Source organism: Pelodiscus sinensis, chromosome 10 (assembly GCF_049634645.1).
Source record: "Pelodiscus sinensis isolate JC-2024 chromosome 10, ASM4963464v1, whole genome shotgun sequence".
NCBI lineage: Eukaryota > Metazoa > Chordata > Testudines > Trionychidae > Pelodiscus > Pelodiscus sinensis.
Window position 1 is genome coordinate 50,265,794 of NC_134720.1, and position 140,617 is coordinate 50,406,410.

The 140,617-nt window shown below is 53.7% G+C and overlaps 2 protein-coding genes, 1 long non-coding RNA gene and 3 other non-coding genes across 10 annotated transcripts; 5 read left to right on the top strand and 1 right to left on the bottom strand.

Moving 5' to 3' along the window:
• Positions 1-23,271: 23,271 nt before the first annotated feature.
• On the top strand, positions 23,272-47,958 carry LOC142830817 (uncharacterized). 2 transcript variants are annotated; one of them, XR_012906324.1, is made up of 3 exons: positions 23,272-23,338; positions 40,832-41,002; positions 47,636-47,958. It is a non-coding gene; the product is annotated as an uncharacterized LOC142830817 (long non-coding RNA). The 2 variants fall into 2 exon arrangements; XR_012906325.1 differs by lacking the exon at positions 47,636-47,958 and adding an exon at positions 43,896-44,385.
• Positions 47,959-49,525: 1,567 nt separating this feature from the next.
• Positions 49,526-62,265, top strand: NCL (nucleolin). Its single transcript, XM_075938157.1, has 15 exons — positions 49,526-49,660; positions 50,668-50,778; positions 52,351-52,600; positions 53,165-53,299; positions 53,876-54,037; positions 54,282-54,368; positions 54,909-55,044; positions 56,043-56,179; positions 56,883-57,009; positions 57,221-57,354; positions 59,437-59,566; positions 59,708-59,865; positions 60,424-60,550; positions 61,328-61,542; positions 61,792-62,265. Exons 1-15 carry the CDS (start codon positions 49,643-49,645, stop codon positions 61,869-61,871), a joined length of 2,007 nt encoding a protein of 668 aa, XP_075794272.1. The 5' UTR covers positions 49,526-49,642; the 3' UTR covers positions 61,872-62,265.
• On the top strand, positions 54,121-54,200 carry LOC112547432 (small nucleolar RNA SNORD20). The gene has a single exon (XR_003091176.2). It is a non-coding gene; the product is annotated as a small nucleolar RNA SNORD20 (small nucleolar RNA).
• LOC112547429 (small nucleolar RNA SNORD82) lies at positions 54,771-54,835 on the top strand. Its single transcript, XR_003091172.1, has one exon. It is a non-coding gene; the product is annotated as a small nucleolar RNA SNORD82 (small nucleolar RNA).
• On the top strand, positions 60,715-60,849 carry LOC112547426 (small nucleolar RNA SNORA75). Its single transcript, XR_003091171.2, has one exon. It is a non-coding gene; the product is annotated as a small nucleolar RNA SNORA75 (small nucleolar RNA).
• Positions 62,266-79,164: 16,899 nt separating the features above from the next.
• On the bottom strand, positions 79,165-113,201 carry B3GNT7 (UDP-GlcNAc:betaGal beta-1,3-N-acetylglucosaminyltransferase 7). 4 transcript variants are annotated; one of them, XM_075938159.1, is made up of 3 exons: positions 113,051-113,124; positions 98,533-98,673; positions 79,480-84,348 (listed from the first exon to the last, which is right to left on the bottom strand). In XM_075938159.1, exons 2-3 carry the CDS (start codon positions 98,538-98,540, stop codon positions 83,160-83,162), a joined length of 1,197 nt encoding a protein of 398 aa, XP_075794274.1. In that variant the 5' UTR covers positions 98,541-98,673; positions 113,051-113,124; the 3' UTR covers positions 79,480-83,159. The 4 variants fall into 4 exon arrangements, with proteins under 4 accessions (XP_025045341.2, XP_075794274.1, XP_025045351.2 ...); XM_025189556.2 differs by lacking the exons at positions 98,533-98,673; positions 113,051-113,124 and adding an exon at positions 104,014-104,655 and having other exon boundaries at positions 79,165-84,348; XM_025189566.2 differs by lacking the exons at positions 98,533-98,673; positions 113,051-113,124 and adding an exon at positions 111,951-112,811 and having other exon boundaries at positions 79,481-84,348.
• Between the last annotated feature and the right edge of the window lie 27,416 nt (positions 113,202-140,617).

Consider the following 140,617-nt stretch of genomic DNA (forward strand, 5'->3'; position numbering starts at 1 on the left):
CTGCTCTAGGCCCCTGGAGGATCCCACCTGCATTTTGTTGGGGCTGGTAATTCAATCAGGGATCTGAAATGCTGGGGACTTAGAAGTAAGACAGACCAGGCCTCTGAGCCAAGGAAAGAGGGAGATGTGAGCGGGGCATGAAAAGAAGGAGCCAAAACTGAGCGCAGGGTTTAGGGAAGTCCCCACTCTGCCTGTGGTACTTACATGGCCCCATCATCTCACACTCTCTGACCTCTTTCTCCTCACAGCCACGCTGTGAGGTACAGCCATGCAGTGAGGTACAGCCGTGGGGTGAGGTACAGCCATGCAGTGAGGTACAGCCGTGGGGTGAGGTACAGCCATGCAGTGAGGTACAGCTGCGTGGTTATCCCCACTCTAAAGAGGGGGCTCCGTGGCACACACAGACGAACAGCCAGATTTTCAAAAGTACATAGGCACCAGCGTTCCCTATAACCTAGGCGCGTGGGCAGCGGCTCAGGAGAGATTCCAACGCCGCCCAGCCAATTCGCAGAGCACCTGCAGCTAGGTGTGTGTTTTTACTGGTGGTGCACATGCACACATGGCTCAGTGCACATAACAACATTTATTCTGCACATGGATGGAATAAATCCACGCATAGACTAAAGGGAACATTGTTAGGCCCCGGTGGGATTTTCAAAAGCCCCTAAAAGGTCAGGTGCTTTGTAAAGCACATAAGGTGCCCAGCTGCACCTTTGGAACTCTGTCCCTAAGTCACTGGCCTGAAGTCAGACAGGGAGCCCGTAGGGGAATAGAACCCACGTCTCTGAGGTCTAGTTCCCTGTCTCCTGGACCAGCCTCTCTGCTGCACACTGTGAAAAGAGGCCTCTGATAGATGGGAGCAAACCCAAGAAGGGCAATTCTGGGAGACTCCAGCAAACTGTCTCAGGCAGCTCTGTCCCTAGAGGAGTCTGGAACCCAGGACAAACCCTCCCCCGTCCCAGGCCCCGCGCCCACCCTTCCCCTGCCTCATCCTACCGATGCTTCGCCCCCCTTCATCCCTGCCCCGCCCCTTTTTGCCCCTGCTCCAAAGCCCCTTCCCTCGAGCGACTGCCCAGGGGATAGCGGGGGTGCTGAGAGCGGGGGAAGAGGGGCGGGGGTGCTGAGAGTGGGGGAGGGGAGGTCCCGCCCTCCCCCACACTCACCAGCAGCAGCGGGAAGCAGAGCAATCCACCCTCCGCCCCCCGGCTCCCGGCCACGTCACTCCGTTTCCCACTGCCGGTGAGTGTGGGGGCCGTTCCACCCCAGCCCCCTCCCCAGGACCTGATGGAGCAGAGTGGGCGGGGCACAGCCACTCCACTTCCCACCATGACCAGCAAGTGCAAGGGCAGGTTCTACTCCTGCTGCTGGCACTAGGTCCCCCGCTAGTCCCCTGGGATGCCCCCCTAGAGCACAGGGCCCCAGGCAGTTACCCCAAAGCGCCCTATGGACTGGATGTCTCTGGACCCAGGCGATAGGGAAGGCTGTCCCATTTGTCAGCATGAAAAGCAGCACAGAGGCCAGGAAGGAGGCAGAGAAGATCGCTCAACCCCTCTAGGAGGGCGCAGGTTTTGCCCCTTGCGGGGCTGCAGGGCAAGGCCTGCTGTGGAATTCTATATTTTGAGTGGAAATTAGTTTGAGGCTTTTTTTTCCTGAGTTTGAGAAAAGGAAGGCGCGAGAGTGTGTTGGACCAGGGTCAGATGGGTTTGTGCCTCACATGCTTAGAGTTTCCAGGCAATTCCAGAACGAAGAACAGAACCTTCCATCCAAAGAGTCCTGACAGTCGACGATTATTGTCATGGTTTGTGTTATCCATGATATTGTGTTATTGTCTCCCTAGCCTCGGTTTGCCTGAAGCTGGGAACGGGCGACGGGGTGGCTCACTCGACGAGTCCCTGTTGTGTTCATTCCCCCAAAGCACCTGGTATTGACTACTATTGGAGAACAGGACGCTGGCCTCGATGGACCATTTGTCTGACCGAGTGTGGCCGTTATTCACTAACACCATCTGTGTGCGCCGCACTGCTCGGAATAGGCCAGAAAATACACACTAGGGATGTAATAGAGTCGTCGATTAACCAATAAGCAAAACCTTATAGATTAATGCTGTAGACTACACGCATTCCCCTGCCAGTACATTTTTTAGCAGGCTGGCCAGCAGCCCGGCTCAGTCCTGGTTTGCAATGGGTCCAGGACCCACCCCTGCTGCGGCTCTGCATTTAAAGTGTGTTAGGAACTGGGCGGGCAGGCAGCCCGGCTCAGTTCTGATTTGCACTGGATCTGGGGGCACAGACACGCCCCCCCAGACAGGGGCTGCTAACACCCCGTGCTGCTGCCTCTTTATCAGAGGCAACAGCACAGGGCAATGGACCGCCAGTCCGCGAGGGGGGCTGGTTTTTAAACTGTCTCCCCTTGTGGACCAGTTCCCTCCTGGTACCCCGTGCTGCTGCCTCAGATACAGAGGCAGCAGTGCGGGCTCCTTGGGAGTGGGGCCAGAGTGCACTGGCTGCCGTTCCCACCCTCAGGGACAATAGAATAGTCGAGTAACCAATAAGAATTCATTACGTTACTCGACTATTCAATTAACCGATATTTAACATCCTTAATATACTGCCTGAGCCAATGCATATGAAATGTGTAGAAGATGGCTCCGATAGCTAAGTATGTGTGTATTGTTATTAAGCACCTCCAGGAGCGAAAGGACTAACAGCCGTGGACATTTTACCTCATTAAGGACTGGAAGATTTGACCCTCCAACTTATTTTCAAGAGGAAGAGCTGCCTAGAGCTCCGGCCTGCTTGTTGTCCTTTCCTGCCTGCAGTGGCCCAGAAACACCTCAGAAGACTCCATCTTTTTCCTCAACTTTAAAATGTGGCATTTTCTTGGTGACAGGTTTGAAATAGTCCCCTGTGAAAACTGCAACTCTGCCACTGGCCTGTTTTTTCATAAGAGTTTTCCAGAAAGTAACTAATCTTTAAAGCAGGGGTGGGGACTGGGGAGCCTTTTTTGGGTCGGGGGGGCCATTGACCCACAGAAAAATCTGTTGGGGGCCGCACACAAGTGAGGAGCAAAAAAAACCTTCCCTGACGTAGCCCCAAACTGAGGAGAAAGCCACTCCCCACATTCCCCTCCCACACCAGAGCCTGGGGGGCCCAGGATAGTGGATTTTGTGTGTTCTGGCCCTGTGCAGAGGCTGGAGAACCAACATGTGATCCCCAATGCTGGGGGGGAGCCCCAAGCCTCAGGCAAGGGATCCAGATAAGCTGGGGTCTGCACCCAGCCCCTAGGCCTTAGGTTCCCCACCCCTGCTTTAAAGAGAAGTGAAAGCAGTGGTGCCAACTCGCATGATTTTGTCATGGGTCCCATCATAATGATTGGTTTCCCTAGAGCTCCAGCTCCCGGAGTCAGGTGGTTTATATGTGATGATGTCACCCTTCACGCGTAAAGGAAAATAGAGCTTGTGGCAGAGAAGCACGTTTCAAAATGGACACCCTCAAGGCTCAAGAAGCAGAAAGCAAATCAAAAGAACCCCAGATCGGTTGCTTGTACATAACCTCGTGATTTTTAGCCAATCTCAGGACTTTTGGTGACCCTGACTCGTGAATTTTTAACGTTTGGGGTTGGCCATACTGTGAAAGTCGCTTAGTTTCACTCCTGTTTAAAGTCAGTTTTTAGTCTATTATTTGTTGGCTGGTTACAGCCGTAGAGCCGTGGGCAGGTGCAGTCTAAACTCACGGGGCCTTGCGCTAGTAAGATGTTTCCAGACGTTAGATGATCTATTGCAAGCTTGGTGAACTGCCAGAAGTAAGTAAGCTAAATGACTGGAACATCATCTCGATTTTTCTACGCTTGCTTCAGTTGTTGGCGGGATGAAGCGGAGGTTGTATTCGCTCTGTTAGCTTTGCTATGTTGCATGTGGTTTCTGCTGTCCTCTCGGAACCCCGGGGGTGGGCCTCAGTTTCCCTGGGCACTGCACCAATCGCAAGATGGGGGTGGGAATTTCGGGGTGGCCACCTTCCCCATGTTCACAATGGCTGAAGCTTTCTGTAACCTGAGCCTGGGAGAGGGGTGTGACCAGGCGACCGAACAAAGGCGAGAGGCGGGGCTGGCTGCAGGGGGAGATGGGCTTCTGAGGGTGTGAAGGAGTCTCGCTGGCTTGGGGGGCAGAGATAGGGGCAGGGCTCTGGGCCCCCCTCTCTCCTCAAGTTCGATGGGGTATTGGCTGCTTCTAGTGCCTGTGCTGACAGGTCTGATCTACACTGTGTTCCTCTTGACTAGTAAACCTTCCGGTCTACCTGCTGGCTGCGGATGGGGCTGTAGGGCCCGGTGACGCCTCACCCCTCAGTGCATGGGTGGCCGGTGATGTAGGCAAGGGTGATGCCTTCCCAAAATTGCCTACATGCCCTGGCTGTCGGGAAAGGCTGGGGGTAGGACTGCGGCAGCCTGGCTTCCCAGTCACTGGAGAAGCCTGGGGCGTGGCAGCCCGACTTCCCAGCCACCAGGGTGGGATGGAGCAGTGGCGTACCAGCCCTATTTCCTGGCTGCAGGGCGGGGCTCGGCTGGCGCATAGCAGCCCCAGTCCTGGAGGGAGCCAGGAAGGAGCAAGCTTGGAGTGGGCGGGGCTTGGCTCCAGGGGCGGGGCTTGGGCTTGCCTTCCCCAGCTGTGTTTTGGAGATTTTTTATATCATTTCTACGTCATTGTCTGCAAAACACCCAAGAGCTTTCAGTTGCCTAAGGAGCCCCCTGGAATCACAGTGAAAGTCCCCCCCCTTCATCTGAAATGGTGTCCTTGGAGACAGTCCCTTGTGAATGAGATGCAGGGCAGAGGAGAGCAGAGCTCTGTGCTTCCCTAGAGCAACACCAACAGGAGCCAGTGAAAGAAATGCAGCTGATGGCTGGAGGACCCCCAGGAAGCAGATTTTGCAGAGCGCAGTTTTTTTGGCCATCTCTTGTCTGATCGGCGCACGCCGTGGCTGGCTGGGTTATTGTTTTCTGGATGTCGGATCCTTAGGGCATGAGCTCATGGAGTGTGTTTAACAGCTTCTTTCTCTCCCATGACACGATGAATATAATCTGCTCAGTCATTTCAGCTTCTCACTTTGGCTCACCCAGGCCCCTCCGCAGCATCGATGGGTGGGACCTGAAGTAGGGATGTAAAATCCCAGTTAATCAGCTCACTGGTTAAACATGCAGTTACTCTGGCGTTTAACCGGTTAACCGACTGCAGCGGGATCCTGGGCTAAGGACCGCACCAACCCAGCGGGATCAGCCCCCAGCCCATGGGGCTTCTGCTGGGGCGGAAACAGCCACCAGCTCTTGGCTCCCAGCCCCCTACCACAGCAGCCCCTGCCTGCGTTGCTCCCAGGTTCCCCAGGGACAGAGGCTGATCCATGGGAATAGTCCCAGCCTGCGTGGTGCCCAGGCTCACCGTGGACAGAGGCTGCTCCCATTGGAGCAGCCCCTGCCTGCAGGACACCCAGCCCACCGTAGATAGGGAGGCAGGGAGCCCCTCCAGTCCTTCCCCCACCATTACTGGTTAAGCAGAACCAGTAAGCATTACCTCTTTAGGGTGACGCTTACCAGCTAACTGGTTAACCTGTCACATCCCCAGCCTGAAGGGCAAAGGATTCCGACTCCCCACTTCCAATGAGGAGCCGTTTATGTTGCCTGCTGACGGCACTTGCGGAAGCAGCATCCACCTGGGCCTTTGTGCCATGCTGCTCTGACGGGGCATCCTACAGAAAACGCCTCACGGCACAGCCTCCGGTCCTGCTTGGCACAGACGTACTGGCCCGATTCCCTTTCCTTTGGCAAAGGTGTGGCCATGCAACCCACTGGTTCAGTGCGTGTTAGAGAGCGGGTCCATATAAGAGGATAAGAGCCTACTACTGCTGCCAGCTGATGGAGTTACTTCCTTTGGAATCCAGGTGGCTCAAGAAGCTGGAATTCCCAGGTTCAGTCTTCACTCAGCAACCCGCAGCAGGGAGGGGAGATGTTATGTTCAGGTACCACAGGACCAGCATGGGATAAGAATCTATTTTGGCCCATCTCTAGCTCACAGAGCCCAGTGGCCACAGGCCCAAAGCTCTGGCAGCAGTCCAGCTTTCATAAGGAGAACACAGCAGAGCTAGGGAAGTGATTTTATTCCCTTTATTCAGCTCTGGTGAGGCCCCATCTGCAGTACTGCATCCAGTTCTGGGGCCCCCATTACAGAAACAATGTAAATGCATTGAGAGAGTCCAGCAGAGGGCAACAATAATGATGAGGGGGCTGGAGCACATGACCTATGAGGAGAGGCTGAAAGCTTTGGGCTTGTTTAGTCTGCAGAAGAGAAGAGTGAGGGGGGATTTGAGAGCAGCCTTCAACTTCCTGAAGGCGGGTTCCAAAGAGGATGGAGAGAGGCTGTTCTCAGTGGGGGCAGATGGCAGAATGAGGAGCAATGGGCTCAAATTGCAGTGGGGGGCTCACCCCATGCCAGCGGGATAACTAACGGCCTTGGGGTCCCTTACAGTAGATGGCGAGGGACTTCGTCCTGTATGGGGCTGGTGGTGCTCAGCACGGCGCAGGAAGCAGCCTCGACTCCGTCTCCACCCCGGACTATGCAAGCGGGTTCTCTCTGGCCATCCCTGCTTCTCAAGGGCAGTGGGGGGAACGGCCCATCGCTCGTTCCCGCCCTGGGCGGAGAGAAGAGGCCCTGGCTGCATGCCCTCAGAAGGGATTGCCACCGGAGAGAGGTGGGGAGGCGTGAGGCCTGGGTCCCCCCATGGCTGAAGCCAGAAAGCTCCCAGGATAAGCTGTGAGGAGTCTGGCCTAGGCCTGTGCTAGCCCAGTGTCCTCCCAATGCCAGGTGCCACGGAGGGAATGAACAGAACAGGGAACCCCCTGTCGCCCATTCCCAGCGTCTGGCAAACAGGCTCCTGGCTAATAGCCATGGATGGACCGTGTACCCTGCTCTCCTCTCACCCCCCAAAGACCTGCCCATCCAAGGAGCCCATGTTTTCTTGCGGATAGTGGAGGCACCAAGAGGTTACAGGCCTGCCCCAACATCACAAAGGCTACGTCTACACTGGTATGATTTTCCGGAAATGCTTTTAACGGAAAAGTTTTCCGTTAAAAGCATTTTCGGAAAAGAGCGTCTAGATTGGCAGGACGCTTTTCCGGAAAAGCACTTTTTGCGGAATAGCGTCCGTGGCCAATCTAGACGCACTTTTGCGCAAAAAAGCCCCGATCGCCATTTTCGCGATCGGGGCTTTTTTGCGGAAAACACTACTGTGCTGTCTACACTGGCCCTTTTCCGGAACAGTTTTCCGGAAAAAGACTTTTGCCCGAATGGGAGCAGCATTGTCTTTCCGGAAAAGCACTAATGATTTTACATTAGATCGTCAGTGCTTTTCCGGAAATTCAAGCGGCCAGTGTAGACAGCTGGCACGTATTTCCGGAAAAGCGGCTGATTTTCTGGAATAACTTGCCAGTGTAGACACAGGCAATGAGTCTAGCATCCAGGAGTCCTGCCTCCCAGATGCCCCTGTAAACACCACTCCCTTCCCAGGAGCTCTAACTCACAATCTACTGCTCTAACCACTAGAACCCAGTCCCTCCCAAGAGCTGTGTCCCAGGCTTTTTGGCCATGTCATTTCTCTACTGTCCTTTGCATTTCATCCTGACCTGCCTAGAGCCCTACCCTCTCCAGGCCTTGTTTAATATCAGCTCTCTGACCTTGGTGTTTTCCGTGCTGCCCAGTTTAGTGCCCCTGCTAATGCAATTAAAGGGAGACTCGGCACTTTTTTTTCCGGCTCATTAATTAGCCAAATGAAGTTTGGACCCTGATCTGATCCTCTATTTGCATGTTTCTCTCAGAACTCTTAGCTGGTTTTGATTAAAATAACCAGCCTGCACAGATGGAAAAGCAAATGGCTTTGGCTGATGGTTTTGTTTTTTATTTTTGGTTTTTAATGACCGCCCTGGCTTGCAAAATGGAGCCCAGCTGGCAGGAATATCAAACACCCACTTGCAGAGGTTTTCATGCTAAACCATCATCAGTGGGAACTGGGAACACTAAAGGAGACCTGTAAGGGGACAAAGTTTGGGGGCAGGTGTCCTCTTCTGTTTCTCTGTGGTGCACACTGAAGGCCTGAACCTCTCTTTGTCGTCATCTTGATTTTTGCCTTTCTGATATCAAGAATCTCAAGTCATGTCTTCTTGATACGGTTGGAAGACTCATTGGAGGACCAGAGATCTGGAGTTGGAACGATCTCAGTTTGAACCGCAAAGGAGGGAGAGTGTATGTTTTATTGACTTTTTCACAAAGAAAATTTCCCTCCCTATTGTGCATCAGGCATTTGAGTTATGTAGATACTAACAAATACACAAAGCAACTCAAAGAGTTTCAAGCACTAGGTCTAAAAGCCCCATGCTTTCTCAATCAATCAGTGTTCATTGCTGTGTATTTGCACTCCCCAGAAATAGACAAGACCAGAATTTATAATCTTAACAAGAAGCAGAAGAGACAACCTGGGTCCCGATCTTGCAAACACTGAAGCTACATGTTTAACTTTTTGATGGTGAGTGGTACAACTGCAGTCCCCTGAAGTCACATGGGACTAGTCCCACATGAATGTGTCTTTGCAGGATCAGGGTCCTAACTGAAAACCCAAACATCTTCAGGTTTTTTCTCCAGGAGGCTCACTGCTGGGAATAACATCTGGCAGCGAACACTCATAGCCTGACTCCAAGTTACTTTATGATTGTTGTCTGGAGCTTGCCTTTGATGGATTCAGGGCCGTGCATCTTGAATGTCTCCCCCGTACCATCATTTTCCACATCAAGTTCCGAAAGATGACCATCCCCACCTGCTAATTGCTTCCGTGTTTAATATTCCCCAGAGCTGACGCAGAGTGTTTTGCCAACACCTGTGCAATTGTAATGTCCAGATCTGGCTTGTGAAAGCCTGGGACAAGCAGCCAGACGCCTTGCGCGTAGCTTGTGTTTCGCCCCTGTGATAGCTGCCTGGAATGGCACCTCCAAAAAGCCAGCGCCGTGGGCACCATTCCCAATATCAAAGTCAGTTGCCAGAGAGTCCCAGAGGTTTCAGGATCTTTCACCCAGTGAGCCGGCTCAAACCAGGACTCTCCTTTCTGAATGACCGAGTCTAGCAAAGTTGGACTCTCGCACCATTCATCAGTGGGTTCAGAAGATACACAAAAGAAGAAAGCTCAGGCCAATAATCTGGAATCTTTCAAAAAAGGAGTGATAGCAGGTGCCTGAACTCATCTGAGCGAAAGCTGCAGGGGATGCAGTGGAAACTTACATGTCCTGGGAGAACCTCTATAGCGCAGCTTCATGCTACTGCCTGGAATGTCTTGGGCTTTCCCACTGAGGATCTCAAAGCAGAGTGCGCATTAGAGTGCTAGAATCTGAGCTGGGCCCTGCATGTGGCCAGTCACCTCTGCTGGCGATAAGGCCTGAAGTAAGTTTCTACTCCTGTTAGCCCTGGGAGGGTGAGCCGGATTCTATTCTGACTCCTGCAGCACCAGGAATTAACTCCTGTCTGATTGCAGCGTCTTTCACCATGGGAAGTGCACCAGCCGGAAAGAGCCTGGCTCGACCCTCGGAGCCCAGTGCTCCCGGTTCTCTCTCTCCTCACTTGTAAACGGTGCACATTCAATCTGGATTTGGTCAGACCACGAATATGGATCCTCATTCCACGATCAAATTTCAGACCACGCCCAAGGACTCCTAATGCACCGACAAATAAAGAATGAGGTGGGGAGCGTGAGGCCTAGAGAGAGATTTACATACGATCCCACAAGAAGTCAGCTGGAAAACTACGAGCAGAACCCGGAAGTCCTGTCCGCCGCCTCTGTGCATTAGCCACAAGAGCTGGGTCAGGCCTCTGCTCTTTGCTTGCCCTTCCTTTTACATCCTTTAGATGCATTTCCACATCAAAGGCGATGTACAGGACACATCCAGCCCACTTAATCAGCCTCATTAACATGGGTCCTACAATTTGTCAGGTACTTCTGCTGCTATATATCTGTCTCTTGGTCTCTGTTATTTCCACTCCAATTCATCTGAGGAAGTGGGTTTTACCCACGAAAGCTCACGAGTCTCTAAAGTGCCACAGGACCACTTGTTGTTTTTATAGTTTAGATTAGTTTGAAATCATCTTCTACACTTCTTTCCAATTCTCCCTTAGCATCTTGGGTCTGGATTCCCCCATGAGGGCAGGGGACTGGACTTGATGGCCTCTCTAGGTCTCTTCTAGTTTTAGTGTTCTATGAGTCTAGCATTGAGGTACCAAAGGGTTCCAAGCCAAACGTGGCCTGAATTTGGGAATCTCGGTCTATACGCTACCCCCACTGTTTTGCCCAGCTCAGGGGGTTACTATGCTGTGGCAGATCAGGGGGCAAAAGCACAGACAGGGTTGAAGCTCTGTAGAGCAGGCTGGATCTATGCTAGAAGAGCTGCGTGCCGGCCCACTCCCTGGTGTGTGGGGGGAGAGATTCTGTGGATTGTCAGCATCAATTAATGCTCCGGTTAATGCTCAATTAACACAAAAGCCCATGGAATCAAGTCCTACACATGAATTAAGTGTTGTCAAATTAGCCTGGCTTGATTAATGGCCTCACGATGACCAACGTGGGAATAAATCCCAATTAGACGAGGCTCGTTCACCCCACCGTTTGGGGAGAGATGTCGTCACGACCAGGCGGCTGCTTTGCTGGGTGAGTTTGCACAGCACAAGGGGACGAGTCGCACCGCAGGGGCACTGCAGTTCCAGTGCGCACACTACAGTATGGAGCCGGCATTTCGATGGGCCAGATCCCCAGCTGGTGCAAATCCACGTTTGAGGGACAAGCTGGGGAGGTCATATCGTTGCTTGTACCAAACTCTCTTGGTGAAAGACTCGCTTTTGAGCTACATGGGGCACTTCTTCAGGTTTGGAGCTCTGCATGCCTTGAAAACATGCCCTCCAAGGGTGCTTCTGCACAGCACCCTAAACACAAAATAAGATATGCAATTTGCAGTACAGTATGCAAATTGCGTATCTTATTTCAATTGAATTTCAAAATAGGCTATTTCGAAATTTGGCACATCTACACAGCGCCAAATTTCAAAATAACGCGCTATTTTGAGACATCCCTTAACCCTCATGTTACTGGGATGCCAAAATAGAACATGCCCGTTATTTTGAAATAACAGGCGGCTTGTTATAATGCAGGGTAGCTATTTTGGGATACCTCTGGTATCTCGAAATAGTGGTGCATGGTAGATGTACCCCAACAGAATGATTATTCGGAAATAATGGAAGCATCTGGGCACCACATTTCAGGAAAGCGGTAGGGAAATTGGAGAAGGTCCAGAGAAGAGTCACAAAAATGATGAAAGGTCTAGAAGACATGATCTATGAGGGAAGACTGAAAGAATTTGGGTTTGTTTAGTCTGGAAAAGAGACGACTGAGAGGGGACATGATAGCAGCTTTCAAATACCTAAAAGGTATCACAAGGAGGAAGGAGAAAAATTGTTCTCCTTAATCTCTGATAATAGGACAAGAAGCAACGGGCTCAAATTGCAGCAAGAGCCCCCATTTCCCTTAGCCCCTGCAAGCTCCCCATTTTTCCACCCCCTTTTGCGCTCTGTGCCCTTTTGACCCTTAGCCCCTGCATTCCCCTCCTGAGCCTTGCATTGTGCCCTTTTCCCCCCACCCCAGGCCCCATGCCCCACTCTCAGCCCCCTTCCTGTATCTCTAACCCCTGCTCCTGACCTGAAATCAGGACCCCCTTGTGCTGGGTGATTCACATTGTGAGACTCAAAGCCCTGCTCCCAAGGCTTCTTGCTCCCTGCTCATTTAAAATGAAAGAGATGATGAAAAGTGGTAGGGGAAACTGAGGCACAGAGCAATATGGTGACTTGCCCAAGGCTGCAGAATAGGCCCGTGGCAGAGCTAGGAAGAGAACCCAGGGCTGAATGCCATCACCCGTCCCCAAGCTAGTCCCTCCCCTAAAGTCCTGCCCCTGTTCGCTTCTATAGTAACTGCTTGCAAGCTTCCCTCAGGTCCCCTCCTTCACTTTTCCTCTTCTGCCAAGGCCCGACCCCTAATGCTTGTGCCTCTCCCCTCCTGTATGGCCTCCACCTCCCAGCCCACCCCTTCCGGCTGGGCTACTTCCGCATCCCACAGTAGCTGGACTTTTGGTGTCTGGTCAGAACATCTGAGCAGACGCTGCCAGGTTCCTTCTTTAACCAGACTTTCTGGTCAAACCCCAGGCACGTGGCAACCCTCAATGGCACCCGGACACAGAAGCCAAAAACCAGGCTGTGCAGCTAATATCCAGAGGGATGGTAACTCTAGGCCCGCAGGCCGCTGATTGGGTCCCACTAGCCCTGAGCCAGGCTCAGCTCTGAGCAGCAAGGGCCTGTGACAGTCTCTCTTGCGCTAATAGTGATAGTTTTCTGTATAAAAAGGCTTGATTAGGCCTTTTGTTCAGCCCAGCCTTTAGCTTCAACAAGGCCTGTGATTGTCTTGGGATCAGAGTCTCCTTTCATGGCCGCCCTAGTGCCTCTCAGCCCAGCAACGGCCTGGCCTGGCAGAGCATGCAGTCATCTAGCTCTTCCCATCTCTGGGAGGAGGGCCCATCCAGTGCGAGTGATGTGGGGTACCTCGGGGGAAGGTTTGGTGACAAAATGGCTGTCGACCTGCAAAAATCGCCAAAAGTGAAAACAGGTCAAACCGTTTTTTCTGCCTCGTTTGTTGATGTTTCATGGCCACTTTGTGAGCGCCTCCGTCGACAGAGCAAAGCATTGTGGGTAAGCATCCCGCAGGGCAGTGTTGGAGGAGGGCAGAACGGATCCCTCTAGCAACAACCACCAGCCACCACCGCCACTATACTAACCACCAGCCACCACCGCCACTATACTAACCACCAGCCACCACCGCCACTATACTAACCACCAGCCACCACCGCCACTATACTAACCACCAGCCACCACCGCCACTATACTAACCACCAACCACCACCGCCACTATATTAACCACCAACCACCACCGCCACTATACTAACCACCAACCACCACCGCCACTATACTAACCACCAACCACCACCGCCACTATACTAACCACCAACCACCACCGCCACTATATTAACCACCAACCACCACCGCCACTATACTAACCACCAACCACCACCGCCACTATACTAACCACCAGCCACCACCGCCACTATACTAACCACCAGCCACCACCACCACTATACTAACCACCAACCACCACTGCCACTATACTAACCACCAGCCACCACCGCCACTATACTAACCACCAACCACCACCGCCACTATACTAACCACCAACCACCACCGCCACTATACTAACCACCAGCCACCACCGCCACTATACTAACCACCAACCACCACCGCCACTATACTAACCACCAACCGCCACCGCCACTATACTAACCACCAACCGCCACCGCCACTATACTAACCACCAACCGCCACCGCCACTATACTAACCACCAACGACCACCGCCACTATACTAACCACCAACCGCCACCACCACTATACTAACCACAGCCACCACCGCCACTATACTAACCACCAGCCACCACCGCCACTATACTAACCACAGCCACCACCGCCACTATACTAACCACCAGCCACCACCGCCACTATACTAACCACCAGCCACCACCGCCACTATACTAACCACCAACCACCACCGCCACTATACTAACCACCAACCGCCACCGCCACTATACTAACCACCAACCGCCACCGCCACTATACTAACCACCAGCCACCACCACCACTATACTAACCACCAACCACCACCGCCACTATACTAACCACCAACCACCACCGCCATTATACTAACCACCAGCCACCACCGCCACTATACTAACCACCAACCACCACCGCCACTATACTAACCACCAACCACCACCGCCACTATACTAACCACCAACCGCCACCGCCACTATACTAACCACCAACCACCACCGCCACTATACTAACCACCAACCGCCACCGCCATTATACTAACCACCAGCCACCACCGCCACTATACTAACCACCAACCACCACCGCCACTATACTAACCACAGCTACCACCGCCATTATACTAACCACCAGCCACCACCGCCACTATACTAACCACCAACCACCACCGCCACTATACTAACCACAGCCACCACCGCCATTATACTAACCACCAGCCACCACCGCCACTATACTAACCACCAGCCACCACCGCCACTATACTAACCACCAGCCGCCACCGCCACTATACTAACCACAGCCACCACCGCCACTATACTAACCACCAACCACCACCGCCATTATACTAACCACCAGCCACCACCGCCACTATACTAACCACCAACCGCCACCGCCACTATACTAACCACCAACCGCCACTGCCACTATACTAACCACCAGCCGCCACCGCCACTATACTAACCACCAGCCGCCACCGCCACTATACTAACCACCAGCCGCCACCGCCACTATACTAACCACCAACCGCCACCGCCACTATACTAACCACCAACCACCACCGCCACTATACTCACCACCAACCACCACTGCTGCCAACAACAAAAACAACTGGCACTAACACCAACAACAAGAATCAGTACTAACCACCGCCACCAGGCCACCGATAACCACTACTCACCACCACCACAAACAACAGCAGCAACCAGTACTAACCACCGCCACCACCACCACCAACTGCTACCACCACCAACGCAACTTTGACTACCCACCACTACACCCACATATGCACCAACTGGTACAACCCCCACCCGCAACACCTGGTGCTAACTGGTCCCGTTGTTGGCAGGCTCAGCAGAGGCCATGTAATGCGGGCTCCCTGGAGGTTTTCCCTCCTATAGGGCTAGGAGTACCAGGGCGGGCAGTCCAGCAAGGCGACGAGGCAGTGAGAGGACAAACGTGGCACCACTCAAAAGCCCCTGGAGCCCCCGGCTGGCACTTCAGATTATCGCTGGGTCTCACCCTGTCCGACCCCGCACTGACCCCAGTTCTGGTCACCGCCCTCTCACTCTGCAGTCTCCTGAGGCTGCTGCAAAGAGCCGGCTTCTTGTGAGGAGCGGAAAGCCGTGTCCGTGGTTCACACACCTTCCCGCTGGCTGGAGGTCGATCGATAACCCTCCATCTCAGCTGAGCCGTGACTAATTGGGCTCAGCCCACGGCGGTGCTGACGAGGGGGTGGGGGGAGGGCGTTTGAATTGGTGAGAACAAACTGTGGGGTGCTGCCAGGAGAGCCATAGGGCACGACCTGCGTGGAGTGTGGGATAGTGCATAGGTGCATGGGTCCCACTGCAGGGGGGCCATCGCCCTGTTATGTGATGGTTCTCCTTCCCCCTTTCCCTCCCCCCCCCCACCCATCTGGGACCTGCAGTCCAAAGGATCCAGCTAGCTCAATTCCACATTCTCACGGTCTTTCCTTTCCTCTTCTTGGATTTTACACCCGTGTCAGCCATTGCCCCATAACTCTCCCGATGCCCCACATTTCTGGCCCCAGACCTCCCTCCCTCATCAGCTTTCTCCTGCCTGGGCTCCTTGCAGAGTTCTGCTGATGCCCCTCATTGCCGGTCCGCTTTTCCAGTCCTGCCTTTCTGTCAGCTGTTCTTTCCACCCCACCTTTCTGCTCTAGCTCTGGGGTCCCCCTGGGCATGGGCTGCCCCGGGAGCTCAGAATGGGTGGCCCTTCTCCCAAAGCACCCAGAAACCTGCTGGGTCAGCCCGAGGCCACGTCATTCCTCTCAGTTGCATCCTCAGTGATCCAGGGCTGTTGAAACTGAGCCTCGCTCCATAGCGACTGGTTGAACCTCTCTAATCCACATCCTCGGGACCGGACCGGTGTTGAACCAGAGAACTAGCCAGACCACAGGAGATCAATATTGTCTAGCAGCATTGCCAACACGTCCACTGCTTCCGGGCTCCTAGAAGACATGGAGGAGTAAACTAGAGCTAAATCGCAGCCCAGAACACCGAGAGCCAGGCCTGGGGGCTGTAAACAAGCTTTATGGGACCACAGGAAACTTGGCCACACGCAGGATACTTGGACATCTGGCTCACTCGAATCAGGCCGGACCATGGATGTTGCCAGGCCAGAGCGTGCCAGACTAGAGAGGTTCAACCTGTATTTACACTGGCGGAAGCGGGCTCTAAGGCTTGAAAGCAGCTCTTCCCCGAGAAAGAGACCCCCTCCTGATCACAGGTCGGGCTTCCGTCTAGCACAGGGGTGGGCAATAATTTTTGATCGGGGGCCATTTTTTTTCTGATTACCCTAGGGTGGGGGGGTAGTGCGAAGTCTCCTGCCACCCTGCCCCCGTCCTGCAAGGAGCATGCGGTGCTTTGAAGCGCTGCACCCCTCTCAAGGCAGGAGGAGACTTCACATGCTCCCCCCACCCCCAGGCCAATCAGGGTTTAGGAGCGGGTGGGGGGGGGGAGCGCATGAAATCTCCTCCCATCTTGCCAGGAGCGTGCAGCACACTCCTTGCAGGGCAGGGACAGGGTGGGAAGAGACTTTACTCTCTCTCTGCCCACTCGCTTTGTGCAGTAATTGCTCTGGGAGCGGGGACTGCTTCCCGACCCCCCTAAGAGAGCCGCGTGGCTTCCGAAATCCCAGAGGCAGGGCCTGGCGTGGGTTTGGTTTTGGTCCATCTGCTCAATCCGGAATGTTGTTCCAAAGGGTCTCGGTGCTTCGGCTGCGGGAGCCTGGCGCTCTTGGCGCCGGCATCCTGGCGCTGGGGAACAGGGAGGATTTCTTTGAAAGGAACCCAGCGTTGAACACCCCCCACCCCAAGCCTTCTTAGGGTGCGAGGACGTCTCCTGGGCGGGTGCCACCCTGCAGGACGGCCATATCAGTGCGGGGTTGGGGGAGGGCTGCTGGCCCTTGGTGGGCACGGACGGATCGCTCCCTAGTCCAGAGAACGGCCCCCAGGCAGCTGTGGGCGAGTTCCCCGAAGTTAGAACAGCACCTGCAACCCGGGCTGGGGGTGACCTTCATCCTGAAGGATGCTGAAAGCAAGCGGGGGGTGGGGGGATGCGCCAAGGGCTGCACCTCCATTACTAAGGACAAAAGCAGCCACAGTTGGCTCCCGCTGGGTCAAATTATCCGCTGTCCTCAGCCAGTGCTGACCTCAGCTGGGTAAAGTTTGGGCAGCCCCCTGTAGAGGCTGGTGGGGGATGGGAGAGCTGTGGGAGGGGAGGGGCGGAGTCTCAGGGCAGGGAGGGGCGGAGTCTCAGGGCAGGGAGGGGCGGAGCCTGGGGACCAGTTGTTTTCCCTGCCTATTTTCTTTGCCCAGCTCAGTGGAGCATCCAGCACCCCGCTGGGAGGCCTGTTCGTGCCCCATGGATGTGGGGAAGGGGCTGCAGCTCCTCCTGCTGGCTAGACAAAGACCAAACCTCCCTCCTGGGGAACTCAGTGGGAGCTCTAGGTCAAGGGTAGAGAAGCTATGGCCCAGGGGCCGGATGGGCCCCCGGCTTGTCTGGATCCAGCCCTGAATCTAGGGCCCCTCCCAGCACTGGAGAGCACACACCATCCGGGGGGCTCCAGACCCCCAACGCCCCAGTGAGGCCGGAACTCACAAAATCTAGCAGGCTGGGCTTCCCTAGGCTCCCATGTGGGAGGGGGATGTGGGGAGGGTCTTTCTCCTTCTCAGTCGGGGGCCACGTCACTTTTCTTGCTTCTCACTTGGGGGCGGCCCCCGACGGATTTTTCTGTGGGTCAGCGGCTCCCGGCCGAAGAACGGTTCCCCACCCGTGAAAAGGGCCTGGGTATCACTGCAACCCCCATGCCACAAGCTAGCAGCCAGCCTGACTCAGTGGCTGCCCATCACCCGGACAAGGAGCTGCAGGGCTAAAGGCTTGGAGGAGTGGCTTGTCTACGGGGGAGGGTGTGACGGCACGTTGGGGGTCCCCCGTCTCCTGCACCCCGAAATGGCACAAACAGACCGCACCAGCCAGTGGAATAGAGGAAGTTTATTGCCTCTCCAGGATACAGCACAGCACAGATGGAATCTGGTCACAGAGCAGGGCTAGGATGTCTCAGGCCCCCTTGAGATGGGGGAGACTGGGCCCCTAAACTCCAGCCCCTTTCCCTAGGCTGTCTCCTCCATGCTCCCAGCCAGCAACTAACCAACACTCTTCCAGCCCTGCCCCCCAGCCAGGGCAGCATCCACCTTCCTTTGTTCCTCTCCATGGGGGGTGTCTGGCCGTACGGGTTGAGAGGTCCCTTTGCATAGTGACTCATCCTGTTTTGCTGGGTCGTGGTACCCACGGCAGCCAGGGGGGGTTACCCCAGAGCCAGCAGCATAGAAACCAGCCAGGTACCCCCACTACGTCACAGAGGGCACCAGCATGGGCAGCAGGAGACCTGGGTGCCATTCCCAGATCGGCCACACGTTCCTTGCCCAAGTCCCTTCAGTGCCTCAGTTTCCCACTGGAGAACGGGATAATGGAGGGAGCTGTGGGACTGAGAGGCAAGGCATGGGGGGTGTCAGCCCCCTCTGGAGGTAACTTTCCCCGCACCTGCCCGGCTAGTGTGACTCGGTCCCATTCAGAAACAAGGGTACGTTCGCTTCCAAGCGGAACAGCACGGATTAACCCCCCTCCGGCGGGCTGGCATGAGCATGGCGGGCTGTGTGCCGGACAAAGGCAGAGGGGCGTTTGAATTCTCTTTTAATAGATTTCCCAGCCCGGGAGCTCGTCATCACAATTTCAGCAGCCTCCTCGCTCTGCCGGAAAGGCCCTTTTCATTGCCAGCTGGCTGTCCAGACAGGGGCCAGCCTCCCAAGGCGCCTGCACCCAGCCAGCGTGCGGAAATGCCAGGCACCAGCCAGGCCCTGCTTTCCGCCTCATGGCACCAGCTCAGAATGAAGACACAAATGATACTTAGCAGGGGCGGTCGGAGGGGCCTGCACACGTCTGCCAGAGCCCGGGCGCTTGAACCAGAAAAGCGACCCTTACGCCGGCTGGAATGAGAGGAGCCCACGGTTCTGGTGGGTGAGGTGAGCAGGGGGCTTAAACGCAGAGGCAGGGATGGGATGAGGGGATGCAGGGCCCTCGGAAGCAGGCAGAGGGACCGGAGGTGACGGGTGACAATATAAGAAATTGGATAGGCAGGATCCAAGGAGTAGGGTCTAGAAACAAGCCAAAGCAATTAACTGAGCCATTCTCTTTCTCTTTCTCTTTCTCTCTCTCTCTGTTTAGTTAGGGGAACTCTCATAGCTTCCAGCTGTGCTCAAGAAAAAAAAAAATCTGTGTCCGGTTCTCAGTTACTCCATCCTGGTCCCTGGAACAGAAATGAGGAGGGTGGGATGGTGAAGCGCTGGGGCCAACCCAGATCCTGCCCAGCCCCAGCTATCAGTTAGGGCAGCCCCGAGGCTGCTCTGACTTACACAATGCACTTCACCCGTGCGCCTTCGCCTCCCCCGGGCTGGCTCTCCCTACACCCCGGAGCAGGAGGGCTGGCACAGAGCCCTTAAGCTAGCGCCACCCCATTGATATTCAGGAGTCCACATAGGCTCCGTTAAGGCCCCTATACGCTGCCAGAGCACAGTCATGGGACATGAGTGCCACTGAGACTCGGGCCTTCTGTCTTCTCGTGTCATTAGGAACGTGGGGGGGGGGGGAGTTTAGCGAGATGGGGTGGGGGTGGGGCAGGTAGTAGGGTTAGCAGCTCGGAAATACGCCCTCCAGGCCACTGATAGCTGTCAATCCAGCGGCTACAGCAGCTGAGGTGCCTTCCTGCAGACAGGCAATCAAGAGGCTTTTTTTTATAAGAAGAAGGAGCTTTATTTCATGCCTGGAATCGAATCATGAGAGCAAATGGGACCGCGCGTGACAAACGGGGAGGGGCGCTATCAGTGACCCTCCAGATGAGACGGTAACAAATCTGTTTTTCAGGTGACGGATTCTCTCAGGTGCCCGCAAGCCTGGGCTTCTGGAGACCCACGTCCCGTGTCAATTATAGCGCAGCATTGCCAGCAGGTCGAGGGGAGGGATTGTGCCCCTTTATTCGGCTCTGGTGAGGCCACGTCTGGAGCATTGTGTCCAGTTCTGGGCCCTCCATTACAGAAGGGATGTGGATGCTTTGAAGAGGGACAAGTGGAGGGAACAAAAATGATTAGGAGGCTGGAGCACATGACTTATGAGGAGAGGCTGAGGGATTTCAGCTTATTTAGTCTGCAGAAGAGAAGAGTGAGGGGGGATTTGAGAGCAGCCTGCAACTCCCTGAAGGGGGGTTCCAAAGAGGATGGGGAGCGACTGTTCTCAGTACTGACAGACGACAGAACGAGGAGCGATGGTCTCAAGTTGCAGTGGGGACATGGGTGGTCGGTGCAGCTGGGGCTGGGGGAGGCAGGCCGGCCTCCAGCCCTACCTACATCCCCGCCCCCTCTGGTGAGGCCCCGCACCCCACCGCAGAGCGGGGAGGAGGTGGGGCAGCGCGCCGAGCATGTGCACAGCCCCACACCACCACGGGGAGGGGAAGAGATGGGAGGGGCGCACGGAGCACCAGGAAGGGAGGAGGCTGTGGGGGCCAAGCCTCCCCGCCACTGGAGCACTGGAAGGGAGGAGGCCGCGAGGCTCCAGCCTCCCAGGTCCCCGGAGCACAAGGAGGACGAGTGTTGGGGGCAGCAACACTCTGCCCCCAGAACGCCTACAGCAGGCAGGGGGCGGAGTGTGGGCGGGGCCAGGCCTGGTGGCTTGAAAAGGCAACGCCTCCCCCGGCCTAGGCTACAGACACCCATGAGTGGGGGAGGTCTAGGTAGGAGATGAGGAAAAACTCTTTCCCTAGGCGGGTGGGGAAGCACTGGAACGGGTTACCTAGGGAGGGGGTGGATTCTCCACCCCAGAGGGCTATGTCTACACTGCCCCCATTTTGCGGAAAAAATATGCAAATGAGGCGAAACATGGAATATTGTTGTGCCTCGTTTGCATAATTAATTAGGCTCCGTTTTTGCGCAGGAGGCTCTTGCGCAAAAATCCCCTTTTGCGCAAGAGCCGTTGTTCCTGAAAAAAATGGGGAAGAACGGCTCTTGCGCCAAAGCCGCTTGCTTAAAATCGGAGCCTCATTAATTATGCAAATGAGGCACGGCGATATTCCACGCTTCACCTCATTTGCATATTTTTTTGCGCAAAACGGGGGCAGTGTAGACATAGCCGAGGTGTTGAAGTCCCGGCTTGACACAGCCCTGGCTGGGATGGTTGAGTTAGGATTGGTCCTGCTTTGGGCAGGGGGCTGGACTCAGTGACTCCTGAGGGCTCTTCCCACCTGAGGATTCTCTGAACAGTCAGACCCTTCCCTGGGCAACGCCACGCTCCAGGGGCAACCAGAAAGTGGGGGCGGAAGCTACCGGCGTGTGAGAGCAGCACGGTGAGACCAGCCAGCGGTGGATCTGAATAAACCTGCCGGGGCTCTCGGTACTTGTGCTTCAGGAAAGGAATAGCTCTGGCTGGGGGTTAACTAGAAACACCCCCTGTCTCCCCCACTCCCCTTCCCGCCTCCCTGCACGGTGGGTTTGGGCAGCTTGGGCGCTTAGGACCAATGTGACCCTTGCGAGGAGCTGGAGGTTCTGATAGCTGCTGTGAACTGAAGTGTTGGATGAGCGGCCGCAGCGTCGGGGAGTTTGGGGGCAGTGTCGCCCTTGGGAATTCAGTCAGGCGGACGAGAGAGGGGGGCTTAGCAGCCAGTCGCATTCCCCGGCTGTGTGGCTGGGGAGGGGGAGTGAAGGGGAAATCGGGGGTGTCTAGGTGCAGACGCAGTGATGCTGGAGCTGGGGTGGACAAGCAGGGGCTGCACCCCCCCTACTCAGCAGGGCCAAACCCAGCACAGCCCCTAATCCTGAGCGACAGCTAGCTCCTAGCTTCAGAAGGGTTCGGAGGAATTCCTGTTCTAGTGCAGCGGCGCCTGTCTGGCCACAAGAGGAAGTATTAGCGAGTGGTTAGAGCACTGAGCTAGGACCAGGACTCCTGGGCTCTCTTCTTGATGGCATCATTGCTTCACTGTCACCCCATCCTTCTGTGCCTCAGTTTCCCCATCTCTAAAACAGGCGTCACGCTTCCCCACATGCTGTATGGGGAGTCTCTGTTATCAGGGCTTGGAGACCTGCGCATGCAAGGTGCTGTTACCCAGCAGGCGCCTGCCCAAGGCCGGACTGTAACTCACCGCCCTCGGGGCTTGGCAGCCCAGCCCGTCCGTCTGCAGGGAATAAATGGTTCCCTTTTGTTCCCCACATGCCCAACCTGCCGTAGTTTAGCTGAGTTAATCACAGACACACACGCTTTCTGTGCCCGCGAATTGCAGCCTGAGTCATAAAGATGCCAAAGCAGCATCCCACATATTGAATATATACAGCGAGGTGCTAGGCGAGCCGGCTGGCCAGGACCCGCTCCCTCTGCTTGGTGCGGCGTGGCATAAAGAGTTTTCTCCGCTTAATGGAGTGTCACTATGCAGGCACAAAGGATAAATCTATGGCCCAAGGATGTGATGGGGAGGAATGAGCTTGGCAGGCTCCAGGAGATGGTCAGGATTAGGAGCGCGGTGCAATTCCTGTCTCTGCCACAGATGCCCGACGTAACCTTGGTCAAGTCACTTAGGGGCCAATCTGGCAACTTTTCTTCTGGTGAATAGAGTGCTTGGATGCCTCCTGGAGTCAGTGGTGGCTGGGAGTCCAGCAGGAGCAGGGCTGTCTGTTCCCCACCTGTAGAATGGGGACCTGAACTCTTTGTGCTTTGGGGAGAAATCCCACATTCCTGGGGGTGGGGAGGGACTGGATGGTCTAATGGGGGGTTCGTCTTGCACTTCCATGCTGACAGCCATGAAATGAGGGCCTCTCAGTGCTGCTCATCCTCATTTCTCCACCACCTGTGGAAACTCCCATCTGCCCACCCCCATTCCAGCGCTTGGTCACTGTGACCCCCCAGCTCTCCGTGTCCCCCACCGTATACCGATGCCTCACTTTAATTCTTCCCTGACTGAGTGACTGTTCTGTGGAGGGGCATGCCTGAGTCTCATCCCTTTTGCATCCAGTGGCGACTCTTAATGCTTTTTAGTGGGGAGAGGGCAAGTTCTGGGGGGCATGTGCCTGACTGTAATGGGACTAGACTCTGAGGCCAAAAGGGCCATAGAGGAGTCCTCCAGGCACTAGAGTGGCTGTGAGGAAACCAGCCAATCAGGGGCAAGGAGGGACTGTATAAGAGGAACTGCGGGATGAGCAGCAGCTCACTTGCAGCTGAGGTTGAGGTGGCAGAAGGTCAGGGGTGGCGGAGTCTGGGACAGCACCAGTGGAGAGCTGTTGAAAATGATGAATTGAGGTAAAGCCCTGAGCTAGGGGCAAGATACCTTCTTCTCTTGCTCCTACGCGAGGAACCAAACTTAGAGACCTCTACAGAGGGCACTGCGATGGGCCCCTGAGAGAGGTGTGTACCCCGGAAGGGGTTGTGATTTCCCACAGGGCTGTGTGACTTGGCCGGAGGACTGCGTAGCTGAAGACCACAGGGCCCTACGGGCATGGGCACTTGGCCAATGCTTGGGTGAGGTGGGTGCTGACCTTGTTACGCTGCCCCATGCCTCAACCCGGCTCTGTCTGCAGGGTGGCGCTCGGAAGGAGCAAGCCTGCAACTGGGATCTCCCTGTCGGCTGGGGTTGCTGCGAGGGGCGCAGTGCCCCAAGGGGGTGCTAGAGAGGGAACCCCTCCTACCCACTCCCTACAGCCCATCCTGCTATGTGGGGTTGCTCCCTGCACTGTATTGTTCTGGCCACTTTTAATAGTCTCCAAGCACTGGGATGCCCTAGTTCAGTGATCCCCAACCATGTGGAACTGCCAGATGCCATAGTGTGGGGACACTCGCGTGGCCAGGGGTGGGGCTGTGCATATGCCAAACCCCATGAGCCACGTGCCTGGGGCCAGTAACCCCATGTGCCGCGTGGCCACGGGCGGGGCCGCCCATTCTCTTCAACCCCGGGGCGGGTGCCCCCCAGAGCTGCACGCCCAAGGCCGGCAGCTCCCCCATAGCTGCGCGCCCAGGGGCAGGGAGGCCAATTCGCCGTGCGCCCAGGACCGGCGCTCCCCACGTGCCCGGGGCTGGCACCATGTATGCGCAGTGTGCCTGGGGCCAGCACTGCACATGCACCACATGCCCGGGGTGGGGCCAGCCCCGAGCACTTGGCAGGCTCACACAAATGCCCCCGTGGGCGCCATGTTGGGGACCACCGCCTAGTTCAATTGGTCACTGCACCCCTGGCATCACCGCCCCGTTACATCCCACCAGGTCTAGTTATACCCCTGGGAGCTCCCTGCCCTCCCCTCACTCCCCCTCCCCCCGGGTTTGCGGCCTGCAGCTGGCCAGATCCGCAGTTCAGCTCGGCCGTTCTTCCCAGAGCTAGTGACCGAAACGACCCCATTTCACACTAGCCTTGCTTCGGGGGCCAGCGCGCTCCATTCCCGCCGCGTGCTTCATAAAGCCCAGCTGCTGGGCCAGCAGGCCATAGCGGTTTTATAACCAAGAGCGTTAAGTGGGGAATGGCTCAGTTGGGTGAGTAAATCAGGTTGTTTGTTTGCTGCACAATTAAAAATGGAGCGTTATGGGCCTGTAATAAACGCTGCTCTGTTCTAACGTTCCGCTGCGATTCTCGTAGCCAGCAGGCGAGGGGGTAGCAGGGGGAAGTGGGGAGCAGGCAAACTTTTTTTTTTTACCCCCTAGCAATGTTCTTCCTCTGCTCTCTCAGGGTCCAAACGGCTCAATAACCTGCCTGTCTCTGGCTAATGGGACACAGCTGGGTAGTTGAAGGCAGGGCTCGGGAATTTGTGTACCACACGGATATTAACGGAACGTTTTCTGTGTGTGTTGGATTGATTCCCCCCCCCCCCCCATTTCATGGAGAACCATTTTGCTTTATTCAGACCTAACCACCCTCCTCCCTGCAGTGTTTGCGACTCCCGCTGCAAACAGGGCTGGTGGGTGGGTGCAAACCAGGAAGTGAAACTGACCTGAAATGACTACAGCTCTTGGCAAGGCTGGTGTAACCTTGCTGGTCCCAGGGTGTAAGAGACAAAAAGGTGAGGCCGTGTCTTTTCCTGGACTGAGTTCCTGAGGTCTGGGGAAAGAAGAAAAGCTCTGGAGCTTGAAAGCTAGTACCTTCTGCCAACAGAAGTTGTCCAATAAAAGATTATCACATCTACCCTGTCTCTCTAGCAAGGACTAATCTGGGTCCTAGACCTGCCCATGTTGAGTGAACTGAGAGAGCCAGTGAACAGCATCAGTGCTGGGGCAGTACAGTCCATTGAGAGAGAAATTCTTCTAACTGTCGAAACAGATGGTATTGGCGTGAACACACAGAGATGAGGCGATAGAGAAGGACCTAGGGAGCGACCGTAGGGCTGATCTTATTGGGATCAGGCCCTGAAGTGGGCCTCAGGAGATCTGGCCTCAGTTCCTAGCTCTGCTGCTACCTCACTGCCTGACTTGGGCAAGTCAGTTGCACATCTGTGAAATGGGGCCAGACAAGTTTTCCTCCTCTCCTCCCACAATTTCCCACTTGTCCATTTGAACGATAAACTCCTTTGGGTGCAGAGTAGGACCTGGCCCAATGGGACTCTGATCTCCCCTGGAGCATTGAAATATTTTTATCCCTTTCACTTCACTCAGTGGCTGTGTGGTCCCCGGCCGGCACATTCTGCCTTGTGCTGCCATGGGAAGATAACCCACACAACTGGTGGCTCTGTATACCGCAAAGACAGCCTGGCACTCACCCAGTATGCAGGCCTAACAGACTGACCTGGGGCTGTGTAGTATTTTGAAGTGGGGCAGTTGTTTACAGAGTCTTTCTGAATTAAAAAAAAAAAAATCAATTGACTGTAGTACTCTCCACCAGCCCTAAAGCACGGTCTGCTCGTAAGATCAACGTTGTTGGGAAGCCAAAATCCAGAGCCGCCAGCTGGCTGGGCACATGCCAGCCACAACAAACAGCAAGGAGATGGGACTGTTTGCAATGAAGAGGCTAGCATACAGTAAATCTCCCTTCGCCGGCCCTGTCCAGTGTGTGGGGGAGGCCAGTTTTGGGGAGGGTTTCAATAACTTGGGTATCTTGCACCCCTTTTCTCACCAGTGCTCCCCAAAGCCATTTGGGCCTGCAGCAAGCTGCAGACATGTGACTAACTCTGAGTCTCGGTTAAAGATCTTAGACAAGCTTGGATTCCGAAATGCCTCCAGCAGCGCCGGCTGCTAGCAGAGCATTTAGCAAAGGATTAGGACGCGGCAGGTGGTGCTTTCTAAGGGCTTAGTGTGCAGGGTAGGCATGATGTACAGGTGCCGGGGCCCAGAGCCAACCACGTAGGCACCGCTTTGGAGACAGAGTTTGCCACCATCCTTCTTTGCATCCCCGGCTTCTCCCCTGTGAACGGCACTGACCTATTGTAGCCAGCAGGAGGCGGTAGTGAGACACCACCAGACCCGGTCAACTCCTTATTTGTATTCAGCAACCAACATAAGCACTTGCTTCCCGTCCAAGTGGTTGTAATGGAACCAAAGCCTATTCTTAAAGTTAAGCATATGTTTAAATGCTCTTCTGGCTGCGAGCTGCTATTGCTGTTATGACGTGGAAACAATCGCAGTAAAGCCCATAAGCATTAGCAATACAAACAGAGAGGGGGAAATTCTCCCAGCAAAGGCGAAACGACTCGGAATGAGGGAGTTTTGTGCCTGGCAATTGGGAGATTTGGCTTTAACCAGACACATCCCGTTTTGTAGGCATCTTGCTCTCCAGGGGCTGTTTTCCCGGTTGAGAAGCGCTAGCACCATCAGCTAGAATAAGAGATTGTATGGAGCAAAGGAATGCTGGAGAGGCCCCCAAACTGACCCCACACCTCTGGGAAATGTGGCAGTGGGCTGCCCGCAGTCAGGGTGGGACTTTAGCGGGAGGTGCCGATGAGCCGACCTAGAAGCTCCTTCTACGTCCATAGCTCCCTGTGTTCAGGGAGAAGGAGGGGGGGAACAGGGAATTCTCTGTCTGATGGTATCTCCGCCCCATAGCCATCATGCCCTGTACAGTCCCTGACGGGGAGCTTTAGGAATGAGGCATCTCAGGCCATAGCCTGTCAGCAGCCCAATCCCTTTTTTGAATCCTAGGAGATTTTGCATCTGACTTCATGTGGCAGGGAGTTCCAAAGGCTAATGGCATATTTTGTGTGTGTGGGAGGGGGAAATCCTTTAGTCTGTTTTTGAATTTCCAGGCTTTCTGTTTCAGAGACTGGCATCTTGTTCCTATATTGGGAGCCAGGGAGAAAAAGATCTCTGGCTCTTCCTTCCCTACCCCCGGTCATTTCACACACATTTATCAAGTCCCCTCCTTGAGAGGGTCCGGTGAGGAGGCGCTGGGCCAGGCGTGAGAAATGGATAAATGGCCTACCTGCGGTAAGCTGGAGGGACAGGTTCCAGTCTGGTCTAGTGGACAGAGCTCCTGCTTGGAGAGGGTAGGGACGTGGGTGGGTTTGAGTCCCGGGTCGGGCCATGAGGTGCTAGGCCAGGTGCGAGAGAGGGATAAAGGGCCTACCCGCAGGAAGGAGGAGAACAATCCCAATCTCATCCCTCTTGCTGCTCCTCTTGCCTCTCCCCCGTCAGTTTGACAGTGTAAGTGCCTGACAGTGGCAGCTACTTCTGCACCAGCATGAGAGCGGACTTGGACCCATGCAAAAGGGGGTTGGAACACAAGTTGTTGTGTGCTGAGTGACAGTCTCTGGAGAGCGCTGCAGGGTGAGGGAGGACCCCAGGCTGTGCCAGGAGAGGCTGCAGAGAGCTGGCAGGAAAGCTCATCGCTAGGGGAAGGCTGGAAAGGATGTGCTTGTGCCAAATAGGCACATGCATCCTTTGGTCCCCTAGTGGGGACTGGGGCTGCTGATGACGGGCGGTAATTCCAGGCCAGAGGGGAGAGCAGAGTGTGTGGTTCAGAGGGGCGGTGAACAGCGGTTCTGGCTGCTGTGACATCAGGCAGAAGGAAGGAAGCTACGTGGGAAATCAGGACGCTGGGAACCTGGGCTAGATGCTGCCAGGGCATGTGGGCACGATGCTCCTTCACCAGCACCCCAGCACTTGTAGGTACTGACACTTGGCATCACCTGCTGTCTCAGCCCTGGGCTCCACCACCTCCACCTGCCCCATAGCCCTCTGCTACCCCAGCCCGGGCTCCCCCATCTCCCTGTAATCCCAGCCCTGGGGTCCATCTGCTCCACGGTTCTGCCAACCTACAAGTGCCTGCTGCCTGAGCTTTGGGCTCTCCTTGCTAAGTTCTGCCAAGGCCCCCTCAGCCAGATCTGCAGCCCCTCTTCTGACTCCAGCCTGTGCTGGCTCCTGCGCAGGCCTTTTCAGTGGCCCATGGCGATGCTGAAGGAGCCATCAGCTCGTGTCTGTCAGGGGTCAGTCCTGAGTCTAGTTCTGTTCAGCATCTTCCTCAGTGAGTTAGAGGCCTGGAGAGCGCACGTCCGGAGTTTGCCACGGATACCACGCTGGCAGGGCTGCAAGTGCTCTGGTGGGTAGGGATAAAATTCACAAGGATCTGGAGAAATGGCCTGAGGTAAAGAGAGTGAAATTCAATAAGGACAAATGCAAAATACTCCACTTAGAGATGAACAATCAGTTTCACGCATGCCCAATGGGAGGCGACTGTCTGGGAAGGAGACCTGCAGAGGGGGATCTAGGGGTCCTAGTGGACCCCATGCTAAATATGAGTCAACCGTGTGACACTGTTGCAGAAACAACCAAACACAAACACGCCTCTGGGTGTATTAGCGGGAGTTTGGTAAATTAGACACGAGAAGTAAATTTAGGGTTGCCAGGTGTCCGGTATTGAACTAGACAGTTTGGTATTTTTGCCTCCTGTCCAGAAAAAAAATTTCAGAAAATACCAGACACTTCAAATGTCCGGTACTTTCTGATTTTTTTCTCCTTCCCCCTCCTCCCTCCTCCCTCCTCCCTCCTCCCTCCTCCTCCCTCTTCCCCCCCCCCCCCCCCCCCCGGCCAGGAGGCAAAAATTCCAGGGTGTCCGGCTCAATACGGAGACAGCCTGGCAACCCTAGTGCTTACTGGGCTCTACAGAGGAGCTGTCTGGCCCGGCACAGGGAAGTCAAGTTGGCAGGAGGCTGCCGGCAGCCTGTTAGGGCCAAAAAGCCTCACCACGTGGCTTTTAAAGGGGCCACAGTGTGGTCTGGGGTTTTTTCCTCAACAAACTGGCGTGGTTTTTTGTTGTTCGGTATTTTTTCTGAAACCATCTGGCAACCCTAGACGTAATTCATCCATATTCATTAGGCCCCACCTGGAGTATTGTATCCGGTTCTGGTTACCACACTTCAGGAAAGAGGTGGAGAAGGTCCAGAGAAGAGCAACAGCAACGATTCAAGCTCTAGAAAACATGACCTCTGAGGCAAGATGGAAAAAACGGGCTTTGTTTAGTCAGGAGAAGACGGTGAGGGGACGTGAGAACGGTTTCCAAGTACATAAAAGGTTGTGACAAGGAGGAGGGAGAGAACTTGTTTTCCTCCACCTCTGAGGATAGGAAAAGAGGCAATGGGCTTAAATTACAGCAAGGGGGAGGTGTAGATTGGCAGTTAGGAAAAAATTCCTGTCAGGCTGGTTAAGCACTGGACTAAATTGCCGAGGGAGGTTGTGGGATCTCTGTCGCTGGAGATTTCTAAGAGCTGGTTGGACAAACAGCTCTCAGGGATGGTCTAGACGGTGTTTGGTCCTGCTGTGAGGGCAGGGGACTGGACTTGATGACCTCTCGAGGGCCCGTCCAGTCCCTCGAGTGGATGATTCTGTGACTGAATGGCACAGGCAGACGGCTGCGTGGCGTATGGAACATGCGGCTGGGGACTGCAGCACGCCGGAGGAAGTAGGGCAGAAACTGACAGAGCTGTACAAAAAAGCTGTGAACAAATTGAGCTCCCGGCAAGGGATCCCTGAGCACAGGCAATGGCCTGACCTGACATGGCCCTAAGGGACGGAGCCAGACGCCGCTGGCCTGTTAGATTTGCCACAGTGGAGCAGGGACAGAGCCGGGCCACGCTGGAAGGCCTCCCGGGAGAGGTGCGTGCAGCACTCCCATGAAGCACGCCTGAGCGCTCTGAGAGGATGGGGGGCTGGGAGAGCTGAGGGCAGGCAGGGAGGTGAAAGGGATCTCACACGGTAGCTGGCCTCCCCTTCGCACACCGCTATGCAGCTCAGGAGGAGGCGGGGGGATGAGACTCTAGCAAAGGGCCTTGCTTCTATAGGAAAAGCAGCTGCGATGCGGCACCCTCAGGTGGGCACAAAGACCTTGGGGGAGCAAAACATCCCCTTGGATGCAAACAGGGCCGTCCTGATGAATTCTGATGCCCAATGCACCCTCATCCCCTGCCAGGGAGCAGGGGCTGTGATCTGGCTTGCGGGGGGCAGGACCAGAGCAGGGAGGCTGGCAGGGAGGGGATGAAAGGGGGTGAGATGCAGCCCACCAGAGCGGCAGGTGCTGGTAGATGGAGCAGGGGGCCTGGAGACTGGGCCACCAAGGCCAGGAGGCAGAGCAGGGCTGGGTGCCAGGGGACTGGGCCTGCTAGAGCCGGGAGGCCATCGGAGCAGATGGCCGGGGGTTGGGGCCGCCTGAAGCTGGCGCTAGGCATATGCAGCAGGGGGCACGACTAAATGTGGGGCCCAGCGGTATCCCAACCGTAGAGGTGCCCTACCCCTCTAGGACGGCCCGCGGTGCCACCCCTGGGAGTCAGAGTTTCAGGCCAGAAGTGAGCAGCTCCCTTAGCCGGACCTCCCGGCCATCCCAGGCCCCTGGCCCCTGACTCCCACAAGCGAAACGAGACCAAAGCCTCGCAGCCCCCGAGACACGACATTCGCCACGGGCAGGGAGGGGAGGAGCGGAGGCTGCCGATGCCCAGGGCGCTGCAGTGGCTGGAGAAGGCAAGCCCAAGCCCCGCCCCTTTCACTCGAGGCCCCGCCCCTTCATCAACCTTCCCCCCCCTTTCCCCCCCCTCTCCCCCGTGGTGCCAAGCCCTGCCCAACCCCAGCCCGATCCTTCCTGGCCACCTGGGGGGCTGGGGCTGATGCGCTGTGGAATGTGGCCATTTTGGGGAAGGCGATGCCTTCCTGTGTCTCTTACCCCGCTCCCGTGCCGACGTGAGAGACCCAGCTAATCCTGCCCACCCGCTGCAGAGAAGGGCGAGAGCCCAATGGGAGCCTTTCCAGGGAGGGGACGGCCTGCGTCTGAGGCACTGTCCCCAGGGTACGAGAGCATCTCTACCCCAAAACCAGGCCGTGGGCAGACCGGAGAGCCCATTGTCCTGTGAGGGCAGGGCAGCCACGGGAAACCTCTCCCCTCGGCGCTGCCCAGCTTTCCCGCAGCGCTTTCTGGCCGCACGCGCGAGGGGTTTGCCAGTCGCGACGGGGCCGTGGGTGGCACCCAGTAACCGCATCCAAACCCTTGTGTGGCTGTGCAGGGCCGGAGCGTCCAGCCAGCCGGCGCAAGAGGCAGCGGAAAGGGGGTGAGATTCCCTTTCATTCCCGCACGCCGCCTCCTGCCCCTTGTTACTAGCTAATAGGACTAGAGCGCCCAGTCAGGATCAGGGCCCTGGGTGCTGCCCCAAAATAGGGGTAGACGTGTCCTTGCCCCAAGAGCTCACGCTCTGACTGAGGGGCCTTTCCTCTCGTGTGCGCTGAGTGCAATATTTAAAAACCCCAGCTAAGATTCCCTTGTGCGAGGCACTGCACAAACCCACACTTCCTGCTTTGAAGGGCTCACGCCCAAGCATGAGGTAAGAACCCAGGGATGAACATTATGGAGACGAGGCATTGCAGGATGTCCCACCCAAGAGCCCCTCTGATTGGTCAAGTGCCCTCTTTAACCCCAGGGGTTGGCAGCGATCTGGGCAGTCACACGGATTTGGCCTGTTGTGATGTCAGATTCTGGGCCTCTGGCTTATGGAACCTGGTTGTGATACCCCCAACTCCCGCCCCTGGGGGGGCAGACCTCAGTCCAGCTGTGACTCCTAGGCCAGACTGCCCGGCTACATCTACACTGGCATGATTTTCCGGAAATGCTTTTAACGGAAAAGGTTTTCCGTTAAAAGTATTTCCAGAAAAGCGCGTCTAGATTGGCAGGACGCTTTTCTGGAAAAGCACTTTTTCCGGAAAAGCGTCCATGGCCAATCTAGACACGCTTTTCCGCAAAAAAGCCCCGATCGTCATTTTCGCGATCAGGGCTTTTTTGCGGAAAACAAATCTCTGCTGTCTACACTGGCCTTTTTCCGGAACATTTTTCCAGAAAAAGACTTTTGCCCGAACGGGAGCAGCATAGTTTTTCCGGAAAAGCACTGATGATTTTACATTAGCTCGTCAGTGCTTTTCCGGAAATTCAAGCGGCCAGTGTAGACAGCTGGCAAGTTTTTCTGGAAAAGCAGCTGATTTTCCGGAATAACTTGCCAGTGTAGACACAGCCCCCATGTCCTGGTTCCTGGCGCATCTGCTGAATGCATCACCTTGCTGACATCTCCTGCCAGGTTCATTCTGACCCAGAGGGGTTCCCATCATCATTCTCTTCAGTTCAGCGGCCTGACTCCTTGAGTGCTGGCCGGCCAAAGGGAAGGGGGCGAAAACCCCCAGGGTTAGATCTGTGGGATGGAATAACAGCAGGTGTTGCAAGATGCTGGGATCAGAGATGAGTTGGGGGCAGGAGGGGCTGGTGACATGAGTGATGTGCCCTGAGTATGCTTAATTAGGGCTTATTTGCTGAGGGCACAAATAGGCGTTCCCGGCCCCAAGAGCCTGCAGTCAGAGGCGGAGGACCCAAGCCGGATTAAGACAGGGTTATGATGCTGTTTGGAACAGCCTTGTAGGGACCGGCAGGGTGTTCTGCCTGGCACCAAGTTCTGAAGAACTGGGGGAAGAGGGCCTTGCTGCCGAAAGGACGGAGGCCAAAAGGAGGGCGGTCGGTGTTGTTGGACGGGTTCCTGGAGGTTCATCGCATGACACAATCCTTAATTAAAGATTCATCTTGAATTCCTGGAGGGCTTAGCAGCCCAGCCAAGAGTGCTGCTTGGAGTGACTCTGAAAGCAAAGGGAAGGCGCGCGCTGAGAGCTCCACCTGGAGTTAAGAATGGTTCAGTTCCCTCTGTCCTGTTACTGGAAGAGACCTGGCCGGGGAGGGAACAGCTTCCGGCCGGGGGAGACACAAGCTTACCCAGAGCCCTTCTTCAGGGCTGGGACACGAAATCAGGGCCCCGGCCAAATACAAGATGGAGCAGAGCCTTACCCATAAGGCAGGAGTGGGAAACCATTTTTGGGTCGGGGGCCGCACCCAAGTGAGAAGTCCAACCCCTTCCCCCCCCCAAAAAAAAAACCCAACAAAACCCTCACACTGATGTGCCCCTCCCACACCAGAGCCTGTCAGGGCCCAGGCTAGTACCCGTTACATAAGAACGGCCGTACTGGGTCAGACCAAAGGTCCATCTAGACCAGTATCCTGTCTACCGACAGTGGCCAGCACCAGGTGCCCCAGGGGGGTGGACCAAAGACAATGATCAAGCGATTTGTCTCCTGCCATCCTTCTCCAGCCTCTTACAAACAGAGGCCAGGGACACCCCTTCTATCCCCTGGCTAATAGCCTTTGATGGACCTAACCTCCATGAAATTATCTAGCTTCTCTTTAAACTCTGTTCTAGTCCTAGCCTTCACAGCCTCCTCCGGCAAGGAGTTCCACAGGTTGACTATACGCTGTGTGAAGAAGATGTTGTGTGCTTCAGCCTCCGTGGAGAGGAGCGGGGGGCTGGACTGCTCGTGTGGGCTGCACAATAGTTGGGGGGAGCCTTTGGGGTTGGATCCAGCCTCCGGACCTTACGTTCCCCTCCCCTGCCATAGGGGATTAACACCTGTTACAAGAGACCAATCACCATCAGGTGGCCAGCTGACGTCCCTGCAGCCCCAGGAGAAAGGACTAGCGGGTTACAAATTGTCGTCATGCGCCATAGGTCTAGTACCTTTACAGAGGCTGTGGGTTTTAGTGTCTCTCGGAGAAATGCTCCCAGACTCCCCTTTTGAAAGTGACCAGGAACCCTGGGCCCCATTGATCCTGCCCCCTGCATGGGAGCTGCCTAGGAGACAGGCTCCTTTTCTTCTCCCTCCCCACCCAGTCAGGGACCCTGGACCCAGCTGCTCCTACATTCGGGGCAGCTCTGTTTGCATGAGGGGGGGTTGTTGAACCCAGCGAGATCTGGCTGTTGAACCCAGCGAGACGCATGCTCAACGCCAGCTTCTGGCGCGTGCTTTGCCCTGACAGCCTGCGAGTGGGACATGGCTCTGGAGAGTGTTTCATCTGCTCTTTGAATTCAGTTTGATGGCCGATGCCCTTCATCAAAGTGCAGGAATTAGAACACTGGTAACCCAGGGTGGCCAGCAGCTGCAGTGGCACCACCAGCCTAGGGACCACGTTGGGAGCCGTTTCTGTTCTGGGGATGTCCGCGGAGCCATCTGTCTCTCACTTCTCTCTACCTCCAGACCGCCAGGGCTGAGGAGGAACACGGCGGGGACCTGAGCACTGAACAACCTGCCTTTGTCCTGCCTCACTGGGAGCAGAATGGGCTGAAACGCAAGCTGGCGGCAGGGGAGGGGAGCTGCTTCTCAGACGCTCAGGGCTTTGGGCATGTGTGGGGAATGACTAATGGGACCAGCCCAGGCAGGTGTCAAGGGGAAATGGTTCTTGGGGGCCCTTGCCCCATTGTTCAGATTCACTTACACTGGGATGAGGGGCTTACTGATCTGGATAAACTAAAAATGGTGTTTATTCTGTAATAACCCAGTGCGATGCTAGGGGGTGCTGTGCGGCAGGTGGCACAGGCGTGATACAGTAGGGGGTGCTGTGCGCACACAGAGGAGTTCTGCTAGCTCAGTTGGAGGGGGAATCTCAGAGCTTATCTAGCCCTCATTCCTGTCATACCTTCTCCCGCCAGTATTATCCTCATCTTGCAAATGGGCAGCCGGGGCCCAGAGAGGCTAAGGAACTTGCCCAAGGTCACACTGAGTCTGTGGCAGCACCAAAAATTGAACCCAGGTCTCCTGAAGTCCAGGCTGGTGCCTGCATTGCTAGAACAGCCTTTTGCTCCTCCATAAGGAATCCCTGTGGCTGTGGCCTCCGCTTATTTCCGGGGACCCAATGTGAACCCCTGACTTCTTCCACGTGGGGGCAGAGTAAATCCCATCCCCCACTCACCATGATTCCACTCTCTTAGGTGGAAGCCATTGTGTGGCGGACAATGGGGCCTTAATTTTCAATGGCGGAGCAAGTGCGCCCCACTGCTGGCTGAAATCAGAGCTATTTTGAGGGTTCCATTGCTAATTCGATCTCTGTCCAGCTCCAAGCGGCCATGGTATGCAGCTCAGGGTGCAGCGGCACTTCCAGCCGAAGGAGACGTACCCACGCTAGCTCTGATCCCGAGGGGGCACTTATCCCAGAGCCCAGCCGCAGCAGGGGAACGGGACCGGTCTCTCGGCATATGAGCCCAGCCGAGACACTGAGGATGCCCCCAGGCTGGCGAGCCCCTCCTGCTGCTCACGCTGGGGCAGCGCCGCAGGTTTTAGCACTAACTAGCTCAGATGAGTCTGCTCTAGCAGACGCAGCCAGGGGGCAGCCGACGCTGGCCACCGCTTTGTGCCAATGTCACCCAGTAGCATGTGGCGCTTCCCCATGTGCCACGCCTGCTAATCAATTCCCTCACCTAGCCTGACGCGCTAGAGACCCAAGCAGTGAAGCGGCAGAATGTGGCATGGGCCTGTTGCTGCTGCGTCTTGCTAAGCCGGCCCCCGTCTCCCACCTGCCCCAGGTCCGACCTATACACCTGCGAGGGGCATTTCTGTATTGTCATTGCAAAAACAACTCCATCTATCTGGTGCAGTGGGCCCCACCTTTTCACCATCACCCTCCTTGCCCAGTCTCTCACACTCACACTCACACACACACACACTCCTTGCCCAGTCTCTCACACTCACACACACACACCCTCCTTGCCCAGTCTCTCACACTCACACACACACACACACACACACACACACACTCCTTGCCCAGTCTCTCTCTCTCTCTCTCACACACACACACACACACACACACACACACACACACACTCCTTGCCCAGTCTCTCTCACTCACACACACACTCACACACTCCTTGCCCAGTCTCTCTCTCTCTCTCTCTCTCTCTCACACACACACACTCACACACACACACACACACACACACTCCTTGCCCAGTCTCTCTCTCTCTCTCTCACACACACACACACACTCACACTCACACACACACACACTCCTTGCCCAGTCTCTCTCTCTCTCACACACACACACTCACACTCACACACACACACACACACACACACACACACACTCCTTGCCCAGTCTCTCTCTCACACACACACACACACTCCTTGCCCAGTCTCTCTCTCTCACACACACACCCCAAGCAAGGAGACGAGAGGGGGGAGGAAGCACGGACGGGGTAGGGACACCAAGGCTGGGGTGCTGGAGCAGAAGTGGGTGGCTCCCCTGCCTCCCCTTCCCCAGGCCCTGCTGTGCTCTTCCCAATGTTCCTCCACACACCCCCAAGGGACTATACTCCCCAGTTTGGGGATCGCTGATCTGGCATAAAGTGCTGCCTCAACAGCTCTGGAGCGCCATGGCCTCTATCCACAGCCCAAATCGGAGTGGCAACACTCCCAAACTTCAAGCAGAGTAAGCTGGGAGAGCCGGACCTCCCACCTCCAGACGTCGTCTTTCAGGCTGGCCCAGCATAGTTCCAGCTCTCCGGGAAAAGGAGAGAAGGGGCCCCGATCTTTCAGAAACTAGCAGGCTACGTCTAGACTGGCATGATTTTCTGGAAATGCTTTTAACGGAAAAGTTTTCCGTTAAAAGCATTTTCGGAAAAGAGCGTCTAGATTGGCACGGACGCTTTTCTGCAAAAGCACTTTTGGCGGAAAAGCATCTGTGCCCATCTAGATGCGCTTTTCCACAAAAAAGCCCCGATCACCATTTTCGCGATCGGGGCCTTTTTGCGGAAAACAAATCTGAGCTGTCTACACTGGCCCTTTTGCGCAAAAGTTTTGCGCAAAAAGGACTTTTTGCAGCATAGTATTTCCGGCAAAACACTGACAATCTTACAGGAGATCGTCAGTGCTTTTGCGGAAATTCAAGCGGCCAGTGTAGACAGCTGGCAAGTTTTTCCGGAAAAGCGGCTGATTTTCTGTAAAAACAGGCCAGTTTAGACACAACCGCAGTGAAAATTAAACCTCATGTCAGGACAGTAAAGGATGTTCAAGTATGACGGTGAGGAGCATGCGATAGAGATGGGCCTGGGTGGGGCTGTCAAAGGCTGGGCAGGTGATTCTATATGGTGAAGGATCAGTGTGTGTGGGGAGGGAGGGATAGATAGAGAGGTGCAAGCCATTGGTATTGTGCTTTGCAGTTCACACATAAATAATGTAGATCCAAACTTCCTAAGCAGTTCTTTACTGCCCATCCTAGCTCCCAAGATCAGAAGTAATGAGCTTAAATTGCAGCGAGGGAGGTTTAGGTTGGACATTACCTGTCAGGGTGGTTAAACACTGGGATAAATTGCCCAGGGAGGCTGTAGAATCTCTGTCACCGGGGATATGTAAGAGCAGGTTGGACAGACACCTGTCAGGGACGGTCTAGACGGTGCTGGGTCCTGCTGTGAGAGCAGGGGACTGGACTCAATGACCTCGCGAGGGCCCTTCCAGTTCTAGTGTTCTGTGATTCTATGAAGCATTGGAATAGCTATCCACTGTGCAGCACAACCCCATAAAGACGGAAGGTAGGACCTTCTGCATTCTCATAGACTCATAGACTTTTAAGGTCAGAAGGGACCATTATGATCATCTAGTCTGACCCCCTGCACAGTGCAGGCCACAGAATCTCACCCACCCCTCCTAGAATAATCCTCTCACCTATATCTCAGATATTGAAGCCTTCAAATACTTCGAAGGCCTCAACATGCAGAGAGTCCTCCAGCTGTGATCTGTGCCCAGTGCTACAGAGGAAGGCGAAAAACCTCCAGGGCCTCTGCCAATCTACCCTGGAGGAAAATTCCTTCCCGACCCCAAATATGGCGATCAGCTAAACCCTGAGCATGTGGGCAAGACTCACCAGCCAGACACCCAGAAAGTTCCCTATAGCAACTCCTATCATCCCTCCATTGACCTATTTCCAACTGATAATGAATGGTCAATTAGTTACCAAGATCATGTTATTTCATCCAACCATCCCCTTATCATAGAATCATAGAACTGGAAGAGACCCCAGAAGGTCATCAAGTCCAGCCCCCCGCTCTAGGCAGGACCAATCCCAACTAAATCAACCCGGCCAGGGCCTTGTCAAGCCGAGATTTAAATACCTCTAGGGATAGAGACTCCACTACTTCCCCAGGTAACCCATTCCAATGCTTCACTACCCTCCGAGTAAAATAGTTTTTCCTAATATCCAATCTGGACCTTTGTGGGTCTATGATCCTGCTCTGCCCCGTGTCTATGCCAGCATGTGCCACCAGCTAAGGCTGCTGCTGTGTTGGTTTCTGGGTGGGTGTTCTGTTGTTGAAGCAGATGGTTTATTTCTTTGAGTGTGGCGGGGCAGGGAGGGGGGCTGTGCTTCAGCAGTTTTTCCCTTTCATTTCCCCACCTGTTCTGCGGTGTGTTTAGTTCTTGGCCCTCTGGGTATGTGGGAAGGTTCTAGCGATAGGTTCCCAGAGATCCATAGGCACAGGATGCCAGTGTTAGTACAAAGGCACGGGGTTTAGGGTTGCTCCCAAAAGTGGGTACAGTGGTTTTAGGACCCCAGCGGCTTCTTGAGCAAATGCAAAACTTTATAGCTTTGGTCATCGCCCTGATTTGAGACCCTCCCACATTCCTGAGATGGGAGATTGCCCAGCTGCTCAGACACTCTCTCCTCCATGTGTGCACCTGCAGAGGGTAGGGCCCTGCAAATCGGAGTTCCCGTGGGGATTCCCCTCTCAAAAATCAAAATCCAGCTCGTTGTGGCCATCTAGTGGGAAAACCCAGCCACAGAAACACAGAGTTTGGGGGTGAGGATTTTTCACACGTGTATCATTCATTTGCACCCAGCGCTAGACCTTGTCAGGGTGTTGAGGTAGATACAGGAAGCCCATAAATTGAGATGGTTTTGTTCTATAGAACTATTTTATTTTCAGTCAGTTTTCAGATGGTCCGGCCCTGACACCAGCACGCCAGCTGGAGGTTTCAGAGAGGTAGCCGTGTGAGTCTGTTTCAGCAAAAACGAGTTCAATGGCACTTTAAAAACCAACAGTTGTACTAGGGCATAAACTTAGATTGCTCAGTACTTGAACGAATGCCTGAGAATGATGCGGGGGGAAGGGGACTGTGTTTGCTGGAGGTGTCAATCTTTCAAAACAGACATCAAACCAAGGTCCTGAGCATTTACAGATATTATAGATCAGCTGATGCTTCTGGGGTTGGAAGGATGGCCCAGTGGTTAGAATGCTGACTTGGGAGACCCAAGTTCAATTCCCTTCTCTGCCACAGATTTCCTGTGTGATTCGGGGAGTCAGTTTGCCTCTCTTGGCCTCAGTTCTCCATCTGTAAAATGGGGACAACAGCACCAGTCTGTCTTGCAGGGGTGGGGTGAAGATAAACACATTAGAGATCGGGACGTTAGCTGCTCCAGCAATGGGGGCCAAATGATTATCCAAAATAACTTTGCTCCAAGAATCAGACTGCTACTCCCACTCCTCTAGCCAGGTTCCAAGACTGGTAATTCTGTCCTACCCCCCTAACATTTCAGAGGCATGTGGTATTCTTCCCTGGCTACCTCAAACTATTGCAGCGCATGAGGCTGTATTTATATTACAGTAGTGCCTGGGCAGCCCCTTGTGCCAGGCGCTGTACAAACAGAACGAAAAGAGGAGCTTTGTGATGTAAATAAATATAGCACCGCTGATCCAGAGTAATTCTGACAACTGTCATAATAACATAAGAATGGCCATGCTAGGTCAGACCAATGGTCCATCAGGGTCAGTATCCTGTCTTCTGACAATGTCCAATGGCAGGTGCCTCAGATGGAATGAACGGAACAGGACATTATTGAGCGATCCACCCCACTGCCCAGTCCCGCCTTCCAGCAGTCAGAGGCTAAGGCCAAGTCTACATTGGGCTGAAGGTTGCCAATTCCAGCTATGTAAAGAATGTAGCTGGACTCGATGCCGAGTTTTGCTGGCCCACAGCGGGAGGTCGACAGGAAAAATGCTCCCATTGACTTCCCTTACTCCTCGCAGTTCGAGGAATACTGGTGTTGACGGGGGCGCCCTCCGCATTTGATTTAGCAGGTCTTTACTAGACCCGCTAAATCAAATGCCAAAAGATCGACCACCACAATGTTAATCTTCTCTGTAGACTAGACATGGCCTAAGAGATATCCACAGCATGAAACTGCATCCCTGACCATCTTGGCTAATGGCCATCGATGGACCTGTCTTCATGAACTTACCATATTATTTCTTGAACCCAGTTATACTTGTGGTCATCAGAGCATCCCCCTACGCAAGTTCCACAGGTTGACTATGCATGTTATGAAGTATTTCCTCTTGTTTTACACCTGTTGCCTATTAATTTCATGAAATGACTCCTGGTTCTTGTGTTATTTGAAGGGGTAAGGAACACTTCCTTATTCACTTGCTCCACACCACTCATAACTGAATAGGTCTTCATATCTCCCCTTTGCATTAAATGGGTCTCCTGTTCTTCCAGAGCTAATGTAAAATAAGGGACTGAGCACTGGATTGGAAGCCAGGAACTCCTGAGACTAACTGCCACTGCCTTCCTCTGTGGCCTTTGGCAAGTCACTTTGCTGCTCCGTGCCTCGGTTTCCCCATCTGTGAGGAAAAGCAAGTTTTGAAGTATGAACATCCGACTGCTGAGGTACGTGAAATCCATGTCTGGCAGCCCTACGAGAGCTGAGGCAAGCAGAGAAAGACCAAATGCAGCAACCTGCTGGTGCCTTGGCCAGACTGTTTAGGAATGAATTTGGGCATCACGTGACTTCTGCCTCAAGCATTTCTGGGCTAACTCCTCCTAACTGTAATAATAGTGGTGGCAGAGGACCTCAGCAGACAAGCCTGGGTCTGTCCTCAGCAGAATCCAGCATGATCCCATGCCTGAGAAATTCCGGCCTGGCCACATCTTTGCTGTTTGGCTGACTCAGCAGCTTCCCTTCCCATGGGTAATTCAGCACCACATGTAGCAGTTGGGTGGAGCTGCGTGAAGTCATGCTAAGACAGAGCATGTAGGGTGACAGAACGAGCGGGTATGACGCATTACGACTGTAGTACCCTCAGGATAAAATGAAGCAGAGGTGGGTAATGGCTGTGCTGAGGGTGTAATGCAGAGGCATGACGCTAATTCATTATGCCACACCGGTACTGCAGCACCTTGGGGTACAGCAGCGCAGTGCTAGGTGTACCCCAGTTCCATGCAGGTAATGCAGTGTCACAGAGCCTTGGGCAATGAAACAGTGCAGCAGGGTTAATGCAGTGACCGGGGGAGGGGGGGGTCGATGAAAACATTCTTCTTTTCCATTTGGGTACTGTGCTCTGTTCCAAAGCAACTCATCTCCCTGCCCTCTTTCATGAGCAGGAAGAGGTATAGAGAAAGACAATTTGCTGGTACATGAAAACAGTCTGCTGCCCTCCCCCAGTCAGAACATTCTCAGAATAACTGATGGAGTAAGAAATACACCGATCCGGTCCCTGCCACCCGCAAGTTCTGTCTGGCTGCCACCCTGTCACTTTCATTCTCTGCTACTGTCTCTGGGACAGCCTCATCCAAAGACACGGGCTTAAAAGGTTTGTCAGTGTGACTAGATCCGTGTAGCCATTCCAGCAAACCCGCCCCCGGAGACCCAATCTAGAGCGGGCAAAAAGTCCTTTTGCCAGTTTCGCTTGGCCCCAGACCCCCAAATGAAACAAGTTGGCAAAGCGACATTTTTTGCTGCTGTCACTGTGCTTATGCTTTACCAGCAGTTGTGTCACGCACCTGACAGAGCAACATTGCCAACCCTTTTGAGAGCAGCCCAGCCCTTAATGGTCCCAGCAGCACAATTCACAACCCCAACTAATGTTAAGGCAGTTACAAAATGCAGCATCATGGGCTTCACTCTGATCCGATGCCATCTGTTTTAACAACAATGAATGGCATCATGGGACAACATCCAGGTTTGTTGCTCCAGCAAATCTCCGCGTGATGAATAGAGCCATGGGGAACTTGAGACATACTCCCAGTGGTGTTCCTGTAAGCTGTGTGTCTGGGCGGCCACCAAGGAGAGATTCAAATGCTGCCTGGATGATTAGCAGAGCACCCACGGTATCCACAGCCGGCAGCGTGTCTCTACTGGTGGCGCACATCTGCACGTGACTCAGTGCACATAGTAAAATGTATTCCACACACGGATGGAAAAAATTAAAAGGAACATTGACTGCTAGGTATCCAACAACTATAACAGCAACGTAGACGTTTTCTCTAAAGACAGAAAAACAGTTTCAATAGCAAAAGTTGAGGAGAAGGATTGAAATGATCCTCTGCAGAGCTGGGAACTGAAACACCAATGAGCTACTGAGGAGCCAGAAATGAAACTGATTAGAAACCCAAAATAAAACTAACAAGTCTGGTTTCTCTAACTGTGGTTTTTGAAATGCAGAAACATAAACAAACAGCATAGACTGGGAAAAGTAAATGAGTTATTATAGATTATTTCTGTGTGAATGGGCTCCAGCACTATTGCATAAAGAGATGAGCGCAGGGTAAATAATGACACGGCGGGGTAGGAGGACAAAATGAACATGCACTTTTAATCACAGTTGATATCTGGATAGTTACAGTAATAGATTACCGGTAAAATGTGATTGAAGCTGTCCTTTAGAGGGAGAGGATGAGCAAGTTTAGGAGAGGGGAGTATAAAGACCAGCAAGAAGGTCTGCAAATGTATTACAAAATGTACTACTAGAACAACAATGGAAACTTTTAAGACAGAGAGACACCGAGAAAGGTCCGAATCCTCCATGGAAATCTGCTGTGTTCTAGGATCCAGTTACTTCTTGGTCAATATGGTTAAAACCCTCCAGTCTTGCAGTGAGATGAGACCAAACTGCATTATCAGATGATGCTAAAATTTCCAACTTGACAACCAGCTCCAGCAATGTGGTGGTGTACTGTAGATGGGCCTCTGTGAATAAATAGCATCTTGCCAAATTCACAGCCACGAAAAAATGTGTCAGATGGTGAAATCTGGTATCCCTGTGTGAAATCTGGTCATGCTACAGAGCTTTTACCCTCTACTGTATGTATTTCAGGGGGAGACCAGCCTCTCTCAGATTGGGGGTCTTGACTCAAAATGGAGTTGCAAGGGGTCACAAGGTTATTTTAGGGCAATTGCCGTATTGCCACCCTTACTTCTTCAGAGCCTGGTGGCCGGAAAGTGACAGCTACTGACCTAGGGCCCAGCTCTGCAGGCAGCAGCACAGGAGTGTAGCAGTACCATACCAGGCCATCCTTACTTCTCTGCTGCTGCTGGCTGTGACTGCCTTCAGAGCTGGGCTCCCAGGCAGCAGCTGCCGCTCTCCAGCTGCCCAACCTTGGAGACAGTGCCTTCTCCAGCAGCAGCACAGAAATGAGGATAGCAATACTACAACCCCCCCCTACAAAACCTTATGACCCCCCCCCCATACACACACACCCCTTTTTGGGTCAGAACCTCTACAATTACAACACTGAAATTTCAGATTTAAATAGCTGAAATAATGAATGCATAAAATCCTAGGACTGTGAAATTGACCAAAATGGACCATGAATTTGGTACAACCCTAGGCACAAGCCAGCGACAGGAATTCCCTGTGTACCATGCAGCCAAACACCTGGCATTGTTGCCTTCTGGACACCCAGCTGTCAAGGTTAAACAATGACACCAGTGAATATGGACCAGAGAGCGAACTAATTCCGACATGTGAAACCTGCTGTATGCAAATCCAGGTTTGCATTTCCTCACTTCTGCAACTACCTTGCTCAGCAATACTCAGACCTCAGTGGTTCAGAAGCCAAAGTAGCAAACAACATTACCCCAAAGAACCAAGCAGTGTGAATTCATTGTTTCATTTACTATTTTATATGTCTATAATTATTCTTGAAGCAAAATGACTGGCCAAGTATCATTTTATCAGCTACAATTGGTCATCCTGATTGGTTACTAATTACATTACACAGACCTGCAGGAGGTACCTTAAAGAGCCCCTTGCTGCTTGTAAGCCTCAATATACCACTGATCTAGCTGACTGATGGTGATGAGTCGGCATAGACTAGGGATGTGAAAGGTTAGCTGGTGGGGGCTGGAGTAGTTCCCTGACTACTGTGGGCAAGGGGCTGCTCCAGACCCACAGGAGGCCAGCCACAGACAGGGGCTGCTCATCCAGAGCAGCCCCTGCCTGCAACGGGCCTGGGTTGTCGCAGGCAGAGGCTGCTCCGGTTGTCTTGGCCGCAGCCGGCCTGGGCGCAACAACCGAAGCCCCGACTGCAATGCACCTGGGCCCACCACAGATAGGGCTGGGCAGAAACAGCTCCTGCCTGCATCTGAGGGGGATGAGGGGAGGCACAGGAAGGGACTGCCCTGGCAAGGCTACAGCAGCTCCGACCCAGGCACCCCCCACCTGTCCCTCTTTAATCAATTAACCAGTTAAACATGGTTGACTGGTTAACCAATGAAATGGGATTTTACATCCCTAGCACAGACATGGGCAAATGATAGTCAACATTTTGTCAGTTAGTTCAGGAGAAAATCTACTGGCCTCCCGGTCTACCCACCACTTGCAACATGATGCTTGCTTTGACCACGGCTTGTCCTTTTGTGCCCTGTTGAGTCAGACGTGGCCAGCAGCAGGCCCTCTACCATAATTAAAAACATTGTTAGACACAATTTAGTGTTCTAGTAAAGACAAGCCTGTGCTGAATTACAGTTTTGCCCTTTTCCATCCGCTGTAAATCCCCAGAAAGAATAAAATAATAGCGACAAGAAAAGTGAGAAATTCTTTCCCCTTCATCTCAAGGGAATGTTAACTATGCTCACAGCTTCTCTGCATTTGTCAGCTCAAGCAACTCGTGGGTTATGAAGATCTGCCTCCTGCCTTATATTTTGGGCCAAAAAACCAGTTTTTATGATTTTTAAATTAAAAATAGAGGTTCTGACGCCTCCTCCTGGAAAACCCTGAGTGAGAGATTTAAACTCCAGCCCCTTGCAGATTTAGCTGATTTGCATGTCAGGCAGATGCAATCTTCCTTTTTCTGTCACACTCTCTACTTACATGTTGAGTTGGTTAAAGTTGTTACATTGCAGCCTTCCGGTACAGAGTGGGCGGGGAATTAATGCCACAGAGATGGAGAATATAGTGACTAATACGTCCTAGGGAATTGTGATGTCACAGAAAATGAAGTGATAGGTGCCACTGACAGAAGGTGTTGTAAGGATATGTCTACACTTCCAGATAGGGGTGACATTTTATAGATTAAGCTGTTTGAGACGGGGATTGCTTCTCACTGGCTACGTCTACACTGGCCCCTTTTCCGGAAGGGGCATGTAAATTTCACTAGTCGTCGTAGGGAAATCCGCGGGGGATTTAAATATCCCCCGCGGCATTTAAATAAAAATGTCCGCCGCTTTTTTCCGGCTTTTAAAAAAGCCGGAAAAGAGCGTCTAGACTGGCCCCGATCCTCTGGAAAAAGTGCCCTTTTCCGGAGGCTCTTATTCCTACTTTGAATAAGAAATAAGAGGAAGTAGGAATAAGAGCCTCTGGAAAAGGGCACTTTTTCCGGAGGATCGGGGCCAGTCTAGACGCTCTTTTCCGGCTTTTTTAAAAGCCGGAAAAAAGCGGCGGACATTTTTATTTAAATGCCGCGGGGGATATTTAAATCCCCCGCGGATTTCCCTACGACGACTAGTGAAATTTACATGCCCCTTCCGGAAAAGGGGCCAGTGTAGACGTAGCCACTCTGTTTGAAGAATGCCATGCCTAATGGGCTCTCGACAGTGTTGTCAGCTAAAATGTACTGGATTTATACAGGTTGCACTGTGAAATCTTAGCTGTTTTGTACAGAATAGGATCTACCAACAGCAAAGATTATTTAGTGTGTATAATGGAATCTGTCATCTGCATGTAAAGAGATGACTAAGGAGGGTCCATGATAGAGTTTTATAAAAGCATGACTGGTGTGGAAAAAATGAATAAAGAACTGTTATTTTCTCTTTTCCATAACACAAGAACTAGGCGGTTGCCAAATGAAATTAATAGGTAACAGGTTTAAAACAAACCATGAAGTTTTTCTTCACTGTCAACCTGTGGAACTCCCTGCCAGAGGACGTTGCGAAGACCAGGACTTTAACAGGGTTCAGAAAAGAGCTAGATAAATTCATGGAGGTTAGGCCCATCAATGGCTATTAGCCAGGATGGGTAGGAATGGTGTCCCAAGCCTCTGTTTGTCAGAAGCTAGGAATGGGTGACAAGGGATGGGTTTATGAAGGGGATGGTTTGATGACATAACATGATCTTGGTAACTAATTGACCTTTCACTATCAATGGTAAATTGGCCAATGGAGGGATGATAGGAGTTACCCAGGAAAGGTTCTCTATAGTATCTGGCTGGTGAGTCTTGCCCACATGCTCAGGGTTTAGCTGATCGCCATATTTGGGGTCGGGAAGGAATTTTCCTTCAGGGTACATTGGCAGAGGCCCTGGAGGTTTTTCACCTTCTTCTGTAGCATGGGACACGGATCACTTGCTGGAAGATTCTCTGCATCTTGGGGGTCTTTAAACCATATCTGAGATATAGGTGAGCGGATTATTTCAGGAGTGGGTGGGTGAGATTGTGTAGCCTGCGTTGTGCAGGGGGTCAGACTAGATGATCATAATGGTCCCTTCTGACCTTAAAAGCCTATGGCTGCGTCTAGACTGGCATGATTTTGCGGAAATACTTTTAACAGAAAAGTTTTTCCGTTAAAAGTATTTCCACAAAAGCGCATCTAGATTGGTATGGATGCTTTTGCACAAAAAGTACTTTTGCACAAAAGCATCCGTGGCCAGTCTAGACGCGATTTTGCGCAACAAAGCCCCGATCGCCATTTTAGCCATCGGGGCTTTTTTGCTCAAAACAGTTCTTCCCTGTCTACACTGGCCCGCTTGCACAAGTATTCTTACACAAGAGGGCTTTTTCCCGAGTGGGCGTGGGAAAGTATTTGTGCAAAAAGCACTGATTTTGTACATTACAAAGTCAGCGCTCCTGCGCAAATTCAAGCGGCCAGTGTAGACAGCTTGCCAGTCTAGAGGCACCCTAGACAAAATCTTGCCAGTCTAGAGGCACCCTCCAAGTCTATGAGGGATAAATCACTGGTCTGTTCATTCCCTTTGGGGCACCTGGCATTGGCCACTGTCAGAAGACAGGACACTGGGCTAGATGGGCCTTTGGTCTAGGCGTTCTTATGTGCCACGGCTCTTACTTTTTATGCCATCTAAATTCAAGATTGCACAGGGTGGTGAGTGTGATAGGCAGGGGGCGGCCATCACTGCCTTCCACCTGGTTCATGGATGCACCGTCTCTTCCCCAAGACCCTAACCTCCTGCTGTAGCTGTGCTTCCTGGTGAGTTTTCCTCATTTACTCTATTGCTCCCTCCCCCCCATCCCTTCCTCAGTAAGTCCCCACCACTTGCTGTGTCCCTCTTCTCCGCCACATGCTCCATCCCCGCTGTGCCAGGGGTGAGGAGGGAAGTGGCAGGCAGCACGTGAGGAAGCGAGCAGTGGGGGGAGGAGTGAGAAGGATGTGGTGAGCAGCAGCAGCAGGAGTGAAGCACGGAGGCTGGGGGGGGACGGGACCTGAGGTGGAGTGTGGACAGGGTCAGTAATGCTATGGTGAAGACTGGACACGGAGCTAGCCTCCCCCAGGGGAAGCGTCACCCACTGCCCATGCAAAATTATCTCACTTGCCATTGGAAGTGAGCATAACCCACAGTCTGGCCTGTGTTCCGCAGGTATGTCTATACATACTGCAAGTGACAGTGTGATTTGTAGCACTGGTAACCAAAGACAGTAAAGCACACATGGAGGCTGTGTCTCGACTGGTCAGTTTTTCCAGAAAATCAGCAGCTTTTCCGGAAAAACTTGCCAGTTGTCTACACTGGCCGCTTGAATTTCCGCAAAAGCACTGACTTCCTACTGTAAGAAATCAGTGCTTTTTGTGGAAATACTATGCTGCTCCCGTTCGAGCAAAAGTCCCTTTTGCGCAAAAAGGCCAGTGTAGACAGCTGAGATTAGTTTTGCGCAAAAAAGCCCCGATCACGAACATGGCGATCAGAGCTTTTTTGTGCAAAAGCGCGTCTAGATTGGCCTAAAAGTGCTTTTGCGGAAAAGCGTCCGTGCCAATCTAGACGCTCTGTTCCGAACATGCTTTTAACGGAAAACTTTTCCGTTAAAAGCATTTCCGGAAAATCATGACAGTCTAGACATGACAGTCTACCGTAGCCGGACAGTGGTGGCAAAGGCTTCATCACAGACTAGCCTAGCTGGGCAGCCTGGGTATGCATTCTGATTGCTAACTTGTGCCACTGTTACCTAAACTAGATTAAAACTAGCACAGGAATGCACTGTACTACAACTACATCTTCACTTGCATTGTTGACTTACCCCTCCAAAGAACAAGATAGAAACAGAGTACTGAGGAGCAAGATGGATAAAGAAGGAAGGGAAAAGATAAGGAAGAAAATTGGGAGAGAGAAAATAGGTTAATCTTAAACTCTCACAAACCAAAACAAAGGGGGGAGTCCTTATCCAAAGTCAAGATTTGACCCTGATTATATGTGAGGAACTTTGCTACTGTAAGGAACCCAGATACCATGGTGATGGGCAGTAGCATAAAAGAGTGTAGATCACTAAGAAACCTCCCTCTCTAAGTCATCAGCAGCGCAAATCGCCCTGTCCTAGTCCCTGGGCGGGGGTTCCTATGCAGCCACATGCCCCTAGGGTTGGGTTGATCGCCGGCCCCAGGCTCTTCCTGTCTCCCCCCATTTCCCCCGCCATGGGGTAAGGACCCGACCCCTGTGCTCGCAGCGTGAAGTCCCAGACGCACGTGGTTCCCCCAGAGCCACGTGCTGCGCCCTTCCTTTTTCCCCATCCCCTCCCCCATCCGAACCCCATCCGCGCGCAGCCGCCTATTGGCTATATTGCCCCTCCTCCCCAACGGGCAGGACCTCTCGCTGTAACGCGCGCTCCCATTGGCCGGTGGCAAGCCCGCGCGGATTGGTGTGAATGCCCCCCCCTCGGAGCTCGGCGATTGGGCGGGCGTGCGGAGCTAAGCGCGACGCGCGTAGGGGTTGGCCGAGCGGGACCATGGGGGGCGGAGCGAAGCATAAGCAAGGGGGGAGGCTGGGGGAGGGGCGGCGCTCACTCTTTCACTTCAGCGCAGCACACAGTCGAGTCGCTGCTCCCGCCGCCGCCTGTCGCACCCGGATCGGCCCGCGCCGCCCCGCCGCCATCATGGTAAAGATCGCCAAGGTGAGGCCCGCGGCGCGCGCCAGGCCCGGGGGCCCCGCGGCCGTTAGGCCCCAGCGCGGCGAGCCGAAGGCCCGGGCGGACTCGGCCAGGCCCCAGCCCGGAGGGGGGAGGGAAGAGGCCGCTTGGCGCGGGGGTTTCGGGACTCCCTGAGGGGGGGGATGGTGCCTCCCCCCTCCCCCGTTAGGTTTGGTGCGGTCCGCGCCGCTGCGTTCGGGGCGGTTTCTAGGCCCCTCTACGGCCGTTGGGGGGGGGGGGGGGGAGTTGTTTCTAGGCTCCCCCTCGGGGCTCGCGGCGGAAGCCAGAGGGTCGGCGCGCGCGCGCTGGGGAGAGGAGGGGGGCGGAGCCGGAGGCGCGCGCTGCCGGATGGGAAGGCCTCAGGCTGCGTGGGGCGGCCACGTGGTGTCCCCGGCGCGGCGAGCACGCGGCGCGGCCTGTCCCGCGTGGTTCCAGGCCCTTTGTGGCGCCCGGCGCTTGCGAGGCCCCGGCTGCACGAGCCGCGATAGGGGGCGGGCTTGGCCCTGTCTGAAGGGGGGGGGGGGGGCAGCGTGTCTATACACCAGGGATTCCCCCCCCCCTCTCCATCCACTGTCTCATTAAAGCTCTGCGCCTGCGCGCACACCGCAGCCTCGGCGGGTTTGCGCTCCGCGTGGCTTATTCCCCCCCCCCCCCCCCCCCCGCAGGAGTTGGTCCAGTAAAAAAATAATTTCTGCAGTCGCCCTGTGGCTCGTGAGCAGGCGTGTCACGTGGTGTGGGAAGCGCCTGGGCCCCTAATGCGGGGGACACAGGCCAGCAGGTTCCTAGGTTTGATGTGGACGTGCAGGGGTGCCCCCCCCCCCTCCCGTTGTAATCAACCACTTGCAAGGCCGGTTTGGAAGCAGTTTTGCGAAAAAGTCAAAATGGATCTTGACTTAAAGTGTTTTATGGCTTTGGGGTACTTTACGTTTAAAAAAATATATTTCTCTACAATGGAAGCTTAAGTGGGTGACCTCTCATGTGCGTTCTTCCAGAGTCCGAAGAATCAAGCCAAACAGAAGAAAGTGGCTCCTCCCCCCCCAAAAGATGTAGATGATAGCGAGGAGGAGGAGTCCTCCGAGGAAGAAGACAGCAGTGAGGAAGAGGTGATCATTTTACATCTGGATTCTAGCTTGCTATATGTTACTTTGGGAATTGGGATGTCGACACGTAGTTAACTAAACAATTAACTAAAAAGCCTAAGTTTACCAAAATGCAGGACAATGTAGCACTTTAAAGACTAACAAGGTGGTTTATTAGATGATGAGCTTTCGTGGGCCAGACCCACTTCCTCAGATCAAATAGTGGAAGAAAGTAGTCACAACCATATATACCAAAGGATACAATTAAAAAAAAAAAAAAAAGTTTACCAGTTCATCCTGTCAGCTACATGTGGCGCCCCTCCTCTTCTCCCCCCCCCCCCCCCCCCCGGCCTTTGTTACGAAGCAGAGGCAGTTCTGTAGGGAATTCGGATCTCCCCACAGACAGGGGTTGCTGCTGCTCTGCACTTTTGCCCCCATATCAGACAGTAAGGGGGGGGGGCAAAGTGGCACGGGGGCTGCCCAGGTGTGGGGCTGGAGTGCTCTGGATACCGGCTCCACCCCAGGGACTATCGAATAGTCATGTATCTGCTTAAAAAAATGATGCCATTACGCAACTATTCAGTTACACGTTACTGAAAATTAATCATTTGAGAAACACAACTCAGAAGCCTTCACTGAATGAAATAGAGGAATAAATAGATTGAGACAGTGACTTCAAATGTAGCACTGTAAAGCTTTGAGTGTATTGAGGGAACACTTCAGTGAACTAATTATTTTCCAATTTGTTCTTTTCCCATAAAGCTAGGGGAGAATACTGGGATGTAAAAGCTTATCCGGTAAGCCTCATCTGTAACGGCTGAGGTTTATTAGTTCCGGTTAACTGGTGGGGGCTGGAGCACCTTCCCGCCTATCCAGGACAGGGAGCTGTGCCAGGACCACCGGAGCAAGTGCTGTCCATGGCGGTTCCCACCCCCTGCAGCTTACACGATGGCTCCCAGGAGCAGGGCTGGCAACAGAGCCTTCTCCCTGGGAGTGGGACCAGCAGCAGTTTCTGCTGGCTCCACTCCAAGGGAGGCTTTGCTTGGGCTTTGCAATATAAGTTTTATATCGCAGTGCATGCAGCACATGTAATTCATTATTTTTAGTGGCTATGGGTTCACATTTTTACATCCCTCGAATACTCAAGAGTTGCTAGCTATGGGTATTTTATCACAAACAAAGTAGCTGTTAGTAAGGGTACCTGGTAATACTCAGCGCTTACCAAGCACTTTTAATATTGGTTTCTCTTTGCACTTGCTAACCCCACCACCACAAGAGGTCCAAGATGTGGAGGGAAGCGGCGGGGGGTGGGTGATGCAGAAACAGGCATAGGTGTGGCACAAGTTCATATGTAACAGGGAGATTTATATTTTATATGTAAATGAAGGACAGTCGTTTAGTCCGTGGTGAGCCGCCAAGGTGGCTCTATGGTATAGTCATTGGCCCTCTTTCTAGGTGCTCCAGTAGAAGAGCTAGCTTGCTGAATGGTTGTGGTGGATAGGTGGTTGTGGTGGGATGGGTAGTGATATCATTCATTAGCTGAACAATCAATTTAGGAGTTGCGTATGCTCATTGGATTTGTCTTGTTTCCCTAAGGGTGTTCCTCAGAAGAAGGTGGTAACCCCAAAAGCAGCAGCTACACCTGGCAAAAAGGCTGCCACTCCGGCCAAGAAGGCAGTTGCCACTCCAGCCAAGAAGGCAGTTGCTACACAAGCCAAGAAAGCAGTTCCCACTCCAGCCAAAGGAGCTAAAAATGGAAAAAATGCAAAGAAAAAAGTGATGGAAGAGGAGGATGAGGAGGAGGACGAGGATGATGATGACAGTGAGGAGGATGAAGATGATTCTGGCAAGTCAAAATTCACTTTTCTGTTAAATGCTTTATCATTTTTGAACAAAATTACCTCATCCCAAATAGCTCCTACTTGTCCTGATCACAGTTCAGCACAATTGGCGGCTCTTAAATGAGGCATGGGATTTGTGTCACAAAGGTAAGGGGTAGAGAGGTCAGAACTCAGTTAAAAGTAGGAGAGCTGATTGGAGAAATACTGCATTGTCTCCAGTGTTCCCTGTGAGCTGGGCACTTGTGTGGCTGCTCAGGAGAGATTCTAGTGCTGCCTAACTGGTTAACAGTGCCCACTGCTAGGTTTTTGTTTTATTGGTAGTGCACATTAGCACATGCCTTAGTGCATATAAAAAATTTTTGCACGTGGGAAGAAAAACACATGGATGGAAAAGATTACAGGCAACACTCATGGGCTCTTTGTTGTGCATGGTTCAAGCCAATGCTTTGTTCCATGCTTTTTCACAGCTTTCTGTACCAACATCTGAGTGTTCCTTGGGCGAACCTGAATTAACAGGATAAATGCTCCTTTGTAGACGCAGACTAGTGAATGATAAATTCTTGTTTCAGAGGAGGAAGTAGCAATGCCTGTAAAGCCTTCAGCCAAAAAGCCTGTACCAGCAAAACCTGTGGCAGTACCCGCAAAACAAGAATCTGATGATGATGAAGAGGAGGATGATGATGAAGAGGAGGATGAGGAAGATGGTATGTATGCTTCGCTGATTATGGGAAGATTGCATTTTGTAATTATAAATCTGTACACCAGTTTTGAGTTGACTTGAACTCAGAGGCTGTGGCATTAATAAAATATCGAGCTCTTTGTATTATTAAAACCAGTTTACTTGTCTTTCACGTACAGCAGATCTGATTTTACTGACTACTGACATGTAGAAATAAAACAAAGAAGTGTCTTGGCGTTGTAACAATTATTTCCTATTGCTATTTACCTACTGAGTGCTTCAAATGGAAGTATAGAAAATACATCTACACTGCAATAAAATGTCCACGTGTGGCCTGTGTCAGATGACCAGCTGCAAGTATATTTATTGCAATGCAGATGTGGGCTAAGAGACCTCTTTGGGTCCTCAATCCAGTTGTGTATTAAGCACTGTAAAATACACTGAGTCCCTGCCCCCAAAGCGCTTACAGACTGAAATGGACAACACGAAAGGACGAGAAGCATGCCCCATGATACTCGAGGGGAATGAGGGTAGAGAATCCTTGTTCAGTTGCCCATGAATCAAACCATTCCTAAGAAAGATATTTGCTTTGATATTTCAGACTCTGAAGATGAGGCAATGGACACAAGCATAGCAAAAGGAAAGAAAGCTGCACCGGTGAAAGCTGCTCCAGTGAAAGCAAAGGCAGACTCTGAGGATGAGGAGGACGATGATGACGACGATGAGGATGATGACGAGGAGGACGACGATGACGAGGAGGAAGGTGAGTTTGAATGTTTTATGCTTGTGTGAATCCCTGCTGCAGTATACAGGAACGATAGGCAAAAAGTATGTCCACCCCTGTCTTGGAAATGATGAAAATGGATCGACCTGATGTGATGAAAATCACAATGAAAGTTTCTCAAGATAGTCAAGTACTGATCCAGCATGACCGGGAGTGGAAGGTGTTGCACCAGGTGCCTGCCTTTTATTCTAAGATTCTTATGATGTGTTTTCCTGTACTGCAGAACCTGTGAAGGAAGTTCCTGGAAAACGTAAGAAGGAAATGCCCAAGCAAAAAACTGTCCCAGAAGCCAAGAAAAAGAGAACTGAAGGTAAGTTTGCTGCGTGGTGTATCCTGAAATGTTACGCTTGTGCTGCTGAAAGTCTAACTATTGCTCCATCGTGAATGTTCAAAACTTTCTTCATTTAAAGTAATAGCTGGGGAATTTGCGCTATAGGGTTTGAAATCTTTGGCTTTTACTAGGGCTGTGAAAATTTACATAGTTACACACAACACCCCATCCCACTGATGCTGCTGCCTCTGTATTGGAGGCAGCAGCACAGGAGCTGTCTTAAAAGCCGGCTTCCCCACCAGCTCCTGGGAAGCATATGCTCACTCGCTGTTCCTTCTCCCCACCCCTACATGTGTGTAACAGCTGAAACTTTCAGCAGTTATACAATTACATATTTAAATGCATTAACTTTAACGTCCTTAACTTTTACATAGTGCTGCCAGCACAAATGATGAGTTTAGGGACTTAATACTGAAGTCTGATGTGACTTAAGCAAACTGATGTGCTGTAGTCCTTTATAGTGAAATGCCTTCAATTGATCATCCTGCATGCCTAATTGAACTTTTTTTCCCCCTAAAGAAACTGCTTCAGCTTTTTCCCTGTTCATGGGAAACTTGAATGCCAGCAAGGACTATGAGGAATTGAAGACTGCCATCAAGGAATTCTTTGGCAAAAAAAACCTTCCAGTGCTGGAAGTCAGAATTGGTGGTTCCAAGTAAGCTTTTAATTTATTCTGCTGCCACTTTCTGTTTGTATGTTTAATGGTCATTGGATAGAATGTGGAACTGTTGGGCCAAGTTGAGCTTCATGCTGCTCTGAACAAGGTAGCGCTTTCTCCAGGGGCCGCTTGCTGCTTCAAGCTGCATGTCGTACTAAAGAGGAAGGGTTCAATATTCATTTTAGGCCATTTACATATAGCTCTTAATTGGGCAGCTTAATCCAAACTATTACACTTTCTTAAGAGTCACCTTTCGGGGGGGGGGGCAGGGCAACTTGTGTGGGGGTGTTTTTTAAATATTTAGTACTAGGCAACCAATTCTTATTAGTTCTATCACTTCGGTAAGCATATCCATTTTGCAGATGTTGAAAACAGTTAAGTGATTTTAAAGGAAGGCACAGGAAATCTGTCAGTTTGAATACAGGATAAAGACCTAAACCAGCACATCTAGTAGTTGAGATGTAACTGATCTTATGCATTTCCATCTCTAAACTCTGAGTTCCAGTCTGAAGACATGTTTGTCTTAGTATAGCAATTCTAGGAGCACAACTCTTCTGACTACGATTAATTATGTACTGCTCATAGTTTGAGGCTTCTGTAAACTTCAGTCATTAGCACTTTTCTTGAAGTTGACTCTTAATGGAATGTGTACACGGCACTTGAGTTCAAACTTCAATCAGGACTGCACTTAGTCCCCTTTCTATTCACATGCACACATCAGTCTAACTCGTATCAGTCAGCAAGCAGGACTGAGGTCCCCCAAGTCCTTTTCATTTTTACAGGATGGGTACATTAGCATGTCTGTAATCAGAAGCTCAGCAATCAGCTCAGGTTTACAATGCAATGGGGATGTTCAAGCATGGCCTTGGAACAGCAAGTCCATAAGCCCTGGTTGCACAGACCATGATTTACAGTGTAGTGTAGACACATCCTTACTAGCCACAATGTGTTGACACTCTCCAAAGTTCAGTATAGCTATTATATTCTTCTTTCAGGCGGTTTGGCTATGTAGACTTCTCATCCGCTGAGGATCTGGATAAATCCCTTGAATTCAATGGGAAGAAATTCATGGGTTTGGAAATCAAATTGGAGAGAGCAAGGAGTAAAGAAACCAATAAAGAAACAAAGAAAGGTTTGAAAACTAATTTTTGTTATTTATCTGTTAGAATTCCGGGTAATATATGTTGTCATGGTTAGCGAGCCACAGTGACTGTCTGCCACTGGCCTGTTCTGGTTGGTGATTGTAGTAAAACCTGCAGAAATGGCTTTAAATCCATAGTTTTGTTGTATCTTCATACTATTCAGAGAAGAAATTGTACCTCTTGGTTAACGTTTCTTATTAACAAAGATTAAACTAATGTAAGTTGACGTAACAGGTTCTGGTTGTATAAATTCACCACTTCCTGTCAGAACCTTGTTTTCAAGGACTGAGATTTTCAAAGTGTCTAGGGAATTAGATGAAATTAATGGAGGCTGACTTTTGAAATCTTAAATTGTGTTCAACTAAAGTGGAATAAGAATTTTAGATGTATGTCTCAAGTATGGAGGCAGACTTCAGATACTGTCCATATCATCTTGGGGGAATGTTCATGTCAGCAACAAACCAAAAGGTAGAAACATCTCTGCCATATTTAGACCTTAATGAGTAAAATTATAATTGTCACAAATGAGTATCAACTTCACTGTAGTCTGGTGACATACATGAATTACTCTGGTTTTCCTGGAGCTGGCAGGTTAGATCTAAAAGAACTGAACAAACAAGTTTTTCGCCGGTCCACAGTGTGCTAGAGAAGCTCAATTTAAAAAATATATATATATATTTTTTTCTCTTGTAGAGAGAGATGCCAGAACGCTCTTTGTGAAGAACCTGCCTTACCGTATAACTCAGGATGAATTGAGAGAAGTCTTTGAAGATGCACTAGAAATCAGACTAGTGGCTGGCAAGGATGGGAGCAGTAAAGGGTATGTGATAACTTGTGGCATTTTATTTCACATGTAAACTTTCCCCAGGCTCTTTATTCTTAACTAGTGTCTTTTTGCTCTCCAAGAGCTGCTGACAATAGTGAAATTCTGTACTTCTTGTCCTAAAAAGCATTGTTTGGGTTTTAACTTTTTGAGTGTATTCAACTCTTAAAAGAAATGGTTAGTTCATCTGCTTTCTTCACTATTGTAGGATTGCCTATATAGAGTTTAAAACAGAAGCTGAGGCAGACAAGGCACTAGAGGAGAAGCAGGGCACTGAAATCGAGGGTCGTGCCATCATCTTAGACTACACCGGCGAGAAGAGCCAACAAGAGACACAAAAAGGTATTTATATGGCACTGTAATGAGCTAAAGGTGCATGATAACCAAGACAGATTAACAGAGGTCAGGTAAGATGTTCTCCTATCCCAAGCAAATCATAGCAGTTCACCAGAAATCCTAATGTTCCTATTAGTGGGTCCATCAATTCATACTTCAGGCTCCTGTCCCTGTTGTGTTTGACCTGGTGAAATAAGTACCTTCTTTCTTTAGACTTTGACCTAAAGAGTGTGTGTTAGATTTGAGGATTTACTTTGAGGGCTGTCAATTCAGCATCTTGCACAAATGAGCATTTAAACCCTTCTTACGAAATTTCAAAAGGATTTAAGTTATACAGAGAGTTCAGTTCTGAACAGTCTAGCTCCATGGTCACCAACCCGTCAATCGCAATTGACTGGTTGATTAGGTGGGCTCAACCAGTCGATTGCGAGGCATTTGGGGCCTCCCCATTTCTCCCCACCCCCAAGAAGCCCCACTACTACCTCCAGTGACAATGGAGGAAGTCCGGCACCTGCGCTCCACTTCCGGGGTTTCAGGAAGTTCACTGTCTGTTCTCCCTCCCCAAACAGCCGGCACGGTACCACAACACAGATCTGTGGCATGCTGGGATTTTGCTGCATGGGGTGAGGTAGGAGTTCGCAGAGGAGGAGCGTGCCGGAACTTCTTCCTCTGCGGGGAATGTGTGTGGGGGGGGAGCCCCTACCCCCACTCCCACTGGCACCCTTCCGCAGTACCATATTCCCCTGCTCCCACCAGCACAGTTGAGGCCACATTAGTGAGGCTTGGGGGAGTTTTAGAGGAGTTATTTTTTTGCATCTCACTTGTGTGGCCCCAACTGACTTTTCTGTGGATCAGTGACCCCTGACTCAGAACAGGTTCCCCGCCCCTCTCATAAATAAAGAAAATGCTTAAACTTTGTGTGACACATTTTATTTAAAAATGAAGCCTGGCCAACAAGCCCCCATCTGTCTGCAGCATCATAACACTCCTGCACATCCCCTCCCCCCGACCCTAGATCTGAGCCTATCCTATACACTGGAACCCCCTGTCCTGAGCGCCTCTCATCCTCAAGTCTTCTGCCACAACACTTCTGCGCCATCCACACACTGCAAATCTGTGTCCTGAGCCCATTATACTCCCAACCTCCCTGCACTGAGCCCCTCACATACCCCAACCCAAACGCCTGCACCCTCACATCCACAAGCCTGGAGCTCCTTCCCTGAGCCAGCATCCCCTTCTCCATCTTGTCTTGCATCCAGATTCCCTCCCAAAGCTTGCACCTCTCACCCCTTCCGTGCTTTCCCCCTCCTCCCTTCCCCCTCATTCCTATCCCAGAGCCCACACATCCTGTCTCAACCCAGTGAGGGTACGTACAGCTAGACTGCAGGAGTTTTTCTGGGATTCCAGAGGTATCCTGGAAAAACTCTTCCGCATCCAGGGACGCATTTGTTCTCTCTTCTTCTCTCTCCTCCACCCCCCCCCCTTTTTTTTTTTTTAAGCGGAAGAGCAAACCTGCTCTTTTGGTAATCCCTGTGTTCCTTGTTCCATGAGGATTAAGGGGGCTTCTGAAAGAAGGGGGTTTTCTGACATTTGGCCCAATCTAGATGGGCCAAATGTCAGGAAAACCTCTTCCTACAGAAGAATCGGAAAAAAGAAGGGGAAAAAAAGCAGCAGTGTGTAGCCATACTCTGAGAGTGTATAAGGGCTGGGGATAGCAAGTGATGGAGAGGAGGATAACAGAGGGTGGAGCTTCAAGGAAGGGGTGGGGTCTTGGAAGGATGGGCAGTAGATATTGGCTTGTTCTGACATTTGGAAAATGATCTTGGGTATGAAAAGATTGGAGACTACCAGTCTAGCTAGTCCTGGTACCAATGACCCTGACATACAGTATGCTAAATGGTAATCAAGCACATGAGAATTATTGGCTAGCTTGTGCTTAGGAGCCTTCCCTTTGCATGGTGACTGAGGCAGATACACATCTTTACTTAGTAAGGTAATCCTCAATGCTCCATTCTCCTAAAAGCTGCTGAGTTTAGTTCAGTAAATCTTTGTATCAATGTGCAGTTCTAAGCTGTCTCTCTTTTCTAGTAGGTGGAGAGTCAAAGACGTTAATTGTGAACAATCTCTCGTACAATGCAACAGAAGAGTCTCTTCAAGAAGTGTTTGAGAGAGCCTCTTCTATCAGGATGCCACAAAACGTCCAGGGCAAGCCTAAAGGGTGCGTAAGAGTGGATTCGTTTTGGTTAAGTGATCTAGCCCTGTAGTAAAGATTTCGGTATTGGCAGCGTGACTGGTTCCATGCTACTTGGGTCCCATATGGCAACAAGTCTCCAGGCTGATTAGAATTTCTCTCTCCTAGATATGCGTTCGTTGAATTTTCCACAGTTGAAGATGCTAAAGAAGCTTTGAATTCCTGTAACAACACAGAAATTGAAGGTAGAACAATCAGATTGGAATTCAGCGCACCAGGTGGACAGAAAAGCGGTGGAGGATTTAATGCCAGAGGAGGATTTAATCGTAAGTGCCCTGTACTTTATCCTGCCCTAAAGTGGGTTTTGAGATGGTATAATAATTCATGAACAAATGGTCTGGATTAGACTTGTTGGTTCACTGTTCCTAGCATCTGATAAGCAAGAGAGGCTTAAGAGGTGATATGAGAACTGATGAAAAATTCTTTGAGTTTACCTTTGACTTTTTTTGTAAACTCTTCAAGTCTAAGACAACTTATTGTCTTGGCATAAACTGCTAATTCCCACCCACTCTTTTAAAATCTTGAAAGAAATATCTTAGGCCAGGCTTTTACTAGACACAGAAGGTTGACAGTGTATTCAACTCCAGCTACATAAATAACTTCGCTGGAGTCTTATTTACTTTTAAGCGAAGTTTGGTGCACTAGGAGTTCAATGGGAGCATTGTGTGTGTGGTTTTTGTGACCTCCCCAATTAGTCCAGTGTTCAATTAGCTTTGTTTGACATAAAAGGGTTTGATGTTAGCTTGGCTGGGAACCTGATGTGTGTTTCTTAAGGCAGAAACTTTACGAAAGTGGTTGATCTGAAAATGGGTTTTCTTGTTTAGAACAAACCAAAACGCTGTTTGTCAAAGGCCTCTCTGAGGACACCACCGAGGAGACGTTGAGGGAGTCGTTTGAAGGTTCTGTCAATGCCAGAATAGTCATGGACAGAGACACTGGCTCATCCAAAGGGTATGTTGAACTCTGGAGATGGCATATGTCACTTGCTGTTGGAAGAGAGCTAGGTTAATGGAAAATCTGACACTGGGTTGGTTCCTAACATTGGCAGTGAGTTGCTAAGAGGAAATGGACTTGCGATATTTTATGACACCTGTGAGCAGTGAAAGCGTACTGTCCTCTTCTCAATGAGCTCCTTCCTGCCATAGAAACAGTGGCAGCCTATGGATTCGCACGAGAAGAATATTAATTGCACAGTGCTGGCATATTCACCCTTGGCTTTAGACTGGTGATTAGCCAACACTGAGACATTCTGTGGATATGTATTCTTGAACAAGCACATGTAGGCCATCCTGTTGAGTGCTGTGGGACATGAAATGTGGTAACTGTTAGTGGGCAAGTATAGCTTTGCCAGGCTTTCCCTGTGAACTTGAGGTAGTTACTTACCTTCTGTTCCTCAGTTTCCCAACTTTTAAAATGGCTTGAAGATGGACATACTAGTGAGATTTCCCCTCTCTCTCCCCTCCTCCCCTCCCTTGTATAGCGTAACCTGCTTCATACAGCACATTTAAAAGCTATAATTGGGTATCTACAAACTAAACTTTAGATGACTTGAGGTTTATAGGATGGTGGGGAGTCAAATAGTGTTGAACTGCCCCACACCTCCCCAGCCTGAGAAGTGCAGATGTTCCAGTGTAGCTCTTCAGCATGCAAGCTAATCGGGATGGGTGGAACTGTATTGCGTGGCTTGCTGCAGTGGAGGGTGACCTTGCTTTTCATTGCCTTGCATAGATTTGGCTTTGTGGACTTCAGCTGCCCAGAAGATGCCAAAGCAGCTAAAGAAGCTATGGAGGATGGAGAGATTGATGGAAATAAAGTGACCCTCGACTATGCTAAGCCCAAGGGTGATGGCCAGCGAGGTGGTGGATTTGGCGGCCGTGGAGGAGGAGGAGGACGGGGTGGCAGAGGTGGATTCAGCGGAAGGGGTGGCAGAGGAGGATTTGGAGGTACAAAGAAAATATAACCAAAGCTTGGCATGTTGTCGACTTCAGTCTTTTTGGCTTATCGCATCTGTTGCCTGACAGTCCCAGGTCTGGCACATACTTACAGTTTATCTGAAGTGGCATGCTAGGCTACTAACTTGCTTTCCCTTGTGTTTGCCAACACTTTCCACGCTCCTGTGGGGTCAGGGTGTATGAACATTCAAGTCAGACAAAATGCAGCTTTGATTCCTAATCTCTTCAATTTCTTTCCAGGTAGAGGAGGTGGCTTCCGGGGAGGCAGAGGAGGAGGAGAACAGAAGCCACAGGGGAAGAAGATTAAATTTAACGACTAAGCAGTCCCTTTTTCTTCCTTCCCCCATTATCTGAAAGGACTCTGAGGTTTTTATTCTGTCATCTTTGTTTTGACACGGAGCCTTCTGAGGACATTCCAAGATGCAAAGCAGAACTGAGAGCCACTTGGGAAAAGTAACTATCATTTCAAAGAGCCAGCTCGATTGCCTGGCTATTCAAGTGAACTTTTTAAAGAAATGAGTGCTAGATGTGGGAGTTTCCCCTTGTCTGTGAGTTGTCTTGAATTTATAACGTTTTACCCCATGTACAAAAATATTTTTCCCTATAAATTTCTGTAGGTTTTTGCTGTAAAAATGCAGAACGTTTTATCATTTATTATTTTTTTTTTTTTGTGCTTCGGCACCTGTCTCAGACAGATTAAAGGGCCTGACCTGGTGCATGTCTTGCTGCCATTCTTCATTAAGTACTCATGAGTTAGTAATCTGGGACAGGAAAGCAAGTTCTAGATTAGAACCCTGCATGGGACTGGTGTAGAGCTCTGTGCAACAGGAGTGATGTGAGCACAATTAAAAAGTAGTCGGTCCCATGCAGGGCGCTGCTGAATGGACATTCGAGTACCAGTTTCTGAGATCTGTGAAGCTGCAGTGTGGAAAGCATGTAACAGCTCAGTATATAGGATCCCTAATGGAGAAATCCTGAGATTTTTAAAACCGTTACCATCTGTGAAAGAGGGTGAAGGGAAACTCAGCCAAGAAACTACAGTATTATGGGTTGGGCACTTGCTTTTAAAGGGCCTGGTGGTGTCAAACACTCTTTGCTTGCTGCAGCTGTATATCCCATATTCAGAGTAACAGAATCTAAACACTTGATTGGAAAGAAAACCTAAATATAAAGAGTGAATGCTGGTGCAACTGTGTTCCTGAAACAGAACTAAAGCAAAGAAGCCAGTTAACTAATGATTCCTCAAAAGCATGCCTGTTTGATTGCTGATTGCTGTAGCATATATAGGGAATGAAGCACGTGGGTTGGGACTTGAGGCTTCCAGCCTGGATAGACATGGAAAGGAAAGGAAGAGGGGAAACTTGTCTCTGCTTCCCTGACTGTAATAATTGAGATGAGACTAACAGACAAGTCATGAGGCTTTGAGAGGATTCCTGAAGCACGCTTTCTGCAGTTGTTCCAGTAAACTGCTTTTCTCTCATGTAACACCTACTAACCATCTGTCCTGAATCTCTAGCAAGTCAGCTTTTACATTTCTTTGACTGCCATACCTCTGGCTGAGAGATGTTGTTTTGTAGTAATGCAGCCTGTAAAGGCTCCTCCAGCCATTAGGTGTGTTCTAGCCATTAGCCTAGTCAGTGTGTTTTGCCCACAAAAGCTCATGATGCTCTAAGCCAGGGCTACAATGATACTCACAGCACATGCCCAGGGCTGCAACTTAAGTGGTTTTGTGTGTGTGTGTGTGTGTGTGTGCGCGCATACACACATGCAGATAGCTTCACATCAATGGGCAGGACTACACAACATGCAGGCCCTATTGACCTCAGTTCTGCTGATACTAATAAAATGTCATATTTACCTGATTTCCACCCTTACGGCAGCACTCTTAATGAGCATAGTAGTCCAGGAGTTGAACTACTAAAACTCATACCAACAGAAGATCATTTTATTGACTATGTTTGTGTTTTGGTTCCTACAGGCAGGCCACATGTTGAGCCCCACATAAACCCAAACCCCAAGATGGGCCCCAAACAAATGGGCTGCCCACAGGCCCGGTGTTGAGTAGCCCTGCTCTAGGTCCTGGTCTATACTAGGGCTTTATTTCAAAATAAAGGACAAGGGAGTTAGGCTTGGTAGGGTGGACCTGCTGCTTATTAATTCAACCTATTTCCTAGAACACTACAACTGGAAGGGACCTCGAGGTCATGGAATCCAGGCCCCTGCCCTCACAGCAGGACCAAGCACTCTCTAGATCATCCCTCATAGATGTCTAACAGGCTGCTTGTTTTGACAGCTGTACTCCTGCTTTCCTCAGAATAATGCTAATTTCAAAATAGCAGTAGCATAGATGCTTCAGTACTGCTATTTCAACAGGACTACTCAGAGTAATTCAGACTAATTACGCAGCAGTGCTTCCTGGGGCACAAACTCAAGGTAGTGTGTCCATGTTAACAGCCTGCCTCATGCTAATTTCAAGCCATCCTTGTAGCATAGACATGCTATTTCAATTTTTTATTTCAGGAGTTATTAAATTGATTTTAATTATTTCAAAAGTTTTCTTGTGTGGACATTAGGGATGTGAAGAGCTAGTTCACTGTCTGATAGTCCACTAGTCACGCCCCTTGCTGCCTCTCTCAGAGGCAGCAAGGCAGGGAAGAAGAGGGGATACTTCTAAGCAGCAGCACCAGATGCATCCTGTACTTTGTGTGGCACAGAGCCCAGGATCAGCTGGGGACAGCCGCTAGGGCTGTTGCTACACCTCAGAGGAGGAGGCACCCTATTGACTAGTCATAGTTGATTCAAAAATGCATAGACTATTCAATTAGTCAACTGCCTGATCCTTAACATCCTTAGTAGACATGCCCTAAGGGGCCGTAGGACTACTTGTTCTTAAAGTTACAGACCTACTAGTGGAGAGGGCACAGGATAGACTCAAACTACATCTCTTTCAAAGTGTTTTAACATCGGCATGGATAAGACTGGCTGGAAGAAGAGCACTCCTAGGTTGGAGACATGCTGGAGGCCCAGTGCCTAAGAATCTTGCTCATGGTAATAGGCAGCCTGATATATCTCATCTAACTCCCAAAAGAAATCATGTCGGTGTAACGTGTACATAAGACAGCATCTGCCTGCAAGTAATGTCCGATTACTTGGTACAGTACTCAAATCTTTTAAAGACAAACTAGGCATTTCCTATAGTGACTGCTGTGTGTTCAAGTGGAGGCCTCCAATCCTCCGTAGCACTTTGCACAGACACTCTGCCACAAGTGCCACAAGTTCTGTGTGAGCTTGCACTGCATAGATGTGGTCTTGCTCTTTGTGGGGCTCACCACCAGCACATAAAACCCTACTGTTGGGAAGGGTTACCACTTTACATGAGAGAAACTGAGGCATATGCTGGCCCCAATGAGGAACGGGCCCTATGTCACTACTCCAGGCATGAGCCAAATCCCCATGAGCGCTAGAATTGGTAAGTATTAAAATGAATTCTATAACATGCTACCATAAAAATACTGAACTAAAAAGACGTGTGAAATTTTTAACTTGATGGCCTAGAATGAGCTCTAGCTTTCGGTACCCAAGAACGTTTCCTTTCCAAAGCCTTTGTGCAGCTGGAGAATTGCAGTTCCTACTACAGTTGCAGCTTGGGCTGTGGCTCTGAAAGAGCTATGTAGGGCAGGGTGACTTGCGGATCTTGCAAGCGTTTGAGGTCCTTGCTGTCTTCAGCTGAGCATGGGGCACAAAAGTCTTTTGAGTAATGGGTGTAAACTTGTTGTGGCATGGTTATCCCTTAGGTTACCGGCCAACTGGTAAAAAGGGCAGAGCACTTCTAGGAGCAGATCTATGCTACACAGTGGTATAACTATTGCTCTGGAATGTGGAAATTCCACCCCGACTGACATGCCAGCCCTACATCGCCTCAGCAGTGCTACTGAGGGTATGTCTGCACTTGCACCCTCTTTTGAGAGAGGGATACAAATGCAGCTGAGCAAAATTACAACTGAAGCGAGGAGTTGAATTTCCCACACTTCATTTGCATAATTGTGGACTGCCGCTATTTCAAAATAACAAACGCTGCGTAGACGCGGTTATTTTGAAAGAAACCCCTTCTTCCACAATAAGCGGTAAACCATTTTTTTTGAGGGGTAAGGGTTATTTCGGAAGAAGGGATTTCTTTCAAAATAACCGCGTCTACGCAGCATTTGTTATTTCAAAATGGCAGTCCACAATTATGCAAATGAAGTGCGGGACATTCAAATCCGCGCTTCATTTGTAATTTTGCGCAGCTGCATTGACATCCCTCTTGAAAGAGGGTGCAAGTGTAGACATACCCTCAGCGCGCGCGTGCAAATACAGCTACCGCTTTTTGCAGAGGAGCAGTTGAGCTGATGTTAACAGGAGCACTCCTCTTCACCCCATGTGCGGCAGCGATGCAGTTGTGCACCCATGTAAATTTCAAGTGCTGTGGGAAAGGTAACAGTCTTAATACTCCATGGGGTCAGCAGCTCAGGCCTGTGCAAAAGCCCAACTGTTGGAGCAAAGGGATTTCTGAACACTTGTGCCTAAGTCTATTTAATGAGCTTCTCATGCCCCAGAAATCTGCCCCCTGCACAAATGGTCCCTCTTGGAATAGAGAACATGACCCTTTGTGTGCAGCTGTCCGGGCCAGGCATGCTTCTCTCCTTGAGATGAGTGACTGCAGCACCTGCAGTGCTACAACCACAGTCAAGCTCCTACAGCCTGAAATGGGCAGTGGGGGTGGAAACGTCCCTAGTACCTAAGCTCTGAAATGTAGAAAAAAAGTGCCTGAGAAATTCCCAGACTGAATCATTTGGCTTTGTCTACACCAGGGGTTCTCAAACTTGGTGATACCGTGACCCCCTTCTAAGTTGCTTGCAACACCCCCGGCGGGTCGGGACCCACAGTTTGAGAACCCCTGGTCTATACGATGACTTTTTCTGCACTAGTCAATGCAAATGAAATGCTTCGTTTGCATACACTCTTTCATTCCGTTTTTGCACTGAAACAGGCAGTGTGGCCATGGCCTTTTTGCACACAACGGTCACGGCCACACTGCCTGTTTTAGCACAAAAACTCCTAGCGCAAAAACGGAACAAAAGAGTATGCAAATGAAGCACGAGACGATGCTAATCCGCACTTCATTTGCACTGCCTCTCGCAGAAAAAGTCTTTGTGTAGACAAAGCCTTTGTGTCATTTTCAGAGTGTGGCTGGAGGTTGTTACACCAGGGCCTGGTGTGTTCTTTATCATCTAGCGCTACGTCTACACTACCTCTCTTTTGTGGAAGATGCAATGCAAATGAAGTGGGAATTAGCAGCAACTTGCGCTTCATTTGCATATTCTTTTCCGATGCTTTTTGCGGAAGAGGTTTTTGCGCTAAACAAAGCAGTGTAGACACGTCCGTTTTGCGCAAAGAAAACCCAAAGAACCCGCAAACCTCATTTTTTGAGGAATAAGTGGTTTTGCACAAAACGGACCCGTCTACACTGCTTTTTTTGGCACAAAAACCTCTTCCACAAAAAGCATCGGAAGAGAATGTGCAAATAAAGCGCGAGAAGTTGCTAATGCCCACTTCATTTGCATTGCATCTTCCGCAAAAAAGAGGCAGTGTAGACGTGGTGCTAGGGTGCAGATGTACGTGCTCAAGAAGAGCCTCCTCTCCACACAATCTGCAGTGCTCTGCATGTCCTTGGGGACATAGGTGAGCTCAAACAGCATCTCAGTTGTGACAGTTAACGCAAGCCGATGGCCACTGGGGCAAAAATGCGCCTCCCCCTTGCATAGAAAGGCACTTTGTAAAACACTCTGGAATTCCTCTTAGTCCAACTCTTCCTGCTACAAGCACTGTCACTGCAATGGTCTAGACCCCTGTTTCTGAACCTTTTTTTATAAAGTACCCCTTTTTCTAAAAAAAAAAGTACTCCCAGTAGCTACAGTTTTCAGACACACACAATTTTTGTCTACCATTACAACATATGTCTTTAAACAACTTCATCGTAGCCGGGCAGGCGATGAAGTTTTTGGGTGTAAAAAGTACAAAAATAATAAAGCACTGTAAAACTTAAAACAAAACTTCAGTTGTCTCCAAATTTCAGTTGTGTACTCGTACCACTGATTGAGAAACACTGGCCTCGAAGGCAGATCATTCCTTGCTTCCTATCTCAAGCTGCCATTCTTGCTTGCACCTCCTTGCAAGACAACGCAATAGGCGGCCCGGGCTGGCAAGGATCCAGCATTTATTCTGACCAGCTAATGCCATAATCTCTACTACTACTACACGTTTTGCAGAAAAGCGTCCGTGGCCAATCTAGACGCGGTTTTCCGTAAAAAAGCCCCGATCACCATTTTCGCGATCGGGGCTTTTTTTTTGCAGAAAACAGTTCTGTGCTGTTTACACTGACCCTCTTGTGCAAATGATTTGCGCAAGAGGGCTTTTGCCCGAATGGAAGCAGCACAGTATTTCCGCAGAAACACTGACGATCTTACATGAGATCGTCAGTGTTCTTGCGGAAATTCAAACGGCCAATGTAGACAGCTGGCAAGTTTTTCCGCAAAATCAGATGATTCTGCGGAACAACTTGCCAGTCTAGACACAGCCTATAGGTGAGGAACTGCCTCAGGGTGACGTTGCATCTCTTTGTTGCTTGCACAGAAGAGCCTTGTTGATTTGCAAAATCGCTCTTCGTGGTTCCACCTATTTGTGGAGTCTCCTGTCTTAAAGAACTCACAGCAGCTGTGGAGAGTTCCCCACAGGGACCCACAGCTCCCAGTATTCGTGGATCTCGCCTTTTGTGTTGGATGCAGGAACGCTTCCACCCCAAATAGTAAAAGAGATGTAGCTGTGTTAGTCTGGTCTTGCCGAAACAAAAGATCAAATTGATCTGAGGAAGTGGGTCTGGCCCACGAAAGCTCATCACCTATTAAACCATCTTGTTAGTCTTTAAAGTGCTGCATAGTCGTGTCTTTTGTTCCACCCCGAATGGAGACGGTTTCCTGTATTAGTGGTGCCCATCGCGCCCAGTTTAAATGGGTTTTGTCGGATGGGACACGGTGCAGCTGCAGCGAAAAGCAACACCTGCCCCCAAAAGTGCCGTTCCCGTCCAAAACCCACGGGGGAATTGTGAAGTGCGGACATTTCCCTGTCTTGTGCCTCCCTGGTGCACAACAGCTCACCACATAGAAGTATCCTGGCTGTATTGCTCCTAGTCCTAGCAGGCAAGCAGAAAGACTCGATAGCACAGGGCTGTTTGAGTCCAGCAGCCAAGTACAGGGCTGCTAGAAGGGTTTGGTGACTGTGGTTTAATTTGGGCTTCAGCCATTTTAGAAGATGCTCAGCGGCAGAGAAGCAATAGCCTCAAATGGTCGAAGAGGCGCTGCTGCTGTTCTCGGCAAGGCACTAGATGGCAGCAGGTGCTCTTAGCAAGGCAAGCGAAAGCTGCTTAGAGGATTTTGGCACGTGAGATCCGAGGTCGTAGCTCTCAAGGGGACCCCGTGGGAGGGCTTTGAGGGGGTGGCGGGCTTCAGGTAGACAGCCAAGGAGGCAGGGCGGGGAAAGGGAAGTTGTGTCGGAGCCTGGGACTGGTTGGAGCCCTTGTTGTGTTTTCTGATTCTCAAATGCTGGCGAGAAGTTGCACTGTGCTTTGCAGGAGGTGGAGGGGTTTAAAAAATCCAATCCCATGAAAGAGACACAGAATTGCCACCCCCAAAGGTCCAGAAATGTCCGTCTCTCTGAAAATCATCAGCCAGTTGTAGAAATGAGATGAAAAATGAAGGTTTAGGTTCTTTTTAAAAACTTAAGAATGGCCACCGTGGGGCTGACCAATGGTCCATCGAGCCGCTGTCCTGTCCTCTGACCAGGGTTGCCAGGTGTCCTGTTTTGAACCGGACAGTTCAGTATTTGAGTTTTCTGTTTGGGAAACAAATTGAGAAAATAGAAATGAGAAAATAAAAATGTCCGGTGTTTTCTAACTAAGATGTCATGGAGATTGTGATGTCATGTCAAGTGTGTCTGGTATTTTTGTTGAAACCATCTGGCAACCATAGTGGTCCATGCTAGATCGTCAGAAGGAATGAACAGCCCAGTCGCAGAACGATCCGTCCCCTTTCTTTGCTTCTGGTGTCTGCACCTATACAGGGCCAGATGTTCCAGCTTTTCTGGGGAAAAAAAAGGCAGCCTGGGACACTTACTATGTAGATTAAATGGAAGCTGAAGTTCTCAGGTACTTTCCAAACTCCGGGAGCTGATGCTAAAAAGCTCTCCGAAGACTACGTGCCAAGAACCAGAATTCCACGAGATGGGAAACGCTGGGCGTTGTCCGAGCAGACGACACAAAGGAACCAGCTCAGGACACAGGTGCTGTGTTTAGCTGACTTAAGGAGCTGACTTAAAAACATCGCTCCAAGCTATGGGATTGGCAGGGGCACTGGGGCTAGGTGTCTGGACTACTGCTACCTCTAGCTGTGCACCTGGGCCGCGATACAGCCGCTTCCGACGGCGATGGGAGGGTTGTTTTCTTTTGACAGCGTAATTAATGCATCTCTCGGAGAGGCGGGGTCTAGATGGACAGAACAGTTTTTCCATCAGTGTCATGTCTGCGGAGGCTGGGTCAGACTTCAAACTATTTCACAGCCATCAGCAACGGAGATAGGGCCATCCAACGTCAGCCCAGGTCTACTATAAAAGGTGTAAGGGTGGGGCTGTTTCCCGGGGCTCGTGGTATTAACGATCGCGTCTCAAACAGGTGTGGCTTTATCCGCAACAGCCTTGGTCCCGGTCAGAGGACGGTTGGGGCAGCCACCCTGGCCTCTGTGCTTTGTGGGGCCCCAGGGCGGCCTGGGGGACTATTAAGGGGGCTGGTATTGGCCATAGGGGTCACACAGCAGAGCCAGGGAACTTTTTTTGGGTCGGGGGGGGCCGCTGACCCACAGAAAAAATCAGTCAGGGGCTGCACACAAGTGAGAAGCAAAAGAAAACCAAAAGTTGCCATCACTCACATGGTCCCGGTGTGAGAAGCAGAAAGACGCTCCCCCGCACAGCAGAGCCTTGGGGGGGGCTAGTAGATTTTATGGGGAAAAGCCTCCAGGCAGCGTTTTACTGCTTCCAGGTGGGGGGAGAGAGAGCAGCAGCTCATGGAGCCATGTCCTCCCCCCACTGCAAGGAGCTGGCCCTGCAATGCAGGCTCCCCAATACTGGGGGGGACCCCATAGCCTCGGGGGCCAGATCCAGGCAAGCCAGGGCCAGGGTTTCCCACAGGAAGCAGAGTGACCCAGCCCTACCTGCTCCGCTGTGAGCCGGTTGAGAGGAGCCGCTGGGGGCGGGTCGTTCCATTTCCTGCTGCCGCAGCGCGTGCGAGGGGCCCCCTGTGAGCGCCATGGTTTGGGCGTTTGGCACGTTACTTTCGAGAGCGTCGCGACGGTCTCGTGTCACGCCCCTGGTTGTGCTGGGGGGGCGTTTAGTGCACGGCGAGGCACACCACAGACTCAGGCGTCGGGCCCATGGAGCTCCACAGAGGGTGGCCGGCCCATAGGCAGGAATTTGGGGTGGGGGGAATGAGCCCTGGGGAGGGTTGGTGGCTGCCCTGCCTCCTCGGCCCGGCCCCTCTCCCAGCCTGCTGGGGCATGGGGGAGGGAGGCTGGGGCAACGCACTACCCCAGCCTCACACTTGCTTGGAGGGCCATGGGGGGGGGTTCCCACACACACACACCCCCCACGTACAGGCCTGTGGATAACGGACCATCGTACCAGCGAAAAGAGGGCTGCAGGTTTTAGGCGCTGCTCTTACGGCAGCAGTTGCTGGTGCCGCTTTGTAACGTTTCACCAAGTCCCGTTTCCTCTGCCGTGGTGCGCTCAGGCCTGGGAGTGGCGGATCCCCCATCACTAAGGCCCAGCTCCTGCACCCAGAGCCCCCCAGCAGGTGCCCTAGAGAAATCCTTGGGCTTCTGTGCGGACCCATGGGTCTTTGCAGCCAGCTGTGATTGCAGGGTAGGGGCACCAGGGGGCGCCGGCAGGCAGCCGATGAGTTTCCCGTGTGATCCTGTCCAAGTCATTTCGCCCCACAGCCTCAACGGTATGTAGGGGGCAGTAGCCCTGGGGCCCAGTGAATCAAAGGGGCCCGTGGAGGCTATGGGAGATCTATGGGAATTAGGTGTCTAAACCCATCCCGGGGCGAATTCTGCAATTTTGCGAGGGCTCCAAATGCAGCAATTGCAGAATCCCCACCCCCTAGTGCCCTGTCTGTAAAAGGCGGACAATCCCGCTGCCCTGCCCCCAAGGCGCTGGGAGGTGCTTAGGGATGTAAAATCCCATGTCATTGGTGAACGGTGGGGGGGAGCTGCTGCAGTTAATTGCAACCACTAAACCTCGCCCATTCAGGGTGATCGTACCGACTGGCCTTTCACGTCCCTAGAGGATATACAGGGGACAAGGCCATGAGGCAAACGGGCCTTTGGCTCGACGAGGCGTCTGATTGATGGTGCTCAGAAGCTGTTCCTGATGGCTGCTTGCTGGCCTGTGGGAATCAGGTGGTGGCTGGGAACCATGGCGGCCGCAGCACTGCGCTGGGCAGGCCGGCGGGGCCCTCGGTTCTGCCACAAGGCCACACACCGGTGACGTCAGGCGTGTGAGGCGACAAACCCGGCCAGCACGTGACACCAAAGACACCCGGCCTGCATGGCTCAGCTCAGCAGGATCCCATGTGCTTTCCGGTGCCTGGGCCCCTGTGCGCAGCTGCAAGGGTGAAGCGGGTTTGGCTGGCTGTTCTCAGGCACAGGAAACTCCAGCAGGGAGTATGTTTCTGCTGGTGGTGCACAGCCACACATGCTTTGGCGCAAATGAAATTTATTCTGCACTAGTCCCGCTCCTGAGCCCCCATGGGTGCAGCATGCTCACTGGTTCTCCTGATGCCTGAGCCAGTAGCTGATGCCAAAAGAAACCACAGAGCAAAATCCAGCACGTGCTGAACTCAGGATGCCTCTGTTGCGCCGGGAGCAGTGTAAGTCTAGAGAGGTGCCATGCAGTGGTACACCGTCCCTTGATGGTGCCACATGCCACGGCTCAGTGGCATGCACAGACAGCATGCCAGCTGCTGGGCCTTGTAGGCACTAGGCTCGGGGGGTCCCGATCAGGGCGGTCTACAGACTTCACTGAAGTGGGCAGGCGGGGAGAGCGCCAGGCCCTTGGAAGGGGCGGGGCTACAGCCGGAAGGGGCGGGGCTGAGGTGGCTAGCCTTCCCTAGCCAGCCCTTCAGCAGTGGTCTGAGTCCGGCTGTGGCAGCTGCACCCCATGCGGAAGGCGCGATCAGCGCTCCTGCCTGCACGGCTCTCAACAGCACGGAGGGGGTTTATTGCTTCTCCAGGATACAGCCCAGCACAGCCGTGATGTGGTTACAGGCGTCTGGGCCAGGATGCCTCAGACCCCTTGATTCCAGCCCCCTCCTTAGCCTCTCAGCTCCCATTGGCTGCTGTTCACCATTCCCAGCCAATAGGAGCTGCAGGAAGCAGCGTGGACCAAGGGACGTGCTGGCTGCCACGTCCCGCCACGCCCATCGACCCGGAACGGCAAACAGCAGCCACTGGGCGCTGAGGGGCTCCGGGCCTGCAGACACTCAAGGGGCATAAAATGTCCCGGGGCACCAATGATTTGTCCTGCTGCTGGGAACGGACGTTTGCCAGCCACACACACACACACACACACACCCCACGCCGCCCCACTTAAAAAGAAAATCGGTAAAATGCAATGACCGGACCGTAAGCCGAGCCCAGCGCTTTCCTGCATCATTTTTGACCAAACAAATTAGGCTTGCGATCGCGTCTATATGGGATTTCCCCAGGCCGGGTGGGGAAGCCGGTCCACAGGTACAGGGAGCCACAGCAGGGCGTGGTTTGGCCACACGGCTCTTCACACCCACTGCCTGGGCTGGTCACTCCAGTCCCGTCTAGTCACGCAAACAGCCAGTTTCCAGGCCAGGTTCAGGGCTGTGTCTGTCTCCTGGGGCCCCTCTGCCCTGGCTGCTGTGCCCGGATGGACGGGCCTGGTCCCGGCCGTGTCCGACGTCCCTGCCCGCGTCCCCCCGGCCCTGCTGCAAGCTGCTCCGTGCATTTCCCTCGAGGTGTCTGCTTGCAGCAGCCAGCTTGCCAGCCGCACGTCTCCGGCCCCTCCCTGGGTCACAGCCTTTGGGCCCCCCCGCCTGCCTGCCCAGGAGGTCAGGGCGCTGCAGCAGGCGGTGGAGTACGTGAAGCGGGAGCGGGCCCTGCCCCATACTGTGCTGGGAGCAGGTGTCTGGGTGCCTGGCCAGCAGGCTGGGTCCTTGGGCAGACACTGGGCTTAGCCCCGCTGCCGTGAGTCACTAGGGGTCCCAGCTGTCTCAGGGGCAGGGCAGGGAGTGGGGCAAGAGTGGGGCGGATGGGGATGCTAAGCCCACAGACCAAGCACTCTTGCTCCACTCCCTGCCCTGCCGCTGCTCTGAGGCTCCGCCGCACCCCTCACGCCAGCCCCAGCCCTGCCACCGGGCTCTGGTCTGGGACCGGCAGGTTTGGAGGCAGCTCCAGGCTGTGGGCCAGGCATTCAAAAAGGGGTAGGGGCTCTGGGAGGGAGTGTGGGTTGGGGGGCGCTCAGGGCTGGGGCAGGCGGTCAGGGTACAGGGGGAGCTGTGGAGTGCGGGGTTGGGGGGGCTCAGGGCTGGGGCAGGCGGTTGGGGTACAGGGTGGGCTGTGGAGTGTGGGTTGGGGGGGCTCAGGGCTGGGGCAGGCGGTCGGGGTACAGAGGGAGCAGTGGAGTGTGGGTTCGGGGGGGGCTCAGGGCTGGGGCAGGCGGTTGGGGTACAGGGTGGGCTGTTGGTTGGGGGGGCTCAGGACTGGGGCAGGCGGTCGGGGTACAGGGGGAGCTGTGGAGTGTGGGTTGGGGGGGCTCAGGGCTGGGGCAGGCGGTTGGGGTACAGGGTGGGCTGTTGGTTGGGGGGGCTCAGGACTGGGGCAGGCGGTCGGGGTACAGGGGGAGCTGTGGAGTGTGGGTTGGGGGGGCTCAGGGCTGGGGCAGGCGGTCGGGGTACAGGGGGAGCTGTGGAGTGTGGGTTCGGGGGGGCTCAGGGCTGGGGCAGGCGGTCGGGGTACAGGGGGAGCTGTGGAGTGTGGGTTGGGGGGGCTCAGGGCTGGGGCAGGCGGTCGGGGTACAGGGGGAGCTGTGGAGTGTGGGTTCGGGGGGGCTCAGGGCTGGGGCAGGCGGTCGGGGTACAGGGGGAGCTGTGGAGTGTGGGTTCGGGGGGGCTCAGGGCTGGGGCAGGCGGTCGGGGTACAGGGGGAGCTGTGGAGTGTGGGTTCGGGGGGGCTCAGGGCTGGGGCAGGCGGTCGGGGTACAGGGGGAGCTGTGGAGTGTGGGTTGGGGGGGCTCAGGGCTGGGCCAGGCGGTCGGGGTACAGGGGGAGCTGTGGAGTGTGGGTTGGGGGGGCTCAGGGCTGGGGCAGGCGGTCGGGGTACAGGGGGAGCTGTGGAGTGTGGGTTGGGGGGGCTCAGGGCTGGGGCAGGCGGTCGGGGTACAGGGTTTGCTGTGGAGTGCGGGTTTTGGGGAGGGGCTCGGGATGTGGGCTCTCTGGCTGGGGCGTGGACAGCCGTGGTCTTGGCGGGAACGAGCCAGCAGCAGGGGTGGGCGTGGGCACCGAACAGGCTGGCTCTGGGGCCGCCTGGCTGCTGGGGTTGGTGTCCGACTGGCAGCCTCCAGCCATAGGTCACTTTGGGGCCGGGGAGGGCCCGGCTGCGTGTCGCTCACTGCACCTGCGGGGCCTGGCCGGGGTGAACCAGCAGCCCCCAGACTCCGGTCTCAGCTTAACAACCCTGAAAAGGGCCATTTCAAAGCCCCCCCCAGGTACTTTTGTGCTGGACAAGGTGGGAGAAACCCCACTCCCCTTGCGCCATTTCAGCGCCCACTGGTGCTTTTTGACCCGCTCCACCTGCTCCAGGCCAGCGCCCTTGTGCCGGCCGGCTGGCGAGGGGCAGCCAGCGCCGGGGCCGTCCCGTCTGCCCCGGACCTCGCGGCGAGGCCGGGCTGGGCGCATGACTCAGCTGGAGCTGAATGTCAGGCAGGCTGCAGCGAGCCAAGTTCAACATGGGCTTGTCCTCGCGCTTGCTGGAGACGGTCCCGTTCTGTGTGTAGCCCGGAGGCGCTGAGACGGGCACGTGAGGCCTGCGCTGCAGCCTTCGCTAGGAGCCGGCTGTGGCGGCTTGTGGCTTTAGCGTCCCAGGTTCACTCCCACCTGCCAACGACCCGGGTCTGGGGCTTTACTCTTGGATTTTAAAAGGTGCCAGTGGCCGGTCCGGAGAACAAAACGCTCTCGTTAGCCCTGCCTGAGCGGCCGCCTGTAGGGCCGAGGGCCCCAGGGTCCCTCCCGGCTGAAGTTGCCAAGCAACATGGCCGTGTGTCCCTCAGGGACCAGCATGTCACCCCACAGCTCCTGTCACACAGCCCTGGCCTGATGCGGGGTTACTCCACCCACTGGCGGCTTAGCCAATGGGACCATGCCTGAGGCTGTAGCCAACTGGGGGGGAGAGGGGGATGCCAGAAAAATGGGTGCCCAGCACACAAGCACCTGGAAGGCGAGGGAAGCCCCCGTCCCAATTCCTAGCAGCAGAGCCAGGCCGCACGAGGTGGGGGCCACCCGGCTGCACCCTTGGCTCCCTGCCTCAGCCGCAGGGCTAGGGGAGCTCTCACCCCACTGTGGCCCTGGAGCCCGGGGGGGGGGGGCAGAGAGAAGAGCTTCTTCAGTGTTGGGGCCCCAGTGGGTGGGGGCCGTAAGGTGCAAACATGGGGGGGCTTGGTGGGGGAGCAGACTGGGGTACGGTGGTGGGGTTGTGGGGAGGGCACAGGCAGAAGGTACACAATGGGAGCAGGAGGGAGTCAGTGGAAGGAGACCCCCCCCCACACACACACACCTTTTGCTCTGTGCTGGGGCCCCACAAAACTTCCGCCTCTGCCAGCCCCGCAAGCGTTTCACTAGCCACCCAACTCCCACGCCACAAAGGGCCCATTGTGAGAAAGCGGGAAGCCGAGTGCCTGGGTTATAAACTCCGCAGAAGACTCAGATAACAGCGGCAAGCGCAACGCTGACGTCAAGGAATAGTTTTGGTATTTGTCTTTCTGCGCCTGTTCAGTGACAAGAAAACCCGTCAACTCCTAATTGCTTCCTGCTTCCTCACAGGCTGCGGGCCAGTGTGGAAAGCAGCTGGGGGCAATCAGGGCTTGCGCCGAGGGGTGGGGGAGAACCCGGTGCTGAGGAAGGTGTGAATGTGTCACCCCCTGGCCCTGGCACTTGTGGGGTTGTTTGCAGGTGCCCAGCAGCGGGGCCAAGCAGTGATGTGCGTGTGTAGCTCAGGAGCTAGCGAAGCAGGTCAAGGCCCTACATAAGAATGGCCAGACTGGGTCAGACCAAAGGTCCATCTAGCCCAGTAGCCTGTCTACCGACAGTGGCCAGCACCAGGTGCCCCAGAGAGGATGGACTGAAGACAATGATCAAGCGATTTGTCTCCTGCCATCTCTCTCCAGCCTCTGACAAACAGAGGCCAAGGACACCATTTTATCCCCTGGCTAACAGCCTTTTATGGACCTAACCTCCATGAAATTATCTAGCTTCTCTTTAAACGCTGTTATAGTTCTAGCCTTCACAGCCTCCTCTGGCAAGGAGTTCCACAGGTTGACTACACGCTGTGTGAAGAACTTTCTTTTATTAGTTTTAAACCTGCTACCTAGTTTTAAACCTGTGGGATTGCGGGATGCCATTTGGTCTAGGGCCCGCACTGAAAGGGCTTTATTGGCCCATGGGGTGGAGGAGGGGGGGGCGCCTACACATAAACAGAGGTCACCCAAGCTAAGGGCCCTTCCCCACCTCCCACCCTAGCGCCTGGTGCTGGGCCAGAGCTAGTGCCCGGGGACAGTGCGGAGGTGAGTTACGTCAATAATGAACAGCTCCCAAATGACCTGCCATCACTTGCAGAGGCCGGATGTGGGGCGGGTGGTGACCCACGCGCCTGCCTGGGATGCCACTTGGCCGTGGGCAGGCCTGGGCCACATACTGCATGTTTTAATGCGCCCCAGCAAGGGGGGAGAGGGTGCAGCGGTGAGCGGTGGAGGGGATTTAGCGGCCTCCCCGTGACCAGCGCGCAGCCCCGCCTCGGTCGCACGCCACACGTGCCTCGGCGCTGCGACAGGACATGAGGTGCTCGGACGGTTCCCAAACCGGAAGGGCGCCGGAGCTATTCCTTGCCGGGGTGGGGGAGGGGAAGCCAGTGGGCCTAGGGCCGGCCCTGACCCCCCGCGCTGAAACTGGCCTGCAGCGCTCGCTGCCCTCCATGGGGTTGTGCCGGCGGGTGATGGCAGGCCAGGAGAGGGCTCTGGTTTCACAGACAGGCTATGGAGAGCGGGGGGGTAAGGGGACTGGGGTTGGGGGTCCTGGAGCATCTCTGGTGCCATGGGAGGGTTTTTGCCCATCCCGGAGGGGGGGGGTGTGGTGTGGTGTGTTAGGCTAGGCCCTGGCAGCGCCTCTGTTCAGCCGCATGGTGTCTTTGCCGCCCTAGCATTTCCCTACGCTGCCATCGGTCACCATTCTGCTGCCTTTGGTGCTGTCACCAGCTCTCTGAAAGGGGCCCTCTGTTGTCTCCGCCATGCCCCGCTCCTCTGCCCCTGGTCCCCGCTTTCCCTTTCCTGCCCTGTGGGTGAGACACAAGGCCTGCTCACACCTTTCATGAACATGGCTTGATCGCCGTGGAGGGGCGACCCCCGGAGGCACCCCGAAGGAAGCTGCCATGTCCAACTCCGAGCCCTCTGTGACACTGAACCCATGAGAGGCCTTGGCCTCCGCGTGCCATACACATAACACACACCAACACTGGGTGAGGTGGGCACTGGGTCAGTAGCATACGCTCCTTTTTCCAAAGAGGGAAACTGAGGCACCGCATGGGCCAGTGACTTGACCAAGGTCACCTCAAATAAGCAGTGGCACAGTAAGGAAGTGCCATCTCTAACCAGTAGGTCTCACTGCCATGCTGTGCAGCCTGTGGCACTGGCTTTCACACATCCCGAAGGGCCTGGCATGAGCCGTGGCAGGGCAAAGCGCTTGCAGCAGCTCACAGAGGCGCAGTCACCCACCCAGCAGCTGCCTGGCAGCGTGGACCCCAGCTCAGGGGTCTGAGCGGGCCATCCAGGCCCTGCCACCCTGAGGCAGTGAGCAGTGAGCCAAGCCGGGCAGCTGTTCAGCCGCGCTTGCCTCTGGGGAGGTGGCCTGTTCCGTGAGCTCTCCGCTGGTGCTGCCATCTGCTCCCCCCCAGCCCTTGCCGCTTCCACCCCCAAAGCAGCAACCCTCCATCGTGGGTCCAAGGAGCCTGGCCAAGCTGCTGACCCATGCACGAGCTGGCACAGCGGTAGGACCTCAGTAAGGCGCGGGGCGCATTTGCCCAGCAGGTGGTGCCAGCGTGCTAGCCATTTGCTGCCTGCTAGAAGCCACCCCGGTCACGGCGCACCCGCCTGCCTTCTTGCGCCCAACCAGAGCTGGCTGCAGGGCTTGGCCCCGAGCCAAGGGCCCTGCGAGGCCATGTGTGGTGACCCTGCGTGCTCATTGTTTTGGGCGGGCTGAGCGCAGTGAAGATGCACCTAGAGCAGCAGCATGGGGGGGGGGGTAGGGGGGCACTGTATTTAGGGGACTGGGGGGGACGGACACTGCACTGGGGAAAGATTCCTCAGGTTGGCTGCAGCAGCAGGGAGCAACTTCCAGCCCTGCCCCAGCTACCGATCGCCAGGAGCAGCCTCGGGCGCTGAGGGTACAACACCAGGCCTGTCTACATGGGGGATGGGGGCCCAACTCATTTTAAAAGCAGCTCAGCTCATCACTGAACTGGCTTAACCCCCCCCCCCATGCAGCTATGGCACTAGCCAGGAGAGATTCAAATGCCCCCCGCTGATTGGCAAAGCACCCGCAGAGACCCAAAGCTGGCAGCCTGTGTTTGGTGCACATCCACACAGACTTCGGTCCCGATAAAATGTATTCCGCATTCGTCCCGCTGTGTGCTAGGGGAGGGTATGTCTACACTGCAGTCTGAGGGGGTATGGGCGCACAAGGGCCGATCCCAGATGACACCTTTCAAAGTTTTGACCCAAGCAAGGCGGCATGGGGGCGTCCTTTGAGCTCCCTGCCTCAGGTGCTCTGGCCAGGCCTTGGGCTTGGACACCACACTCCTCCAGGTCAGAGAGTAACCTAGACAGGCTATCCTGGGCAGAACCAAAACATCACCATGCCAAGACCAGAGGTCGGTGATCAGTTCTCCAGGGCCATCATCTAACTTCAGGCAAAAGTCTCTCTCCCTTGAGCCTCACCCACAGGCTCACCCCCACAGAACCCCAGCTGCTAAGAATGACCGCCAGCAATTTTAAAAAAACAAACAACCAAACCTTTATTGAGAAACTAAAATAATCCTCCACCCTACCCCCTGGATCTGCACAGCTCCCACCATGGCGAAACGCAACCCTGAAGTGTCACTATCTCCTTCCACATGCCCACGAAATACAGCTGTCTAGCATAGACACCAAAAATAGACACAGACACAGGACCCAGACATATAGAGTGTGCACACGGGCATGTCAGAGTCAGTCGCGCTCATGTGAGGCGGGTTCTGGACGCTGCGGGTAGATGCGGAGGAGATGAGCCCTGGCCTGTAAGTCCCGCTGAACGAGCAACGTGCTTGCACACCAGAGCGGGAGTGAAACGTGCACGGGGGGGGGGGAGTGTAACGATGTCCAGCCCCTTTTCTCCCCCTCTCCCCCCCAGCAATCTCATTAAATAAAAGTTCACAGTAACAAAGTTAAACTTTTCCACCCCCCCAATCCCAGCAGGCTGGCTGCTTGGTCGTCTACTTCCCAAATGAACAGCGCTGGATTTCCCGCCTTCTCCCCCGCCCCTTTCCAAACGTGCGAGGCGTCGGCGGAGAAGGCAGGCACAAGCCGAGGGTAAGTGGTGAGGCCTGGCATGGCGCTGGCTGTTTTGGCTGGCTTGCCCCCTTTCTTGTTTGTTTTCTAGTCTGGGGAACCTACAGCCTTGGCGTGAATGAAACTGGCACATTTCCAGGGCACATTCAAAAGGTGCTACCCCGCAGCCCTTTGAGGTAGGATGAGTAACTTCCTTGCAGTGGCTCGCACCAGGGAGAAATGGCACGTCTCGCTGCAGGCTCGGGGCATGGGTAGGGCTGCGTGCCTGCCCAGCAGTGTGTGTGTCTTGGTATGTTCTTGGGTGTCTTGGTATGTTCTTGGTATGTCTTGGTATGTTCTTGGTATGTTCTTGGGTGTCTGCAGCAAGGCGCTAGGCTCACGCTGGTGTCTTTGCGGAGACCAGGGGATGGGCATGAACATGCCTGTGTGTAGGTAGGCGTGTAAACATGTGTGACCCGGGCCTGTGCACGTCTCTATAACGTGCACCTCACCATGGGTCTGTGCACAGGCAGGTTTGCGTCCCCAGGGCTGCATAGACGTTGCTGTGTCACTGGAGCAGGGAAGTGAGGGCGTGCGGGGACCCGCGTGTACCTCTGCCCACGGATGTTGCTTTTTCTGGGGCCATGCTGCCTGCTGGAGTGTTAGCAGGTGACCTGTCAAAGCCACATGTTCTTGGGGTGCTGATGGGCACTCCCGGGGTGAACCCCAACATTGCCTGGTCGCTGGCCCAGGGAGGGAAACGAAGAGCCGCTGTAGAGCTGATACCACAAAGCTCGTGAGCCAGGAGCACACTAAGCCCTCCTGCCATCCCCAGACTGCCTACAGCAGGCGTTCTAGGGGGCGGAGTGTGGGCGGAGCCAAGCTGGTAGTTTGGGAAGGCAACGCCTCCCCCTGCCTAGCGTACCCGCCGCCCCTGCCTGGCCTTACCACACCCATGGGTGCCCACAGAGCCAGCTGCCACTCAACAGCAAACCCCAGTCTGGAGCAGAGCTGAGCGTTCCATGAGCCTGCGCTCTGCGGGTGCTTCGGCGGCCTGGCATGAAGGCTGCAGCCTGTCTGGGGGCCCCTCCATCCCCAGGGCCTCCCAGCTCCGCTCACTTGCTTCAGCTTCAGAGAAGGAAGCCCATCCCAGATGCTTGCCCACACGGTGCTGGTGAACTCCCCCCCCCCCCATCGCTACATTGGGCTGCTCCAACCGTCCATCGCGAACACCCAACGTACCATGTGCTCCTGCCCAGCCCAGGCCTCCCACCAGCCTCGCTTTGGAACAGTCCAGACACAAGAAAAACAAACGGAAGATTTCTCTTTCCTTCTCCAAGAGGCAGCAAAATAAATACCTGTGCCACATGCTGCCACACCCCCACCCCAGGCTGCACAACCCCAGGGATTGTAGGAAGAGCGCTTGAGAGGTCGTCTAGCCCAATCCCCTACACTCACAGCCGGATTAGCTGGACCATCCAAGATGGGATTTTCTGCAACCTGCTCTTAAAAATCTCCAGTGATGGAGATTCCACAACCTCCTTAAGCAATGTATTCCAGTCCCACCCTGACTGGAGATATTTAAGAGCAGGTTAGACAGACATCTCTCAGGGATGGTCTAGAGGGTAGCAGGTCCTGCCATGAGAGTACGCGACTGGACTCAGTGACCTCTCACGGACCCTTCCAGTTTTAGTGTTCTATGATTCTATCACAGTGAGGAAGTTTTTCCTAATGTCCAACCTAAAACTCCCTTGCTGCAGTTTAAGCCCCTTGCTTCTTGTCCTATCCTCAGAGGTCAAAAACAATTTTTCTCCCTCCTCCTTGTAACAACTTTTTATGTACAGGCAGTCCCCGGGTTACGTACAAGATAGGGACTGTAGGTTTGTTCTTAAGTTGAATTTGTATGTAAGTGGGAACTGGTACATATTGTAGGGGAAACTCTAGCCAAACATTTCTCCAGAGCTCAGCTTTATTCTCCCACACCTCACTTCCCTCAGTCCTTTATTCTCAAGCTGAGGTGTCTGCTGAGAAAAGCCGCTCCGCGTCTCCCTGGTCTGCTGGGGGGGACGCTAGCTTCGCGTCTCCCTGGTCTGCTGGGGGGAAGCAGCTAGTGCGGGGTTGCCTCACCCCATTTGTAAGTAGGGATCCGATGTAAGTTGGATCCATGTAACCCGGGGACTGCCTGTACTTGAAATACTACTGTCATGTCCCCTCTCAGACTTCTCCAGCCTAAACAAACCCCATTTTTTTCAACCTTCCCTCACTGGTAATGTGTTCTAGACTTTTTATCATTTTTGTTGCTCTCCCCTGGATTTTTTCAAAATTTGTCCACATCTCTCCTGAAATGTGGCACCTGGAAATTTCCCCAAGATAATCTCCATTCTATCTTATTTTCCCTTTTCTTTTCCCGTGATCCCCAACCCAGTTGGAGATAAACAAAAAAACCACAAATACAGTACAAAATACCCCATTAGAAACCTTCCCTCCACATAACGCAATCTCTGTCCTCTTGTCGCTGGAAGGGAAGGTTCTGGAATAGCTCCTACAGAGTTTGTTGCCTTCATCTGGTTCTAGGTTCCTTATTCTCGCCCTCCAGGCCAAGGTACCAATTGCTCCAGCCTTTCCAGCCACGGCTCCTCTGGGAGGCCACGCTAAAGGACGTTAACTTTTCTGGAGCAGGTTAAGTTACTGTGGACCAAGTCCCACATCTGGAGCAGCTCCGTGGGCAAGAGTTTGTGAACCACCATCATGTCCCGGAAGAAACAGGGCTCCTTGTTCATCTTGCTGTTCTTGTTCTTCACGATGCCAAAGGTCTTGAAGCCCTCGTGTCTGATGGGCGCCACTTTGAGAATCTCCAGGCACATCCCCAGGAAGACGTCGTCAATGGGATACAGCTCCAAGGTCTCCGAGATCTTGTGGAGCTTCACCGCCAGGGGCCCGTCCATGAGGAAACCTCCACCCCCCGCGTAGGGTGGGTAGTTGCTCTTGTTATAGAGGGCACTGGGGATGTAGTACTTGTTCTCTTTCTTCCGGATAGGCCTGGCCTTGTTCAGGACGTCCCCCACAAAGAGGTCTCCTTCCTTCTTGCTCTCCAGGAACTCCAGGATGTTGCCGGGGCTAACGAAGACGTCGTCATCCCCCTTGAAGATGTAGCGAACGCTGTCGCAGTAGATGTTCAGCCACTTCAAGAAATGGACCTCCTTGAGGGTGAGGTTGAAGAAGCTGTCCAAGAAATCCCATTGCAGGATGTCCCGGTAGATGTGGTTCTCGTAATCCAGCAGCTTCTGGTAGTTGGCCCTCTCCTCCTCCTTGGAGGCTGTGCCCAGCAGGAAAAGTGTCTTGATCCTTTTCCCATCCACCTCCTTCTCCTGGCCCCAGGTCCTTCGGATGGCCTCCCGCCGGTCGTGCTGCGTGATGATGGACTTGACCACGATCAGCAGATGTATGTCACCGCTGCACTTCTCCGGGTGGTTGATCAGCATGGGGAAGTACCTGCAGTGGCGGTAAAGCAGGAACTGCCGGAAGTGGGGCTCTAGCCCTTTAAACCAGTCCATCTTGCTGATGTTCTGGTTGGCCGTGCAGTTGGTAGTGGTGACATCCCAGGATTTCACCTGGGGCTCGGTGTCCGCCTCCGGGTGGGCCTTCTCCTTCCTGCTCTTCCAGAAGTTGCCGGTCTTGGAGAAGACGCCATCTCTCTTCTGAGCTTTCACGGGCTCCTGGGGGGGTTCTTTCTGCGGCTGGCCCGGCAGGAAATGGCTTGGAGCCGTGCCCCTCTGCAGCACTGTCACCATGATCACCAGTACAAAGGACAGGCAGACGCTTTTGTAGATCATCTTCTTCCTAGAGAGACAAGATGTACAGTTAAGGCAAAAAAGGTTGGCAAGGGTGGACTGTCAGAAGTCAGCCCCACTCTCCCTGTGAGACTCTTATATGATCAGACACACACTGGTGCCACTGGAAATGCCAGACAATGCCTATAAGACCAGGACGCAGAGAGACAGGTAGATCCATGGGTGCTGTACGGCTTAAGCATCCACTGAAAAAAATAGCAGGTGTCCAGGACTCATAAGTCCCCATCAAGTGATAGGCACACATCCATGGTGCACAATGAAACCGGAAGGCGGAAAGCACCCAACGACTAAAACAAACGCCCGTGAATGGTGAGATGGGGAGTAGTGGGGAGGGACGACAGGAGCTTGCGAACAGGACCTGTTAACAGGGAGTTTGGAGGGGGAGTTCTCCAGATAAAGGAGGAAGATAATACAGCACCCTTAAGGGAAGTGGTCTGTCTGTAGTGTGTGTTTGTGTTTTTCTTGCTGTGTGTTGAGCTTGTGTTTGTCTGTTTGGTTTTTTTTTTCTTTCCCCTTCCTCCCTCTCCTTCCTCCCCCCCAACACACACACAGAGGCTACATCAAGACTGGCAAGATTTAGCACAAATACTCTATACACGCAAGAGTGTTTGCGTTAGAGTATTTGAGTAAGAGAGAGTCTATACTGGCATGTGCCTTTGCGCAAAAGATTTGCTTTTACGCAAAAGCATCCGTGACAGTGTAGACGTTCTCTTGCGCAAGAAAGCTCTGATGGCCATTTTAGCCATTGGGCTTTCTTGCGCAAGAAATTGAGGTTACCTGTCTATACTGTCTTTGAAGAGAGGTTAAAGTGACTGGGACTTTTCAGTTTAGAAAAGAGGAGACTGAAGGGGGATATGATAGAAGTATATAAAATTATGAGTGGTATGGAGAGGGTGGATAAAGAAAAGTTATTTATTAGTTCCCATAATAGAAGAACTAGAGGACACCAAATGAAATTAATGGGTAGCAGGTTTAAAACTAATAACATAAAGTTCTCTTCACACAGCGTGTAGTCAACCTGTGGAACTCCTTGCCAGAGGAGGCTGTGAAGGCTAGGACTATAACAGAGTTTAAAGAGAAGCTGGATAATTTCATGGAGGTTAGGTCCATAAAAGGCTATTTGCCAGGGGATAGAAATGGTGACCCTGGCCTCTGTTTGTCAGAGGCTGGAGAGGGATGGCAGGAGACAAATCGCTTGATCATTGTCTTCGGTCCACCCTCTCTGGGGCACTTGGTGCTGGCCACTGTGGGCAGACAGGATACTGGGCTAGATGGACCTTTGGTCTGACCCAGTACAGCCGTTCTTATGTTCTTATGTTCGCTGGCCTCTTGCACAAGGACACTTGCGCAAGAGGACTTATCCCTGAGCGGGAGCATCAGAGCATTTGCGCAAGAAGCACTGATTTCATACAGTAGAACGTCAGTGTTCTTGCGGCCAGTGTAGACAGGCCGCGACCAGTGTAGACAGGCGGCAAGATTTTGCAGAAAAGTACCTGCTTTTGCGCTAAATCTTGCAAATGTAGACACAGCCAGACTGTGTGCTATGGCTGACAGGTGGAAGCTGTGAGCTTCTAATCAAGGTTTGAAATCTAGAAACCTCTGCTGATTGGTTGAGTCTTAATCAGGGGGAGGTGCTATCTGGCAGCCCAGGTCTTTATAAAGGAGTCAGTGACTAGAGAGCTTGCGAACAGGGAATTTGGAGAGGGAGTTCTCCAGATAAAGGAGGAAGATAATATAGGACCCTTAAGGGAAGTGGTCTGTCTGTGGTGTGTGTTTGTGTTTTTCTTGCTGTGTGCTGAGCTTGTGTTTGGCTGTTTGGTTGTTGTTGTTTTTTCTTTCCCCTTCCCCTTCTCCTCGCCCTCCATGGAGTGTGTGCTATGGCTGGCATGTGGAAGCTGTGAGCTTCTAATCAGGGTTTGAAATCTAGAAACCTCTGCTGATTGGTTGAGCCTTAATCAAATGGTACTTGGTCCTGCTGTGAAGGCAGGGGACTGGACTCGATGACCTTTCAAGGTCCCTTCCAGTTCTAGAAGATAGGCATCTCCATTCATTTAATCAGGGGGAGGGGCTATCAGGCAGTCCAGGGCTTTGTAAAGGAGTGAGTCAGTGACCAGAGAACTTGTGAACAGGAGCTGTTAACAGGGAGTTTGGAGAGGGAGTTGGGACGGGGGTGAGATACAATCACCATTCTTTAACATCTTTTCACTACACTCCTGCCCTTCAAGGAGGCATTTAATAACAACTGAGGAATCTCTCAGGAGGAAGGCAGGTATGGATGGTGATAGCTCTGCTGCTGTTACCTGCACATGCTGTGTCATGTTTGTTTTCCTCCCAGAAGAAAAAAGGGATTTCATCTGCACTAAGTACAAGCTGGTCGCCATTTTGGAAGAAAAAATGAGAGGACTGGAAGCTCAAGTATCGACCCTATGTTCTATCAGAAAGAATGAAGACGATAGAAGGCAGCGTTTAATCCTACAGGCACAGCAGGCTGAAGAGCCAGTCTGGGCAGTACAGGACAAGGAAGAAAACGCAGCATGTAACCTCTAGAAGGAGAAGGCGCCCACCTCAGGTATCCCCCGTTCCTGTAGGGTAAGTAACCGCTTTCGGGCTCTCTCCACAGGCACTGCGGTGGAGAATGCTTTGACAGGAACCTCTCAGGGAAGAAATCAGAAGGGAACACATCTACAGGAAGGCATGGGATGCGTAGTCCTAGAGATGGGGGTTCCACGACCACCACCCCCAAAAGACGAAGACGGAGAGGTGGTGGTTGGAGACTCCCTCCTAAGAGGGACTGAGTCATCCATCTGCCGTCCAGACCTGCAATCTCGAGAAGTGTGCTGCTTACTGGGAGCTTGCATTCAGGATGTGACCAAGAGTCTTCCAAAAGTGATTAAACCTTCGGATCGCTACCCCGTCCTGCTTCTCCATGTAGGAACTAACGATACGGCCAAGAATGACCTTGAGCGGGTCACAGTAGATTATGTAGCGCTGAGGAGAAGGATCAAGGAATTTGAAGCGCAAGTGGGGTTCTCGTCCATCCATCCAGTTGAAGGAAAAGGTCCAGGTAGGGATCATTGAATTGAGGAAGTGAATGCGTGGTTGCGCAGGTGGTGTCGCAGAGAGGGCTTTGGTTTCTTCGACCATGGGACTCTGTTCCGGGCACAAGGATTGTTAGGAAGAGATGGGATCCACCTAACCAAGAGAGGAAGGAGCATCTTCGTGGGCAGGCTTGCAAACCTAGTGAGGAGGGCTTTAAACTAGGTTTGTTGGGGGATGGTGACCAAAACCCTGAGGTAAGTGAAGAAGTCGGATGCCAGGAAGAATCACAAGGCAGAACGAGCAACAAAGGAGGACCCTTGATTCAGATGGACAAAGCAGGGCGATCAACTGGGTATCTAAGGTTTTTGTACACCAATGCGAGAGGCCTGGTAAACAAACAGGAAGAATTAGAAGCCCTGGCCTAGCTGAAGAACCATGATTTGATTGGAATAACGGAGATGTGGTGGGATGACTTGCATGAATGAAACACTGTCATGGAAGGGTATAAATTGTTCAGGAAGAACAGACAGGGGAGAAAAGGAGGAGGAGTTGCATTGTATGTAAGAGAGCAGTAGGATTGCTCGGAGCTCCAGTACTTAGAGGGAGAAAAGACTGTTGAGAGTCTATGGGTTAAGTTTAGAGGTGCATGCAACAGGGGGAATGTTGTGGTTGGTGTCTGCTATAGACCGCCGGATCAGGTGGATGAGGTAGACAAAGCTTTCTTTGGACAACTGAGAGAAGCTTCCAGATCGCAGGCCCTGGTTCTCATGAGCGACTTTAATCACCCTGACAGCTATTGGGAGACCAATAAGGCAGTACACAGACAATCCAGGAAGTTTTTGGAGAATGTTGGGGATAACTTCTTGGTACAAGTGCTAAAGGAACCAACCAGGGGCCGTGCGCAGCTTGACCTGCTGCTCACAAACAGGGAGGAACTAGTAGGGGAAGTAGAGGTGGGTGACAACTGGGAAGCAGTGATCATGAGATGGTAGATTTCAGGATCCTGACCAAAGGAAGAAAGGAGAGTAGCAAAATAGACACCCTGGACTTCAGAAGAGCAGGCTTTGACTCCCTCCGAGAACTGATGGGCAGGATTCCCGGGGATGCTAACATGAAAGGGAAGGGAGTCCAGGAGAGCTGGCAGTATTTTAAAGAAGCCTTATTAAAGGCACAGGAAGAAGCCATCCCGATGCGCAGCAAGAAAAGCAAGTATGGTAGGCGACCAGATTGGCTTACCGGGGACATTCTTGGTGAGCTTAAACACAAAAAGGAAGCTTACAAGAAGTGGAAACTTGGACAGATGACAAGGGAGGAGTATAAATATATTGCTCGAGAATTCAGGGGAGTTATCAGGAAGGCGAAAGTGCAATTGGAATTGCAGCTGGCAAGGGATGTGAGGGATAACAAGAAAGGTTTCTACAGGTATGTTAGCGATAAGAGGGTGATCAGAGAAGTTGTGGGGCTCTTACTGCATAAGGGAGGTAACCTAGTGACAGATGATATGGGAAAAGCTGACGTACTCAATGCTTTCTTTGCTTCTGTTTTCAAGGACAAGGTCAGCTCCCAGACAAATGCACTAGGCAGCGCAGTATGGGAAGGAGGTGGACAGCCCTTGGTGGGGAAAGAACAACTTAGGAACTATTTAGAAAAGCTAAACGTACACAAAGCCATGGGCCCAGGTTTAATGCATCCAAGGGTACTGAGGGAGTTGGCAAATGTCATTGCGGAGCCTTTGGCCATTATCTTTGAAAATTCGTGGAGATCAGGAGAGATCCCGGATGATTGGAAAAAGGCAAATGTTGTGCCCATCTTTAAAAAAGGGAAGGAGGACAATCCAGGGAACTACAGACCAGTCAGCCTTACCCTAGTCCCCAGAAAAATCATGGAGGGGATCCTCAAGGAATCCATTTTGAAGCACTTGGAAGAGAGGAAAGTGATCAGGAACAGTCAACATGGATTCACCAAGGGCAAGTCGTGCCTGACCAATCTGATTAGCTTCTATGATGAGCTAACTGGCTCTGTGGACATGGGGAAGTCAGTGGATGTGATATACCTTGACTTTAGCAAGGCTTTGGATACCGTCTCCCACAATATTCTTGCCAGCAAGTTAAGGGAGTATGGATTGGATAAATGGACGGTAAGATGGATAGAAAGCTGGCTAGACTGTTGGGTCCAACGGGTAGTGATCAACGGCTCAATGTCAGGTTGGCAGTTGGTTTCTAGCAGAGTGCCCTAAGGATCCGTTCTAGGACCGGTTTTGTTCAATATCTTTATTAATGACCTGGATGAGGGGATGGGTTGCACCCTCAGCAAGTTTGCAGATGACACTAAGCTAAGGGGAAAGGTAGATATGTTGGATGATATGGATGGGGTCCAGAATGACCTGGACAAATTAGAGAATTGTGCCAAAAGAAATCTGAGGAGGTTCAACAAGGACAAGTGTAGAGTCCTGCCCTTGGGACGGAAGAATCCCAAGCATTGGTACAGGCTGGAGACTGAATGGCTAAGTAGCAGTTCAGCAGAAAAAGACCTGGGGATTACAGTGGATGAGAAGCTGGATAGGAGTCAACAGTGTGTCCTTGTAGCCAAGAAGGCTAATGGCATATTAGGGTGCATTAGGAGGAGCATTGCCAGCAGATCCAGAGAAGTGATTATTCCCCTTTTTTTTCGGCTCTGGTGAGGCCAAATCTGGAATATTGTGTCCAGTTCTGGGCCCCCCACTATAGAAAGGATGTGGACGCATTGGAGAGGGTTCAGCGGAGGGCGACCAAAATGATTCGGGGGCTGGAGCGCATGACCTATGGGGAGAGACTGAGGGATTTGGGTTTGTTTAGTCTGCAGAAGCGAAGAGCGAGGGGGGATTTGAGAGCAGCCTTCAACTTCCTGAAGGGGGGTTCCAAAGAGGATGGAGAAAGGCTGTTCTCAGTGGTGACAGATGGCAGAACAAGGAGCAATGGTCTCAAGTTACAGCGGGAGAGGTCTATGTTGGATATTAGGAAAAACTATTTTGCTAGGAGGGTGGGAAGCACTGGGATAGGTTACCTAGGGAGGTGGTGGAATCTCCATGCCTAGAGGTTTTTAAGTCTTGGCTTGACAAAGCCTTGGCTGGGTTGATTGAGTTGGGATTGGTCCTGCCTTGGGTAGGCGGCTGGACTTGATGACTCCTGAGGTCTCTTCCAGCTCTAGGATTCTATGACACAAAGACAGCTACACTCCAGGGTATGTGTAAAGACAATTGACATTTTTATCTGGTAAGTTATTTAAGAAGTTTTAACTGGTTTAATCCTCACCACATAAAATATCGGAGACAAAGCAACGGTCTACAGGTGGAACCTCTCTGTACCGGGACTCTTTGGGCCAGCAACATCCATGGTCCGGGAGGACCACAGATGGTCCAGGACCAGGGAGTCCTGGTGAAGGACTGGTGGATAGGAGCCCTGGAGCCTGGTCACCCCAGCTGACCCCAAGTTTATGAGAGTCCAGTGCATGGCCAGGACCGTGTGGTGGGGTGAGAACCCAGCATTCCACAGCTGGGCTGCCCAATGGGGCGGGGAGTCCGGCAGGGAAGGTGGGAGAGACCAGCAGAAGAGGGGAGTGGATGGGAGACCAGCAGCCGGGCAGAGCTGGGGGGGTGGGTAGCAGGGGGGCCAGATATGACCTCCCCTGGTTTGGCAAAATCCCTCATCCAGGACCTGTCAGGTCTCAGGGGTGTCAGACCAGGACGGTCCAACCTGTATTACAACAGGGAAGACAGAAAGTTTTCTTGGTGAAAAGCAGGATTTAATCAAAGCCAAATTTTTTTGCAATGTCAATTCCAATGAATATTTTCTATTTTTTTACCATCAGTGGCAACATAAACATTAATTTCCAAGCACCTTAAAGTGTCATTTTGTTTCACCATTTTCCATGCAGGAGGGAAAAAAGGCAGATCAGAGCAATATGTTATGTCAAAATGTCAGTTCAAAAGATCAAATTCCATTTCCACTTAAATTGGTTTTAGAGGTTTTTTTAAACTGACATTAAAAAAAAAAAGAATCCACTCCACTCCCCACTCATATTTTAAGTTGAAACAAAAAGAAAAGTGGCCATTTCATTTTAAAAATAGGGACTTGAACAAAAATCTACGTTTTGAAACCATTCTAAACTCCCTTTGGGGAAAGAAGTGGAACTTTTCAGCTTTAAAAATGTCAATCACAATTTTTCATGGGAAAAAAATGTGTTTTCTGCCCAGATCTCGGTACATCCCATTGACTTGCGCATTCCTGCAGAGGGCAGGATGATGTCGTCTTTCGTTATTTGAATGGTTCTCACCAAACATTTGTTTTCAAACTTTTGGGGGGGCTAATTCTTCTCAGTGTTCAACATCTTCACCTTCTGTACTTTCAAAATGGGGACTCAACCTCTTCCGACCCTCACATGCTTATTGTACTTTCTCCCTGACATAACCGTTGGTGGTGGAGAGTCACCAGTAAATCCACAGCCAGCCAGCCCCCTACACACTCCTCCCTAGACACCGTCATAAACAAAGGATGCTACCAGCCACCTGACACAGACCACAGATCTAATGGCTACGATCCCTCAGATGACTTGTGGAGGGACATTTTCTCTTCTGGCAGAGGGAGGGGGCAATACCAGACTGCCACTGGGCCCCTTTGGATCTGCCTAAGGCAGGACACTAGGAAGTCTGCTCTCCACTGGATGGGGGAAAGAGCCGCCTTTGCTCCCCCGCCATCATCGCTTCCAAGGGCGGCTGTCCCGGAGCACTAAGCGGCAGCCAGCTCTCTGCCAGCCCTGCGGCGCACTGTGGTATTTGTGTTGCTCTGTCGCTCCCAAAGTGGCTCCGGCCCTGTGGTACTGCTGTTCTCACCGCGGCCTCGATTTCTGCCCACCCCACTGCCCCCTGCACCTCAGGGCTTCTCTCCGGGCCCGGGCCCCCTTTGTCCGCTTGTGAGAGCATTTCCCAGGGACGTGCAATACGGCCTTTACCCACGCCCAGAGCCCCGTCCAGCGCCTCCCCGCCCCCGTCGGTAGCTGCATTCCCCCTCCCCTGCCTAAGATGCTTCCCTGCTCCCTCCAACACCTTTCCCGCCTCCCACACCCAGCTGGCTCCCTGCTCTCCACCTCACCCCCTTTCCTGCCCCTCAGGGCCTCCGACTTCTCTCCCCTCCTCCGCCTCTCAGACTCGTCCGCCTCCTGCTCACCCCTGAAACCCATCTAGGCTTCCACCTCCCCCACCCCGGCCGCCCAATCCCCCTCCTCATCACAAACGTCATCTAACACACGCCTACCACTGCTGCCTCCAGGCCCCCTCCTGCAGCGCCAGCCTGGGCCTGTCCCCCCCCCCAACTGAGGCTCTTCTCACTTGGCCTCCAGCAGCCTCACCCTTCCTCCCTCCTTGTCCTGGGTCCCCTCTCTGCTGACTGCATCCTCCTCCTGGGAGTCGGCTCGTCCCCCGGCCTGCCGGGTACCAGCCTCTCGGGTTCTCCTCCCGCTCTGCCTCTGGCCATATCCCCGCCTCTCTTTGGGCAGCTCCTCCTTGGGTCCTTCCCCACTTCCAGGCGGGGTCCCAGGCTCTGCACCCTCTCCCCAGATGGCCCCACCCATTCACGTAGCTTCAGCGAGCAGGCCTGCACTGATCCGCCTCTGGCCCCGACCTGCCTTCGTTCCGACCTGCCCCTCTGTCCTCCAGGGTGGTGGGCTTGCAACCAGAGCTCCCGGCCTTCCCTCCCAAGCCTGCTCTGCTCCCTTCATTCCCAGTCCCACTAATGCCCCTGGGCTTTTGTGTTAGGCCCTCATATTACCACACCCCCAAGCTCTCCCTTGTCATGCAGGCTCGTTACGCTGAGCCACCTCGCTCCCTTTCCCTCTCTTGACCCCACACGGCCAGGCCACGGGGGCATTTCTAGGGGGCTACAACAGTTCTGCTTGAGAACCACAAAACCTCTGCCCCATGGGCGTCGGATGAAAGGCCAGCTGGGGAAGGCAAGCCCAGCCCCGCCCCTTCTGACCTAGGCCCCGCCCCTTCTGACCTAGGCCCCGCCCTTCTGACCTAGGCCCCTCCCACTCCCCGCCTGATCCTTCCGGGCCACGTGGAGAGCCACCGTTGCGCTGTTCTGGCCCTGGCCCAGCTCTCCTCGGCGGCCAGGGGCAATGGCAGCTGGGGCCAGGCTGCTGCCCCACAGCCCCAGCCTTCAGCAGTCGGTCACGTAGGCCATGTTGGGAAGGTTCTGCCTTTCCTTGCCTACATTACCGAGCGCCCGTGCTCTGCCCCCTCTCGTATCCCTCTGCTTCTCCACTGCTCTGGCACGGTGACCCTCAACGCCCCATTAGACACCCGATTTTTATCCCTCACTCCCAGACAGGCCTGCGGACAGAGGGGGCAATTGTCCCAGGGCCCGGAGAGAGCCTCAGACCCCTTTAAATTACCACCGGAGTGCCGCTCTGCATAGCTCTGAGGGCTGGGGGAAGGGCACCCTGCAGTCTGGGGGTGCCAGGGAGGACTGGCTGAGGCCCCGCCCCCTCTGCCTCAGGCCCCCCCCCCCCTTTGGGGCATGGAGCCAGGCCCCCCTCCAGCCCTTGCCCTAGGGCCTGCGGTGGCTGTTGGCCTCCCTGCTCCCGGAACTTGGCCTAGCGGAACTGGTCTGAGCCGAGAACGGACAGGCTCGGGCCGAAGGCGACGGGAGAGCGCTGTGGCAACGTCTGAGGAAAAGGGACCCACAAAAGGGTGCCTGTTACCCCGACTGATGGGATCCCTTGTGTGTGCCCAACCCAGCAGCTGCCCCTCTACCACCCTCCCATCCCCCTCTCTCTCAGGGACAATCCTCTGCCTTGCCAGGACCCTGCACCCCCCCCCCATCCTCACGAGTCCTCCAACCCTCCCCCCCCCGCGGGGTGCTTTTGTGTGCCCTGCATTGCACCTCCCCCCACTCGCCTCTCCACAGCGGGGGCTCCCCCCTTTCCCCGGCTGAGCTAGTCAGAGGGCCTGGAGCTCACATGATTCCCCCTTTCCGTGTTCTCTCTAATGTTCCCAGTGGGATTCTGGCCACCGGTACCTAGAACATTCCCTGGCATTTTGGAATGGACCAGGGTCGCCCTTCACACTACAAACAGAGAAGAGCCACCTACACGCCTGCCATGGGGGAGGGAAGGAGGATTTCCCTGGCGCCTGGCAGTTCAAAAGAGCCCGCAGCTCCTGCAGCAGTGCTGGCAGGCAAAGCCCAGCGCCCTCTGAATCTCTGCCGGAGCCCCGCACAATGAGAGGGCTGCCTGTGGGAGGCTAGGCCCAGCCCTGCCCCTTCCATCCAAGCCCCCATCCCTCCCAGGGCATGGAGCCAGCTCCCCACTTTACCCAGAGGCCTGGCTGGCGAGTCTGTCAGCCCCCCTGGTTACCTCGCAGAACGTGCGGCCTTTGCAGACTTAGCCAACAAGCAATTTACTGTGGGGTTGCCGGCTGCAGCCTAGAGAAAACATAAGTGCACTGCTCTGCTTTCACCCGTGAACAAAGGGGTTTGGGAGATAACGTTTTCCAGGGCTGAACGGCGCTCTTTGATTTTAACCACGGATTCGGTTGCAAAAGTGCTGATGGCTAAACCACAAAGTCATTTCCTTAGAGCTGCAGAAACTTCCCCCACGTCTCTAAGGAAACACCTCAAAGTCTATTCCCCGGTAGCTCCAGAGTGGCCATCACGAGCAGGCTCATCTCAGCAATGGGTTTCTACCATGTTGACCACAGTAGAGTCCGTTCCATGCCCCCTGCACACCGGCGTGCAACAAAAGTATTTCTGGAATTATGTGAGGGTGCATGAGAATTCTTCTGGAAACTATCTTGGGAATTGGGCAAATGAGACTCTGTTCCTGGATATGGCCTGTTTGGCAGGCAATTATTGGTTGGTTGAGGTAAATTCAGTATCGCCACCCCCAAGAGTTCAGAGATTGTGAGATCTGCCGGCCAATGCTGGAATTCATGTGTAAGGCTGACAAGAAAAACCAAACCTGGCACCTCTGGAGCTTAGTGCACAAGCCTCTACCGGCTCTCAGCTAAAGCTGTCAAGGAAACTCGGTCTCTCTAAAACCATCGAGTAGTCATGTTGCTCCTTAGAGACAAACAAAAACACAGATTAGTATCATGAGCTTTTATGGGCAAAACCTACTTCTTCAGTAGAGATGATCTTGATCATCTAAGGAAGTGGATTTAACCCACAAAAGCTCATGAATCTCTCTATGTATTTGTTAGTCTCCAAGACACCACAGGATGGCTCATTGTTTTTAAAGCTACAGACTCACATGGCCACCCCTCTGAGATTATTCGCTCTCTCTGTAAGCAGTCTCAGTGACAGCGACCCACACCCAGTAGGTGTGTGAGTTACACAAGCGGGGTCCATACCCAAACAACTTTAACCCAGTTCTGAAAAATCTTCTTTCACCCCCAGTTCCAACCTTTGGACAACTCCCAATCTATGCCATTTCCGCCGCAGCAACGAGCTCCCCACAGATCAGGACACACCCACACCCAGTGGCGCCAGATGCTCCCACAACATGACCTGCGAAGCCTGCAGACGCATCTCCACCATGACACTGATCGACAACGCCCACCTCGCGATGCAGGGACCCCACCTCCCCAATGCCTATCATAACATGTGGTGTTTCTCCTTCGGCACACGACACGCTCGAGTCCACTTGCACAGGTTAAATGAGAAAAAAAAACAAAACCACCCCGTCATCGGTGAACAAACACTTTCGCAGCACAGACACTCCGGGTCCGACGCCTCAAAGGAAACCTGCCCATCACCTTCAAAAGGTGAGTCTGGGAGCATAAATTCATAACTCTGCTGGACACTAGAAATCATGGACTGACAGACACCGGATTTATGGCTTACTACAACAATCTATAACCCACGACACGTTTTTGTCCTATAGCTGCAGAAGTATTAATGGGACATTCCACTACGAACGGTCCTTTAAAATAGGCATCAGCTATCTTTGCCAAACAATCTGTTCCACCGTGGTTTGCACGGTGAGGCTCAGCTTATGTTTCCCAGACCTGAGACAGAGTTCTGGCTGTGGCTACATTACACAGCTTACATCAAGGCAGATGCTCTTAAGCCCGGGCGAGCGGCAGTAGCTAAGGCATCAGAAGAAGCTCTCCCACCAACATAGCCCCAGCCCCACACTGAGGCTTAGATGAGCATAATGTATGTTTGTTCAGGAGGAATGGCTCAGGCTGTCTACACGGGGAAAGTTGGGCGACGGAAGTGCTGTCGATATGCAGAAGTCGCCAAAAGTGGAAACCCAGTTTTTCTGTCTCCTGTTGTCGACATTACCTGGCCACATTGCTAGCTCCTGTTGACAGAGACAGCAAAGCATTGTGGGTAAGCATCCCACAGTGAAATGCTGTGAGAAGGCAGAGCTGATCCCTGCACTTTTTGAGATTCCCTCCTTACTCTGAGAGCTCTCAGTGCTGAGGAACGTCAAAGCAGCACGGCCGTCTCTCCAGCCCTCCCTCAGCAGCAGCAGCCTGCCTGCCACTGTGTTCCTAACAGGGCAGAACAGGAGCTTTCCAATGATTTGCTCTTTCTTTGTTCCCCAAAGGGAGCAGCTCACTCAGCTGTCAGATACTTCTCAGAGCTTTGAAAGGGGAGGGGTGCATGCCTGCAGGGCAGCAGAGATCACAAAACACTGGGCCGATCCATCAGGACAGGCATGATAGGATCCTGGCGGAAGTCAGGTCTCTTGACAAAACAAACAGCAGAGTCCACACTGGCTCTTTGTTGACAATAAAGGGAGGGGGAAAGACAAAAGTCTCTTGCAGGGCTGGAAGTTTTTTGTTGCCAAAGCTGGGTGTTTTGCCTGGTAAAAATTGCATTATAGTGTGTATACCCTTACTATTTTGTCATCAAAAGGGAATTTTTGGCAACAAAACCTGCCAGTGTAGACAAGGCCTTACTCACACGGCAGAGTAACATAGCTTGTACTGATGTGAGTGGTAGCGTACATAGTTTCTGTGCAGTTTGAGAGCTTGTCTTTCTCACCCACAGAAGTTGGTCCGATAGAAAATCTTACCTCCCCCGTCTTGTCTTTCTGATATGCTGGGACCAGCACAGCAACAACAACATCACATACAAAAACCACAAGCCACGCCTCTCAAAAACCACAAGATTAGCTTCAAAATCATGAGCTCTTTTTTTTTTTAAATCCATTCGGGGTGCCTTTCCTTTGCCTTTGGTTTGAGCCTCCGGGAATTACTCAGGTCCCAAGTTCAAGCTTTCCTCCACTGCCCTGGGCTAGAAATGTACTTTGGAAATATAAACTGTGATTCATCAGTCTAGGCCTTGAAGTAAAAGTTTTGTAAAACAGCCCATGTTGCAATACTTGTCACAAGTCATGAGAGGTGACAGCACTGTAAATCCTTGATTCCTTTTGAGGACATAATGCCATTGGCTAGCAACGCTGAGTTATCTGAATTATTATAATGAAAAGAAGTAGGACAGGTCAAGGATGGGTGTTGCTCCGTCCTCCATCTATAATTTGCCAGCAATCCTGTGAGGATTGTACTGGGTGAACCTCCCTAGTGTGGCACCCTCCAGCCCTGACTAGGAGGTCAATATTGTCTAGCTGCATTACCACCGTTTACTGGGCTCCGAGAAGACTTTAGGGATAAACTATAGCTAAATAACAGCACAAAATATTGGGACCCAGGACAAGTGGCTGTAAACAAACTCTATGGGACTGCAGGAAACTTAGCAACACCCATGATAAGTGGCCATCTGGCCAACTCAAATCAAGCCGGACCACGGATGTTGCCAGAGCACAAAGATTCAACCCGTATTGTAATTGTCATTTGGAAGGTCAGGGCTGTCTTGTGGGTCTTGTTTATATTATTAAGAGTTAGGTACAAAGAAGTTATAGGCTTAACGAACAGTCCCGGGGTTTTCATTAGTTAAACAGTGTTTGATTGGAAATCTTTAGGTTTTGCATACAGTCAACTGCAACTGAATTAAAAAAAAAAGATAAAACAAAGAACAATGCTTTACAAAAGCTGGCCTTATTGTCTGATAAAGTGACAGGTGCTATAAAATCTGTCTAGCCCATGAGTCATTTCATAAAGGCTCAGAAGAAGCAGAAGAAAACCAGGAACCTTAGCATCCGCAGGGCCCCATCGGGGCATCGTCAAATCTCGGTTGAGAAAACACAGCCACGGGACATTCTAGAAAGCATGATCTCCGCCGTGAGCCAGAGGGATCTGGATCCTTTAGAACAGCTGATCTCGGCATTAGACCTATAGAATTCATAACAAAGACATCCTCCCAGAAAATGTGCTGAGTATAAAGGGACAAGGGGTAGATATTCTATGTGATACTCTATATTTTTCTGAGATTCTATGAACATAGTTGAACATTTAGCTACCTCTCCCCTTAACTGTTCCTTTCCATACTCCCATATGCTTCAACAGTGTTGCTATATTTAATGTAAAACCTTCCTGTCCCATACACAGGACCAAGCATAGCCTCCAAATTAACTTAATTGGATTGTTTGCTAATCTTTTGCCCTGCGAGCCGTGGGCAGCTACGAGCAACATCGTCTCTCGGCTTTGGATGTCAATCAGATAGTTAGAAGAATCCCCGGGCTCTCTCGTAAAATGAGCCCTCCCCTTCCTTCCTTTGCCTTTCCACACAACTCACCCCTTCCGGCAACCGCTGCACCGGTTGAAATAACAAAACAACGCTGCAATCGCAGCGCGGCCGTGACCTTCGCCACTAGCACACAGTCCCCTCGGCTTGTCCCTTTCCCCACGCTGTGTCTGTCTGGTCTGTTTCGATGGCAAAACTCCACGTGGCAGGTGTGGGCGGCATCTCACACCACGGGGCCCCCTTCCCCGGTGGCCCCTCGTAACAAACATGATACATCATCACTACGAACTGACCCTCCTCATGACAATGCTGCCTCTGTCCATTACATTTCAGCCCTAGCAGCCAAGCCACCCAATATTATTCCAGGAGCCAGGTCCGGTGACTAAGACTTCTGAGGCTCCAGCAATCTAGGTGCCACGGAGTCTATGGGAAAAAGGCGAGGGGCATCCAGTGCCCAACATGCATATAGGGGCATCTGCAGAAACCATGCTTCAAGCTTTGGTAACTTACCAGGGTAAAGCCCTGGCACCTGGCATTTCCCAGTTATGTAGTCGGATAGGTCTGCCCTGCAACGGGTGCTGTGATTGGGAGGGGGATGGTCCAGACAACACGCAGCCAAGGCAGTACGGCTGGCTGGACGGGCTCGCCGCCCGACTACGATCCTGCCCACGATCGTAGGTGGAACAGCTGGCTGTCCGCGTTCTATTTTTAGTACAGTAGCTCCGTCAAAGCTAGCACACAGATCTCTAGCAGAGCTGGAAGTCACAGGATTACAGAACTGGAAGGAGCCTCGAGAGCCTCGAGGGGTCGCTAAGATTTTCCAACCATGAGCAGAGGGTGTTTTGGCTTGGGATCGGATATTGAGGTCACGGGCTTGGGCGGGTGCCACTGTGGCACCCAATTTATTAGCACACACCCATTCCCGGCTGCCAAAGCAGAACGTTCCCCTCCCTGGCCACGTAGCAAGTCCGGCTCCCAGCCGCTGGAGCAGACACACACGCCCCTGCCATGTGACAGGTCCCGTTCCCAGCCCCAGCCACCAGAATAGGCCCCTACTTCCCCTGCCTTGTAGCGGCCGCCTGCCGCGTGGCTCTGCAGAGGTGGTGGGCGGGGGAAGGATGTTTTGTGCGTGGCTGTGTAGGCATGCCCCTTCCAAGGAACCGTGCTCAAAAGGTCATCAAGTCCAGGCCCCTGCACTCGCGGCTGGACCTAGCACCATCCAGACCAGGAGCGAGCAATCATTTTTAGCCGGGGGCCCCTTCAAAAATTTTTGAGGAGCCCCCAGGCCGCCTGGAAGAGGCGGGGCCTAAACCAGAAGGGGCGGGGCCAGGATGTTTGTGGGCTAGCCCACCTACAGACCATGATTGGTCTCGGGGTGGGGGATTCCCTTTGCCCCCCCTTCCCACTAGGTACCCATGCCACTCCCTTGTGCTGTGCCCTTTGTACGCTCCCCCCCCCAGCCCTATTAGGGGCAGGGGAGCACTCGAAGCCTCCTCCCACCTTGTGAGGAGCACGTGGCACTTTGAAGTGCTGTGTGCTCCTCGCAGGACCAGGGCAGGGAGAAGGAAGCATCGCGCAGCTCCCCCGCCCCCAAGCTCTAATTGGCCTGCGGGCGGGGGAACGGCAGGGCCTCCACGGGCCGGATTAACCCGCTCGGTGAGCCGGATCTGGCCCGTGGAGGCCCTTTTCCCCACCTCTGATCTAGACCATCCCTGACAGGTGTGTGTCCAACCTGCTCTTAAATATCTCCAGATCCCACAGCCTCCCCAGGCAACTTATTCCTGGGTATGTCTACACTACAAAGTTAGTTCGAACTAACGGACGTTAGTTCGAACTAACTTTAATAGGTGCTACACTAGCGCTCCGCTAGTTCGAATTTGAATCGAACTAGCGGAGCGCTTAGTTCGAACTAGGTAAACCTCATTTTACGAGGACTAACGCCTAGTTCGAACTAGCTAGTTCGAACTAAGGGCTGTGTAGCCCTTTAGTTCGAACTAGTGGGAGGCTAGCCCTCCCCAGGTTTCCCTGGTGGCCACTCTGGCCAACACCAGGGAAACTCTATGCCCCCCTCCCGGCCCCGGACCCCTTAAAGGGGCACGGGCTGGATACGGTGCCCGTGCCAGGTGCAAGCCTGCCAGCACCCAGCTAGCAGACCCTGCACCTGGCACGGCACAGAGCCACCCATCCGATGCCCCCCAGCCCACCCCCCCTTGCCGGGACCAGGCTGGCGGCTCCCGGGAGCTTGCCCTGGACCGCAAGAGGCGGCCACCTTCCTGGGCTAGTGCGGACATCGTGGACCTCATCCACGATCTCTGCACTAGGCACAGGAAAGTGGCCGGCTAGGGCAGGAGAGCTGCCAGCCTGGCCACCCAGGACCAGGTGTGCATGAAAATCAAGGGGGTCCACTAAGACCCCAGACCCTGAGCCCTGAGCTTACAATGGCCGTCCTGGGTCAGACCAAAGGTCCATCTAGCCCAGTAGCCTGTCTTCCGACAGCGGCCAACCCTAGGGACCCTGGAGGGGATGGACCGAAGACAGTGACCAAGCCATTTGTCTCGTGCCATCCCTCTCCAGCCTTCCACAAACTTTGGGCAGGGACACCACTCCTACCCCCTGGCTAAGACTACTCCATGGACCCATCCTCCATCACTTTATCTCACTTCCCTTTCAACTCTGTTCTAGTTGTAGCCTTCACAGCCTCCTGCAGCAAGGAGTTCCACAGGTTAACTAATTGCTTTGGGAAGAACAACTTTCTCTTACTAGTTTGAAGCCTGCTACCCATTCCTTTCCTTTGGTGTCCTCTAGTCCTTCTTTATGGGAACTCATGAAGAACTTTTCTGAATGCACCCTCTCCAACCAACCCCTGCTTTTAGAGACCTCTATCCTGTCCCCCCTCCGTCTCCTCTTTTCTAAGCTGAACAGTCCCAGTCTCTGTAGCCTTTCTTCATCTGGGACCTGTTCCCAACCCCTGATCATGTTAGTTGCCCTCCCTTCTCCCAGCCTTTCTCTTCCCCTCTCCCACCTCCTTTTCCCAGTCTCCCCTAGTTTTTTTCAATAAAGACAGAGTCAATGTTGGAAGAAACGTTATCTTTATTTTGTACATCAATAAGAAGGGGGGCTAGGGAAGGGTAAGTGGAAGGAGGTGAGGGAGGAATGGGGTACGAGCCCCCGATGGGGAGGACTGGGCTGGCTCTGCGGGCTTCTGGGGGTGGAAGCTCTCCTGCAGCCCCCCAATTACTCCCTTTCCCCAGATGGCAGCCTGCGGCAAGTGCAGCCGGGCTGATGGCCGAGTGGTGTGATGTGCCCAGTGTGGGCACTCAGGGCACTCCAAGCCAGAACTTCTTTGCAAGCGGGGCACCCCTTAGAACTGTGTGTCCGGGGTGGGGGTCGGGACCCTTTAAGCGCAGCCCTCGGCTAGCCTGAGACAGCATCTCCATGCTCTAAGTCCTCCTTTTATGCCCTGCCGGCACTGCTTCCGGCCATCCTTAAGCCCTGTTCAGAGTCCACTCAATGTGGACTTCCTAGTTCGAACTAGCAAAACTCTAGTTCGAACTAGTTTTTAGTTCTAGATGCGTTAGTTCGAACTAGCTTAGTTCGAATTAACTAATTCGAACTAAGTTAGTTCGAACTAGCGCTGTAGTGTAGACGTACCCCCAGTGTTTAACCAGCCTGGCAGGAAGTTTTTCCTAACGTCCAACCTCAACCTCCCTTGCTGCAGTTTAAGCCCCTTGCTTCTTGTCCTATCCCCAGAGGCCAAGGGGAACAATTTTTCTCCTTCCTCCTTGTAGCACCCTGTAGCCCGCGGGGGTGCACCCTGGGGGAAGAGGGGTGTCCCCCTCGGGGTCAGTGGCTGGCCACTCCAACCCATTACACGCGGTCTAAGTCTGAGCCCCGGTTCAGAGCCAGGTTGCCGCAGTAGAAGTTTATGGCCCAGCCCTAGCGCAGGGTGGGCTTGCAGCAGTAATCAGTTCGTAGCCAAGTCCTAGTGCAGGACAGGGCTGCAGTAATCAAGCAGTTTATGGCCCAGCCCTAGCGCAGGGAAGGGCTGCAACAGTAGGTAGTTTGTAGCCCAGTCCTGGTGCAGCCCTGCCCGGCAGTGATCAAGCGCTTTAGAACCAATTCCCCACAGGTAAACACAAGCAGACAGACCAGCGTTTCTCAAACTGTGTTCCGTGGCACACCGGTGTGCCGTCAGGCAGTCGGAGGTGCGCCACGGAGAACAACAGAGTTCAAAATGACCGCCCTTAAAGGGCAAGCGACCTTTTTTTTTCCCCCTCAACAAAAAATCCTTAGGGGAACACTTCAATCTTCCTGGACACACAATTGCAGATCTAAAAGTAGCCATCCTGCAGCAAAAAAACTTCAGGACCAGACTTCAAAGAGAAACTGCTGAGCTACAGTTCATCTTTAAGTTTGACACAATCAACTCTGGATTAAACAAAGACTGTGAATGGCTCGCTAACTACAAAAGCAGCTTCTGTTCCCTTCGAATTCACACCTCCAGATCAGCTGCTAGAAGTGGGCCTCATCCTCCTTGATTGGATCACCTCATCATCTCCAGCCTGATCCTGGCCTGCATATTTATTCCTGCCTCTGGAAATTTCCACTACATGCATCTGACGAAGTGGGTCTTTGCCCACGAAAGCTTATGCTCCTACACTTCAGTTAGTCTATAAGGTGCCACAGGACTCCTTGTCGTTTTTTTAAAAAATCCTTGTTGTTCCTTATAAAAAAAAAGTATTGTTTGGTGTTCCTCCGTCTTAAAAAGTTTAAGAAACACAGAGAGAGACTCTCTCCTTGTTCAGGAGTGGTTCAGGCACCCTGCCTGTGGTAGCGGGGAGGGAGGAGGGGGCGGGAGACTGCCACCTGATTAGTGGGTGGCAGGGGGGACGCAGGCCGTCCCTACACCACCACGTCCCAGCCCAGGGCCCTACACCAGCTGACTTGGCTACTGGGTCAGCGGGGATCCGTGCCCAAAATGGACTGACCTTTTGTTGCTGGGCCAGCAGGGGTCCGTACCGCAGCCCGTTGATCCTCTGCCAGACCAAGGTCGGTTATCCCTGGGCCGGTTCCATTTCTCCCCCGTCGGGTTGTACCTGGCTCCGGGGCAGGTCCTCTGGGCAGCGAGTGTTGGAATGCTCCAGCCAGATAAGCAGACCCTCCAGATAGTCCTCCAGCAGCGGGCCTGGCAGCTCAAGCCAGTCATCAGCTTCCTCTGGCTCTGGTTCCTCACTGCGTTGGACTGGGGAGGCTTCTGGCTCCCTTGCTAGCTGGGCCCTGACTGGCCTTTTGGGCAGGCCTTTTATATCCCTGGCCCCGCCCCCTGGCTTCCTCCCATATGAGTCATTAGAGTCCGGTGCTGCCCACCAAGGTTCAGGGAGGGACATTTCCCGCTCAGGGTCAGTGGCTGACCATGGAGTTCTACCATGTGTTCTGGGCCATCCTCGGCCCAGGCCTCATCGCTGCCTGGGCTGAGTCCTTGCAGAGCGGGGTCCTCCCTCTGTCATGCAGGTGAGCCGTGCTCACCTTGCCACTGAAGAAGGAGGACCTCCGCGACCTTCACAACTGGCATGTACAGCTAGTTCGGATTAGGAAGCCTAATCCGAACTAGCTACTCCATGCCGTGTGTAGCCGTGCGGCACGGGGTTCGAACTGCTGGCATTTAAAAATGGCGCCGGCCGGCTTTATGCAAATGAAGCCCGGGAAATTCAAATCCCGGGCTTCATTTGCAAGTGCGGATGACTGCATTACCCCCCTAGTTCGAACTAGCAGGGTAGTGTAGACATACCCTATGATAATCTGTACTTGGTCCGGGATCTCTTGGAGCTCGGGTGTAGGGATGACTTGCCATTCTCCCTCCTATCCCAGGACCAGGAGAAGGCGTTCGACAGGGTGGACCACTGGTATCTCCTGGGCACTCTGCAGGCCTTCGGCTTCGGGGCCCCTTTTGTGGGTTTTCTCTGGGTGCTGTACGTCCTTGTGGAGTGTTTTATAAGGCTCAACTGGACCCTGACTGATCCAGTCAGCTTTGGGTGGGGAGTATGCAGGGCCGGATGGAGGCATGGGCTAGCCTGGCAGCTGCCCAGAGCGCCAACCAATGGGGGGCTCCTGATGGCAGCTGTAAGGGGCACACGGCATCCCTTACAGCTGCCATCAGGCACTGCGTGCCCGGCTCCCGCAGTTCCGGCTAGCAGCGCCCTTCCCGCCACGGCCAGCAGCGGTAGCCGGGCCAGGCTGGGCAACACATGCGCTGTGCGCCCCGGGGGCGGTCCCCAGGCTGCACGCCAGCAGCTGTGGCCAGCCCGCTCATGCGCCGTGTGCCCCAGGGGAAGTCCTGCGCATGCACTGTGCACCCTGGGGGCGGCGCCACACGCCCGGGCCCGGGGCCCCAAAAGGGCTCGGGTCAGCCCTGGGAGGACGTCAGGGGTGTCCACTGTCGGGCCAGCTGTATGCTCTGGCGATCGGGCCCTTCCTCTGTCTCCTCCAGTGGAGGTTGATGGGGTTGGTGCTCCGAGAGCTAGGGGTGCGGCTGGTCCTTTCAGAGTATGCTGATAACGTACTCCTTGTGGTCCAGGACCCGAGCGACTTGGTGCAGGTGGAGGCCTGCCAAGCAGTCTACTTGGCGGCCTCCTCCGCCCAGGTCATCTGGGTTAAGAGCTCTAGCCTGGTGGTCAGGAACGGGTGGCAGGCAGGGTCCGTCCCACCTGTGCTTCAGGTCATCAGGTGGAGCTCTATCCTCTGTTCTATCTGGGTGTTTTTTTATCCACCATGCATCCTTCTCCCCCGGAGAACTGGCAGTGTTTGGAGGCCAGGGTGAGTGAGCAGCTGCGGAGATGGACAGGTCTTCTCCAGTGTCTCTCCCTGTGGGGGAGGGCACTGGTGCTGAATCAATTAGTCCTGTCCATGCTCTGGCACCAGCTCAACACCCTGAGCCCGGCCTGGGAGGTCCTGGCCAGACTCCAGAGCATAGTCCTGGAGTTCTTCTGGCCAGGAATGCACTTGGTGTCTGCAGAGGTCTTGTGGAGGGGGAGGGAGGGGTCAGGGCCTGGTCTGCATGCTCAGCTAGGTCCAGACCTTCCACCTCCAAGCCCTGTAGGGACTCCTCTCTAGTGCAGGTACTCCGGCGTGGAGCCTTTTGGTGCACACCTTCCTCCGCCGCCTCTGAGGGCTCCGATACGACCGGCAGCTCTTTTTCCTCCACCCGAGGGGTCTTCCAAGAGACCTCTCAGAGCTGCTGAAATTCTACCAGGACCTCCTCCAGACTCGGAAGCTGTTCTCAGCGACCAGGTCTGGCCACCAAGGGAGCAGACCTCCTCGCGGAGCCCCTGCTCCACAATCCAGCCTTGTGCGTGCAGGTGGCGGAGTCTCCTCGGTGCGCCGGAGACTGATCCTGGCAGAAACAAGGTCAGAGACCTCCTGGACTACGACGGGGGGACTGGGTGGATCCCCAAGCGCTCACTCTGTGCATGCGGCTCTCCATCTCTCTGGCTATGTCTAGACTGCAGGCTTCTTTCGAAAGAGGCTCTTTCGAAAGCATCTTTCGAAAGAGCCTCTTTCGAAAGATCGCGTCTAGACTGCAGGCGGATCTTTCGAAAGAGCAATCCGCTTTTTCGAAAGAGAGCACCCAGCGAGTCTGGATGCTCTCTTTCGAGGAAGCCCTATTTACATTGAAGAACGCCTTCTTTCGAAAGAGGAACTTTCGAAAGAAGGCGTTCTTCCTCGTGAAACGAGGTTTACCGCCATCGAAAGAAAAGCCGCGTTCTTTCGAAATTATTTCGAAAGAACGCGACTTGAGTCTGGACGCAGGGGAAGTTTTTTCGGAAAAAGGCTACTTTTCCCGAAAAAACCCCTGAGTCTGGACACAGCCCCTGTGACGTAGTAGAGGTGCTGTCTGTTCTGTAACCCAGTGTCCCCACCTGGCTGCGCTGTGATGTGATTCCCACTGACTCACCCACATGTGTATTGGCTCAGACACTTAATCCCAGCCTGAGCAGTTAAGGCACGTCCCAGAGGGAGAGACAAAGGAAGGGAGGCAGAGATGGCCACCTGGCTGGGGGACAGGGCCTAGGACCTGGGCAGTCAGAGTACGGGGAACCATGGAGGAAGGAGACTAAAAACCAGTATAGGGGCCTGTGAACCCCTTTCCCTCAAGGGAACTCGGGTTGTTGGCCTACCCTATGCCTACTTCAAGCCTACTCTGTGCTGTATCTTGGAGAAGCGACAAACCCATTTTTACTCTGCCCGTCTGGCTGCGGACGGGGGTGCAAGGTCAGGGGGCTCCCTGATGCACCGTCACACCCCCGAACCCTCCTGCGCATACTCCAGGAGGTGAAGGCGGCTTTGTCACAGCCCACTCTCAATTTCCTGCAGTGAGCCCTGCAAGAGGGGACTCCCCACGCCCCACTCACTGCAAGCCCTCTGGCTCTTTTACTTGGGCCCCTGTTCCAGGGGCGCCCCCCGCTTCCCGATCTGTGGACCCCCGACTGGCTGCCAGTTCTGCAGCCAGTCTGTTTCCAAACTGTGCCTAGGGCCCATCTGTACACGCGTGTGCTCCATACAATACATTTCCTCACCCTTATGTCCCGCCCCGACACTAAGTGGCAGGACTAGCTACGACCAGTTGAGGCTGGGAACCCCAATGGGCCAGCGTGTATCCCACAACATCAGTTGGCGGCTCCTTCATGGAGCCATGAGCAAGGGCGTGTACCTGGCACAGTTCACCCCTATCCCAGACATCTGTCCTTTCTGCGGCGTGAGGGAGAACCTGGCGCACGCATATCTAGAATGCGCCAGGTTGCAGCTCCTGTTCCGGCTCCTCCAGAACCTCTTCTTGAGATTCTGGCTGCACTTTTCCCCCCGACCTTTTTATTTTTGCACCCCCCATCCGTGGCTCCACAAAGTCACAAGACCTCCCCGCCAACTTCGTCCTGGCCCTGGCGAAAGCCGCTATCTACAATACCAGGAGGAGGATGCTGGATAAAGGGGTTCTCTGCGCCTGTGGGGCCTACAGCCGTTCCTCCCTAGTGTCACGTGTCCGGGCAGAGTTCCTCTGGGCAGCATCCCCTAGCTCCATTGACAGCTTTGAGGAGCAGTGGGTGCGGTCTGGGGTTCTCTGCTCGGTGTCCCCATCCGGCTCTCATTTTAAACCTTCGATCCACGCCCCTCGACCCTGTTTTGTCATTATTTGACCCCCGACATTAGTTGAGCCCTGGGTCCAATCGTTCTTCCTGCAAGGCTTGGGGGAGGGGCTTTGAGAAGTGGGGGGGCTGACGCCTGCCCTCTCCGAGGGTCTGAAATAGGAACCCATTACGCACCCTTTTAAAGACACCTCCAGTTCCAGTGTCAATGGACTCTCAGGGTGTGTCTAGACTACATGCCTCCATCGACGGAGGCATGTAGATTAGCCAGATCGGCAGAGGGAAATGAAGCCACAATTAAAATAATCGTGGCTTCATTTAAATTTAAATGGCTGCCCTGCTCTGCCGATCAGCTGTTTGTCGGCAGATCGGGGCAGTCTGGACGCGCCGCGTCGACAAAGAAGCCTTTCTTGATCGGCACAGGTAAACCTGGTTTCATGAGGTATACCTGTGCCGATCAAGAAAGGCTTCTTTGTCGACGCGGCGCGTCCAGACTGCCCCGATCTGCCGACAAACAGCTGATCGGCAGAGCGGGGCAGCCATTTAAATTTAAATGAAGCCACGATTATTTTAATCGCGGCTTCATTTCCCTCTGCCGATCTGGCTAATCTACATGCCTCCGTCGACGGAGGCATGTAGTTTAGACGTACCCTTAGTCTCATCCCTGTAGACACCGGGGCTTTCATAAACCCAGGCAACTCCGGTCCTTTCTCTCATCTGCCTGCCTGTCTCTCCTAGGACCTCATGCTCACAGCCTCCAAACGCTGCCTGTTCTTGGCCAGTCCCTTCTTGCCCCCGCTCCAGCATTATGGTCTTTTGCTGTTTTCACAACACCCAAGCGGGTGCTGCGTGCTTTGCAGAACAGATGGAAAACAAAGTCCCTGTCCCAAAAGTGTGTCAACTGGACACTGGACAATGTGGAAGGAGGGGAGGCTCCGGACCCCTCAGAAGGGGGCAGGGCCTCTGGCAGAAGGGGCGGGGCCTCTGGCAGAAGGGGCGGGGCCTACAAGCAGCTAGCCTTCAGTGCTGTCCGGGCCATACTGCACCTCTCCCCACACTGCCTAGACCCCATTATGCAGGGCTCCAGCAGCGATTTACAGGGCCTAGATTTCCAGCCACCGCTGCTGTCGAGGTAGCAGCAGAGGCAGCCCAAAGTCCTGACCTTTTTAGATTGCTGGGCCCCAGGACAATTGCCCTTCTGCCTGCCCTGCCCCCTGTTGGCAGCCCTGGTCAACTCATTAATGGAGTGATGATTCCCCTCTCCCCGAAGTAACAAACCTCCAGGAAGGCCCAAAAGATCGTGGGATAATTGAATTCGTGGTTGCTCCGTCACTCTTTTCTAACGACAGTATCATATCGCCAGAGAGCTTGTCTGATCAGCCGGGAGGCATTTAACAAACAGTCGTAAAACCCTTGTTCATACCAGCGAGCGCCTCTGGAATCCATTTCTGTTGAACCTGGGTGTAACAGGCAAGAGACGGGGCCGAATTCGGAGGCAAGGCATTGTGAGGGACTGTAACGGAGCCAGGCCTGGTGCCAAATACACCCCCCAGGAACCCACAGGGAGTACATTGAATCTATTCCAGAGACTGACCATCTTTTCTGGGACTGTTTCGCTGGATCCCTTCGACATTGCTCTGGCTGCACCATTGCCAAGTCCTAATGTAGACGTCCTAGAACTAGTTTGAGCCACACTGTGACCAGCAGAGAGGTGCAACAAGGAAATTGTTCAATAGTAAACTGATGCAACTACACCGGTAACACTTTTCCAACACAGCCGCTTTCACACTCACATTCATACCCCCCCTCCCCAAAGCTGGTCACCTCTGAATTTGGCTCCGTAGGGTAAGAAGAAAGGGCTGCAGCAGGAGAAGAAACGAAGGGAAGGATTCCAGAAGGGGTGACAAAGTCCTGGTGTAACTTACACCTTTATCTATCATCCAGCTGCACAGCATGTAAATGGATGGGCAGATACCCAGCCCATAGACATACCAGGAAGTTAGCAAGTTGAAGTTTTGTCTACATGTTCTGGTTTAATTCCTTTCATTCTGATTTAATACCCGATAAGATTAGTTGACCTGGAGTAAAACCCCCTATTTCAGATGCAAACTGGTTTCTAATAGATTGAAGCTAGAGCAAAAGAAAAGTGTCCACATGGGGGGAGGAGGGGAGACAGGGTGTATAACTAACACTGGTTTTGACTCACACCTTCTGTTCAACCAGTGAAATGTTAGTGGCCACAAGCGAGCTTAGCCTGTAGCTGCATAGATCTCAGCTCTGCATTGGTTCCCCTACAGCTCAAGTCTCTGATGCTCAAGGAAGTACGTGTCCGAAGTTCACGTAGGAGAGAGGCAAAATAGACTGATGGGAGCAGATTTTTAGCAGATACACACTGCCATCGCTATGACAAATCGGACAGTCTCTATGACAAAGGATTAACGGACACGAGCCAGACATCAGAAATGGTCACACACACAAACCTGCAGGGGAACATCTTAACCTGCCTGGGTGCTCTGCCGTGGCTTTAAAAGGAGCCATCCTTCTACAGAGGAATTTCACCAGCCAACTAGAAAGAGAGACTGCAGAATTGGAATTCATCTACAAATCTGACACTGTTTTCCTGGGCTTAAACAAAGCCATTAATAGACGTCGCGTTATACAGCCAGTCTCCCTTGCCTCTAACAACTGCATTTTCACATCTAAAGTGAAGAATGGCTTCCAGCCCACTTAATTAACCTCATTAGCACCAGTCCTACAGTCTTCTCCTCTCCCAACCCCGCATTATAAATATCTTGGTTTCTGTTATTTCCATTCCAGCTCATCTGATGAAGTGGGTTTTACCCTCAAAAGCTCATGACCCTCTATACTTTGGTTAGTCTCTAAGGTACCACAGGCCTACTCCTCGGTTTTTATAGCTATGACCATTCACACCAGCTGCGAGCCTGCCTCACTGTGTGATTCTAACACTTTGTACAGACCTAGGCACCGGTGCTGTAGTCTTTGGCCGTGCAGAACTCTCACGTGGGAAATTAGACTGAGGGAGGATTGGGCCCTTAGGCCAAAAGTTCCTTCCACACACCTCACGGACCTGGGATTTGAACATCCAGACTCAGATCCCTCTATCTCATAAACCCAAAGGAATCCTGGGATCCAAATCTCCCATCTCACCCCTCTCCCTGAATACCAGTGTCCTTTCACTGCAGAATCACCCACAATTTTCCCACACAGTCCGTGTTTATGGGAAGAGACGCGCACACATGCAACAAGGAAGCAATGGGTAGCTATTGGGTAACGCTGCCCAGCGACTCCCAGTTTCGACATTGCCAACTTCAAGCATGCAAACAACTCAGGAGGTGGCTCCAAGCAATGAACTGGACCTAAAAATTCTGTGCTGCACAGTAAAACCGCTTGGATTCCTGTCTGGAGTTTGGGCCTGCGTTTTCATGCTTTTCTTCAGGCAAAAATGTAGCTTTGCTTTAAAGGAAAGCTGAAATTCTGCCATCATGGGACTCAGGGAGCTTTCAGAAAAAACCTCAAATATTGGGGAAAAAGAAATCACAAGAGTTGGCAGCACTGGCTTTGTGTGGACTGCCCCAAATGACACCAATGTCTGCTCCCGAAACTCTCCTTTGCTCACTGATGTGTTACTTAACCCACTCCCAACCGGCCCACAAAATCAGGGTAAACCTACAAAACCTGCAGCTGAAACTCAGCCACTGGAAGGAAGGGGCCGGATTCGGATCCCGATCTGGATCCCACCCACACTGGTGTAAATCACTGAAACCAACCTGAGGGGGAAACTGGCTCAAACCAGGAAGGTGCATACTTGAAGCTGGCCCAATTCGGATCTCACTGGCCCCTTTTGCGGACTCCACCAGCTCCCCCTTGGGTAAGCCACAGCCGCCTCTGAATCTGGTCCAAGCCTTTAGCCCTCTAATTGCCTAATTAAGAACAAACAATCCCCATTCGGGGCGCTGGCCCTGTGCGTACGGGAGGTCGCACACCCGCGCCCGTGCATCCATAAAGGCAGACTCCGGCGGGACAGGCAGGGTTTTGATTCCCATGAAAAAGCCCCTTTCATTGGGCCGGAGTCTCTCCCTTCCAGAGCCTCACGCGCCGTCCCTTAGCACGGTGGCTCTGCCGCGGGGAACCCGGCGGGCTCCCAGACAGTCCGGCCCGGGGAGCGCGCGGGGTTCTCTCTAGCCCGCACCCCGGGTGCCAGGTCAGCAGTTCGAGCCCCGCAGCAGGTGAGTGTGTCGCTTTCCCGGGGTGGGGGGAGGCGTTCAGCCAGGCACCCGCCGGCCCGGGAGCAAGCCGGGCTCCCTGCCTGCCTGCCTGCCTGCGGGGGACTTTTGCACTGAAAAAAGCCGAGTCCTGGAGTGGCCCCGCGCTGGGCGAGCTGATGCATTGCCCCTGCTGGGCTGACCCCCCCCCCCAGCAACAGGGCAGCCGCGATCAGTCCCCGGAGGGCCGGGCTGCTCCCCGCCGGTCCAGGGGACAAGGAAGGAGGGGGGGACCCGGCAGCTGAGCGGGGGGAGAGACCCCCCCAGGGGAACACTCCCTTGAGCGCCGAGGTAATGGACAAGCGCCGCGGGAACTAGGGGGGGGTGGCGGGGTCCCCCCCATCTCCAAGCGCCCCTGCTCGGAGGAGCCCTGGAGCGACGCAGCCCCCAGAGACCGACCGCGCGTCCCCCGCAAACTTGAGCCTCCCCGGCCTGACAGCTGTTGGGGGGGCGCAGCCCGCCCGCTCCCCCTCCACCGGCCGGGCCCCCCCCCCCCCCGCAGGGCAGCGGAGCCCCGAGCAGCCCCGCCGGGCTGGCAGGAAGCGACTTGCCCCGGAGAGCAAAGTGGGGGGTGCGGCCTCCCCCCCCCCGGACCCGCCACTCACCACTGGGACATGCTGGGGCTGGGGCGCTGCAGCCGGTCCCCAGCCCGCCTGCCTGGTCCTGAGGCTGCCGCGCTCTGCACACAGAGCCCTCTATGGGCTGGCACAGGCCTCCTCCCCCTCCGGCTTCCCGCGGGGCGGGGGGGCTGGCAACAGGTAGGGTTAACCCCTCAGCTGCTGGGCTGCCGCAGGGAGCCACCTGGCCCTGCCGAGCAAGGACTGGGGCACCCTGGGCCACCCAGCACTGGGACTGAGTCCCCCGATCCCCATTGGGTCTGCCAGCCTGCCCTAAGTGGGTCACCCCCTGGGAGGGTCTTCCCGTGCCACATGCCCGACACGGCGGCCCTAGGCGAGCTGCCAGCAATTAGTGCCGTAGGCGAACCAGGGAATCGGCGCCCCCACCTCCAAACCCCTCAACGATATGGCACCACCATTGGGTGCCCCATTTCACTTGGCACTGGCCTACGTGGACGGGCACCCCTGGGCCCAGATAATTCTCCCACCAGCCCAGCGCTGTCTACACTAGGGCTTAACTATGTCTCAGGGCAGGGAGGGGAATGAATTTTCCACATCCCTGAGTGACTTCTTTGGGTCAGCCCAACTTTCTAGTGTACCCCAGCCCTCAGAGAGGGGGTGCAGAAAGAGCAGGCCAGACTTCCACCTGGACCCCTCTATAGGTCCTCACATCCAGACGGAGTCCTCAATGACACCCGGGCTACGGGCTGGCGTGATAGCAGCTTTGTCTATAGATCCTACAATATTATACACTCGCTTAACATCTTCCCAGGGGGCCCAGTTTCCGCAGTGGCCACTGCCTCAGAAACAGGTTCAGCAGGCAGATGACTAGCATGCTGCCAAACCAGCCATATGCTTTCCACCTTTGGGAACATGGTCTAATCCGGCGGCCTCTAAAATCACCTTCCCACAAACAGCAGAGATGTACTTAAACCTACTCCGCAATCCAACATTGCTCTCTCTCTGAGCCAAGATCCGACTGCCAAACACAAGAGAATTTGGGAGGAGATGGCTGAAATCTCAGCAGAGCTCGGGGTCCCAGTTTTGTGACTGGTGCCTATCTCTGGCTATATTAAATTCCATGCAAATAAGTGCAAATTAAAGTATATTGGAGGGAAAAAACTAGCTATTCCTACACAATCATGGGTTCTAAATTAGCTCCCCAAAAAAGAGATTTTGGAGACATTAGGGAGAGCTCTCTAAAAATTCCTGCTCAATACACAGCAGTGGTCAAAAAGGGTAAATGTTAGGAAAAGGATAGAAAATAAGATTGAAAATATAATGCCACTATGTAAATCAGTCCATGGGGTGCCCCTCACCTTGAGTACTGAATGTAGATCTGACCATCCTGTCTCAAAAAAAATGTCTTAGAAATGGAAAAGGTACAGAAATGGGCAAGAACATTGATTTTGGATTTGGAACAGCTTCCCTATGAGGAAAGATTAAAAAAAAAACTGACCTGTTCTGCTTAGAAGAGAGACAACTAAGAGGAGATATGATGGAGGTCTATAAAAGCATGAGAAGTGTGGGGGAAAAAGTGAATAGTGAAGTGTTGTTTACCCTTTCACACAATACAAAACCCATCTGATGAAATTAGGATTATTACAAACAAGAGGACGTGCCTTTTCACACATGCTGCCCAACTAACCTGTGGAACTCCTTGCCATGGGATGTTGTGATGACCAAAGTCTAACTGAAAGTTATTGGAGGGTAGTTCCATCAATGGCTATTAGCCAGATGGTTAGGGACACATTATGCTTTGAGGAACCCTAAAACCCTGGCTTCTAGAAGCTCAGAGGGACAGATGAACCTGGATCTTCCCCAGCTGGGGGACATTGCCCTCTCCCCCAGCTGTGCTTGCTGGAGCTGCAAAGGCCGTGGAGAGGCGCTTCTCACCTGGCCCCAAGCTGCTGCGGTGAGAGAGGGCTGGTATTGTCCTCGCTCCTTGGGCAGCATGCAAACTGAACTCTCCTCTCCAGCCCCACCCCAGAGCAGGCCTTTCAATGACGCCTGGACAGTTTCCTTTTTCTTTTCCAAAACACAAAAACCAATTAAGGACCCGAGCACCACTGGGCAAACCTAGTTCTCTATCAGAGGAACAATCTATTAGTGCTTTTTCTTCCCAGGATGTTCAGCATCTCAGCTATGGAGGGGCTCCACCCACTGACAGGCTCAGAATGCCGCTAGCATAGCTGTCTTAGCTCCACTAGCATTTCTCCAGCTAACATTGCTCACTAGCGTGCAACCGCTTGTGAGACTAAGTGTTCGCTAGCATAGCTATGGCTATTATGTACGTTCCCTCTGTGTTTGGATAGGTAATCTAGCTGATCTCTATATAATCTCCCACAAGGAAACGGTCTCCCAGTGAAATGAAAGCCCGAGTGCTGGCAAAGTTTCAGCCAGCAATTCAGGTAATAAGCAAATATGTGACCATGAAACTGACGCAGTTCCTTTCCCAGCTCTTTCTTATGTGATCGTTTAATGAACCGAGCCCCTCGGTAATGAATAAACAATGGATGTGATCAGGTAATAGTCATAACCTGCGCATTGCTGTAACGCCGCATGGGAAAGAGGGGCTAAGACTTCTACTACACACATAAGTGGGTGTAAGTGTGTTGCTCCCGGATGCGGATCTCCACACCCCAAGCAAATGATGTAGTGGTGGGGCAGTACGTACTGCTCATGACAACATGCTTCTGAGACTTTATCATAACTAAGTTGTTTAGTTTGGAAAAAAGAAGATTAAGGGGGGACATGGTAGCGGTTTTCAAATATCTAAAAGGGTGTCACAAGGAGGAAGGAGAAAATTTGTTCCTCTTGGTTTCTGAGGACAGGACAAGGAGTAATGGGCTTAAAGTGCAGCAGGGGAGGTTTAGATTGGACATTAGGAAAAAATTCCTAACTGTCAGGGTGGTCAAATATTGGAATAAATTGCCAAGGGAGGTGGTGGAATCTCCCTCTCTGGAGATATTTAAGAACAGGTTAGATAGACATCTGTCAGGGATGGTGTAGACGGAGCTTGGTCCTGCCTTGAGGGCGGGGGGCTGGACTCGATGACCTCTCGAGGTCCCTTCCAGTCCTATAATTCTATGATTCTATGAGAGATGCTTTATGCAAGAGAGCCGGCGTAGCGCACCCATGGAAAGGGGGTGAGTCTCTGAATGCGATTAGCTCATGCAGATGTCTGGCTCAGTTCTGTAGCTGGAGTTTGGAATATCGACCTGTGCATCTATAATTTCATAATGGCTGGTGGGTCCCTCCCCATGCTGACAGGGCCATGCTTGAGGGCCTATCAGCAAGAAACAACGACTTGTAAAAGAGCTTAGCCTTCCTGTGGACTGTGGGTCTGCCTGTGAAGAAAAGACCCTGTCCCCTGGTCCTGGAACCCATCGTGAACGCTGTACTTTTCCATGAGAAGCTGGGGAGGGAGGTAGGGTGACCCTCGTTCCCTCTGCTGATTATGGGACACCCGGTACAATCACTCGTATTCAAGCGAGTTCAGTGGCAATCAGCCAGAACGGTTCAGTACAAACCTTCACATTAATATCAAGTTGTCTGAGCCCCTCCTCAGAAGGTAAATATAAAGACTCCAGTTCGGCCTTATTTCTCATCTTTCAGGCTGACAGAAGAACAGCCAGACTGGGGCAGACTAAAGGTCCCCCTAGCCCAGCGTCCCGTCCGTTGACAGTGGCCAATGCCAGATGCCCCAGAGGGAATGAACAGACCAAGGAACCCTCGTGATCCCTCTCCTGTCGCCTGTTTCCAGTCACAACGTCCAGACCCGTTTCTTGTCCTATCCTCAGAGGCCAAGGAGAACGAGGGGATGGAGGTAGGGGGAGGTATGACTTGGCCCTTGTCTTTGCAGAGGCCATCTCTTCCCCCTTTCCAGCCCCCCTCCCCCATGGCTAGAAGCAGCTTGTCCCTTCCTGCCCGTAGAAAAGTAGCTCTCACCTCCAAGCTGCTGCTGAGCCCTGATCTAACCCAGCCAGCTCCTGTCCCTGGCTACAGCGCAGGCAAGAAGGGGTTAATCCCTAGGGATGCCTTGTGCACCAGGGCCCAGGGAGCCTGCTGCAGGGGCTCCAGCCAACAGAAGCTGCTCAGCAGGGGAGGGTACGGAGAGGACAGAGCAGCCCCCTCCCCTCCGCACTGCCTGGGGGCAGGATCTAGGGCAGGGGGTGGTGTGGCAGGGGAAGAAGTGGGGGTCAGGGTTGCTGCTGTGAAGGCTGCAGGGCTGGGGCACAGACTGGCTGGGAACAGCTCCCTCCCCACCACTGCAGAGCCTCGCTGAGGGGCAGAGAAGTGTCTGTGCGGGGCTTTGACACACGCAGGACTCGGCTCCTCCTGGCCAGCGCCTCAGGCCAGTGGATTTGAGCTTTTCCTGGTGCCAGCCCAGCCAGCAGCAGCGGGGGGAGGAAGGAGCCGGCCAGCCAGGCTGTTGGGGAGCTGAGTGACCGGACCAGGGCTGGGTCTCTGCACAGGCAGCAGGATGCCCCCTGCCGGGGGGAGGGGCAGCAGGGCTGAGGGGGTGAAGGGGCAGAGCGGGGAGAGGGGCCCGTGGGAGCAGAGGCAACACGTAACCAGCCACCCCCTGCCCACACTCCTCAGCCACGGCAGCAGGCAGCCAGTGAGGGCTGCCAATGTCTGGGGAGAGGGGGGCAGGCCAAGAGGAGGCATCACCGCAGGGACTGCACTGATGGGCCAGCAGGGGGAGCAGCTGGTCCCACGTGCTGCAGCTTTGCCCGACCACAAGCCATGCGCACCCACCCCATCCTCAGCCACTGGGCCCTCCCCCACTCATCACTGGTGGGCGGGTGGCTGGCGAGCAAGGATCCAGGCAGCAGCAGGACTCACCAGTACCCGGCTGTCCCCATGAGAGCTGCCTCTTGGCTCCAAGCGTCCACCCAGCTCCACAGTCCCCGCATGTTCCTCGCGCCGCTCCCAGCTGCCGGCAGGCCCCCTGCACCTCGGTGAGCAGGGGGAGATTGCTGCGGCGGATCGAAGGCTGGTTTAAAGCCCTGTCCCTTGAGAACAATGTTTCCCAAATGTGGGTCCCAACCCACCCCTGGGTCTTGGGAAGATGGGTGGGGATGGATCAGGGGGCCCTAGGCAAACACACGCTTCTAGCGGCCTGGTGCAAAGGGAGGAGCAGGAGGAATGTTACACCGCGGTGGCATTTGATCTGTTCTCGCTCCCCGCCTCGGAGCTTAGCAAAAGTCTCATTGTGATACGGAGAAAGAGCTTGCACTGGTGGAGGGGTGTTCTCGCTGTTCACAGGAACATGTACCTCTTTTTTGCACCCTGCTACACTCAGTGACTTCCTGTGGCAAGGAGTTCCACAAGCTCACCGTGCTCTCCTATCCAGATAAAAAGCTGAGGTTCCGCTCCAGGGAAGGGGAGCCGCAAACCAGAGCCTGGGATTTAACAGCACCTTCCCTTTGCTTTAGGCCAAACCTCCTGACGTTTGTGCCTTCACTGAGCCAGCCCAGCAGAGCCGAATCTCCCTGGAGCCTAGCCCCCTGAAACTCCAGGGCCAGACTAGAACTGGTGACACCCTCTTAACCACAGCAACGAGCATTCACCTCCATACAACGCGGCCTCTGGCAGGCTGGGAACAGAGTGTGCTCAGCATACCGTGGCCCGCTCCAGCTTCCCCCCCGCAGCTTGCACACCACACCCCGGCCTGCCACACTTGCCTGGCAACAGCAGGGCCATCACTCACAGACAGACGGGCCGGGCCGTTCCCAGCCTCGGTGCTCTCCCAGCTGAACGTGCCCCTGGCGCTGGCCGGAACGGCCCAGACTCCCTCAGGGCACCTGCCACTCCTGTCAGACTCTCCCCACAGGGAACAAAGGGCTCTCCCTCCTTGTCCCTTCCCGGCCCTGTCCCCTAGAGCACAGCCCCACAAGCAGGGGGAAAGATGCATGTATTTCCCTCCAATGGGAGTGGGAATGGGACTTCCTTGCTGATAAACCCAGCCCCAAACACCCCACGCTACAGTAGCCTAGTCGCTCTCCTCTCCTAGCTCTGCCCAAGGGGCCAAAACTAACCCACCTGGCCTCACAGATACAAAGGAGCCAGGCTCGAGGCAGCCCCTGAGGCTGCCAGGACAGGGAGAGGGAACCTGCCTGACTTGAAATGCCCGGACAGACACAGGGCCCCGTGTGCTAGAGAGCCCAGCCCCCCTCAGCTGTGGGACTTTAGCTGTGACACTGATTCTGGGGCTGGGTTCAATCTTAGCCAGCCAGCCAGGAAGCAGCCACGCCATCCCTAGGAGCTGGGGAGTTCACTGCAGTGCCACTGCCAGCTACCTCAGTGGGTCTTAGCTCCCCTGCTCTGTGCCCTGCCCCTGTTGGAGAAAGGCAGCAGGGTGAAGAGGGACACAACCAGTGTTCCCTCTAATCTTTTCCAACCACGTGCGGAATAATTTTACGTGCACAGAGGCACATGTGAATGTGCACCACCAGCAGAAACAAAACACCTAGCAGGGGGAGCTCACAACTCTTTCACGAAATGCCTGTTTGGCCAAACTGTGCCCAGCACAAGCACGTATCAGGGAGGGGAGGGCTTCATGTCCCCTTTGTACCACCTTTAGTCTGGGGCAGTTCAAGCCCCCAGCACAGGGTGCAGCAAACTGAAGGCTGCTCCGCTGCGTTTGACATCGTCCTGCTGGCCCGGGAGCACAGTAGGTATTTATTTCAGGCCTCGCAGTGTGGTCATCGTACCCAGCCAGGGAACACACCATCAGGAGGTGAAAGTCGTGGCACGATCGTTTTTTCCAGAGGGATGATCAGAAATACGGGGTAGCTGCTACACAGGAACTAAAACAGCTGCTCCTTTAGGTCATGGGATTCAAACCCACGCAAGATCCATCACGGAGCCCCTAAATCAAACCAGCCCAACACGTCCGAGCTGAATTTTTGGTTTTCATTTTTTTAAAAACCTGGCTTTTTTTTTTTATCAGAATGGAACATTTATACGGAACATTTTCAATTCTGCCAAAAACACCTTCCACCCTAGCATTGTTCTAAAGGAAATGATATTTTATTTTTGTTTGTTTCGTTTTATTTTTCAATCAAAAGTTTCATTTTGAAAGCTAAAAAAATACACTTTCTTATTTATACACTGCTTCTGTATTTCTTCCTCTGTCCCTCACTGGAAAGGGGAGGGGAAGCAAAAAGGAGAGAGAGTGAGAAATACAAATGGGAAAATAAAAACCTCTTTTCCCATCACTTTTTATCCACGTTTTAAATTTTCTTCCTCTTTTAGGCAGAAAGAAAGAAAGAAAACAACAATTTCCACCTTATGATGAAAAAAAAGCATTTTAATTTGATTTTTTTGGTAGAAAAATAAAGCATTTTGGTGAAAAAATTTGACCAAAACAATCTCTGAGAAGGATTTCAAAATCAATTGGTTAAAATGCTTTTAAATAGTTTATCTGCAAACTCATGAAACATAGATAGAATATGAGGTGGGCTTAGATCAGCAGTTTTCAGAACTTATTAGAGCTAAGTCCAGCCCCTTGAGTTACAATTCTTGGTTGAACCTCCCCCCATACCCAGATGGGCCAGGTGACCCAAATCAGGGAATGGAGGTGGCTCGTCCTCCCTAAGCCCTACAGCACAGGGCTGGCTTGAGCCCCCAGACATCACCAGCTTGCGCAATTGGCAACTTGCACCTTCTTCCCCAGACTATTCCTGCACACTCCACATTTTGAAAAGCTCTTTGTTAGATGGATTGAAAAGGATCTGGGTGGACTTGCGGCATGCTCTCATACACAAAACATTGATCCCATGATCATAGTACCTTTGTGTCTAGGTAAGAAAGTGTTATAATGGATGTTATACCGGTAGGGGCAGAGTTAAGGTTATTTTGCGGGTATGTTCGCATAAGGTTTTGCTGGTCAGAGATGGCTGAAGATTAGGCTCTCTCAGTGCACTGCTGTGTCATGTATTTGCCATAACTTTTGATTTTTTCTACTTTTAATGTTTGGGTAGATCGTTTTTGTCCTTAACTTTAACCTTAACTGTTATACAGGGTAGTGGTTTTGTACTGGACAGTAGACCCACACCCTTATATAAACTCATCACTGAGGCCAGCCAGCAGGCTATTCTTTGATACACACATTTAACAAAACCAAATCTGAGCTGATTAGACAAGTCTGGTAATAAAACAACACTGCAGCGTGATCTCGTGAGTTATTGTTACTCTTGTTTGCAAAGCCATATAAGTAAAAGTAACTGACAAACACTTCCCTGAAGGATGCAAAGCTTTCCAGGTGTCTGTCACACTAAGCTGGGTCACTTCACGCCAACAGCTGGGCTGTTGCATGAACCCAGATCTGCACTGGAATATGAGCCTAGTACCCCATCCCTACCCCTTGCCCTAATTCAGTTCCCCAGCTAGAGAGCTAGAGCCCAGAGGCCTCACCTGCATTGGGATTGGTGATGATAAGAGCATTGGACCCATAGGGCCAGGCATGGCTCATGACTACTGCCCAGCTGGGGGGAGAGAGGCCATTAGCCCAGTATCCACCCCTCCTCTTCATCTAGGGAGTAAAGGCCTAAGGAGGTAGGGATGCCAACTACGGTCCCTCTAATTTTTTCACCTGTGTGTGGAATAAATGTTGTTCTGTGCACTGGCGCATGTGTAGATGTGCACCACCTGTAGAAACACAGGCTGCCGGTGGTGGGCGCCCTGCTAATCAGCCTGGCAACACTGGAATCTCTCTTGGGTGGCTGCCCAAGTGCTCAGCGCACAAGGAACACTGGTTGCCAACCCTCCAGGATTGGCCTGCAGTCTCCGGAAATCGGCACCCATCTCCCCGTGACTATCGCAAGCAACCCTGGAGATTTTAATCGGTGAGGGTAAGAATATGACATTACGTCATGTTGGGGGGGGGGGCCCTTCCCTGAATAGCCTCACTCAGAACCCCCATGGGGAGGGAGGATTGGCCCACCCCAAAGCAAGGAAATTGGCCTCCTTCTGCAGCAGTGGTGGCTGGGTTCTCACACCCTGGCCTAGCTCCCTGCCCTTTGCCTCCCTGCCCGCTTTCTTCCCAAAGGGCAGGTGTCACAAGCCAACCTTAGAGGCTAAATCTCCCCCCCCCCCCCACGCCCTGGGGGAGGAGGCCGGGATCACGCCCCCCAGGGAGCCAAACCCAAGAACACGCCTCCCCCTCCATCCAATTGCCAAAGCACCTACTCAGGAAATTCCTCCCTGGCCTGTCTAACCAGCCCAAGAGACAGAAACCCGCCGCAGTGCGCCCAGCCCCGGGGGCAAAGCTCCCGTATCAGCCAGGCTGGAGGAGCTCCAAGGAGCATGGCCTGGTTTTGTGCCGGTGTGCAGGAGCAGGGGGGCGAATGCTCCCGAGATCATCCATCTCCGCACCTGATTTCTCCCCTGGCTGGGAGGTGAATGAATGGACCTTATGCAAGAGCAAGGGGGGCCAGGCATTCCTGGCAAGTGAATCACTCCGTGCCTGTGCTTCCTTCTGGAGCAGGCAGAGAATGGGGCCGACCCCCGCCGAAGAGTGGGGTTAGAATAGCGGGAATCGTGAGTCAGAACAACAGGCCGCCTGTATGGATGGCTCCGAAGGCAGGGACCCCACACAGCCCTGCAAGAGGGACTGCTGCAAGCCCCAGGGCATGTCTGCAAGGTGTGCGGCCCTCCCAGAGCGCAGAACAGCAGTGCCCAGAGCACAGGTACCTGAGGCCTCCGCTGTCGCATTGACACAGCGAGTGGCCGCCATGGTTGAGCAGGTACCTCCTCCCAAGCTACAGTCGCACCCGGGCCGCGGTGTAGACAGCGCCCACGAGCAGGGCTGGCAGTCACAGACGAGACAGGAGCTCACCGTGCGGTGTCCCTGCCAAAAAGACTTCTCAAGGGGCTGGAAGAACCGCCCTCCGTCAGCGCACTGTGGGGAGAGCAGCGCTGTGACAGCCTCCAGCAGACAAAGCTAGAGGAAATGTAAAGCAGGAAACTCATGTGAGACAAGGTTAAGAGAAAATACCCACGGAAAGACGGACCCTCTTGATAGCGACAGGTCTGGCTCACAACGGCTGCCTCTAAATCCGTTCAGGGTAGCAACGAAGTGGCTAATAGATAGGTCACTTCTGCCCTCTGCTGGGTAGAATCAGCACCGCTCCGCCGTGTGTCATAGGCCCTATACTGCTATCAACTAATGGAGAGTTTCTTTTAGCCCGTGCGGTAGAGCTCATGTTTAGAGGTACTCAGGAGGCAGGCTGACGAGAGAGAAGGTGCTGTCCTCTTTGAACGGCACGAGCAATCAGCCTGAGGCTTCTAGAAACATCTAATTCACACCAGGCGTGCTTGGAAGCTGGCCACTCAAGCATTCCCAGCATGCAGGACATTCCAGTGCTTCTGGGACTGGCATGACCCCCCTGCTCAGCCGCATGACCTCCCATGCCTGCCTCTCCTCGTAACCAGAGTCCTGGCTGGCCAGCACACCCTGGGTTTGTGGGGCGGTGGAGATTGGCGTTTGAACACGCTGCATCTGAGCCTTTGTGGTGTGCAGTAGAGAAGCACCCACCCCGTTCCTACGCCGCCCCCCGTGGGCCCTAGGAAGGGGGTTGCTCTCAGAGCAGGAGACGGGCACACAAGCAGCAGTGGACTGAAGCCCAGAGGTGGGTGTTCGAGGCCCGGCCCACGACAGGGGCGGCGAGTCACCCTCCTCTCGCGGCGCCACTGCGTCTGCACAGGGAATTCATCGGCAGATAGCGCGAGCCCAGGGAGGAGCGACAGAAATGGCTGTTGCTGGCCTTAGGGCTGCCAGCAGGCAGGGGAAGGGAGAGGACTGAGGGGAGGACCTGGTGTCAGGGAAAATGTGGGCCGGGTGTCCGGAAGACGCTGTGAATGGCAAGTACGGTGAGACGGGGAATGGCCCCTTGCTCGAGATATTTCAGCCAAGGCACTGGAAGGAGCAGGCCTGCCCGGCTGGCAGATGGAGGGAGGCACCAGACAGCAATTGAAGACGGAAGAGATGCAGGATTGGAGGAGAAGATGGGCTTCAGACGAGCCAACCACAGGGGTCAGGATGGCTGGCGCCCCCGGCACTGCAGCAATTTGGAAGTGGGAGGGCTGTCCTTACTGCGTAACAAGGAACTGGCTAATAGGTAGGTTAGTTCTGCCCTCTGCTGGGTAGAATCGGCACCACTCTGCCGTGTGTCATAGGCCCTATACAGGCTCACTGGGGCCTGACCTAGCTGGCAGCCAGGCACTCTGCCTGTCAGAGCCGAGAAGTAGTGTCCTGACTGGGGCATGAAACAGGCCGTTCTGTGCCAGTGGCATCTTTTTCAGCTTAGCGATGGGTTAACACCCCCTGCCCCCATTTAGCATCACCCTTCCCCCTCTCGATCAGGTTGAGACCCTAAAGGGCGCCTGGAATGAGTGCCCGTCCCCCCACTGAGAGATCGCCCTCCCATGTCCAAGCCTAGGCTTGAGGGTGGGGCAGCACGAGGGCGAGGTTTGCCCTGCAGCTGCCCACACTGTGACTGTTCGGGGTTGCCAGTCCAGCTCCTTTCACTCCCACTGAAGAACGGGAAGGAACAGCCGGGTTTGCAAGTGAAAATCGTGGCTCCCAGCATAGAACCACAGAACACTAGAACTGGAAGGGACCGCGAGAGGCCTCCAAGTCCAGTCCCCCGCCCTCACGGCAGGTTCAAGCACCGTCTAGATCATCCCTGACAGGTGTCTGTCCAACCTGCTCTTACATATCCCCAGTGATGGAGATTCCACAACTTCCCTGGGCAATTTATTCCAGTGTTTAACCACCCTGCCAGGAACTTTTTCCTAATGTCCAACTTCAATCTTCCTTGCTGCAGTTTAAGCCCATTGCTTCTTGTCCTGTCCTCAGAGGCCAAGGAGAACAATTTTTCTCCTGCCTCCTTGTGACACCCGTTTAAGTACTTGAACACCTGGGCCCCAAAAGCCATGGGAGCAGGGAGGTTAGCCGGGCCTGCCAGCTACACCCGCACGAGCAGAGCCCCTGCTCACAACAAAGGAGCAGGCTTGCAAACCCAGTGCAAAGTCTGGGACCCGGAGAGGAAGGGTGTTCTGGCAGAAGGCAGCCCCACCTACCCTCTTCTTTCCCGTGGTTTAGACTTGCCCGGCGCAGATCCCAGGAAGGGCCGAGGAGGAGGAATGGGAGTCTCCCGCCTCCACCCATGCAGATCCCAGACAGAACGGTCACCCTAAAGTCCCCAAGGGTTGGGGGTGTGAGCCAGCTTGGGGGCAGCGCACCACGCCTCTCCTCGGTGCGGTCCTGCCCGGGCAGAAGCCATCCAAGCACCCTCACCCAGCTGGCATTGCTGCGCAAACCCACTCGGTGATGGGGACAGGAGCATTTCGGACGGGCGGGACTGTCCCTGGAATGCGGCCACCACCGGCCTGGCCTCTCCAGAACTGGTTGAAGTGGTTCTTCTGTCCCTCCCTTCTCTGTGGGTGGGGGGGGGGGTCAGTTTCCAGGCAGGAATGTGGCTGCCACCAGCTTCCGCACAAACAGAATTCTTCTAAGTCACTGACTTAACCTCTTCCTCCGCCGGTCGCCCGCAAAGCTCCTTGGGGCGAGAGATCATGCTGGGGTCAAGGCGGATGATGGACACGCCAAAGCGGACTAGCATTTCAATAGGTGCGTTTTCTCACACAGGCCATGCCCACTCCTTCCACTTAGGCTTAAAGAGCTACTGGCAGAGTAAGAACTATGACACATGGACAGCTGTTCTGATTCCATCCACAAGAGGGAGGTAGTTGTGTTCACACACTCTTGCTAGGGGCTTGGAACGGCTGCTGTACAAAGAGATTAAAAAGACGGGGACTTTTTAGCTTAGAAAAGAGGAGACTAAGGGGGATAGGACAGAGGTCTATAAAATCACGACTGGTGTGGAGAAAGTGAATAAGGAAAAGTTATTTACTTGTTCCCGTAACATAAGAATTAGGGGTCTCCCAATGAAAGGAATAGGCAGCAGGTTTAAAACAAAAGGAAGTTTTTCTTCACGTAACACATAGTCAACCTGTGGAACTCCTTGCCAAAGGATGTTGTGAAGGCCAGGACTTTAACTGGGTTCAAAAAAGAACTAGATAAATTCATGGAGGTTAGGTCCCTCAATGGCGATTAGCCATGATGTGTATGAATGGTGATCCTAACCTCTGTTTGTCGGAGGCTGGGAATGGACAATGGGGTGGGATTGCATGATGATTCCCTGTTCTGATCATTCCCTCTGGGGCATCTGTTATTGGTCTCTGTTGGAAGACAGGACACTGGGCTAAAGGGATCTTTTTATCTGACCCAATACGGCCGTTTTTATGTTACTCTCCAGTCTGACATGCTTTGGGGCATTCAAGGCTTTTCCAGCATTTATGACCATTCTAAACCTCATTTATGTTTTAATTAATTAAAAAATGTTGACCTGACGCTCTGGGATTTTTATCTTCCGCCTTGTATCTTGTGGCACATGAGAGTTCTGAAATAGGCCACCCCTATCCCCCTGCTTCATTGTGTCTTGCTTAATTTAAATACCTTTCTTCTTTCCTGGTGTTTTACGGGACTGCTCCCAATACCACGTAAGCACTCGCAGGCACACGGATGCCCCTATTTATTTAGTTCACGTAAAGACCCACAGATCCGGAATTTAGACTTAAGGTCTTGGACTTTCCGGAGCTAGCAGCAAGGAAAATAACACCCCTTTGTTTCAGCTTTCCAGTTCTGAGTCCAGACACGCGTGAGCGATGCCTGGTCAGTCACAGCAGTGACAGATCCATGCTAAAAGCACAAGAATAAATCTTTACAATTTTGTGCCTCTGAGGCAACACCTCACACTGCCCGTTAAAATCACACTTGTATCAGTTTCTTACAAGCCTCAGTGGACCCGAGGTTCTCCATCCAAACTGAGGCCTGGGCATCGGACAATTTGCAGTCTATTCCCGCAATTCCGAAAACGGACTCCCTGCGTGAGCTTGGGCAAATCAGGTGCCGCTCTGTGACTCTGTTTCCCCATTTGCAAGTAGGGGCTAGTAGTGCTCATCTTCAGTTGCAAGCTCAACACACAGAGTTGTCCTTTAGGGATGTAAACGGGTCACTGGTTAACAGCTTACCTGGTGAGCATCATCCTTACTGGGTGATGCTTACTGGTAACCAGTTAACTGGCGCCTGGCCCCGCGCCGCTGGTGGGCAGCCGGGGAAACTGTGCCGCAAGTTGGGACCGGCAGCCGGCAGGGCTGGGAGCTGACCCGGCAGCCGCTCAGGGCAAAGAGCCAGCCACCGAGCCCTGCGGTTAACCATGTAACCGATAGAATTTTTATCGGTTACATGGTTAATATTTGTATCTATTTTTACATCCCTACTGTCCTTAGGATGTCTGGGGCCCTACGCAGTACTATTAAACCGGTGCCCGCATGCCTGCTAAGGCAGCTGAGGGTGCTGGGGAGGAGAGGGGGAATTTTTTTAGAGATGTGATTTTATAATCTCCAGCAACACACTGATGAATCAGCGCTAAAGCCAACTTTAAACAAAAGTCCCGTCAACTCTCACAGTCAATTCAGAGGGGCAGATATGTTAGTCTAGAACTGTAAAACCAGCGAGGAGCCCTGTGGCACCTTGGAGCCTAGCCGCTTTATGAGGTCATGAGCTTTCGTGAGTAAATTCAGACGCTCGGAGTATATAGCTGAGCTTGGGAAATGCCTATGAACTGGCTTCATGACCACTTGAATGGCTCTTTCACAGGGCCGGCGCGCTGCTAACACGTCTGGCAGGCCTCTCCACTGTAAAGTTAACTAGATCCTCTCCGGAGGAAGCCGAGCCACAGCACAGGGAGTGGAAGAGGCAGATGGGTGGACATTAAGACCCAGCAGTGTCCCAGATTTTTGGGTGCCCTACACTGCAGCTGCCGTTTCTGCATATTCCGCGTATGGGTAAGGAGGGCTCTGTCAATAGATGACCAGCCCTAGCTAAGTGTTCAGCGGCGTAAGTACTCTCTCTGGTTTGACTGAGCCGTGGTAACAGACTCCTTGGAATAACATTGTCCCGGCAGCTGGGCTGACGTCACCCTGGCGTGGGGCCTTCTATGACAGTCAAGAGCATCTTTACCGAAACCTTCTTCTCTGCTCCGTCAAGCAGAACCAAAGGGCTGTTACATACCAACAGCCCCACTGTCAGGGCCCTTTCCTGTCAGGCTTTGGCACGGCGTTCTCCCCCTTCACAGGGTGCTAAGGGATGCATTTGGGGTTGTTTGCCTTCCATTCCAGCTCCACGTCGCGCTGAATTCCTCAAGCTGCATTAGCGGCCTGCAGGAAATCAGAGCAAAACCTAGCTGGACCCAGCATGTTTTTCCCCCTTTGGGATTAACCCCCCCTCTCCCCCGAGTGTCACATGTTTCCTCACAAACCAGGGCAGCCGTGGAATCTCCCTCAAACTCTGCTGGTTCAGCACAGCCATGTGCAAACCTCCAAACCCAGCCCAGCCTTTGTGGCTAAACCCCAGATTCCCCAGCACCAACGTTCCTCCTCATTTTTTCCCATCCGTGTGCGGAATACATGTTGTTACATGCACCAAGACATGTGCGGATGTGCACCACCGACAGAAGCGCACGCTGTCAGCAGTGGGCGCTCTGCTAATCAGCGGGGCGGCATTTGAATCTCTCACAGGGAACGCTGCTCAGCACCCAGATTAACCGATAAGCAAAAGCTAATCAGTTATTGCTCTAGACTACACGCGTTCTCCCACTTCCCTCGCCAGTGCATTTTTTAGCAGGCTGGCCAGCAGCCTGTGTCAGTCCTGGCTTGCGATGGGTCCGGGACCTGCCCCCGCTGCGGCTCTGCATTTTAAGTGTATTAGGAGCCAGGTGGGCAGGCAGCCCGGCTCAGTTCTGGCTCAGGCCAAGTCCAGGAGCTCAGACCTCTTCACCCCTCTGCCCCCGCCGGACAGGGGTTGCTGCCACCCCTGTATGACAGGCAGCCAATTTGCAAGGGGAGCCAGTTTTTAAACAGGCTCCCCTCACGGACCAGCTCCCGCCTGGCACCCCGCGCTGCTGCCCGATACAGAGGCAGTGGCTCAGGGCGCTCGTGGGGCCAGAGCGCACTGGCTGCCGGCTCCGCCCAAGGGAACTATAGAATAATCGAGTAACCGATAAGAATCCACGTGGTTACTCGACTCTTCAATTCACTGATATTTAACGTCCGTACCCAGAACGTGACTGGAGTAGCTGCGGGATTCCCAGTGAATGAGTTTCACCCACTCCAGCATCTTGGTGCACAACACTGCAGGGCCCAGAAACCTCGCCTGAGCCGAGGTCTGCTCCAGCAAGGGAGAGTCAGGGCTGAGTTTGCCCGGCCTCCTCCTCAGGGCATGGATTCTTGTGAGGGTTGGTTCCCCTGCGTTCCCCCCTCAGGGCTCCCTCCCAACAGTAGCTCTGTCAGGGTTCCCCCCAGCATTCCTGGCTTTCTCTCAAGGGGCTTCTCGCTGCCCTGAAGAAACACCAGCCTGGCACAGCTGTCTCTTTAAATCCTCAGCCGGGCCGGCCCGTGACCCTGGCAGCATACATTACCGAGTCATTGTCTTCATTTTCCAGCCGCGCGCAGACAGCCCCACCAGCGCCTGGCTGCCGCGGGCAGGGGAAATTGGACTCACACTGGCTCTTGGAGCACACACAGCAAGCATTTCCCCTCGGGCAGATCAAAACCAGCCCTGTGCTGAAGTAACGCGGTGCAGTGGGCAGGCTGCAGGGGTCCCAGGCTCAAAGCAGCTGCGAGAGGGCTGGATGCCGGCAAGGCCCAGTGTCGAGGGCAGAATGGACACAGGGTGAAAGACTGGAGCCAGGGGTTGTGCGTGCGCTTGTCTCCGTCTTGCTGTGTGACCTCGTGGGCCCCTTGCGTGCCTCAGTTTCCCCTCCCCACAAGGTTAGCGCCTGCAACCCTGGGCTGAATTGTGAGCCCAGCTGACCGGTGCTGCTAAGGTGCTTGGAGCTCCTCTGGAGGAAAGTGCTCGCGCCAGGTGACGCGTGGGACAACGTAAAAACTCTTTCACCCTGTGGAGGGGAGGCCTCGGACTTGTGTTTCAGCTACTTTGCCTGTCTGGAGCCTCCTGCAACAAGAGTCCCACCTGCTCCCTGTTCTGCAGGCCGGGGAGATGGATACTTTGGGCTGGGGGGGCCCCAGTTCAAGGACACGTACCCACCCGAGCGCGGATCAAGTTTGCTAAAATAGCGGGATATGTGGAGGAAGGGCTAAGCCCCTCCCCTCCCCCGGGCCTGCTCTTCAGCTTTGCCAGGCATGTCCCTGGGGCGCATCTCTCATCCCGCAGCTTGTGCAGCCCAGCTCGAGGAATCCTCCCCCCCCCCGGCACCAAAGGGGGACGCAAAGACACTGCCGCCTCCAGGCACAGGGATGGCTCTGTCGGGGGGGACCACAGAGTTGCCAGACCCCTGGGCAAAGTAGGGGGAAAGGTGGCTCTACCCTCCTGCAAGGGGCACCTTACTCGGGTGCGTGACCAGAGTCCCAGGTCCTTTAAATTGTCACCGGAGCCCTGCATGGTGCAGTCCAGGCAGTGCTGAAGAGCTGGTGGGGGGAGGCTGGGAGTCCCAGGTCCCTTGGGAATCGTCGGGTGCCGGGTGCGATTCTCCCCTGCGTCCGCAGGCCTGGGAGCAGTTAAAATTTAAACATTTTATCGAAGCAATGGGTAAGCAGTTACTTAACACCCAGGCCCAGCAAAGTGTGTCTGTCCATGCAGCGTTGCACATCGGACACTTGTTTTAAAAGTCAAAAATACAGATGGCGCATAATCAGCAATCACCCGCCTTTAGGGGGATGCATTTTACAAGGCCGTTTAGTGATTCGCACCCCCTTACTCGGGTGCGTGACCCATGGACAGCGACGCCGCGCACCGGCTATGGAAATCAGGCAGATCTGCCAGTGAAGGTAGGAGGAGGTAAGAATTGAGGGCAGGCTGGGTTAGAAAAGTATTTCAGTTACTTTCCCGACGGCGCGTCTCATCGGCTCGCCAGGCTATCCCTGCCAGTAGTGCCGACGTCCGGTGCCTCCCCCACCTGAGACATTGTGGGATCCAAGGAATCGCAGGAGCCAAAGCACTTGCTGCACACAGGGCAGGAAGATGCTAGGGATCCCCAGCAATGTGAGGGATTATGCCTCCCCCATTTCTCAGCACTGAAGTGGGAGAAAAAAAAATGCCCTAAGGTCTGAGACTTTGGTCTTCCAGGCTAGCCCAAGGAGCCACGGGGGTTCTCATTTTTGACCCCCTCACAGAACAAGCTCGTGGGATGGGGAGAACAGACGCTAGGAGGAATCGCTTGCTAGATCCCCGTGCTCCTGGGCCCTCTCTCTGAGCTTGTCAGCCGCTGTGGCTGAGGGATTCTTGGGGTGTCAGCTCACCGTTGACACTGGCCCGAGACCTACCACACTCATTACAGGCATGTCACTGAACTGCCGCCAGTCGCTGCTGCCTTTTGGGCGCTTTCTTCCTTGGCTGGCAAGGACCCGCCGAGCGAGGGAGGGCCAATGATGTATTTCCATCGGACTGGGGGAAACGTGCAACTTTCTCCTGAGTCAGACGGAAAGCTGGGCTCGCACGTCACCTGCGCACCAACGGTCGGCTGTGCACGAGCCAGCTCTGCTGGTTACACGGAAAAACAGACAGCCACGGCAGAGCGCCACTGCTGGCCGGGCCCCAGCGGCTCACGGCTGGGCCCCCTCCCGCTCCCGAGGCACAGAAATACTCACCCTCCGTTTCCTTATTTGGCTAGAACAATCTGAGAGCGAGGCGCACGCTCGCGGGGGTGCAGCCACATGGCGGCAAGCCGGCGCCGCAGCATGTCTCGGAGCCTGGAGCTTGCGTTACGGCACAAAATAGAGCCGTGAAGCCATTGCTGGCAGGGAGCTGGGGCCCCAGAGCCGAGAGATGTAGGCAGGCTCCGTCCCGAGTAGAACATACGGCTGTTCTTAGTGCTGTCGGCCTGGGCAGTCGCACACTTACCCTCCGGCTTCCCCTGCGCACGGGAGGGTCCGCTCTCGTTGAAGTATCTTCGCACCCAACGTGCCGGCAGCCCCCTAGTGCCCGCGGCACGACGGCCACTACCACAGCAGGGGGTTACCTACCGTAACCAGAGGCGGCGAGTTGCATGGGCCCACGCTCCAGCAATATTCAGGGCCTGGCTTCACCGACGTTCGGGGGCGGGACTCTCCCTTTGCTCTGAGTGCTGCCCCCAAGCACCTCCCCTGGAGCACCCCTCTGCCCAGGGCCGGCCCACAACATTTTGGCCCCTGAGGGGGGGAGCTCAAACGACGCCCCCCTGCCCCCTCGCTGGGGCCAAAACTTGGAAAGGTCTCGATTCTCTGGGTCCTAGAGGCGCCCCCTCCCCCAACAGTCTGGCACCTGAGGTGGCTGCCTCAGTTCTCCTCATGGTAAGGCCGGCCCCGTGCCCTCTCTGTGGGCAGGCTGAGGCAGTTGCTGCGCCTGCAGAGGGAGGGGGCCCATATGTGATGGCATCCACATCCCCCCCCCCCCCGCCTTGAGCACCCACCAGGAGGCAACTCCGATTCTGAGGGAGTCCCCCCACCCCCACCAAGGTGACAGTGAAGGGGAGCAGCAGGGGATGAGGTGCATGTATGAAGGCAGCCCCTGCTGGCGAGGAATGTGGGGGGCTGTCCTGTCTGGCCCTAGTCTTAGGGGAGCCTGCCTGCACTCCAAACACCTCATCCCCAAATCCCACCCCACCCTGGAGCCCTCAGCCCCCACCCCAACACCCCACCAAGGCCCGGTTTTTGGATGGGGCTTGCATGGAGACAGCTTGTTTGTCCCCCGTCCCCCTTCCCTTCCTGGCTGTTTCCAGGCTTGTCATCCTAGACCACCTCCTGGAGCTCAAGAACGCAGACCTTGCCCGTAGCTCGGTGTGAGTCCCCCTCCCAGCACTTAGAGCAGGGGTGGGCAATTATTTTTGTTGGGGGGCCACTCCAAGAATTTGGAAAGTGGTCGAGGGCTGCACTCTTCCATGGTATCAATGGAGAAGGTGCAGGGTCTGGGATGGAGGTTGGGTGCAGAAGGGAGCTTGGGCTAATGAATTGGGGTACAGGAGGGAGACTGGAGTGTGGGAGGGAATTTGGGAGAAGGAGGCGGTTGTGACCTAGGGCAGGAGACTGGAGTGCAGGAATTTGGGATGTGGCCTAGGATAGGAAGGGATTGCGATCTGGGGCAGGAGATTGGGGGGCAAGATCTGGAAGGGGGGCACAGGGTTTGGGTATGTTGATGGGGGGCAGAGGGTTGGGGCAATGAGGGGCCGGAGTGCCGGGGCAGGCTCTGGCCAAGAGACTTACCAGCCAGCAGCCAACCAGTCTGCCTGCCTGCAGAGCTTAAAACATTTGTCAGCCAGCCTGCCTGGACATGTGCTTATGTGAATAACTGATGCGAGGAGAGGAGGTGTGGTTCTTCATGGCTGCCTGTTATTCAAACAGGCAGCTCCCATTGGCCAGTCTCTGGCTGGCCAATGGGATTGTGCTGGGGGCGGAAGCAGTTCCTGAAGCTTTGCCCCCTCCCCTCCAGTTTTGAAACATAAATGGGGACCGACCGGCCACCGCATTTCTGAGCAGCATGTGGGGCAAGCAGGGGAGCCGGATGCAGTGGCTTGATGGGACAGATTCAGCCCGTGGGCCATATATTGCCCAGGCCTGACTTAGAACCTCCCTCCCACAGACAGACAGTTGGCGTTCACCCACCCTACCACAGCCAGCTTTTTGAAGGGACTGACCAAATGTTTTCTCCTGGCCCTCCCCTCTATCCCCCCACCCAGCACCTTCACCTCAGACTATCTTCCCTCACCAGATCTCCCTTCAAACCACTGGCCACATGTTCCCTCACCCACCTATCCATGAAGGTCTTCTTCCTTGTGGCCATCACTTCTGCCTGGCGGGTCAACACATTGGCGGCCATGATGGCTGACCTCCCGTATACGACCTTCCACAAGGACAACGTCTTGCTGTGCCTTCTCCCCACATTCCTCCCAAAGATTGCTTTTGAGTCCATCCATCTCCTGGTCTTTCCTCCCAAGTCGCAGGCTCCTCCCAGGGACAGGACTCTGCACTCCCAGGCCACAAGGCACCGGTCTTCTCCTTGGACAGGACTAGCGCATTCTGCGCCTCTCCACGCCTCTTCGTGGCCACTGTGGCGTGGTCAGCAGGGCAGGCCCTCTCCTCCCAGCCCATATCCAAATGCTACACCACTTAGCAGGATCACAGCCCATTCCACAAGGGCCCACACAACCACCTCCAGCACCCTGGCATGAGATCAGCTGCACGTGTGTCAACCTGGCGTGTGTCAACCTGGCATTCTGTCCACATCTTCACAGTGCACTATGCCAGCAGCCAGCCGCAGCCGGGACCGTGGGCTGTGCCATCCTGCAGTGGGCTTGACCTATTGCATCTTCACACCCTGCTCTGAGCAGATCACTGCTTTGTACTCACCTGCATTTGAAATACACGTAGGGACCATCACTCAAAGTAGGTATTGACGGGTCAGATCACAGGGGTCCCCTTAGGGCTATTCCCCGGTGCGCAGGTCACACTGCAGAGCCTGCCTACCTGCCCTCTGGGGCTCCCCACCGCCCTGTCCTGTTGGGCCAGAAGCTCTGGACTTCCCCAGCCAAGGCACAGAGTTGGGGTAACGCCCCCAGCAGACCAACGCAGACACTGAACCGGCTCAGCATCCAGGAACCCAACCCCCCAGAAAAGGACCAAAGCCCCAAATAAATCCATCTTATTCTGCATAAAAGTTTTACACAGACAAACATCATGAAGATATTTGTCCCCTAGTCCTTATTCCTGGCAACATCCTTCAATATAAGGATGTCATTTTCTCTCTGGCTTGGGTCTACAGCTCCTTGTGTCCTTCAAGATCTTTGTTTTGAAGTTTCTTCTTGTGTATCTCTTAGGGTTGGATGGCAATCTCAAAAGCCAGCTGAAGTCAAAAGATGGGTTGCTTTCTGTTTCTTAGACTTTCCCTAGAGTGGGAATCCTTTGTTTAACATTCCTCCTTCCGTCTGGAAAAATACCAGACTCAAGATGGATTCCAGCCTCAACTGGCATGGTCACGTGTCTTTGTAGGACCTAGATTGCGGATGTTTGAATTGCTCTTGGAGCTGGAGAACAGCAGTGGCACGGATCCACTTAGGATTGAAGAAGAGGGGCCTTCCACTGGGGGCAAAGTCTTTGCAATGGTCACTCTCAGAACAGAGGAGAGTACTCTGGAAGAGGAGATCTTTTCTTCACGGCCACAAATGGAGGGTCTCCAAAAGTAGGGAGGAAGGTCAGATCCTCCAAGTGATCATACAAGCTACAATTTTGAAGTCCTGGAGGTTGGGGACAACCCCCCTTCCTTGTCCAACCCTCCTCCCTCCAAGTAGGTGAACCCTCCATGCGTGGGGCGGAGGTTGTACTTGTGATAAGGAAGCTCCCGGCATGTCCTAGTGGATCCTCGAAGGAGGTGGCCGTGACAATTCACTAGCCTGTGATTGTCTAGCGTTCTTTCAGCCGTGAAGGAGCCCTGGCAGGGGGGAGAACAGAGGCGCCACACTCATCTGCATTCCTGAGGTTTGGCTTCCAGGGTAGGATGTTTCCTGTTGGCCTGGCCTCGCAGTGAAGTCATAGTGTCGGCTGCAATGGACAATGTATGGAACCAATTCCTGCTGTGAGTCACGTCAGGCTAAAACCGCCCATGGCTACTACCAACCGTTCAGCCCCAACAGTGAGAGCCATAATGGGAGCTCTGGTCCAGACAGGGCAGCTGCCAGTGTCTTACGTACTGGGTCGTCTACCTCTGCTCTCTGCAACAGGGGGCCCAACAAGCTGGCAGCAGGCAGGCGCTGGTCCGGGAGATCATTGCTCACCCCAGAGGAGCAATCACAGCGAGACAATGTCTCTGTGGAAACAAGCCTGGGAGATGCACACTGGAGAGAGAAAGACCCCAAGGGGTGGAGACCAGTTGACAGAGTCCAAATGGTTCGCTTAGAGCAGAACCAGGAGCGCAGTGGATACAACGAATGAACCGACGCCATCCTAATAGCAGGGATGTTCAAGTTAGTTTAATCAACCAGTTGATGGATTTTCTGTTGATTAGTCGTTAAGTGGGGCAGCCGCAGCAGAGGGCCTGCAGGTTCTTAATACATTTAAAAGGCTAAAGCGCAGCAGGGGGGACCCAGTGGAAGCCAGGACAGTGGATTCCAGCTCACGCCAGGCCCCTCACTGTGCTGCTGATTTTTAAATGGATCAAGAGCCGGTAGGCTCTTGATCCATTTAAAAAGCAGTGGCGCAGTGTCTGGGACTGGGTCCCTGCTACTCTCTGGCCCTCCCTGCTACTCCCTGGCCCTCGCCCAGTTCCCGCTACCCCCCTGCCTCCCATGGAGACAGTGCTGGGGGAAGGGTTTTAAGCTGGCTCCCCCCAGCATCGGCTCCTGCCGCCGCTGCCCTTGCTGCCGCTGATAAAAGCAGCAAAGAGGGGAGGAAGCGACTAGTCAGCTAGTCATTTACATCCCTACCTAATAGGCAAAGAAACAGAACAGCGAGGAGGACGCAGCGTCTTCTTGTGCGCATTCCCTCACCAGTTCACCAAGGAGAAACCTTCCCACGCGGCTTACTCCACACCCTCGCCAGCAGCACCCTGACGGGCAGGCAGTGGAATTATTCGGGTCAGCTTAGAATCATAAAAACATTGGGTTGGAAGAGACCTCAAGAGGTCATCAGGTCCAATCTTCTGCCTGAGGCAGGACCAACCCCACCTAAATCAACCCAGCCAGGGCTGTGTCAAGCCGGGACTTAAACACCCTCCAGAGATTCCACCCCCTCCCTAGGGAACCCAGCCCAGTGCTTCACCACCCTCCTAGGGAAATACTTTTTCCTAATCTCCAACCTAGCCGTCCTGTAACTTGAGACCATTGTCCCTCCTTCTGTCATCACTGAGAACAGCCCCTCTCCATCCCCTTTGGAACCCTGCTGCAGGTAGTTGAAGGCTGCATCAAAACCTCCTTCATTCTTCTCTTCTGCAGACTAAACTCAGCCTCTCCTCATAGGTCATGTGCTCCGGCCCCCTAGTCATTTTAGTCACCCTCCGCTGGACCCTCTCCAATGCGTCCACAGTGGGGGGCCCAGAACTGGACACAATACTCCAGATGTGGCCTCACCAGAGCCCAATAAAGGGGAATAATCACATCTCTGGATCTGCTGGCAATGCTCCTCCTAATGCAGCCTAATATGCCATTAGTCCTCTTGGCTACAAGGACACACTGTTGACTCATATCCAGCTTCTCATCCACTGTAACCCCCAGGTCCTTTTCTGCTGAACTGCTGCTTAGCCAGTCAGACCCCAGCCTGTCACAATGCTTGGGATTCTTCCGTCCCAAGGGCAGGACTCTGCATGTGTCCTTGTTGAACCTCCTCAGATTTCTTTTGACCAATTCTCCAATGTGTCTAGGTCACTCTGGTCCTGATCCCTGCCCTCCAGCGTATCTACCTCTCTCCCAAGCCGAGCGTTATCTGCAAACTTGCTGAGGGTGCAATCCATCCCCTCATCCAGGTCATTCATAAAGATGTTGAACAAACCTTCTCGTTCTTTACTCTTGGATTTGGAAACGCTGCTGCTCTCCAGCTGGGGCTGAACCCCACCGGACTCTTAATTCCACATCCATCTTCTTCTGGCTCCCAAGGGCTGATGGAGTCACACGGTGCTCCCTGACTGGCATATCCTGACCAGTCCACCTCATCTCTGGGCCAGCTACCAAGTACAGGCAGTCCCCGGATTATGTACAAGATAGGGACTGTAGGTTTGTTCTTAAATTGAATCTGTATGTAAGTCGGAACTGGCGTCAGCTGCTGCTGAAACTGATAAGCGGCTGATTCCAGGAAGCCTGGGGCAGAGCAACTCTGCCTCGGGCTTCCTGTAGTCAGCGCCGGTCAGTTTCAGCAGCGGCTGACTTGGGGACGCCTGGGGCAGAGCAGCTCGGGTGCTGCTGGGTTGCTCCAGTAACGCGGCTCCTCGGCACTACTGGAGCAACCCAGCAGCACCCCAGCTGCTCTGCCCCAGGCGTCCTGATTCAGCCGCTGCTGAAACTGACCAGCAGCGGCTGAATCAGGACACCTGGGGCAGAGCAGCTGGGGTGCTGCCGGGTTGGTCCGGAGCGGCGCTGCGGGACCAACCCAGCAGCCCCCAGCTGCTCTACCCCAGGGGTAGGCAAGAAAAGCCTGGTCTGCTGGGGGGGAGGGGGGCACTAGCTGCACACCCCCCCCCCCAGCAGACCAGGGAGACGGGGGTGGCGGGACCGCCCAAGTCCTCCACGGCTTTGCTCCGTCTCCCTGGTCTGCTGACCTGGGAGACGCGGAGCAAAGCCGCAGAGCACGCGGGCAGTGGGACAGTCCAAGCGTGCCGCGGCTGTCCCACTGCTGGCGTGCTCCGAGGCTTTGCTCCCCATCTCCCTGGTCTGCTGGTCAGACCAGGGAGACAGGTAGCAAAGCCGCGGAGCATGCCCACAGCGGGACAGCCCGGGCACGCTTGAGCTGTCCCCCTGCGGGCGTGCTCCGCGGCTTTGCTCCCCGTCTCCCTGGTCTGACCAGTGTCCCCCTGCGGGCATGCTCCGCGGCTTTGCTCCCCATCTCCCTGGTCTGACCAGTGTCCCCCTGCGGGCGTGCTCCGCGGCTTTGCTACCCGTCTCCCTGGTCTGACCAGTGTCCCCCTGCGGGCGTGCTCCGCGGCTTTGCTACCCGTCTCCCTGGTCTGACCAGTGTCCCCCTGTGGGCGTGCTCCAAGGCTTTGCTACCCGTCTCCCTGGTCTGACCAGTGTCCCCCTGCGGGCGTGCTCCGCGGCTTTGCTACCCGTCTCCCTGGTCTGACCAGTGTCCCCCTGTGGGCGTGCTCCGCGGCTTTGCTACCCGTCTCCCTGGTCTGACCAGTGTCCCCCTGTGGGCGTGCTCCACGGCTTTGCTCCCCATCTCCCTGGTCTGACCAGTGTCCCCCTGCGGGCGTGCTCCGCGGCTTTGCTACCCGTCTCCCTGGTCTGACCAGTGTCCCCCTGTGGGCGTGCTCCGCGGCTTTGCTACCCGTCTCCCTGGTCTGACCAGTGTCCCCCTGTGGGCGTGCTCCAAGGCTTTGCTCCCCGTCTCCCTGGTCTGCAGATCAGGGAGACGGGGAGCAGCTTTTCTCGCCCTGGAGGACGGGGGCGGCGGACCGCGGCGCATCTGGGCGTCCTGCCGCTCCCGTCCTCCAGGGCGAGAAAAGCCTCGTTCGTAACTGCGGATCCGACATAAGTCGGATCCGTGTAACTCGGGGACTGCCTGTATTCCAAAAAACAGTGGCCCTCCCCAGCCCCATAAGGCAGCAGTAGGGCTAGTGACATAATTAAACAAGCTGATTTAGCCCTAAGGTTGTTAGGAACTAAACCATTCCATCACGATCAGAGTTAGGCATTGGCGAACTTCTCTGTACTCGCTCCATCCAGGGCTGGCCCATAACATTTTGGCACCTGAGGCGGGGAGCTCAAATGGCGCCCGCATGTCCCCTCGCTTGGGCCAAAACTTTGAAAGGTCCCGATTCTGGCCTCCTTCCTCCAGCACAGCACTCCACCGTCTCTGTGCATCTAGAGCAGAGAGAATACATCTGCACCAGCAGCAGACACAATTTTCTACACTCTGGGTCCTAGTGGTGCCCCCCCCAGTCTGGCACCGGAGGCGGCTGCCTCAGTTCGCCTCATGGAAAGGCCAGCCCTGGCTCCATCCCACGTGGTCCTCCTCCATCATCCCACATCCTCCTGGTCCTAGCGTGTATTTCCCAAGAGTAAAAACAAGGAGACCAAGTGGAGTCCGGCATGATGTGGACACTAGGACTGAGGCTACTAGAATAACAAGCCACGGCAAGATGGTCGGGGCGTTTGCCCACCGCCGGCTGGGACTGAACCAGAACAAGTGCCCAGAAAGGAGAGAGGCCCTGCCAGCTGCCCTGTCTCGTGTGTAGGCAGAACATCCGATTGGCGGAATACTCGATCGCCACCCAACGGGCCCCGGCGGCGCTGGCATTCAGAGAGGCACGTGGTCAGGGAGCAGGGAGAGCGGCTGCGACATGCCAAGAGGTAGTGGGAGCGGAGGTTATCTTGATCTTTGTCACGTCCCCAAGAGGCACGAGGGCAGGGGTGGGCCAAGGGCCTCCATGAGCTGGATCTGGCCCGCCGAGCGGGTTGATCCGGCCCCCAGTGGACGGGGGAGCACGCAAAGTCTCCTCCCCCGCAAGGGGCACGCCGTGCCTACAGTGAACCAGCTCAGAACAGTTCAGAACAGCTGGTGGTCCGCTCTAGGCGCTGCAGGGGTGAGGGGCAAGGACTTCACATGCTCCCCTGCCCCCAGGCTAATTAGGGTCTGTGGGTAGGGTTACCAGGTAGACCCCACCAAAAAACTGGACACACTTGATCATGGGGGGAGGAGGGGAGAGGAACCGGCTGGGAGGGGGGCGAGGCTGGCCGGGAGGGGGGCGGGAAGCAGAGCTGGTGGGGGGAGGTCCAGGGGCCG

Excerpts from the sequence above, each read along its gene's own strand:
- NCL (XM_075938157.1), top strand. Across the intron at positions 52,601-53,164 it reads GGAGGATGAAGATGATTCTG|AGGAGGAAGTAGCAATGCCT; the intron begins GCAAGTCAAAAT and ends TTCTTGTTTCAG. Across the intron at positions 57,355-59,436 it reads CCAACAAGAGACACAAAAAG|TAGGTGGAGAGTCAAAGACG; the intron begins GTATTTATATGG and ends TCTCTTTTCTAG.
- B3GNT7 (XM_025189556.2), bottom strand. The coding sequence starts at position 104,231 with ATGACTGGCTTGAGCTGCCAGGCCCGCTGCTGGAGGACTATCTGGAGG. Across the intron at positions 84,349-104,013 it reads TGCTGGCCCAGCAACAAAAG|GAAGAAGATGATCTACAAAA; the intron begins GTCAGTCCATTT and ends TTGTCTCTCTAG.